The following is a 143,472-nucleotide window of genomic DNA, read 5'->3' as shown; positions in this document are numbered from 1 at the left end:
ACCTGCATTTTTAACAGATGCATGACAGGAAGAATTCAACAGTAGTAGCTTTCCCCTGGATTGTACTTCATTGCTGGGAGAGGCCACACTAATTGGATTTCTGCCTGCCGTGCTGCAACTAAAAATACTGACAGGAGAGTATTCTCAGAGTACTAACAGGAGAGAACAACTTGTTAAAAAATGGCAGCGATAAGCGGAAAGGCTAGACCACTATTTCCCTGACAATGAAATCACAGAGGGTGGGAAAAGGCAATGTTTCTCAGTGCTTGTAGCAGTAGAACTTACTTCCTTTAAAGGAGTTTGGTGCAACCACAACAGCCAAGGGACAAAAGTTTGGCAGAATTGCAAAAGATCTTGTCTGACCACTATATTCCAAGGCCAAGCCTAATTGTGCAACATTTTGAATTCCATAGTAGGAGAAGGAAAGAAGGCTAATCTATAGCACAGAGTAGAGCTGATCCCAAAAAGCTGACTGGACCCTTTTCTTTTGGAAATGTTCTGGAGAAGATGTGAAGAGTTAGATTTGTGTGTGGAGCTGGTGATATTAAAATCCCAAAGCAATTACTGGCTGATGGGGAGCTGACCTGCAACAAATCTGCAAAGGCTGCAACAGCCGTGGAAGAAGCAGTGAGAAATCTGCAGGATTTGCATCTTGATAATAAAGACATTCAAAATGAGTCTATAAACCAAGTGCACAGCCCACAATAGAGACTTAGAGGTCTGGAGAGGTGTTGTCATTTGTGGAAGAATGCAGTCACTGTCTGCTTAAAGACTCAGAATGTCCCCAGTGCTATATATGCAGGAAAACTGGGCACTTAGCAATAAATTGCAAAGGGCTGCACAACTGAGTCGGGCCAAGGGAGTCAAGAAAACAAAATGCTTGTCATTTACTTGAGGAGAGTGGGAAGAAGGTAGATCAGTAAGCTCTGTTTACTGTGTAACAAGGGGGAAAGTAGAACCTTCTACAATAACTACAGTCCAATAATCATCCAGTAGGCCTGGAAATAGATACAGGAGCTGTTGTTAAAGTAGACAGTGAAGAGACTTACCAACAATATAAAGGAGGCTTGAATCCATTGGCTAAGACAAGAATGAAATTAAGGTTTTAAACTGAGGAAAGTACCCCGGTCCAAGGATCAATGATTATTTCAGTCACACAAAAAGGACAGCATAAAATCTTGTAGGTGTTAGTCATAAAGGGAGAAAGTTGTTTGGCTAAAAATGGCCGTAGGAACTAAAAACTAGACTGGGACCAAATCTGGAAAGTAGAGGTACGTAAAATGTCAGACCTACAAGGACCTAAAATATTTCAAGAAGGGTTAGGTACAGCAAAAGGAATAAGGGTCAGGATTTATATCTAGGAGGGCAGCCAGTCAAAATACTGAAAAGCCAGAATGGTGCCCTATGTTCTGAGAGAGAAATGAATCAAACTGGATAGATTGGAAGAAGAAGGCATCATTTCCTCTGTGCTGTTTTCAGAATGGGCAGTGCAACACCCCTAGTGCCTGTGGCTAAGCCTGATGGGAGTGTCTGCATCTGTGAAGACTACAAAGTCACAAGCAAGCAAGTTTCTGAACAAGACAACTAGCCCATTCCACAAACTGAGCAGTGCTTGGAGGAGGCGGACATTTTTGCAAGCTGGACATGTCCCAGGCTTACTAGAAGATGGAACTTGAGGAGGACTACAGGAAATTCACTGCAATTGATACACACAAAGGGTTGTGCCAGTGTAGCAGGTTGTCCCATGGAGATTTGTCGGCACCAGGCAGATTCCAAAGGGACACAGAAAACATCTTATAGGAAATCCTGGAGAGACTTTCCAAGAGTCTAAGAAGCAACTCAGATCCACAGAATTGTTGGTCCACTTTGACCTTTGTGACGCTTCATCCTGTGGACTGGGGCCTGTTCTGTCCTGTAAAATATATCCAGCCAAAGAAGAGTCTATTGGTTCTGCCTCCAGGACACTAAGAGGTTATCCACACTTACCTTTTGCCCCACAGAGGTCCGTGCTGAAACGCTCCATGTCTGAGCAGGGTTTTAGTCTTTTGTGGGGGTGGCCCAAGCTTTCCCCTCAAAAACCTGCTTTTTAAAGCTGAATTGGAGCAAACATTAATTCAGGTTTCCCATAGATTGATATTGGCTCCGATTGAGCTTTAAAGAGCAGGTTTTCATGGGGAAAGCTCTGGAGCAAAACAGGGGCACTTTAGACGTGGAGCTTTAAATGGAGCAGACTGTGCCTGAAAAGAGTGGAGGAAAGGTAAGTATGGATAAGCTCTAAATAAAGCAGAATGGACCTATTGTCAGCTGGAAAGGGAGGGCCTAACTATTCAGCCTAAAGGAATTTCACAAGTATCTGTATGGGAATCCTTTCACCCTCACAAGAGAGGACTATTTATAAAGAATAAAACAGTGCCCATGATGGCTGCAGCCTGACTACTTTCATTTTCCTATATAGTTGTGTGTTTGGCCTGTTCATCAATAAACAGCCTGTTGTTCTGGGCATACAAAATGAGTCAGCTTGTCTTATATTAAATAAGAACTTAACACGCACTTAGCTTGTCCTCTCTCTAGGAACATGCTCCTGCAAAGGTCAGCTAAATGTCTGTGCCAGCAGGGCTTATGCAAGGTGTGGAACACAGAAAATACCATTTCATATCCACAATTTTCAAGATCTAAGATAAGTCCTCTCTATTGCATATCCTTCATTTTCCCCAAGTGTCTAATACAGTGGTACCTCGGGTTACAGACGCTTCAGATTACATATGCTTCAGGTTACAGACTCTGCTAACCCAGAAATAATACCTCAGGTTAAGAACTTTGCTTCAGGATGAGAACAGAAATCGTGCTCCGGCGGCGCAGCAGCAGCAGGAGGCCCCATTAGCTAAAGTGGTACCTCAGGTTAAGAACAGTTTCAGGTTAAGAACATGTTGGGATTCGCAGGATACTGAGTAAGTCTGCAGGCTTCAACAGGATGATGCAATACTCTGTGAAGTGCTGGGTCAGAGTGACTCAGCAGGAATGTGGTTAATGTGATTGGCTATCACCTGTTTTAAAAGGAAAGCCTGTTTAACAGTGGTTGTGGTGGTTGTGCTTGTGGTATGGTGGTGCTGTGGTGGAGAGTATTCGTTTGCCTTAAGGAGCAGGTACTCTGTATGGACTGTTTTTGTATATACCTGTATATAGCTCACATTAAAAAGACTGCACTGGAAAAACCTGGGACTCAGAGCGTTTCTGCTAAAAACGCCGCGAGGATTCGCGACAGGGTTATGGGCCCAGCACGCTTCCGCTGCGCAAGAGTACAGGTGGCAGTTGTCTAGCCGTGGGTGCTGGAGGTGAGCTGCAGGGATGGAGCAGTCCAGAACTGGCGTGTTGCTGGAGAAGCTGACGGCCACGAACTACAGCATCTGGTCGGTCCGCATGCAACACTTCCTCAAGCGTGAGGGCCTGTGGAAGGTGGTGGAAACTCCACCGCAGCCCCTTGAGGAGGAGGAGGACGACGATGAAAAGCTGGCACTAGCAGAGGCCCAGCTAGAAAAGGATGAGAAAGCCTTGGCTACGATCATCCTTGGAGTGGACGACAGCCAGCTAGTCTACGTAGCTGATAAGGTGACGGCCAGTGAGGCGTGGAATGCGCTCAAGGCTGTCCATGTGCGAGAGACAGCTGGCTCACTGATAACATTGACCAGGAGACTGTACCGGTGTCGGAAGAAACCGGGGGACTCCCTGGTAAACCACCTAAAATTCCTAACAGGCTGTTTCCAGGAGCTAGCCTTAAGAGGGAGGCCTGTGGGGGAAGAGGACAAAGTCTTTATAGTCCTGAGTTCCCTTGATGACAGCTATGATATACTGGTCAACTCCCTCGAGTCGGTAGAGACTGATAAGCTGACTCTGGAATACGTTACCGGACGGTTGTATGCAGAGGAGGACAGGCGTGCAGAGCGAAAGATGACCTCAGCCCAGCTGTTGGAGCATCCCAGAGGGAACAACAGCTGGGAAGAGCAGAGGTGTCGAGAGCCGGAGAAACAGCCAGGAGGAGCTGCTGCAGATCAGCCGGTGGTCAACAAAGTAAAAAGGTGTTTTTGCTGCAAGTCCAGTGGACATCTGCTGCGGGACTGCCCGAGGAAACAACAAAAACAGCAGAAGCACAGGAGGCAGCAGAGAGAGTCTACCGCTTGGGTGTCTGCAGATGGTCAAGAAAATGAAGAGCTGTGGGTCCTGGACAGTGGAGCTTCTCAAACCTTTTGTAAAAGAAAAGGATTGCTAACTGATGCTAGGGCTTCAAACAAAAAACATGTAAGTCTTGCTACGGGCCAGAAAGCTAATGTGGTTTGTGAGGGGGAGGTTGTGTTCCCACAGCTGGGACACACATTCAGGAATGTGTTGTGTGTGCCTAGTTTGCAAAACAATCTCCTGAGCATTCCAGACTTGGCAAAAGCAGGCTTTGAAGTTAACTTTGTGGGAGATCAGTGCCAGATAAAGCAAAATGGGGCAGTGTTGGCAAATGCTAACCTTAGAACTAATATGTATGTACTGCAGTGTGAGTCTAAGGTTGCAAATGTGCAAAATGTCCCAACCCATGATATGTGTATTCATCTCCTGCACAGGCGTCTGGCTCATGCTAGCTATAAGGTGCTAAACAAAACATTGGAGTTGTGTGGGGGGATGAAAAACGTTAAAAGTTGTGATAATTACTTAGACTGTAATATCTGCAAAGAGGTTAAAAGCAGGGCTTGCCCAGTAGCAAGAGCAAGCCAGAGAGAAACCAAAAAACCACTGGAGTTGATTCATGCTGATGTAACTGGTCCTTTTCCACCAAGTGTCTCCCATAACAAGTACTGTTTGATCCTAGTGGATGACTATTCTAGATTTGGCTGGGTCTATCCATTAAAGCAAAAGTCTGACGTTGCCCAAACTTTGAAGTTCTGGGTAAGAAGGGTAGAAAGGCAACTTGGCGAAAAGGTGTGCTCCATTCAGTCAGACAGGGGAGGAGAGTTTATGGCAAGCTCCCTAAGAAACTGGTTGCGTTCCCAAGGGATTAAACATAGGCTTGCCAATGTGGCAACGCCTCAGGAGAACGGAGTAGCAGAGCGTAGGGGAGGTGTCTTGCAGACACAAATGAAAGCATTGTTAGCAGATGCAAATCTTCCGATTAAATACTGGGCTGAGAGTATTAAGACCGCGAATTATATTGGGAATCGCTTGTGGTCAAGGGTACTAGATGACATACCCTATAAAATTCTCTATAACAAAAGTCCCAGTTTGCAACATTTGAGAATCTTTGGGACAAAGGCGTGGGTTGACATACCTGTAAAGAACCGAAGAAAAGGTGGGAAAAGGGCACAGCAGTTGCTATTTCTTGGGTATGAAAGTGGCACGAAAGCCTATAGGTTTGAAGACGATAAAAATCTTTTGAGTTATAGTCGATCAGCCAGCTTTAATGAGCAAAGAAATTGGCCCAAGATACATGCAAACTTGCTGCCAGAAAAAGTTTTACTGCCGAGCATACCTGATAAGGCAGTTGAAACAAAGCTAAGAGTTGGCAGCTCTCCCAGAGAAACTGAAAGGGAGGAGGTAAAGGTTGAGCATTTTTCTCCAGCTGCTAGCATGGAGCAGGGGGGAAAAGAAAGTGCAACAGGGACGGGAGGAGGTAAATCTCCAGAGTCAATCCACCCCAAAAGCAGTCCTGAAGGTAGCCCAGGGGGTGAGATTAATGAACCAAGGAGGTCTGCAAGAAGTAATAAAGGTCAACCTCCAGACCGTTATGGGTTCCCAGCCACCATAAACCAGGTTTGTGTAACTGAGCCAGAAAACTTTGAAGAAGTGCAAGAGTTACCTACTCTAGAGAAAGAGGCGTGGTTAAAGGCAATGCAGGCAGAGTATAACTCTCTGCTAAACAACAATGTGTTTGTACCTGCAGAATTGCCTGAAGGTAAAAAGCCCATAAGCTGTAAGTGGGTTTTTAAAGTGAAAAAGCTGGCTGATGGTAGTTATCAGAGGAAAGCCAGGTTGGTGGCAAGGGGCTTTACACAAAGGAAAATGATACATTATGATGAAGTGTTTGCCCCAACAGCAAAGGCTGAAACAATAAAATCAGTTTTAGCAATGGCAAGTCTGAGAGGGTTAAAAGTTAATCATTTTGATGTTGCCTCAGCATATTTAAATGCTCCTATTGACGCCGAGGTGTATTTACAGCAAATACCAGGTTATGAGCTGGAAAAAGACAGCATGGTGTTAAAGCTGCAAAGGGCACTGTACGGTTTACACCAAAGTGCACGTCTATGGCATGAATGCATAGACACAACTTTGAAAAAGATGGGATTCAAACAAAGCCTGGCTGATTCCTGTTTATATTCAGCAATGGTGCAAGGAAGTGTTTGTTATTTACTTTTGTATGTTGACGAGATCTGTCTAATAACAACTGCACAAAAGCAAGTGTCTTGGTTTATAAACAGCCTAGGTAACAAATACAAACTGAAGTATTTGGGAGAGATTCAGAATTACTTAGGAGTAGAGGTTCAGAGAAATGAAAAGGGCGTCTACTCTCTGTGTCAGAAGGAAAAAATTGAAAAGTTACTGAAGACATATGGAATGGAGAGGGCAAATGAGGTTGACACTCCCATAACTACCCAGTACAAAAATGAACCAGAAGGGCAAAAATGTGAGAATGCAACAGCGTTTCATTCTCTGTTGGGTTCTTTGTTATATTTAAGTTGTTGGACAAGACCCGACATAACATTGGCAGTACACATGTTAAGCCAAAGAAGTGCAGACCCGGCTCAGAGAGATTGGGTAGCACTTAAAAGAATCCTAAGGTATCTGAAAGGCACAAAAGATTACAAACTGGTGCTGGATACAGGATATGATCAGCAAGTGTATGCATACGCTGATGCCAGTTGGGGGGACAGAGAAAATGGAAAGTCTACCACTGGCTATGCCATATATATTGGAAATGCCCTGGTTCAGTGGAAATCCCAGAAACAAACATTTGTTGCCACAAGTACTTGTGAAGCAGAGTACTCAGCCATAAGCGAATGTGTGTCACAAATAGAGTGGTTTGCTTGTCTAACAAAAGAACTTGGAATACCTTCTGAAATGCCAATCACTGTGCTAAGTGACAACATGGCTGCACAACAGCTTGCTAACCAACAGAACTTTAAGAGCAAGAGTAAACATATTGCGATAAGATACGGAAATGTGAAAAATGCTTTGGAAAGAAATGTGTTAAAGGTACAGCACTGTAGCACAAAATGTAATGTGGCGGATTTGTATACAAAATGTTTGGATGCTCCTAAATTTCGAGACTTAAGAGAATTATTAGGTCTCAAGCCTTTGACTTAAGGAGGAGTGTTGGGATTCGCAGGATACTGAGTAAGTCTGCAGGCTTCAACAGGATGATGCAATACTCTGTGAAGTGCTGGGTCAGAGTGACTCAGCAGGAATGTGGTTAATGTGATTGGCTATCACCTGTTTTAAAAGGAAAGCCTGTTTAACAGTGGTTGTGGTGGTTGTGCTTGTGGTATGGTGGTGCTGTGGTGGAGAGTATTCGTTTGCCTTAAGGAGCAGGTACTCTGTATGGACTGTTTTTGTATATACCTGTATATAGCTCACATTAAAAAGACTGCACTGGAAAAACCTGGGACTCAGAGCGTTTCTGCTAAAAACGCCGCGAGGATTCGCGACAGAACAGACCTCCAGAATGAATTAAGTTCTTAACCCGAGGTACCACTGTAGGGGTGTGTGAAGTCTGTTCTCAGCATTTCAATGTTGCACCTATTTGAGTTCATTATTATTTTATGCATTATTACTCCACATTTCAGCCCAAAGGGGTCTTGCATAACACCAGTAACAAGCTAGACAGTCCCTACCCACAAGCTTATGATCTGAAAGAAATGAAATACGGAAATAAAAGTAAAAAATGGATGAGGAGGGAAGATTCTAATGTTGCAAAGTTCTTACAATGACCTGTCTGAATGTAAATGGTTCAAGGAAAGGAGAAACCAAATAGCACTGGTCTCGCAGCTGAGCTAGTGGAGCCCTGCTCTCCATCCCCTCAGTTATTTCTTGTCATGGAGCTGTCAGGAGACCTATCAGGAAAGGTAACCTCCCTACATTTTATTGTACACATCTTTTGTTGCTATAAACTGCTCTGAGAAGGTTGCAGCCTAGCAGAGGACAGAGGGACAGTATTATTCCTTGTTATTATCCAAATAATAATAATAATAATAATAATAATAATAACAATAATAATATTTTATTTGTATCCTGCCCTCCCCGGCCAAAGCCAGGCTCAGAGCGACTAACAACAGGTAAAAAAGATGCAAAAGAATAAATGAAGTTGAGGTACTTCTATTCTGCTGCTTCCTTGTGACCACAGAGTTTTAAACCTGTGGCTTTCCAGATATTGTAGGACTGCAACTTCCATCAGTTCCAGCCAGCATGGCCAATGGTGAAGAACGGCTGATGTTGTACTTCAGAAATACATGGAGAGCTACAGGATTCTCCACCCCTAGTTTAAAGGGAAATGTGCTATCTCTGGTTGAAAACCTGGCAATCTTGATTCTTGAGGTTGACATGGATGCATTGGTTGACATTGATTCTTGAGGTTGACATGGATGCACAATGGTAAGTAAAGCGCAACTGCACAGCAGGGTTTTTCACTAGCCATGTTTGAAACTGCCCTTAGCCCTCTCCTTTCAAACATACAAGACTGCCTGCCATTGGTTCATCTAGCTAAGCATTGCTTACGTTGACTTGGGACTTGGCCATACTTTGCCTAGAAGGCATGGGTCTGAAAGATTTTCTGCTTTCTAGGCATGGGTCTGAGTGGCTTTCTGTTTGACCCCGCTGCAGGAAACCAAATTGACGTTTGCTCCAATTTGGTGGTAAAGAGCGGGTTTGCCTGAGGGAAAGCGGTGGGACAAGCGGAAGTGTGGATGAGTCCTTGTAGCGGCTTTTGGGGGTTTGGGACTGGGGACTAAACCTGGGTCTTTTTGCCTGCAAAGCATGTGCTCTACTCCTGGGCTCTGCCCTTCCACCGACCGCAGTTAACACTTCGCATCAGCAGTGCTTGATAAAGCTGTGTGTGTCACTTACCATGGTGGCTCTGTTCCAGTGCATTTAACAGCAATCTGATGTAGGATTTTAGCCGGCGAAGCTTTTGCCACCACTTTTTTTTTTTTACTGAGCTGTGCCCACTAAATCTCTGCTTGTCAGACTGCTATTAAAGACGCAGGGCTCTTCCAGATGACCAATTTATTCAGCGTTTGTTCTGATTTGCTTCTGCAAAGCGCACATGCTGCTTACACACTGACACAGTGCATTGAAAGCACATGGTGCCCCTCCAAAGAATCCTGGGAACTGTAGTTTGTTAAGGCTGCTGGGAACTGTAGCTCTATGAGGGGTAAACTACAATTCCCATTGTCATTTGGAGGAAGTCATGTATTTTAAATGTAAGTTGTGTATGCAGCCTAATGTCTGGACTTTATCAAGTATTTGTTCTGATTTTATTGTATGTCGGTTTCATGGCACTGACTATTCATTCTGATTTGTTTATGGGATGCTTGTCTTCCTATTAATCACCCATTTATCCCACGCTTCTCAATGCATCGGCCTATCATTTTCCTAACTACAAAGAGTCATTTTTTAAAGTGGATTTGTTGAGCTAGGGTGACAGAGTGCTTTAATCCAAAAATTGTGTGAATGTAAATTTCTGGTATGCAACCCTAGGAACAGAAGGATTCGTTTTGTAAAAGAAGTGAAGTGACGTTGGTATAATGAAATAAATTTTCAGTTTATCTAACAATGCTGGGTCAACCTATTTGTATTCGGAGATAATTATGCATAGCTCTTTTATCCTCCTCACCTGGGAACAGATTGACATCTACCTTTTTGCAGTCATTTTGAAGTTGCCCTCTGGTTTTTAAATTATTTTGGTCTTTTGAACTCCTGCTCTGAAAGCAAGCATGAGTGTGCATGCGCATCATTTGGTCTTTAGCAGCTGCCAGATCTGGAGGCCTAATCAATGCAAGTTATTGATAGCAAATCAATTAACTCAGACAATGCATCAAAATGAAAGCGCTTTCACTAAATTAATAAGTGAGTTCAAGTCTTTTAAGAAAAGTGTCAGATAAGGACAGCTCAGTCTTCTGGGACGGCGGCCTCCGGAATTTAGTATCCAAAGGCAATCAGTGACAGATAGCTTTGTCTTAATAGTATTTCTCCCCCTGAATTGTTCTGATTTCCATAGCAGTTTGAAGCCACTGTCTGCCTGCTTCAGTATTTTCAATGGAAGTTGGCAAAGTTCCTCCTGTTATAATCATAGAATCTTGGAGTTGGAAGGGTCATCTAGCCCAACCCCCTGCAATGTAGAAAACTCAGCTAAAGCAAATCAATTCTTAGAATCCTATCTATTTGCTCTGATTTGCTTAACATTAATGCATAGTTCCATTTTACCCCACCATTCCTGCAATGAGCTCAGGGCCTGTAAGGAGCTTAGGGCAAGGCAGATAGATCAACAACAACAACAACAACAGTATATTTGCAACAACCTTGGGAGGCAGGCCAAGCTATGAGATGGAGATTAACTCACACTCACTCAATGAGCTTCATGGCTCAGCAGCCTTTGAATCTGGTTTTCTGGCATAGTTGAAGTCCACCAAGTTGCCCACTACTCCACCATGTCTAACAGGAGTGGGAGACCTAGCGCCTTCCAGTTGGACTCCAGCTCCCTTCGTCTCCAGTCAGCATAGCCAACTTTCAGGGAAATCGGAGTTCAGCAAATCGGGGGGAGGGGCACACATTAACCGACCCTGCTATGTAACTTGGATGCAGCATACAGTTTGCGTTGGGTGGCAAACGTGCCTCTTGCCTTCCCACTGCCACACTCCCCTGCATGAGGAATGACAGCTTCCTCACAAGCAGCTTTGGCTTTAGAATGAAAGCTCTGGGCAGCTGCTGCCTGCCACAAACACCTTTATTTGTGGTGGCAGCGGCAGCAGCCTCCTTGAAAGCCTTCATGTGGGATAACCACTCGCCCTAAGAGCCTATCACCAAAGAGATCTGACGTCACAAACCTCTGTGTGTGTGTGTAGGATAAAACTCTCCCGCACCACCTCCCTTTCCATCTTTTCTTTTTCCTTGGATAAATGAAAAAGCTGTAACGAGCAAATCAAAATCTATTTGGTATTTGTTCTCCCTTGATAACCAGGCAGCCGATGCCTATCGCCCTGCCGTGGCTTATCGGCTGCCTCCAGCCTCTCCACTGCAGCAATCGGTTCCTCCAGGGTCACAGAGAGAGACTGATAGTGGAGGCAAGGGACCTCCCTTTCCTTCTGCGGCTCCTGCCAGGTTGCCTCCTCAGAGTCCATGTTCCTGAGCAAGAGGACGAGATAAGGAAGTAGAACGAGGCCAGGGTGAAGGGTTCTCGGGTATTTTTTAAAGGCCGCCCATTCCCCACTTCTCCACACCATAGCTGGACATTATTAAACAAAAGAGGCATGTCCTCCCTACTTTCACATTTTGTTCCTATGCATCCAGAACATGGCTATGTAATTGGGCTATTTTTTTAAGAGGTTCTGTCTCAAGTAGCTGAAAAATAGAGAAGTGGGTAAATTAGTGCATAGCCAGTAAACTGACCCCATGCTGACTTCTTTGTCAGGGGACTTTATGTACAGCAATAGCCGTTGTATGTTCCCACAGCAAGGCTGCAATCCCAAACCTACTTACCTGGGAGCAAGCCCCACTGAAGTAAACAGAACTTACTTCTGAGTATGCATGGTTAGAATTGTGCTGTAAGACATTATTTCTTATATTGAAGTACCAAGTGGATGAGATCAGCTTGCTGTTTTCATTTTTTTCTTTCTTTTTTAGGACACGTTTCTGATTTTACCTCATACAGACTGGGCTGAGGGTCATCATTATCAAACTACTTAAGCAATCTCTACCGTACTGATATGCTGATGAAACTAATCCTGATCCTAATACAGTGGTACCTTGGGTTACAGACGCTTCAGGTTACAGATGCTTCAGGTTACAGACTCTGCTAACCTAGAAATAGTACCTCGGGTTAAGAACTTTGCTTCAGGATGAGAACAGAAATCGTGCTCTGGTGGTGCAGCGGCAGCAGGAGGCCCCATTAAGCTAAAGTGGTACCTTTAAGAACAGTTTCAGGTTAAGAACAGACCTCCAGAACGAATTAAGTTCTTAGCCCGAGGTACCACTGTATTGAGAAGTTTGTTAGTGGAGGAAATCCATGGTGCTCCAGAACTTTTGTTTTCTGAGAAGATCAACAGATTCTGAAGCACAGCCAGTGTTGATCAGGACATTCATTCAAAGAAGGCATGGGAGCAATTCTACAATGGATAGCGGAAAGGCTTGAGGGAGAAGACGGCAAGCTTTTACAGTATCAGAAAAGCCAAATTTAGAGAAACATCCAAACGGTTGGGTAAGTATGGTGGTTTTTAACTTGTGTTAATACATCTAATCACACTGTTAGTTTTAGTAATGCAGAACATTTGCCATCTCTGATGCCTCCAGAGATTGTCTCTCTCTCTCACACACACAACCTCAGAAATCCAAACAGTGAAACAAATCTGATCTGAGGTGCTTGGGAAATGAGCTGCAGAAAAGCTGGCTTCAGGAAAAATTATATTCAGTCTACCCTTTTCATCTTTAAGTAGGGTTGTCAGGTCTTTGCCCAGAGATGAAGTTCATCATACTATTCTTTAAACCAAGAAAACAAGTAAGGCTGCTGCTTCTGTACCTCGTGTCCTGGACCTCTGTGTCATTTCACAGTCTTCCTCCCTCACTTACTGTGGCCACTAAGGTTCAGAATGGGTTCAGAGGCATACAGCCACATACAGTGCCTTCCTGCACTGAAAAATGGAGGCTCCACTTCCACTTGTGGGCTGGCAAACTAAGCTTGATAGAAGTTCATCCTTCTTCATGCAAAGGCGCTTTTCAGAAGAGCTGAAATGCCTGTGGGCATAAAGGAGCAGGAGCAGAGCTGGTATGCCCATGAGGTGGGGTGAGTTGACTGCCTCAGCTGGCACCCTGCAAGGGGTGGCACCCCTGTTCCACTGCCCTGCTCCACTGCAGCAAAGCTCTGCAGAATGCCTGCCCTGCTGCCAAGTTGCTGAGAGGGGAGGCGTTGCACCACCCAGGCTGTGAAAGCAACAGCCCTCCCCAGTTTGGTGCCCCTCCCCAAGAGGCATGGAACCTGGAGATTGCGTATAGTGAAGCCATCATGAATGGTAGCCATAGACACACCCATCCTCCATGAATTGTAAACACATCTAAGCTAGAGGCCATCATCACATCCACTGTGGATTCTGCAGATTAACTATGTGCTTTGTGAAGATCTAATGGAGTGGGATGGCTGCAGGACTTACTGATGGAGTGGGAAGGAACATGGATAACTGCATATCGTACTAAGGAGGGTGCATGAAGAGACAGAGAGTTGGGGGCTACAAAACATGTTTTAGTTCTAGCAGTGTGTGTGTGTGTGTGTGTGTGTGTTTAATTAGCCCTTCATTAAAACCCCTCCCTGAAACCTGAGTGTTGCAGAGAGCAGCCACATATGTGGGTGTAAATTGCACTCTGCAGCATCTTCAGCATCATTCTAACTCTTTTAAAATGCTTCCTGAACTGATCAAAACAGACCAAGGCACAGATTTAACAGTTTAAAATAAAGGTGGGAAAATGCCTGCTGATGAGCATCTGAGGAAAAACCGCAGCCGCTGCATGTGTTTTGCTTAGGCGGAACGGGAGCATGTTTGGCAAGAGGTGAGTACAGGAAATCCATTAAGAAATAGTTGTATGTGCTGCTAAGAGGTGAGAACTGAATGGAGTTGCCCTTGTCTGTTCCGCTGGATAAATTAGCATTTCTTTAGAGGCTGGTTGTATAGATTAGTGCGCACCCTTGTCAGGTTGACAATGTGTAAAATGCCACCTAAGTTTCAGTGGCAGCTTTTTTCCGGGAGATAACGCATAAGGAGGGGTTGAGAGTGACAAGAACCGTACAATCAATTGTTCAACACTAACAAATGGCTAGATACAGTTTTCCATGCGGGTGAAGTTATGAGATAGGTTTGGAAATAACCAATGGCAGGGGAGAACAAAAAGGTAAAATTCTGAGAAGGCCCAGCTGAAATGTCTTTCCTAGATAGCTTGCCAGAAGTTGTTTTGTTATTTCTCACACCCAGATCTTCTAATTGTTTTGCACTGTGCCATTAAGATTGGAAAATGGATATAAGAAGATGGAGGCATGGGTTACTGGAAATAGCTGCCCTGCCTACAGTCTTGGGCAGTTCTTTATGGTTCCGGACCTTTCTCCTGCATTGTGGAACCATGGCCTTGGACAATTCTCCTGAGCTGAGATGCTATTGTCTGCAGCCGTTATATCTAATGGTCAAAGCTGAAGCCAACAAAGGTGTTCTGGGGAATGGGCAATCAAGGGCCTTTCATCCAAGCAATCATTTAGGACAAGGCCATTCCTTTGAAATGAACTTAACTGCTAGTTCCTCAAAGCACTCCACTGGCACAAATGATTGCAGAAAGAAATAAAGTTTATAGAAATGGGGCTTGATCAGAGCAGAAGAATAGAGTCAAATGGAATGATTTATTGCCTCTATTTAACCACCAAGTTTCAGAGGGAAATACAAATTGATTGAGATGAGCTGATATGATAAATCATTCATGTTTATTAGCAATCCTCTACTTTATAATAACCTGTGCAGTGTTAAGTCTACGGCTTTCTCTTTTTCTTCCATCCAGGGACTGCTCCTTATATTACTTTCAAAATCTATGGCTTACACACTCTAGAACTGCACATACAGCTAATACTTAGTATTCATTTAGCATCGTTGGCTCATGAAAGTGTAATGTCAGAACTATAGTTTATACCCTCATGCCTAACAGAAGGATCTATGGCTGTGTATTAAAAGGGAGAGGGGCCGGATTTTTTCATAGACGCCCATCGCTTGAGCGTCAAAATGGAATTCTGTCCTTGGATTTTGCACTCAATCTTGCTTTAGGTGCGTCAAAGCAGAGCTGCATCTACGGGGGTGCAGAGGGTGGCTAGCTGGGGTTTTATATGTCCTAGGTGAAGCCTCCAGAGGGGTGCCATTGAGGCTCCCAGCCTGTGTGTGTGTGTATGTAAATGCACATGGGGAGGGTGCCAAACTGGGACTTTGAAGCAGGTGGAATAAAGCCTAGGACTACAGGGAAGGCACTTATTTGGCTGGTGTCAATAAGCAGGGAGTTCCAAAGCATGGGAGCTGCCACAGTGATAGTTTGATTTCTTACAAATGTGGAATGAGTATTGTGTGGCACCTGCAGCAGTGCCAGTATGTTAAAGGTAAAGGGACCCCTGACATTAAGTCCAATCACGAACAACTCTGGGGTTGCGGCGCTCATCTCACTTTACAGGCTGAGGGAGCCGGCGTTTGTCTGCTCCACAGAGAGTTTTTCTGGGTCATGTGGCCAGCATGACTAAGCCACTTCTGGCAAAGCCAGAGCAGCACACGGAAATGCCATTTACCATCCCGCCGGAGTGGTACCTAATTATCTGCTTGCACTTTGACGTGCTTTCGAACTGCTAGGTTGGCAGGAGCTGGGACTGAACAATGGGAGCTCACCCCATTGCAGTGCCTCAAACTGCCAACCTCCCAATCAGCAAGCCCAAGCAGCACAGTGGTTTAAAGCACAGCGCCACCCATGTCCTGTTATGCAATTACAGTGGTGCCTCGCAAGACGAAATTAATTCGTTCCGCGAGTCTCTTCGTCTAGCGGTTTTTTCGTCTTGCGAAGTAACCCTATTAGCGGCTTAGAGGATTAGCACTATTAGCGGTTTAGCGGCTATTAGCGGCTATTAAAGGCTTAAGGGATTAGTGGATTAGCTGCTAAAAGGCTATTAGCAGTTTAGCGGCTTAGAAAAAGGGGGTGGGGAGCGGAAAAAAATCTCAAGACTTGCAAGACATTTTCGTCTTGCAAAGCAAGCCCATAGGGAAATTCGTCCTGCGAAGCACATTGAAAAACGGAAAACCCTTTCATCTAGCGGGTTTTCCATCTTGCGAGGCATTCGTCTTGCGGGGTACCACTGTATTATTCTTTGCATGAAAGTAAGTTTTATTTTTCTTTGTTATTTCAATAGAGATGTCCCTACATTATAAAAATGATTCAGAACCTATGTTGATTCTCTCTCCCTCTCTCTTGCACTCACTCTCCCTTAAGTCTCCGGATCTGAGCATAAAATGGGATTGCTTCTACAGGAGTTCTCAGCATACTGTTTGTGACATCTCAGTTCCAGAACTGATGTAAACAGTGTGTGTGTGTTGTTGTTTTTTACAAAATAAAAATCTTACAGAGGAAGATACTGTGTGCATCACTAATCTGTCCAATAGGAAGCTGACGTGTATGGCCTGAAATCCATTCTGCTGAGCAGAGCAGTGGCAACGTTCAAAAGCTGCTTTTCTGGTGCAATTTTCTTCTCAACGCTGAAATTCTGGGCTCATTCTCCCCCACAGACGTGAGTTCTGTACATTGCACATATGCCTCTTATACCCAACCCAATAACAGTTTTTCATTGCTTATTTGTGCAGGTAAAAATGGACCTTAAGAAATCAGGCATTATTCTTCCATCATCAGGCCTGCCTGTGTACATGATCACCAGTAATGATCTGCACAGTAGCAGCTTGTTTTCTGCTATCAGGCTTGTTGGAGATGATGTATGAAGTATAAAGAATACTGTGAGATGTTTTTCTTAAGCTACGTTAAACCCACTGTGCTGACAGCAGCAAAACGGAACTTGTTTTGACAGCGAGCTGAGCTAATGTGACACTGAAGTTAAACATGGGAAGGACAAGTATCTCTATCAGGCTCCAACATCAATTTTTCATTTGTAGGTCACTTCTAAAGGCAGTTTTTTGGGGGGGGGTATTTGTTTTTTGCAGGGGGGAGAAGGAACAAATGTAGATCCTTTCCTCCAATATTTCCAAGCCATGATCTTCAACTGTGCCTGATCCACAATCAGGGCTTCCCTAGAGTAGTGAGGAGCCTGGGGCAAATCACTCTGTGTGCCCCCCACCATCCCATTGCCTTTGTGACTGCGTACATACCACACATTTAAAGCACACTTCCCCTGCCCAAAAGAATTCTGGGAACTGTATTTTGTTCAGGTTGCTCAGAATCAAATCTCTGTGAGGGGTGAACTACAGTTCCCAGGATTCTTTGGGAGGGAAGCATGCTTTAAATGCACACATGTTGTGTGTATGCAGTTAAAATCCTCCTTGCCTCTGCCGTTCTCCCTGTTCTACAGGATTATGATGGTAGCTCCTCCCCTCTTGTCATTTTGCTGTGATTTAGCAGATGTGACCTCTCTCCTACTCCCTTTCATTTTGCTTTTGCTTCTGGTCCTCTGCCTTCTCTCTCCCTGTTTTCCTTACTGGATGATAGAGGTGGACAGCCTCACTGGTTAGCAGGAGGTGGCAGGGCCAGCCAAGCAGAGGGACTGCTGGCCATATGTGTTGGTGGCAGGTGCATAGCATGAGACTTGAGGCATTCACCCCATCCACACACCCTAAGGGATGGCTCCAGGAGGCCCAACCTGACCTGGTTGAAGCCCACATTCCTCCTACCACCTCCACCATTGCCGCAATTGACCAAATCTGGCTTTAATTTGGAGGACGTCAGGTCAAGGAAGGCTGATTTAAGACCGCAATTAAATCCAGAGCAGGGGTCAGCAAACTTTTTCAGCAGGGGGCCAGTCCATTGTCCCTCAGAACTTGTGGGGGGCCGGACTATATTGGGGGGGGGTGAACGAATTCCTATGCCCCACAAATAACACAGAGATGCATTTTAAATAAAAGGAATCATTCTACTCATGTTAAAACATGCTAATTCCCGGACCGTCCACGGGCCAGATTTAGAAGGTGATTGGGCTGGATCCGGCCCCCAGGTCTTATTTTGCCTACCCATAATCCAGAGCAATTTCCTATCTTGGCTGCTCTGCACTGTAGCATGGAATTCCTGCTCATCACTCTGAGCTGTCCATGGTCCTGCTCCTCTGTCTGGAACTGTCTGGAACTGGTGCTCCCCTGGGCAGATGCTTGGAGGTGCCAAGGAACACGTGTGCTCATAGAGGCACAGACATTAAGTTGCATCTCTGGTTTAGCTCAGAGCTACTAGCCCTGCACCAGAATTTGACACTGGAATTGTACGGTTGCTTTTTCTAATTGTCAGATGAAATTAATCTTAGATTATCTGCTTCACCAATCCAAACACGGGCTCCTGCATTAGCATTTATTTTTGTTAGGCTTGAATCTTTCAGGGAATAAGATGCAAATTCCGAGGGCTACGTGACTCCGTGAAACCTGTCAAATCCCGGTTACAGCACGATGCAGCCTGGGAGCTGGAGAGGAAATTGTTGCTCAATTTATTTACCACAAATTGAAAATTAGCATTGTGCAACAGTGTCTTAAAGCTACAGGCTCAGAATTTAACTCAAATTACTTGAAAGTCAGTGTCATCTAGGGTGCTGCTTGGTTAGTTTGAAACCCAGGCTTCCTGCCTCCCAGTCAGATTGCATTTATTTGTGTGTACAGCTTAGCTTCACAAATAGGCAGTTTTAAATTGGCATACACTGGAATAAAGAAAAACATTCATTATGGAAAGCAGAATATGAATATGGGGAAGAACTAAAGTGAAACAGGGTTAGCCCCACATTGCTGTTGAGGTTCAGACTTGCTACCAGCATGGTTTGAGTTATGGAAAAGAAACTAAAAGTCCAGTGCAGGCATTGCTGTTGTTCCTTGCAAAGCATGGTTTGCAAACTAGCAGGTGAACTAGGATGCAGATGGCTTCTTCTCCAAATATTAATCCTCTGTTACCCAACAGTACTGTTTGATATTCTTTTACCATAGGAGCAATAGCCCTGGAATGCATGCTCCCTCACATCACAGTATAAATTCCCTCGTTCATCTTAGCCGGGATTAAGCATTATGTATGCCAGATACAGGGAACCTCAGACCTGCAGGCGAAATGTGTCCCCCACAAGCTTCCCTATCCAGCCCTTGAGACTCTTCCCAGGCCCCAGCTCCTTCCCCAACTCTACATCCTTCCCTAGCCCTGCTCTTATCTCCTTGAGTGCTGTTGCCTGGCTTAAATGTGTCCTTGCACTGTTATAATGCCTCTTGCTTATGCAGATGGACGATGAAGTGCCGTGGTTGGGAGAAGTATATTGAAGCTGACTTTTGTGTCGCTGGATCGATCTCTACTGTACAAAGCAATAGTTGCCTTTGCTGCTCCACCCATTTTGGCCTCTGGCACCAACCCAACACTGACATGCAACCTCCAGAAGATGACCCACAAGGGAAGGCGGTCCTTGGCCTGAAAAAGGTTCCCAACCCCTGACGTACACAGTGCTGCAAGCATGGTTAACATATCCAGGATTGCTGTCACAATCAAGTTTAGAAACCAGGGCTTGAAATGTGTTTGCATCAACCCCTGGCTACAAGGGAACCTGGCTACATTAACCACCAACTGTTAGTATTTGCTGCATGTGTAAATGAGTTCCCTGGACAAAATTAGGCTTGAAGGTCATGCTTCCATCTTGTCAGTTGGTGTCCCCTTGCAAGAACTACATTGTTTGCATGACCTTTTCCCATATCGTTGAACATCAACAAGTCCACCCAAGCTGATGAAAGATAAAAGTCAGAGCTGGAGCTTGTCTGCATCAGTCCTCCCACATTGCTGATCTCCTCCATGGATTCAGAGGCACATGGTGGAGTTCTCCCCCAGCCTCCTGAAGCCAGCTAGCCATGCTATGTGGTCTACTGACAACTGGTCCACCTCTGGTGTGAATTCATTGGAGAGTAAAAACCTTATGCGCATTTGTCACAGAATTCAGTAGAGTTAAGGCAGGGGTCAGGGAACTTTTGGTTGTCTAGATGTTGCTGAAGTAGAACTCCCATCAATCCTAGCAAGCATGGCCAATGACCAGGGATGGTAGGAATTTAAGCAACATCTGGAGAGCAAAAGGTTCCCCTCACCTGATATAAGGGGTTATCTGAATAACAGAACAAACATGAAGACTAAAGATGGGAGGAAACAGAGATGGAGTCTAGAGAGGCTAGGGAGATAGGTATCCTAATGTTTTTAAAGGACTGATTTTTTTTTGTTATCACATCCAGGATTCATATGTTAACACAGTAGCTATTGCTAAAATCCACTGGTATTTGTAGTTTTGTATTTTTTTATCTATCTATTTATTTATTCATTCATTCATTTTTTAATTGTGTTCTTATTAAGAATTGTGACCTTGATTTCCTATTGGGTAGCAAGGCAATCGGAAATGTTTTATAAATAAATAATAGTGAGTCAACAGGCTGCTTAGAGATAACAGGAGGCTACCATTTGCACGGCCTTTATTGGGAGATAAAACACTCATATATCTAGGCTCTCTTGGTATGACAGTTCCACAGATAAAGTTGCCACATCTCTGGTTGAGGGAGGTGAGATATTTATGGCACACTTGCACCCATTAATTCATTTCCAACATTTAAATTTGTGATCACTCATTGACAAGGAGGGAAAGCAATAAATAAATCAGAAGATTTAAACCCTAGTGAAATGATTTCCGATTTATGTGCCTTTGAGACATAAAGGATCTGCTGGCTTTCTGCTCATCATGGGAGCGATATGCACAGAATATAACTGTGACCATTGGACTGTTAATAGATTGCCAAAATAATATGTACAAGGAAGGAAAAGCTAGGGAAGGAAATAGAAAATGTTCAACCACTTCATGGCTCTTTGTTCTAATTTCACCAATAGCTCTGCCAACCCCATCAAATTCAAATCAAGACTTCTGACAAAGCAGGTTACCTGATCCCTCTTTCATTTCTTTAATATGCTTTTGTGGTTTGAGGTTTGGTTCCTGGAAGTCTCCTATTGATGCAGCTGTCTCCATTTTCCTGTTGCATTTGTGAAAGTGCTGCGAAAAAGGCCTGAATTCTTCCATGGGTGCAAAAGCGAGGAAAGCTCACAGGTTAGACCGAGACTCCTACCTTTCCCTTGGATGATGCTCTTTACTAAAATGGTCATTTCTGCAACATCATTAATGTTAAATTGACTAATGGGGCAGGAAATAGTACCTTTGTCTCTTTGAAGCCATTCCCCTTATGTGGCACAGCTGTTTGCTCAGTTGAAATAGCTAAGGCTTTTTGGATACCTTGTACTTACAATTGTGTTGGTGAATCTGCTACCATTAAACAAACTGGATTTTTTAGAATGCTGCACACCATCAGCAAGCAGTAAACACAAACATGGTGCTCCAGAGTGAAATGGAGAGCACAGGAAATGCATCAATAGACAGCTGGTAGCATAGAATGGCTGGTGGCTATGTAGCCGAAATGGGGCTACCAAGAAACAAGGAGTGCAAAAAGAAGAAGAAGAAGCTTTAGGGAAAATAACCACAAAACACCCAGTGAAGACTGTGCGCTTAATGGCCAGGGGATGCTAACTTGACTGTGGAATGGAATGGAGTAGCCTGAAAGTGAGAGCTGGACCATAAAGAAGGCTGATCACCGCAGAATTGATGCTTTTGAATTATGGAGCTGGAGGAGATTCTTGAGAGTCCCATGGACTGCAAGAAGATCAAACGTATCCATTCTGAAGGAAATCAGCCCTGAGTGCTCACTGGAAGGACAGATCGTGAAGCTGTGGCTCCAATACTTTGGCCACCTCATGAGAAGAGAAGACTCCCTGGAAAAGACCCTGATGTTGGGAAAGATGGAGGAGAAGGGGACGACAAAGGACGAGACGGTTGGATAGTGTTCTCGAAGCTACCAGCATGAGTTTGACCAAACTGCGGGAGGCAGTGGAAGACAGAAGTGCCTGGCGTGCTCTGGTTCATGGGGTCACGAAGAGTCGGACATGACTAAACGACTAAACAACAACAAGCCTGAAAGAAGGCATGGTTGGCTGGCTGGCATCCTGAACAGGATATCACCACCCTGCAACATGTTGCTGTGGGTCCCGCTTGCAACAACAATTGTGACTTTATGCAACTTTAACAATGAGTACCAGTACTTGCTTGTTTTTCCTCTTCCTCTATTCCTTTTGCGCCATAAGCCTGTTAGCCGAGCCTATGTTGTTATTCCTTAGTACAACACTTAGGAGATTGTAGGCACTTTATAAATGATGGTTTCAATGACAAAAGAAGAGTTGTGAAATGTCTCTCAATGATCACATTAGGAACTGAAGAATAATTTCAAAACTAAGGTTCTGCTTAAGTGATATTTGGGCATTTTACCTGGAGAGGCATCATGAAGAGAAAGAAATAGCCCCAATCACCTCAGTAGTCTTTTAAGGAATCAATCCCATCTTCTCACATACAGTAAAATTCTTTTAAGTATCTCACATTGGGTTCCACCTTGGTTTCTGCCACAGAGAGTCTCCTGAATAATATGCTCTCCTTACACTTCTGATTAGATGGAAAACATGATAAATGGAAGCAATCAGTGACCATTCTTCATTAAGATTCTAAGCCCCACAATTAGAAAACTATCAGCAAATACAGACGTGCTGTATCTAAATTAACAGAAGAAGAAAAAAATCTACATGAAATATGAATTAAGGCTGATTGTATTCATCAGATACCAACCAGAAAAGATATGACCACTTAATGTGGTAGTCAACACCCCTTGACCCAATCTCTCGTGTCATCCCAGCAGCAACGTCTTACAAGAATTTTAAATCTATTTAATGGTTTTGAACTTAAGAAGGGTAATGTTGAGTATATAGGATACATAGTAATTTAAGCAAAAGTTGGTTACTAAATGAGAGTAAGACCTATGGTGTGGGACAGGTCACATGTTAGGATTAAAGCTGACTATTCACAAAACAGTCCCCTTGCCTTGTATTCTTTGAATGTCACATTGAAAGGCTGAAGAGTGCAGCCTGTAATGCTGATGAATATTTACGAAGAACCAGCATCAGAATAACTGTCAGGATAACCCTCTGGCCTCAAACTGTGCAGTCCCCCTCACCCAGCTATGTATATCCATACCTGCAAGTCAAGATAACACTTCATGCATCTGGTAAGGTGGACCATAGTCCATGAGAGCTTATGGCGTAAGTCCATCTTGGCTGTGAGTCTGGGGGACCTGCTCCCTGCCTTGCAGGCCTTTTCCACCTGGCCTGGGGGGTGGGGCCCAGACTGACCTCAACTACAAAAGCAGAAGCTGCCAAACAGACTCTTGGGTTGGGGTATTGGTTAGCCGGTTTTGTTATCATTGCCCCAATTGATTGAAATGGTTTAAATTGTTTTTAACTTGTGTGCTTTTTAAATTCAGGGTTTTTGTTGGACCCTCACAGGCTGGTTTATCCAATGCATTTCCAGAAGGCTCTGGGGCATTTTCTGGCTGATATGACGGGTGCCCTGTCAAAGCCCTGACTGATCTCTGGAACATCTGAATGGCTTGGACCACTGACACGATCTTCCCTGAGCATCCTTGCCTGCTTCGTGGGGCCTGCTTAGCTCCCTGGTGTACTCCAGAGTTTAGGGTGAGGAAATAGATGGCTCAAACATAAGTGGAGGAAAACTTCAGACAAATGCAATTGAACACTGGTGAGGGCTCATCGTTGATCCTACCTAGTGGCAGTGAAGGCATCAAAGGAGGCATACTTTGCTGCCTCCATTGCATCCTCACTATGCTGCCCAGCAGAGCTTTTCTGGGTAGTGCAAGGCCTCTTACAATCTAGCCCAAAGGAGATGGCAAAGCCAAATGGTACCTCGATGCGACTGGGGCTTCTCAGACCCTAGTCTCCCCAAAGATTGCCTGATACCTCTCTTTTTCCCCTGGCAGGCTACACAAAAGGCATCTCCACAGAGCCTTGCCAAGGAATGATGGCAAGAGTAACTGCCAGAACCTCTTTAAGGAATGTCAACAGGATCCTGACCTTGAACCTGAGAGTCTCTGAAAAGAGCTCTCTGGGGGAAGTGCCTGTGCATCCTAAAACCCTGGAGCCTATTAAGAGTTAATCACTGCAGTTATAAATGATCTGCAAGCATTTAAAGTCACTGAATAGCTGGCGGAGGGTGTGAAACACTGTTGCATTCCTATTAACTCCAAACAGCAGCTCTAAATCCAGAAAGTGGTGCCCAGATTTTCAAGTCAATATTAATTTTACACTTGGCACCACAGGAGAGCAAGAGCAGCTGAGTTCACAAGGGGTCAGTCTAATAAAGAGACAATGGGGGGGGGGGGGATAAAAAATGAAACCCCCTCAAGATTGAGCTCCCTTTCCCAGGCACGGAACGTCTCATAACAAAACAGGCTGCACAGGGTAAAGGGGAATTCAGCTTTGTAATGAGGGGTAACCAGCAGCAGGACTTGGGCCCTGCAGGAGATGTCAGATCCGTATATACGGAGCATTAACAATGGCGATATCAGCAAGTTTAACACAGCTGTCATTATGGAATGAAGGGCATACGAGGGGGGATTGTCTGAAGTCGCGGGAATCTGTGGGCAAGAGGTTGAGTTTTGTCCCAGATTTAAAGGTGGCAAAAATCAACTCTGATGAAAAGTGCTTTTCCACACATGCTGTAATTAGGCTTTGGAATGCGCCAGAGCAAAGGCTTTCAAACTGTGTAATTAGCACTGCTATGAAATGTGCTAAAATGGGCAGTTTTATACATTTTTTCCTCTCTGAGCCTCCCTCACAAGGAGGGAAGAAATGTCTGAGCTTTCTTTTCTTTTTTTAAAAAAAGTCAGTATGTACTGATTCACACAACCATGTTCCTAGTCAGAAAGCCACCTAGAGGTGAATTTCCCCCTTATGTGTTTGCAGGATAAAGAGGTCTTGTGAAAAGTACCTTCATACTGTTTTGTGTGTTTTAGCAACACAGGGAGGCGCATTCACAAGACTGCATTCTTGTCCTAAAAATGAGTGGCAAGCCTACCTCACAGTGCCCGATTGCCTTTAAAATTTGCCACAAGCACACTCACCCAGCACCCATTGGGAAGCCTTGTGTGGTTTTGCCCAGGGAAGGAGTTACTGGGAGGTGCAGGGGCTCATGCTCCCAATGGTGACTGGGCAGTAGATTGGCTTCTTAAGTTGGTTCCGTCTCAACTTCTTCCTCTTTCTTCATTTGAAGCGCCCTCCTTCCCTGTATAATAATGTGGGCTTTGCTAGTTGTCTTTTACAGGGTTTTTAAAGGACTCCTCTTTCTCTCCTACTTCACATTGTCTAATTGGCTTTGGAATAACATACCTAGTGTTGAACTGGTTTAGTCTAGGCAAGTGAGGTAATTTGGACAAACCAGTTGGTTAAACCTGAGGCACTGTTATATTTATACATACATACATACATACCCCGCCCATCTGGCTGGGTTTCCCCAGCCTCTCTGTACAACAGAATATTAAAAACACGGTAAAAGATTAAACATTAAAAACTTCCCTAAACAAGGCTGCCTTCAGGTGTCTTCTAAAAGTCAGATAGTTGTTTATTTCCTTGACATCTGATGGGAGGGCATTTCACAGGGTGGGCGCCACTACCGAGAAGGCACTGTTGAGTTAAGAACCCTTCTCCATCTCCTCCCACAGCCTTTGGCTTGGGTGGTGCTTGGGGGTGCCCTTTAGGCTTTGCATGAGCACCTTGGTGGACCTCAGACAACAAGGCCACAGTGTGCATGTCAGGTTCACATACCCAAGGTTCACATAGCAAGGAGGGAGAATTTACTTCCAACCATTTGGTGAATGGCCACAGACTGAGGCCCAACAGAGGGGAGACACTTAATCCTTCACCACTTAACCTCTCTTCCCTGGGCTGCTGTGATTTGATTAATCGGTTTGAATGGTTGCAGACCTTCCAGACTGTTGCATTTAATAAAAAGAACCTTATATTCAGCACATGTTGCCACAAGTCTTCTTATAGGTATGCTGGCAATGTTTGGTTTGGGCATTCGTCAAAATTGTGTGGGGTAAGAGAGGGGTTACACTGGCTGGCTCTGCCCTCTCTGTTGCATCTCTGTGCCCAACCCCACCTCTCTATGTGCACTGAAGGAAGAACGTCTGAGCAGGGAGACTGCTGTCCTTGCAGAGGCTCCATTGGCAGCTTAGAACTCTGGTGGATTTCAGAAGATGGAAAACTTTATTCCTTAGGATCATTGGGGTCTGTTTTATACAGATCTGTCTAGCTCATTGTTGTCTATAATTCACTGGTAGTGGCTCTCTAGGGTTTCAGATAGAAGTCTTCCTTGCCATACCTGGAGATACTAGGAGCTGAAAATAGGACCTTCTACCTGCAGAGCAAGTAATCTGCCAAGGAGCTTCATCTCTTCTTAAATGTAGTGACTGGTGAGAGGTGCCCTCTTTATTGGATTCTTTCTCCAGGGAGGGTCTGATGCTTCTACTTACGTCTTTCTAGTGCTTGGCAAATAGTTCCCACCCGCAAGGCATTTTTAAATATTCACTGAATTTGGTGATAACATAGTTGTGTTTTACAACTTCTGCTGTTTTAATTTAACCTTGGCCGTCTTATCATTTGAACCAGGTTTGTTTTTTGTTTTTTGTACTATTCTTAGCCACCCTGAGAGTGTTTGTTCTCAAGAACTGGATGGCATTTTAAAAACAATAATATGTTTGTTGCCTAGTGCTGTCAACGGATCTGGTAGAAATTCCCCACTGAGAAGATCTATGTTGAAGACAACAGCACGCCCGTCTCTCATCCTGCCTTCATGTGACTAGCTCTGAAATAGCTGTTTAAAGGTAATTTTATTTAATTGCAACTTTTTATGGCTCTTCTATATTTAACTGCGGTTGTTGCAGTAATAACTTTGGCAATTTATTTTAAGACAGTAACCTTGGCTTGCTTATTATGATAGCATCGGCGGCAGCCATTGTCAGCCCAGAGCAAACAAAGCCTTCACAGCACTGCTAAAGTTCACCCATGCATTCTTTTACCGGCGTGCTGTTATTCTCCTTCCAGCCCATTGTAGGACACAGACCTTAGAACATGATTCCTGCTCATCCTTCCATAACATAATCTTTCCCTTTCTTTCCCTCCCCCTCCTCAGCCCACTGCAAGGAAAAGGGGGGAATCTCCCTAGTGCCTCTCTCGTCCATTACTCTAAAGCAGGGGTCCTCAAACTATGGACCGCAGTCCACATCCGGCCCACCAGGGTCCTGAACCCGGACCGCCCGACAATTGCAGAACCCGCCGCTGTCTAACAGGTCTATGGCGAAAGGAAGTACAGCGTTTATGGCTTCACCCATAGGGAAAAGAGGGAGCAGCAGCGCCCCAGCCATCGTGCCTGCTGCAACCGAGCTATGCCAAGACCCATTAACTGCGCCAATGAGCAGCTCCAAGCGGAGGGATCCCAACAGTGACCTAGCCATTCGTTGCTGAAGCAAACCTGCCTGGTGCCTCCCATGCCGCTCTCCATCTCCTGGGCAGACGGGCCATTGGGGTGAGGGGAGAGGAGAGCTCCTCCTTGCCTGGTGTGGTGGGAGGGTGGTGGGAGGAGACATCCTACCCCCCACCCACTCACTACTTTGCCAGCAGGGGAGGCAAAGGACCAGAGGTTCATCCCTCCATGGCGCCCCTTCCATGCTATGATCCCAAGGTGGGAAACCGGGCAGAGACAGTTCCCCACCCCTCTTGCAGGCCTCGCTGATCTCACAGGAGCAGGTAAGGGGTTGATTGAGAGGTCGGCCCTAAGCGATTGTGCATCCTCATCCCTTTCTCCTTAAGCCAGATGTCGCGCCTGCCCCCCCCCCCAGCCACTTCGGTAAATGGGGCGGCTGTGGTGTGTGCTGTCACGCAAGGAGTGCCGGCTCCCTGCAGGGAATGCTTGTCAAAAGAGACCCTCAGATCTCATTCTGGTGAACTTCATTCATTTTCCATGATGCTCCTGGCCGATGTTCTATTTTTAAGGAGAGCTCACTAGTCCAGAGATGCAGAGGGATCCTTGGGATTATGTGGGGTTGTTGGAGAAATCCAACCTGGGGGAATACCTGGGGTATAGGAAGAGATTTCCTTGAGAGCGGATTCCTCAATATATACTGGAAAGGGGCAACTAAATCATTTATTACATTATAAAGAAGAGGACAGAGAGCAACACATACACACCCCTTGCAAGCAAGCTTGCTTGGGGCAAAATCGTTCTTCATTTTAAATATTGTATTGTTTTTCCTGTTTTTTTGTGCACCACGAATAAAATATGTGCAGTGTGCATAGGAATTTGTTCATATATTTTTTCAAACTATAGTCCGGCCCCCAACAGTGTCTGAGGGACAGTGAACTGTCCCCCTGTTTAAAAAGTTTTAGGACCCCTACTCTAAAGCCATTCAATCCAGTACAGCTGATGCCCATCAAACAGGAGATTATAGTAGAACCTTATCAGGCAAGGTCAATGCGCTAACTGTGGCAATTCAGAATTCCAGATGCATCCACTGGCTTCACTAGCAAACAAGAACCAAGAAGAGTCACAGATCCCTTCTCTTTGGCAGAGATGCAGCAGCTCCCTAAACTATTAGCAGGCATGAACAACAACATCAATTCACGGACTTTGGCCTCCAAGGTATTAGCATAATCTGATGAATTATAGAGTGTAAGTCCCTAGTGTATTTTGTCCTTCAGCAACTAGAAGGCATAAGGCACAGTCCTGTATTCTAGATGACCTAGCTGAGGTGCCATAGCATTCAGTGAAACCGCTGCCACATGAGTGCAACACCAGGTACTCTGCCACCAAAACAGCTATGCTGTCAGAACATGCTGATGCCAGTGTAGATGTTCCACTGGCCAAGCAACATGACAGAATGGCTGGAATGGGGCAGAGTCCTGCACAGGGCATGGGCAACACAGGAAGTATGGATAGCACAGCTGTCCCCAGACCCAGCACACCAAAAACCCTCCCTATTGACTTCAATGGAAGAAAGAGATGTGATGTGATAGATGTGAAAGGATTTCATTTGAAAAGCACTGAAGAAGCCACCACAGGGAAAATAAAGAGTTTGTTAAATTTCCTTACACTCTACTTGAAATCTCTCTCTGGGAGGCACATGGCAACAAGTGCAGTCCTACTCAAAGATTGTGGGTGCATTAGATAGTATAGCTGAAGATCAATTACAAGAGGGAGAAACTGTATGAGAGGCGGAAAGCACTGCAAACAAGATGCAAGAGCTAGTTTGTGTTCATGTTGACCCCATGGACTGAAATTCTGCAGTGCTTTTATTGCACAAGACAAGCTCTCCGAGAAGAAGAATTGGACTTGCAAACATGTGCAGACCTCTGCCAGTCATTAGCAGAGCACTTGCACACTTTGAGGAACGATCTCAAAAGATTTGAAGACATATCAAAAAGCAATCTTCCTGATATTGACTACAAAGAAGCCCAGTCCTACAAGCGAATCAGGAAAAAAATGCAAATGATGGCAGCGCACCAGAAACAGCATTGAATCTCAGAGATAAATTATGTGTATACTGACTATACCATATTTGACACACCTGAAGCTAAAGTATGGATAATATGGTGAAGCATACTGTCAGAGCTGGCTCCAGGTCCCAGCTCACAGAGGACCAACGCTAGCTGGTAGTAATGTACAAAGGTCTTTATTGAAGTACAGTTTCCATTTTCAAGCCGGAGCGCCCCAGCTCTACGTCTAGGGTTTAGATCGGCGAAGCTCCATCTGAATCTCCGCCCCCTGTACACCAGTTTAAGATTCTAGCCTTACTCCACCTCTTCCGTCTCTCCTTTCTCCTCTGGGTTCTGCTACCCCCCGGGGTCCCTTCCTTCCTGGATTCTTCTGACGCTGACGTTGACCCCCCTGACTCCTCCCGCTCTTTTCGGCGGGCTTTGGGACCTGGCTCCCTATCCGGGCTGCCAACTGCGCCGCCCTCCTGTACATTTGAACTTGGCGCGCGCGCCCAGCCTTCAACCTTCCTCTCGACCGTTTCCTCGCTCCCCAATGTAGGCGTGGCCAATCCTGACTCATGTCCTCCCGCTGGCAGTGCGCCGCCTGATCCCGATGCCTGGGACTCCTCCCCCCTACTGCACTCTGGTGTGGACGCTGGTCCTGATTTCCGACTGCTGCTCTCTGAGTCCCCTCTGGCCCCTTCTTCCTGGGGTGCCCCCCTAGGCACCCCCCTTGCTCTGACCATGGGCGCCCCTTTCTGTGAATCTTCCGATTCGCTGGAAAGACTCAGAGACCTCGGACCGCTGTCATCGCTAACATTTCCTTCGGACTCCTCCCCCTCGCTCTCTATTTCCTCCCTTTCTTGTGCCTCTGCTCCTGAACCCCTGACACATACGAAGAAGTATCAAGTAGATTCTTTTCTAAACAATATAGACTTATCTGATGAACAATATGCACAAGGTCCTCAAAAGCTAGCTGACTCATACGCTCTTGTCTTGAACAGGAATCTCTGTAGAGCAGTATAGCAGTTCTGCTGTTACATGTGCCCCAAATCTAATGAAATAGAGAAAAATGCAGTCACATTGCGCTATATGACACAATTGTGAAAGACAGAATACAATGTGTATGTCCATATGCAGAGACCACACTACATACTTTCCTAGCATTGATGCTTACTAAATATTCCACACAGCCCTCTTTTTTCTGAGCTGAAAAGAAGAAGTAGAAGTAGAAGTAGACGTAGACGTAGAAGTAGAAGAAGTAGTAGAAGAAATAATAATCCTCGGAGAACAACAATGTGTCAGGACAGACTTGATTCACTTTCCCTCCTGTTCATGGAAGCAGAAATGCTTCGCCAAGTCAGTTTGATGAACTTATCCATAATTTTGCAATCAGAAAATTTCAAAAGAAGCTTGTGCATTTTCAGCATACATGTAAGCTTGGTGTCAGTTCAAAAAAATTATTTTTTTTATTTTATGGTTTAGTGTCATCTTTATTTTGCATCACGTATGGCTGGTACCATCATCTTTCCAGAGCTGAGGGCCTCTAAATGCCTTATCTGGCCCTGGGTGGCATTTCTGCACCCCACTCCCAGTCACATGCAAAGCAAATGTGGGGTTGTTCTGCCAATCTCCAGAGGGATCTGCTCTGTCTCCAGGGGTCCTCTTGGAACATGCTGGGGCAAAACACTCTTCAGAACAGCTCTGCAGCATCTCTGGCATCCCAAGGTGTGTAGAAGAAGGTCGCCATACATTTTTAATGGCCCCACTCCTGTTTCTTAAACAGTGACTTGATGGACATCTACTAGGCAAAGCTTTAATCCATTGCTGATTTGCCGTGCCAGGAGCAGTTTCACCTTGTAAATGTCTGCATGTCAACTTGCTGCTAACTGCACGACTTTAAAAAAAGGAAAAACATTTCTCTCCTTTTCTCACCCCCACCTGAAGGAAGCTTCAGCCTAAAGTATTCTACTTGCCAAGGTACAGTGGTACCTTGGTTTTCAAACTTAATCTATTCCGGAAGTCCGTTCCAAAACCAAAGCATTCTAAAACGAAGGCGTGTTTTCCCATAGAAAATAATGCAAAATGGATTAATCCGTTCCAGACTTTTAAAAACAACCCCTAAAACAGCAATTTAACATGAATTTTACTATCTAACGAGACCATTGATCCATAAAATGAAAGCATTAATCAATGTACTGTACTATAAAATAAATAAGACAGTATTGTAGATGATAAAAATTAAATTATTATTTTTTTCTTACCTGCACTGATGATAGTCATTGTTTGGATGAGGGGCTTTTATCCATTTCCTGCAGTCACACAATCAATCAATCAGTAGCTGAACTGGGTTCCACACAGTCACAAAAACAAATTAAGCCTCAAAAACACCAACGCAAAATAAATAGCAAAAACAAAAGCGCCAAACTTAATCTGTTCCAGTAGTTTGTTTGACTTCTGAAATGTTCAAAAACCAAGGCGCAACTTCTGATTGGTGCAGGCACCCTGGAAACAATAGCTGACAAACGCATCGGATGTTTGGCTTCTGAAAAACTAAGTTCCGGGTTTTCAGCATTTGGGAACCAAGGCATTTGAGTACCAAGGCACTTGAGAATCAAGGTACCACTGTATTATGAGTACACAAAGACAGTTTGTGCCTCTGATTTCTCTAGTTTTATTTTATTCTTTAAAACGTACAGCTCAAAATAAAGTGTTTGTTATGGTGATAACCATAACATCAGGAGTTATTGAAAGTTGCCCATCCCCACAAAAAAAAACCATGATCAACATTTTAAAAATAGAATTAAGGCCCCAGTCTCTGCAAGGTTTTATAAGTGAAAGCCAGCATCTTGAATTGTACATGGATGGCCAATGCAGCTGTTTTCAAATAAGCTATATTTACAAGGTCTGCCATCTGTGCAGGTGCTAGACTTGTTCGCACGGCTTTTATGGAGCAAGCATAAAATCTTCATTCTGTTGCTGGACTCTGTGCAAACTAGTATGCAGAAGGAGTGACATGGAGAAGGATTATATCCCAGCACTGCTTAGAACCATCATTCCACTGGGCCCCAGCTGGAAGCCTTCATTGGGGATTAAGCACACACCATTGGCTGCAAAACCTCCTCCACAAACCCTGCATGAACAGGATGCTGGTGCCAAGCTCCTTGGGGCCAAGCCAGATCAACACCTGCAGCTGCAGCAAATCCCATACTAGCATAACAAGTAGGTCTCCTCATCTCAGGGGCATCGCAAGCCTGTGTAAATGAGTATATATATTTTCTTTTCCAGGGCAAGGTGTCAACTCTAAGAGGCTGAAGGTGTGACCAAGGCTTAATCCAGAAGACAGGGAGCAGGTTGTACACCGGTGGACTATTCAAAAGGTGAGGCAAGGCTTGTCCTTGGAATGAAGGTGGAATTGGATTCACAACTTCATTGTATTGCTTGTCTGACTTGCAGCTTAACTACTAGTCAAAGCAAACAACTTATCACGAAGGGGAGAGCTAGGCCATGTCTCCTTGTTTCTCGAATCCACCCTGGCTTCAAGCACTAGATCACAGCACCTAAAGGTGCGGGCGGATGTCCCACCAGCATCAGCAGCAGATGCAGATATAGGGGAGCATGACCGGTTCACCTGCACTGGGCACCAAGCCAAGAGGACATTACAGGGGATGCCACAAAAATGATGAACAACAGAAGTTGAGTGACAGAATTTTGGTGTTGCACAGGGCAGTGCTGAAGCCCAAAGTCCACCACTGTCATCAGTCCCATGCCAATAAGCTTTGAGGACGAGCTCCCTGCCCCCAAATCCCCCCCCCCAAGCCAGTAAAGGTAAAGGTAAAGGGACCCCTGACCATTAGGTCCAGTCACGGACGACTCTGGGGTTGCGATGCTCATCTCGCTTTACTGGCCAAGGGAGCCGGTATACAGCTTCCGGGTCACATGGCCAGCATGACTAAGCTGCTTCTGGTGAACCAGAGCAGAGCACAGAAACACCGTTTACCTTCCCGCAGGAGCGGTACCTATTTATCTACTTGGACTTTGACGTGCTTTCGAACTGCTAGGTTGGCAGGAGCTGGGACTGAGCAATGGGAGCTCACCCCGGCGCGGGGATTTGAACTGCTGACCTTAGATCGGAAAGCCCTAGGCTCTGTGGTTTAGACCACAGCACCACCTGCGTCCCAGTCATCAGTCCCATGCCAATAAGCTTTGAGGACTAGCTCCCTGCCCCCAAATCCCCCCAAGTCAGTAAACAGTGTGTAAATATCCTTTCACCACTCTGATGCTTCTGTATTTTCCCACTACCTGCATGGAACCTGCCACTTGTAATTTATTTAATGACAAGGCCAAATAGAACCCATTAGCGAACTCATGCTACGGAGGACATGAAAGAGGTCAGGTGGGCAGGTGGGCTGTCACTGCACTGAGAGCTGAGCAGTGCTGGATTTACGTATAAGCTAAGCAAACAAGCTATAGCTTAGGGCGCCACTCTCTTGGAGGCCCCCCAAAAATATACTTCTTCTTAATTGTATTTCACTATTAATATACTTCTTCTTAATTGCATTTCAGTTCAACAATTAGTTTGATAAAATACATATTTTGTTATGTGCAAATGGCTTTGGATACCTATTAGGTCCATAAACTACCATATAGCATATATTCAACACAAAAAAAAAAAAAAAAAAAAAACAGTGACAAATTGTTGTTGACAAAGGACAGCTGGACGTAGAAAGGGCCCCATTACCTTCAGTGGGACGCGGATGGCGCTGTGGGTAAAACCTCAGCGCCTAGGACTTGCCGATCACATGGTCGGCGGTTCGAATCCCCGTGGTGGGGTGCGCTCCCGTCGTTCGGTCCCAGCACCTGCCAACCTAGCAGTTTGAAAGCACCCCCGGGTGCAAGTAGATAAATAGGGACCGCTTACCAGTGGGAAGGTAAACGGCGTTCCGTGTGCTGCGCTGGCTCACCAGATGCAGCTTGTCACGCTGGCCACATGACCCGGAAGTGTCTGCGGACAGCGCTGGCTCCCGGCCTATAGAGTGAGATGAGCGCACAACCCTAGAGTCTGGCAAGATTGGCCCGTGCGGGCAGGGGTACCTTTACCTTTTTACCTTCAGTAGCTTAGGGCCTCATCAAACCTAAATCCGGCCCTGTAGCTGAGTCTTAGGAGAGGGATTATCTACCTTCAATAAGCACTGCTGTCCCTGATTGGCTGGTCTGCACAAACATCTCCTCCTGTCTCATCCCTCAAACGGGTCCATGTGAAATTGGCCCACACATGGCCATCAAGGTAGTCCTGGGGGGTAGACCAACAGGGAAGGTGGTTTCAGACTGCGTCGTCAGGCCAAAGCTTTACTGTGTAAACAATTTGCCCAGGAGGATGAAGAGCCAGGGAAGATGCTGGAAATGAAATCCCCTAGGCTATTGCTATCAAAAGGCTGAGGAACATGCTGCATGTGCCAGGGAGCATGCAGCCATGCTTCCTTCTAACCATTGGCAGTGCCCAAGCACGATGGGTAACAGTCTGAAGGTACTGAGTATTTGGACAGTTTCTGAAGGCTAGGGACTAGATCTGACAGTAGTTATAGGAGTTACCATAGGAGGTGTTCGGCTCTGCATCATACATTGCATTCCCTTACAAAAAGGCATGTACCCTTCCTTTGAATTGCAGTGTGATTCCGCACCACCACCCCTGCACTTCACACATAGTCAGGTGAACACAGGTGTGGGAGCGGTTTTGTGAATCAACTTTCTTCTGTTTCTGCTGCCTTCCCCCCTCCTGGGGCAGGGGGAACATTCAGGGTGCACTTCCAATATTATAGAGAGCACATGTTCTATGTATCTTGTCAATGGACCATGCAAGGTACCCCTTGATGCTGTGGTCAAGATCTGAGAAATCCCTGTGAATACTAACCATCCCCCAGCAGCCCAGTTATCTGTGCTCAGGATATTCTGTGAATATTTCAACTAGGGTCGTCATAGAAAAAAGAAGACTATTACCCATTTGTATGTGCTCGTTCACTAAATATATACTAAATCACCACCATCTCCCAGATGTGGAATGCACATAATTAGAATAATAATAAAAGCTATGCCATTTTAAACTCAACCAGACAGGAACCCTAGGAATAAATTAACCCCATTGCAAAATGCAGCCGCTTTCACCAGGGGAATGTAAAGATGACGTGGTTGTGTTTATATTTGTCACTATTGAGTGGAAAGTGCAGAGACAGAAAGCCCCTCTAAGATATGTGATGGAAGGGCACCACCCCATGGACAATTGGAGTATTTCATCTACTGCTATAATTGTTGGCTATTCCACCCAGCCCCTAACCCAGAATTTTTAAAAATTCTGAAATCAGTATTTTGTCTGCCTTTTCCTTTTGTTTTCTTCTTCCATGAGTCACTCTCGCATTTTTATAAGTCAATTTTACACTACGTTTCATGATAAAAGTCTACCAGGCTTGTGTGTTGAGCACACTGCTTTGTGGAAGTGAGTTGTGGGCAACTTAACAACCATCAGGAGTGACGCCTCAATGCGCTGCATCAGGAAGAATTTGGGTATCAAACAGCAGGATAGAGTCTCACTCAAGGATGTGCTCTTCCACACAAGATGTGGCAAACACACGCCATTTGAATGGCAATGCCTATTAACTGGGGAGGGGGCACCCTTTCAAATATTTTATTGCGAGAGCCGAAGGGGCCTTCGTCCCTAGGAGTTGGCTCCTATGTGTGTCAGCGACATCTGTGCTGACTTAGTCATGCCCACAGAATCCAGCATCATGTTATTTTAGTTCCTTGGAATTTCATTATTTATTCTAATTTGGTGGATTTCATCTGTAAAGTTGGTTGACTGAAAATGAGGGTTGAAAAATGCTTAAAATAAACAATACCCCAATTTTCCCTTTCCTCATACCTCAACAGAACGAATTCCCATTTGAAGATCACATCATTTGGAGGTGAACTATTCCATCTTACCCTAAAGATAGGGATCAGATCTACCACCCACAAACCTTCATTTTTCTTTAATAAATGTACTGGGGGGGAATGATATATTGCATGCAAAATAATGAATATACAGTATCAGTAATAAATATATCAGTTTAGCAAATATTCAACTCTTATTTCCTCAATATAATTCCATTCAGCACATGCAGCTCATCTTCATTATCCACATTACCACTATTTTTACTCCAATACGGAAAAAACTTGTTAAGCAAATGCCAATTTCTAATCTTCTTTATTTTTCTCTATACCAAACATAATGAGTTAACTTGAAACAACTAATCATGCGCCACCACTTATTTCCACACACATGAATAGATGGCACCTCTTTCTTCCCCAGTAATGAGCAATTAAACATATTGCTGCTGTTTCTAAGTGAAACTGTTTCCTGTTTCATACCTAACTCATTAAAACATCCAAAAATTATATTTTGAGGGTGTAATGGAGCAAAGATCCTTGCTGTCTTGGAATGTTTTGCAGTGATTCTCATCTAGAAAACCTGATTCCCACTTTCTTGGTTACTTCACCCACAAGAAGAGCCAGCACCAAGACAGCTCTACTTTCATCTCCTTCGTCTTAAAAACCAGCATGTTAACAATGTATAGTAATTCCCCAACAAATTGATACACAAGGATGATTTCATACATGCCTACCATAATTGCTGCCACAAGCTATCTGGAATCTCTTCAGCTATCAGGAATTTATTGCTTATTTCCATTTTCTACAAAAGGATTAACTTTTCCTGCGAACCTCATTCAATACTTAATTGAGTTTGGAAAATTCACCTTCGCCTGGGCTCTCAGTCAGATGCCACAAACAGTTTAAAAAAGTTTAAACCCATAGAGGAAGGATGGGAGACCTTTAACCCTCCATCTGTTGCTGGACTCATACTTGATCATTGGCAGTGCTGGCTAGGGCTGATGGGAACTGGAGTCCCAACACCAGAGTTTCCCCACTCCTGCACCTTGGAATGTAACCATTTAATTTTTGATGTGCCCATTCTCATAGCTGCAAATGCAGGTACTGTAGCAAAGAAATCTCTTGTCAACCTTTTGCTCTGATCAGTTTGTCCCAAAACATTCTGAACAGATAAGCAAAAACATTACAGTGGTACCTCGGGTTACGTACGCTTCAGGTTACATATGCTTCAGGTTACAGACTCCGCTAACCCAGAAATAGTACCTCAAGTTAAAAACTTTGCTTCAGGATGAGAACAGAAATCGTGCTCCGGCAGCGCGGCAGCAGCAGGAGGCCCCTTTAGCTAAAGTGGTGCTTCAGGTTAAGAACGAACCTCCAGAACGAATTAAGTACTTAACCTGAGGTACCACTGTATAGCATATGAAAGGCAGGGATTTGGGGGGACGTAAAGGGCAGCATGCCCAACCAGGTGCTTCCCAAGAGGGAAATGGTGCCTTTGCCAGCTCATTTAAGACAAGGGAGTTGTGGGTTATGTCCCATCACATCCCAGAAGAAGAAAGAATAGGATGCAAAGGAAGTCAGGATTGCTGCCCCTTTAAAAGTTATGTAGAAAGGGGAAATTCAGCACTCATTACATATCTAACCTTCTTCTATCTACACAGCTGTCAACAGAGACAGGAACCCTATCCTGTATTATACCTATTCAGCCATTTGAGAACAGCCCGATGGAACAATCTCCCTTTTCCTCTCTTTTCATACTGCTCTGGGAATTCTCCTGACCCCCTGAGCCAATTGGCGAGGGAGCAATTAGGGAAGAGGGGCAGAATTCCCATTGTGCCAGTTGGCTTCCACCAGCAGGACTGGTTAGTTGAATCTGGCAAACGTGCAACCTAGAAAATGTCTAAAGCTCAAAAGAAATCTGTGTTCCATGAAACAGAGCAGTTGCAAGTCGTAATCAGTCCCCCAAAACTGCCTGCAGAAAGTGATTCAAATGATTTCTTCTAATTTAGATTTCTTACTTGGTTTGTTAATGTTGAGGGAGAGGGTGTTTAATTTGGCCATGTGGATGTAACAGAAGGTCCCTTTAATAAAGAAGGGGGCTCACATACCCTTAGAGTCCCTCAATGATACATCCTTTACAAAGAGCTTTGCCGTGGGACCTCAGCAAGGCAAGGATTCATATTCTAGTGTGTGTGTTCCCTGTCCTTGATCCCAGAATAATGTTAGTGTATTTTGAAAAGAAGATGTGTGTGATATGATGAGTGCTGATATGGGGGTTCTGATTCACATTGCAAGATTAATTTCATCTGAGTGACCAAATAAGTCTCGATATGAGAGGAGAGAGAGAGAGAGAGAGAATATTAACCCCGTGAGAACCTGGGGTAACTGGGTGCATGAGTAGCACTGCCTCTGGCTCCATGTTCACCCTGTCTACCAACATCTCCAGATACATATATTCATCTAGCCTAGCTAATCTAGCCTGTGCACCTGGCTTTCTGTGTTCTGGAGAGGTCCTCTTTGCATTCCTTATCTGCACAGGTTCAGAGAGTAATAACTTGAAAACATTCTCTTCTGCAAAATGTGGTGTGCAGCCATAAATCACTTGGTGTGAGTGAAATCAGGAAGCCGTCATTGTTTCCAGTACAGTCTGCAAAGAGTGGAAATCCTACTACCACAGGCCACAGGGTTGTTGGTTTTTGCTGAGGATGTGGAATGAAATAAAGACCACACTGAGTTTGGAAGGACCCATCTAAGTGTCTTAACTGTTGTATTTCACAAAGATAGATGACTTCCCGCCTGTGTGACTTTGAGTGGCTTTCCCATCCTCCTCAGCTCGTGCTGGGTGAGACTATTTTTTCAACACTGTAGGTTTTTATATGCTGTTAACGCTTAAACCAGACTCACTCCCCAGCTGATGCCTAGGACCCCAGATCTGTAAGGCAGATCATTCTGCTTTGGGGTGAAGAATTCATATGTTTCACACGCACTTACTGACTCTTTCTTTTTGTCTGCATCTGGATCCAGCGGATCCTAAGCAGGGCATCTATTTCCTCTCTTAGGGGGAAGCAAGTCTACTTAGGGCCTCACTCTTTAACAGAGTAAAACAGCATCAATAGACTTAGGGGTGAAATATTAGCAGCGATGTGTAGCTATTTGGTACATGCTAGGATAACGCGGGTGGCGCTGTGGGTTAAACCACAGAGCCTAGGACTTGCCGATCAGAAGGTCAGCGGCTTGAATCCCCACAACAGGGTGAGCTCCCGTTGCTCAGTCCCTGCTCCTGCCAACCTATCAGTTCGAAAGCAGTTCAAAGTACAAGTAGATAAATAGGTGCCACTCCGGCGGGAAGGTAAACGGCGTTTCTGTGTGCTGCTCTGGTTCGCCAGAAGTGGCTTAGTCATGCTGGCCACATGACCCGGAAGCTGTACGCCGGCTCCCTCGGCCAATAAAGCGATATAAGCGCCGCAACCCCAGAGTCATCCGCGACTGTACCCAATCGTCAGGGGTCCCTTTACCTTTACATTTACCTAGGATAACAGAGGTAGTCCTTGCACTTTGTAAGGCTGGTCCATCCAAAAAACTAAAAAGCAGGACTTTTCTGTTAGGGAATGACCTTCCATGGTTCAGTGGAAGAGCACAAGCTTTGTATTAGACGTTCCCAGGTTCAATTCCTGGCTTCTACAGTGGAAAGCCTCCTGTAGCAAATGACCTCTGGTTGAGTCCCTGGAGAAATAGGGAAACAGGACTGCAGGTTTAACTAGTCTTACTCAGTATAAGACAGCTTCACATGCTCTTTGGGGAGAAGCGAGTGCTCTCTTTCTTGTGCTTCCACTTGCTCACATCAGTGGCCGACTAGAAACTCAGGCATCTGTGTTGCAGGCCTGACCTTAGTTTAAATTCCTAGCTGTGCCTGTTTAATTCTAATCTGGGTAAGTTTCCAGTCCTGTGTGTCACTGTGAAGGCTGACGTATGACAAAAGCCCCAAAGAGTTTTGCATGCAGACCTAGAACTACTCTGCCTCATCTCAAACCCAGTGTACGTTTCATTTCTTCATATGAGAAAGAAGTTTTAGAGAAACAAGGTCACGATGCTTGGAATCACCCTCTTTTCGCTGCTGCTGCGTAAAAACGTTATGTCCTCTCTGTTCAGATCCCTCTTGCTCGCTCTTTAGGAAATTGGTTTTATTTGTAGTAAATGGGGAAGCTCAGAGAACCAGCGCTTTCTGGTTGGGTTGGTGGGGTTTCCCTCCCTGTCTGAGTCTAGCTGAGTTAAAAAGTGAACGTTTTCAAGTTTCACTTGCTGCCACAGCTCAAGACTGCCATCACTAGAACATAGGCAGCAGCACTCAACCTGCTTTCCATATCACTAACCAGGAGTGAACTGCAGACAGGCATTGTGAAGAGTGAGGCTCCTGAAATGAACATACGTAGCTCTCAAAACTAGCGATCCACCTCCCCACCCCTCCCCACCCCGCGCAGGAAAAGGGTGACTCACTGAACCACTCTTTCTCGACTCCCCGCTCCCTTCCTTAGGTGCCTGAGTGTGCTGGGGCCAGAGCAAGTTGTGTTATCTAAGTTCTTGACAGGTAAGCTTCCTCTTTCTTCATCACCTTTCTGGGTCTGTATCTAAAATGCACATGTGGATTGCCTGTTAAAAGAAACTGGGAAATCACCTTTGCCCTGATGCTGCTCAGATGATTCTCTTAATGAATCTTTGGTACAGAGGGAGGGACAAGAAATAGTGTTAAAATGTTGCAGGTGATCCTGCCTAGTATACCCTCTTCTTTCAGATGCTTTTCTCTGTCCTCCTTGGGGAGGAAGCTTATTTTTGTTGAATATTTGACCACTAGCCTGGGTTGCACAGAGCTGAAAAGTTCTTCTGCATAAACTCCACTGAACTGGCTACCTCCAGTTGGTTCCTCCATCATTTATGGTAAGTTGTTGTGTGGAGCCTTCTGTGGGAGACATGCAGGAGAACATCCCTTAGCCCTTTGGAGCTAACACAACCCACAGATAGGTACTGTTGAGGGCCTCCATAAAGACTTTGGGACTCGCTGAGGATGGAAGGAAAAGGTGGAAGAACATGATGATACCTTGTCCTAAGATTCATCCGGTGGGGTATTAAAAGCCTCGAGGGGAGTGCTCCGTCAAATGTGCCTGCATTCCTCCTTCTGCAGCGTACAGCTGAGAGCAAGCAGGGTAGAAGTGGGATTGTTCACTCCTGTTCCTTTAAAAGGCTGCAGCGTGGGAAAAACCATTGGCTGATCATCTCCAGAGACTGGTGAAGTGCCGCTATGAGCAACATTGGGAAGCAGGCAGGACCAGGGTCCACTGTTCCGACCGAGCTGCCCAAACGAAAGAGGGGACGGCCGAGGAAGCAGCCGCAGGTAAGTGTTCAGCCTCGGCGCTTTGCCTTCTCACCATGTTAAGATTTATAAGAAGGAAGCTGATGACAGTTTTTTAGACATAAAGAAAGTGGCATTATTAGAATGACTAAACTTAGTTGTGACCCACCTCAGAACAGTTCGGCATGTCCAGAAAGCTCTAATGTTTGAGTTCAAGGGCTCTTTTTTTCTACTAGGCAAGACATTCTACTAGGCAAGAAATTAACCTGTCTGCTGTTAAGTGAGTGACTGGTTGATTGTTCAACCTTGGCTAAACTGGGAAAGGCATATCTAGCAGCATATCTTACAGCTTCAAAGAGGAACGTGATTCATTTCTTCAGTATCAGCTGCTAATACAGAATATGGTTGAGACAGCTAGGGCCACCTTCACAGGCATGTGAAGGGGCACATCTTATGTAGCCAGGGAGGTCTCCTTACCTTGAGAGATTGGCTGAAGATTAGAAAGGGAAGTCCAAAAGGTCCGGAGATGTCTCCAAACCCCATTCCTTCTTGAAACCAGGAACTGGGCTCTGTGCTGACTGGGGTTGGTGCAAGTTGTAGTTGAAAGCATCTAGAATAATACTGGACTGCCAAAATGGCTCTAAACATTTTGATGTGCAACATGGAATGACTCAGTTCTAAGTGGAGGGTGACATATGTTTGTTTATCTGCTGACCTGTATGCCCTGGGAAATCTCTTTTCTCGCCATACACCTGTTTTTAAAAGGAACTGAAATTTACCAGTGATGCTCAATAACATTTGCACTGCTCTTGCCCCATCTTGGAAAGAAAATGAAGTTGTTCTCACAACATTATCCTCAGAATTCTCTTTTGCAAATATCGATGTCAAATACTCTCTTGAAGTTTCCTGGTCACTCAAATGTTCTCTCGATATTTGCGAGTTGATACACTGCAGCATTTGGATAGTAGTCTTTATATATCTGACAGCGTTGCTGCAATGCTACACTTAGTATATAGTAGTGGTTTTCATATTTTATTTTTTTCAGGGAACACTTACTATACCTGCCAAGGAACTGCTCCATGTTGCAAAGGATTCTGGGGCATCCTCTAGAGTTCATACTCCAAATGGAGCAGAATTCACATAACTCTCATGCACTGTTAGAACATCCTAGAATATACACCAGGGGTCAGCAACCTAAGGCCCATGGGCCGGAAGCAGCCCACAGAGGTCGTTTGACCAGCCCACGAGCCACCCCTGAACTGAACCACCTGCTCGTGCGCTGCACTAAGTTGCCACAGCGTGGTCCAGGGACTTGCTTCCGGGGCGTCGAAAATTGCATACATAGATGCCAAAAATCGCAGGCGTGCGTGTGATCCGGCCCATGGAGGGATCTCCGGAGGACCAATCCGGCCCAGGCAAGATAAACCTTGCTGACCTTGATATACACATTGCCCCCCCTATTGCTGTAACAGCACAGTAGAATATCAATACAGGGCCAGATTTAGGTTTGATGAGGCCCTAAGCTACTGAAGGTAATGGGACCCTTTATATGTCCAGCTGTCCTTTGTCAACAACAAATTGTCACTGGTTTTTTTTGTGTTGAATATATGCTATATGGCAATTTATGGACCTAATAGGTACCTAAAGCCATTTGCTATATATAGGTTTTATTTTATTTGTTTTTTATCTTATATTTTGGAAATGTACATCCAGGTGTTGTTTTTACTTTAATTATTTGGGGGGGGGGCAAGATAGTGGGGCCCTAAGCTATAGCTTGTTTAGCTTATATGTAAATCCGACACTGGTGATGGACGAGCTGTTGTTTTTCTCATTGGGAAATCTTTATCTAGAACATTTATACCATGCTTTATATCCATGAAATTTAAGGCAGTATACAGCAGTTTCCCTTGAAATCTCCCATCCAGGCACTAACCAGATCCAAAGATGCTTAGCATCAGTATCATGGCTACATCATTTGCCCTCAGTCCACACTGGCAAATTCTTAATAGGCTTCCAAAGCACCTCACCATTGCAAGAACGTGGCTTGCAATTCACTGCTTTGGTTGACAGTATTTAATGGTTGGCGAAGAATGAGTACTTGTGTTTTATAGTCGCTGTGCATGTCACTTTTTATCTCATAGAATTGTGTGGATAACATGAAATGGTAATGAATAGCTGACAGTTGGTTGCTTATGAGATTTTGGATTGCCAAAACTGAAACACTCCAGAGTTCTTAATCAGTTGGGTTTTGCATGATGAGTTACAAATGTCACATATTCAAAGGCATATGCAAAATATTTTACTTTGAAATATCTTTATTCAAAATTATACATGATTTAAGTGGAACAATTGCCAAATTTCTAATCTTTGTAAATATTTGTTTCACCTTTACTCCATGTTCATTTACAGCTATTCTTTCCCCCTCTCCTTTAATGATATTTGTTCTAGTTTTATTTATCCACTACTTCCTTTTTTAAAAAAAAAATAATGTTAAGGTCTCTCTTCTCATTGGAGGGCATTCATCATTCTCCCACAGAATGAAAACATTTGCATAATCACATACCTATTTTATTTTATTTTATTTAAGCTTATATGATAAAAATTCTTAACATTTTGTCTTGGATTAAGGCATGGCCCGATTTGAATTTTGACAAATGCAATGCAAGGGCTGCATGGAAGTTATACTTGGGCATAGAAGTCAACTCCTAGGGGCCAATGTCCCTTCAGGGGGCCCAATAAAATATTTGATCAATTGTGTGGGGCAGGGCTTACCTACCCCCCCCCCTGGCAATATTTTACTCAAGTTGGCACCCTTGTACTCAGGGTAGGCCTATTGCAATCAATTAACTCAGCGAACTTAAATGATTTCTACTCTGAGAGTGACATAGGCTGCAACCATAACCCCACTTAACTGGGGAATAAGCCCCACTGAAGTCAGTGAGACTTACTGTAGGTTAGGACTGTCCCTACTTTTGCAGCTATCCATCTAAGAAATTGCAGTGGATATGAGCTGCTCCTTACTGTTTGTCCTGATAAAGAGCTTGTTGCACAAAAGCACTTGGGTTAATAAAATTCCTGTTCGATTTCTGGTTGCTTTTGTTTTGTGCTGGTGCTGCTGCCCTTTTAATGTGTGTGAAATACACAATCTTTGCTCTGTACTGTACAAGTAAATGCCCCTTCCCTATCTGAACAGGAGCCTCTTGGGCCATTGCCACCAAAGAAACCTCGTGGAAGGCCAAAAGGAAGCAAAAAGCTGAGTGCTGGAAGTGGACAGATGGTAAGAACCAGTGACAGAAAGAGCTTCCATGCTGATTGGCACTCAGCCCATATCCCCCGAGAAGGGAGAGATGGAAGGTGTCCATCTTTATTATTATTATTTTCAAAATTTTATTATTATTAGCACCTCATTATTAGCTGGCCATTGCATCATACCATATAAAAAGCTGATAAGCAATAAATTGTAAGAAAAGGAAATGGTAACACACCAATATAAATCAAGAAATAGATACTTCCCGAGTGGACGTAGATGGCGAATATCAAGCATAAGAAATAAAATCCCACCAGATGGCATAGAAATGTTCTGGATCCTCCAACCTCCTGGAAACTCACAATTGGTGTGTGATTTCCCCCCTCTGGTAGCCAAATTCTATAGGTTCTTATACCACACAGCCAAATGCAGATTTTTCAAGGTTTTCCATTGCTAGGCTATTGAAATCCCAGCTGCAGCTAACATCCAAGTCAGAAGCTCTTTAGAGCAACAAGCTCTCATGTTGTCCATCTACATATTCAATAATAACAGTTACTAGGAAGCCTGAACAGGTGATTTAATTATTTTAGTTATTTTTTGGTAAGCTTGGGACCAGAATAATGAAACCCAGGGGCATTCCCACCAAAGATTGAAGAATAACCTCACCAGCAATGCTGCATTAATTGTGATGTAATATGTGCCCGTCTTTAAGCATTTGGCATCCTCTCATTCCTATAGCTTTAGAAATGATTAAATTCACATGCAAATTCCATGCAACCTAGAAGCCTCCTTTAATTATCTACCACCTCTGCATAAATATATTTCACCAGCTGCAAACTCAACATCGTCTCCCTTGGGCAGCTGCTGTTGTCCAGTTTTTGTTTTCATAATTCTCCACTACTGTAATATAAATCACTGCCAGGTTCTCATGAACTGCCCCCTAGTGGATTAAATTGCATTAAAGAGCTCAGTTGCCGTTGTGTAACGAATCCACTTTTTAAAAGAGGTGGTGGGTTTGCAGTTAGGAAAGTGACAGGGAAATGCACAGAAAAGTGTGGGATAGATGAGTGATGAAGGGGAAGCCACATAATCACTGTGCAAGCAAACCAAGATGAATTCAGAATGAATGCTCAGCAAAGACCCGACATAGGCTAGCCTCTGCTAGGGGCGACATGTCTCGTTCTGGTGCTTGAGGCAAAATGCACTGCACCACCTGCATCGACCTAAGCATCTTCAGCACCTTCCTCTCTGTTGCCAATAGCTTACTTAGAGAAGGACCCATAGCTCGTGGGTAGAGCATCTGCTTAGAGGGTTATAGATCCAATTTCCAGGGAAGGCTGGCAAAGACCCTGAAACAGGGGTGTACCTAGGAGCTAGCCAGGTTGGCCCCACCAAGGGCGCAAGCACAGAGGGACACAAAAACCATACCTCTCCACTCTGGCTTGGCGTGACTAGGAGCCTGAACACCTGCCTGTGCGCTCCCTGAGCTGCTCCTCTGCTGCTTCGGGCAGCCAACATTGCTTGCCAAGGTCACAAAGGGCAGGGGGCAGTGATACAGCTCCTTGCCAAGGGAGCCTAGGGAGCCTCTGATTGGAGAATCTCGAGAGCTGCTGCCAGTCAGCATAGACAATAATACTGAACTAGATAGACCAGTGGCCTGACTCTATATATGGCAGCTTCCTCAATTCCTTTGTTCTGTTTCCCAGTCATCTTCTTAATGCTCATGCTATCATGTATCACTGTTTATCTTTCACTATGGCCCCTTTTCAAAGAAATCTCAGAGAGAGAGAGAGAGTCATTTAGGCACTTCACTTTGAGGGGGAAAATGTAGAGTTTCTCTTTCCTTTGCTTCGGTGACCACCTGTTGACTAAAGAGAAGGTTCTTTTTGTTTCTCCATTATTGCAGGTACACACCTCGGTTGAAAAAAGGCCCAGGGGTCGACCACGGAAATGGGTAAGTTAAATGGAATCAAAAATGCATTTTTTTAAAAAAAAGAAGTGGCACCTGATGTTCCTAAAGATTGATGACATAAGCCTGGGATCAAGTTACATCTGGGGAGTGACCAAACTCTGGGGAGAGGACGAACTAGCACATCCATTCATACAGCATATTTGGGACATTTGAAATTGCTCCTCATCAATAATGCCATGAAATGTGCAAGATCAGCTCGCATACAAGAGATTGAGAACAAACTTTAGTATCAACCAGCAAAAAGAATGAGCCTGAAATCTTGAGGCAAGCCACTGTGCTTCTGATGGATGGGCCAGCAGCCAGTCTATTCCAATAGCCTAATGGAAAATGTTGCCCTCCAGATGTTCATAGAATTGTAGAGTTGGAAGGGACCCCAGGGGTCATCTAGTTCAACCCCCTGCAAGGCAAGAATCTCAACTAAAGCTTAGCAGCAATGTTAAGGAGTATGTAAAAATGGATTGTTAATGGGTGATAATTTAAAGCTATAATATATTAAAATAAAAGAGTAAGATAAAATTAAAGAGGGAAAGGATTTGCTGAATTAACCAACTGAATTGGAATACAAGAAGGGGAGGTGTGAGGAGGTCAGAGAAACAAGTAAATGAAAGATAAGTTATGGAAAGACTGATTTGTTTTTAACTGTTTTTATTTTGTATTTTCTCTTTCTTTTATTTTTTTCTATTTTTTCTAATTTTTGTAATATGTTGAAATGACAATAAATATCTTTTAAAAAAAAGAAAAGAATCTCAACTAAAGCATCCATGACAGATGGCCATCCAACCTCTGCTTAAAAACCTCCAAGGAAGGAGAGTCCAGTACATCTGGAAGGCCACAGGTTCCCCAGTGTTTATCTACATGCGGTTTAAATTCCATTTTTTACCATCACCCCTTAGCAACCAAGAGGACAGCTGCAGTCCTAAACACACTTATTTGGGAATAGGCTCCACTAAACATAGTAGGACTTGCTTCCAAGTAAATATGAACAGGCTTGCCCTAAGATTCTTCATCAGTTAGTGCCCTAATTGCGTTAGTCCTTTTACTTCGGGCTCTGTGACAATTGATCTATGGAGATAGAAGATGTTTCTCAACAACAGAACCTAATAATCTGTTTAAAATTGTATCACCCCCCCACACACACAAACACACATTTCTAGTATTTTAGTAAATTAGTTAGCTTCTATCACCTGTGCATAGAGATCTCTTATTACCCATGTTCTGGAATGGTCAAGGCAACTTGCAGTTTTAAAAATCGTAAACAATACCCCATACTAAAAATACAAACAGGAGGAGGCTGTTTGCTAAGTATTCAGAACCGTCACAGTGACTAGCAGTAAGACACCTGCTGACATAGGCTGGCCTGTGGTTAAACTGCCAGCAACACAGAGAGGGGGAAAGGCTCCGTCATGACTCACACAACATAGCTTTGCAACTGTATATCTGATACACTGCTAGAGACAATGTGGAATCTGAAGCAGAAGGAGAGGTTTGTTACCGTAATACCTAAGCCTAGGTCATGTCCACACCGTGCATTTAAAGCACAGCATAGGAGGGGTTGGCAGGACAGGTAAGCAAAGGGGTGCAGAACAGGAGTGCCAGCTTGGCTCCGTAACTGTGGGTGCCCGGGGCCATGGGTGCCATACAGCATGCATGGCCCTGGCACCAAAATTTGTGGGTGCCCAGCCCATTCATGGGGAATTTTGTGGGTGCTCAGGGCCTCAGTGGTGCTGTGGGTTAAACCACAGAGCCTAGGACTTGCCAATCAGAAGGTCGGCGGTTCGAATCCCCGCGACGGGGTGAGCTCCCGTTGCTTGGTCCCTACTCCTGCCAACCTAGCAGTTTGAAAGCAGGTCAAAGTGCAAGTAGATAAATAGGCACAGCTCTGGTGGGAAGGTAAATGGCATTTCCGTGCGCTGCTCTGGTTTGCCAGAAGCGGCTTAGTCTTGCTGGCCACATGATCCGGAAGCTGTACGCCGGCTTCCTCGGTCAATAAAGCGAGATTAGTGCCGCAACCCCAGAGTCGGCCATGACTGGACCTAATGGTCAGGAGTCCCTTTACCCTTTACCTAGGGCCTCAGGGAGTTGGCACCTATGGTGCAGAAAGTGGTGTTTTGGCGAAGGGGGTAGGTGGGTTTGGTGAGCAAAGAGCATAGTGGGGAGGAATGAGGGTTTGGCAATGTGTAGAGATGGTTGGCAGCAAAGCAAGCAGGGTCACAGCCCCTATCAGTGTCACAGGGCCATCAGAAGAGCCCCTAGTGGATCAGACCAAAGGCCCACCTTTTCCAGCCTCTTGGGGCTGCTATGGGAAGCCAGAAGCAGAACCTGGGTGCAACAGCCCTCTCTCCATGTGTCATTCTCAGCAACTGTTACCAAGTGGCATAATGGGGGCAGAAAGAGCCATCATGGCTAGTAACTGTCAATAGCCTTATCATTCATGTCGGATGCTTACATTTCTCTTGCAGCTTGTTGTCCAGGAGGAAGAATTTCAGAAAGCTAGCATTCAAGGGAGCAGCAACCCAAGTTCTAATACATCGTGCCCTGCCACAGAAGGTTTGTGGCATTCAAGTGGGGCTTCTGCAGATAACATGAGAATCAGCCCTCGCATAAATGGGGCTGGAGGCACCATAGCGCATTGCAGGAAGCCACTCATCAATTTTTGTTGTTGTTGTTAAGGCTTGAAGTTAAAAGGGAGAGACAGAAGAGGTGTCACCCTGCTGCCTGTTAGGTTTGTTTAATCATGTGACGTATGAAATAAGCTGGTGACTGACAAGCACTGCCTTGATTTCTAAGAAAGTTGATGTAGATGCCACCTGATAAATGCCAGGGTGTTTAACCTCACTTGTTTGAGTCCATTTCCTCTCCGACTTCTGCTGTCGTATCATTTCCCGCCTCTAAGGCGCACGGTGATGTCAGCTACAGCCACAGACTCCTTTGTGATGGCCTCACTTCCTGCCCAGTTCTGCATCAGGTTTGCATGGTAGGCAGCTCCTTCGTGCCGCTTCAAACCACGGCTGCAGCAGGTTGCGCTTTCCTCTTCTGCTTAGGATAGCCGCATTCATGTGGCACCTCCTGTCCTGTGCCATTTGATAAAACATAGATGCAAAAGGGTGAAGCAACAGAGTGAGTATTGGGAAAAGATGACCCGTGCCAGACAGGCCCAGTTACTGAGCATTTGCCCTGATGGTTTTGCACAGGGTTTATACAGTGTCACCATCAAGTGGCAGCTGCCAGTGCTTTTCCTATTAGTACTTTTCTTACCACAGACCAATACTGTGGGCGGGGTGGGGATAGAAGGTTGAAAACAGGTTTATTGTGTAAGAGCACCTCAGTACTGTTGCTTGCTCGCAATGCACCTGCTTTCTTGGGGGGTTAGGAAGCTGCACTTTATAATGGACATATCACCAGCATCTACCCAGATGGGTGAGAGATGTTTGCCAAAAGGCTGATAGTCTGTAAGTGAGATATATAACCCAACCAATCCAGCCCAGATCTGTTTTTAACCAGGTGGTCAAGGCCAACTCAAGGGGGAACCACCCAATGAGGCCCTTCCAACACTCACATCCCCCCGCCCCATTGAAGGCACTGCAGCTTCCTGGCTGGCAACCAACACCTTCCTGTCATTGAACATGGATGGGTCAGAGGGCCAAGTACCAGCCAAGTAGCTTCAGGGCATTTGGACCAAAGCAGTTGCCTGACAATGCTCTGTTGCCTTGGGCTGTAGCTGTAATCCTCTGCTCACTTCCCCACTGAAATAAATGGAGCTTAGCCAGCCAAACTGTGCAGGTGTTGCAGCCAATGCAGTGAGGTCAGAAAGAGTGGAAAGGTTTCCCTGGAAGGTGACCTTTAGTCCCTTTGCTGATTTCCCCCTACTACATTGTGCTGGGGTACACATTTGGTTCAAGTGTGGCAATGCCCCACAGCCCCATTGGCAATATTCCATCAGAACTGGCTGTGCTCCCAATAACATGCACCGCTGCTCCAGAATCTTCTGTCATTCACAGGAGTTCCTCCTTAGCAGACAATTCAATGTTGAAAGGGTTGCCTGAAGGAGGAAAGCTATTGTTTTAATGTATTCTTTGTCTCATGCTTTCTTTAGGCACATCTGGAAAAGGATGTCACAGGATCAACAGAAGTACAGAACCCAGTAGATCGTTGGACACCTCTCCAGCTGTGGTTCAGCAGCAGACGGCTTGCTGATGTGTCTCTAAAGTAAAATATATTACCATCATAGAGTTGGAAGGGGACACATTGTTTGATGTGGGAAATCCAGAGCTAGACCATCCCCAACAGATGGCCTCTGTTTGAAGACCTCCAGTGATGGAGAGCCCATCACCCCTCCAGGGAATTGGTTTATATTGCCAAACTGCTCTTGCCATCAAGAAGTGTCCCCTGGTTGGCCACCATGGGACCTTCCAACTCTTTGTTCTAACATATTAAATTCCTTCTCTGCCCCAACTGTGTCAAACGAATCCCAATGCTTGTTCTTCCCCCATGCTGTTGATATCAATTTTTGCCCAGTCCAATGGCCATCTCTCACAAGATTCAGACATTCACTTTTAAAATAGTACATTTGGGCTGAAGGAGGTTGATTAGAGCTCATCAGGATTTGCCTGGAATGAAAGTAACATTGTGCTCTTTAAAAACCTTTTTGTGCTGTGTCAGGATGAATGCTCGCACTCCCAAAGTGTTTAATAAATTTAATAAGTTTAATAAATGAGGGAAAAATTGAATGGCAAATAACAGCAGGTTCTTATGTACAATCACTCAAAAGTCCATTGGGGTTTGTGTCCTAGGAACAGAAACTTAAATCTGTAGGCCTGAGTTGAGCAGAGAATCACTTCTTAGAGGCTTGATGCTTTATTATAGAATTTTGGGTTTGGCCCATGGGAAATGCTGACTCGCCACCTTTCCCCATCTACTAAACACCTGTTCCATCAGCCTCAGCTTTCCTCTTCTTGCCTAGCTAATAGAGATGTTCAGAGAAAGAAGAGGGAGGCCACCCGCTGCCACCTGGAATTAGCCTTGGGAAAACTACAAATCCCAAGGACCACCACAGCTTTCCTACTGGTACTCAACATAGTAATACAGCAAGGGACAGTGCAGACAGGCCTCTGTCCTTCTTAGATACCACCATTGCTCCTCCCACCACTTGCACTGGCCAGCTACCATAAATAAAGGAGGAGGTAAGTGTTATGGAGAACTGGTGAGTGATGGGAAGGATGATTTGGAGGCTGGGATGATTGGCAGGGGAGTGGGAGGGAAGCCAGGATTTTTATCCAATCTTCTCTGAGTCTAGTTCAGACAGATTTCACCCATCTCCATTTACCGTATTTTTCGCCCCATAGGACGCACTTTTTCCCCTCCAAAAATGAAGGGGAAATGTGTGTGCATCCTATGGGGTGAATGCAGGCTTTCGCTGAAGCCTGGAGAGCGAGAGGCATCGGTGCGCACCGACCCCTCTTGCTCTCCAGGCTTCAGGAAGCTATCCGCAAGCCTTGCAAGCCCTGTGGGAGTTCCCATGGGCTCACAAGGCTTGCGGGCAGCAGCCTGCCGCCCAAAGCACGGGGAGCCCTCTGGAGGACTCCCCGTGCTTTGGGCGAGTGTCCGCAAGCCTCGCACACCCGGCGGGAGGCTTGGGGTGGCAGCCTGCCGCCGGAAGCACGGGGAGCCCTCCGGAGGACTCCCCGTGCTTCAGGCTAGTGTCGGTAAGCCTTGCGCGCCTGGCGGGAGGTCCCGCCGGGCGCACGAGGCTTGGGGCGGCACCCTGCCGCCCGAAGCACGGGGAGCCCTCCGGAGGGCTCCCCTTGCTTCTGGCGGGTGTCCGCAAGGCTTGGGGTGGCAGCCGCAGTTGGGGGGGGGGTAATTTTTTTATTATTCATTTCCCCCCCCAAAAAAACGAGGTGCGTCCTATGGGCCGGTGCGCCCTATAGGATGAAAAATACGGTACTTCCAAGCTACCGGTGTTGGAGCAATGTTAATATCACAGTAGCCACAAGGAAAAAGTTGTTTCTGTTATTCCAGAGAAACGATTATCAATGCACGGCCTTACATAGTTTATGGCTGCATGTGGAGGGAAGCAAGAGGTAAACATGCCCTTTTTCAAAGAAGATCTGGAAAAAAGTAACCCAGGAGTTGCCCTTGGGTTTGGGTTCTTCTCATCTCTTTGGTCCAATAAAGGGCTGTTGTTCACCTTTTCAGCATAAATGGCTTGGACTGCAAAGATTGCCATGCCAGTCTAGTGTACCTGCTGCTTCTCAAGGAAATCTTTGTTTACTGGAAACAGTTGCAATCTTTCTGTGAGCAAATGTAGCTTTAGGATAGTGCATCATGCTGTAAGAAGACTCTTCCTCAAGAAATGGATTAGTCCTTGATCTGTAAGAACAGGTCATTTTTGCATATTTATCACACTGTAAGGGGATTCGAAAAAGTGACTTGGGTTGCCTAGGTCCTACAGCACCAGCGCAGCTCTCAGGAGAGAGCTAATGTGTTGTTTTCTGTGCTGCAGCGCCATCTAGAGAGGGGCACTGCGATTATTCAGCCCAACTGAACCAGCTAGGTGATCTGGGTCACTAACTTATAGCCCTCCAGATGTTGGACTCCAACTCTCATCAGCCCCAGTCAGCAAGGGCAATTATCAGGGATGGTGGAAATGTAGTCCAACAATATGCAGAGGGCAACAGATTTCCCCACCCTTTGGTTAAAGAAACAGAAATCCAAATACATAGGTTTTTGTTTATTGTACAGTTTTATAGCAGGGTTGGGGAAGCTGTTGCTCTTCAGATGTTGTGGACTCACATCATCCCCAGCCATCATGGCCCTAACACACTGCTGTTAGTAAAATCCTGAATGCCTTATCCTCATTGATGTGCCGCATTTTCAGATGGGCATAGACCTCAAAGATCCCTGGACTTTCTTATGAAGATAAGGTCTTTGAAATGCAGCAGGCCAGAAACAGCTGAGAAAATTGGGTTTATGTTTATTCAGAAGATCACTGCTTGAGATGATGCAGAAGAAAAGCTAGGATCTGTTTCATCTGAGGTCTAAAAAATTTGGGGGAGCTTTTGACAGCTGATACTGATCTACTGATAGAGCAAAAAAGAGGGGGAAGATTATGCCTTTAGAGGTGGGAAGTGGGGCAGGGGTCTTTGATTTCTCCGTTAATAAGCCTGTATCTCCAACACCACCTTTTGGTTCCTAATTCTCTTGGACTTTGTGCTTTCGTACAAGATGTGATAAGCACAGTGGGAGTGTGGGACATTTGCACATCATAAAGTAGCTGAGCTTTGATTATTTGAATTGGCAACGTATGATGAAGATGGGATGCAAAAGACAGGAATGACTATGGCAGCACAGAGTCAATGGTTCCTGTGAAATATGTAGAAGTGACTTGCAGCCTTACAATTTTAGATGTACACCTTAAAATGTAAAAACATAACTGTAGCAAACAGTATCAAAGAGGGACACATGGCAGGGATCTGAGATTGGCTGAGGCTTCCCGTTGAGTGTTATTTGTTTGTTTTAAATTATGTATATAGACTGCCTTCTTCAAGCTTGCATTCTTAAGAACTCAGAATAAACATTTCTACAGACTCTCTCCCAAAGCAATAAAAGAACACTCAGGTCAAAATCCAAAACATATTTTCTGTAAGTCTGGGAGTTCAAATAAAAAATACCAGCCCCCATTGATTATGAATAGGCCATATAAAACAGTCAGGACTCCAAGGCCTTCCAAAATGTCTGAAGTCAGGTAGCCTTCTGGAGAGCAGCTGGTCAGGCATTCCAGAGCCATGGAGCCACCACAGAAAAGACTCTCTTGTGTTTCCCCAAACCTTGCTGCTCTAAGTAGTGGGGTAGGTTAGGAGATCTGCTGGTGTAGACCTTATATCCAGCACTTTGAATTTGACTAAAAACATGCTTGCAACTAGTGCAACTCAAAATTTCCTCCAGATGGTTGGGGGACCACCTTCCACCCCATCCTGGTGGGTCCCAAACAGAGCAGGAATTATCTCCCCTCCTATTACCATACATCTCTGCTGAATCAAAAGTCCTTCCATATGCGCAAGGACACAAACAGTTTTTCACCCTATGAGTTGTCACATACCAGACAAAACATTGACAGCCATTTACCAAGTAATACTCTTCGGGATCAGCAAGCAGAGCAAGTAAAACACATGCTTGATTTCACATAAATATTTTAATAACGTTTCAAATACAGGAACATGTTGCAATGGTTATCCTACATTACGCAGAGACTTCCAAGTACCATGTAAGAAAGGGCTATTGCATTCGAAGAATACGATGGTACACAAGCCTAACAAATACCTGCGCTGCCCTTTCAGTGAAGCCATCAGCACTACATTACTGAAAGCCTTCCAGGTGCAGGGCAGAAAGGAACTGGTAATAATATCCCATTTCCTTTCCAGAACCATTCATACTATATATAGCATGCCCTTCAGAAACAGCCTATGATCAAAGTGCACGTTTCTACCAAATATGCAGTAAGTTAATCACTCAGCCTCTATGTTTTCAAGTGCCTGAGAATTGCAAGGATTTCAGTTAATGGCACTTCATGGAGCATATTGTTGCCTTTGGAAACAAATTTCATTTTCCAGTCATTTTTTACTTTATTATTTTTTTGCTTCAGTGATGAGAATGCGAAAGAGCCAATGCTGTCAGTGAGAAAAAGAAACCCAGCACTGCAAAGAATAGAGCAGCCTTTGCCAACCAGGTGCCCTCCAAATGTTTTGGGGATATACTGTCCTGGGTAGGTGAGCATTGTAGTCCAAAACCTATGGTTGGCAAAGGGTGGTGCACAACTTCTGAGTAGCAGCTGCTGCCTGCTAACGAACCACCTGATAATTCAGTGTTGGAGGCCTTACTGCCAACCTCCAATGCCTCAATTACTTCACTTTATAAGCTACAGCAGTATTGAATGCCATCAATGCCAGCCAGGGTTGCTGTCTTATAGATCTGGGTTGCAATGGAAATTGAAGTCACAGTGAAAGCTATCTGTGAACTGTAGATTCAGCTGAGCCCTTGGAATCTTTTGACAGTCTTTCTTTCTTTCTTTCTTTCTTTCTTTCAAAAGGAGTGTCAAGTAGGACTGGCGGAGGGAATTGTGTTACTGGTGTTTGTGTGAATGCCCTCGGGAAATGATCATTGAATGAGAAAGTTTTCATGATCCGATGCGATTATACACCCCAAAAGTGAAGAAGATACATAGGGAGTAGGGAGACTTAACACTGATTGCAAAGTTCTAATTCATGGAGTTTGACACTATATACTCACGTCGCCAGTCATATGCATTATACACCTCTACACACACGTTTTACAGGTCTAGAAAAGACCTGAGTGGCAAACTTGCATGCACAGGCCAGGGGTGGGGGGCACATTCAGTGACAACACATCAACAGTACTGCTCTGCATATGTCAGGCCACTTACTCATCTGCATGACAGCAGAGCATCTCAAATCAATCATATGGATCCAGCTTTACATGATCACAACCTGCCTCTTGCATGAAACAAGTGTGCCAAGCAAAAAAATTCTATCAAGGGAGGAAAGAGAAACTGGGTTTAGAAGGTTAAAGGATTGGAATGAGGTTTCTCTGATGGTCCCCCCCCGCAGCTTCCCATTTTGCTCCCAATGGAAACCGAAGAAGCTGACAGAAGTGCATTTTGGATGCTGTGGCTCCCTTGGGAGCCCAGAAGAGAACAGCCAGGATACTCTCATCCCCCACAAACACTTCAATATGAAATCCTACTTATACTGCGCCACACTTTCCCCTGCCCTGATAAGCAGCACACACATAAATAAGTAGTTTGTGGTTAGCTTCGGAACCTGCACTAAAGTGCATAGATGCCCACAAATGTCAATACTTGTACAGTGGTCCTTCTATGCTTCACTCCATCTCCCATCCTCCCTGACCATTAGTCATGCTGGCTGGGGCTGATGGAGTTGTGGTCAAAAACATCTGGAGGGGTACAAGGAGCTATGATGCTGAACTGCACAGTGATCGTGGATAGCAGAAGGGCTTTGTACCTGCCCACGCTTTGGCTTCTCTCTTTGTACACTAATGACATCGTAGGACACAACCAACTGCCAGCAGCAGGAGGGTCCAAACCAGGCTCTCCCATTTTCCATCAAGAAACACTGTCCCTTTGATTGTACTTTGATTGTACTTTACTTCGATGCTTCTTGACTGATTTGTTACAGTAGTTTCGTGTAATGGCTATTTGGTTTGTCTCCTCGAACATGGAGGTGGAAAGACAGGATAGGAATCTAATAAATACGTAAATATCAAGAGGGTTTCAGAAACAGGCATAGACATAATCAGACCACAAAGACTGACCTAACGCAGCACCTGGTTGCTACTGCAAATTCCTGAGTATGTAAGCCACCACCGGGGAGGAGAACAAAACTATCGTATTCACAATTCTAAAAGAAAATTTCAGTGTCCCAAAATATCCCTGTTCAACTATAAGGAACCTGAGCTCCCAGTGAAGACAGTGTGGAGCTTCTTTGCTCAGCACACGACCCTTTACATCAGCATCACTATTGTTCCCTTGTGTTCTACATCAGCATTTGCCAGCATTTGCCAGCCCTCAGGCTGGCTGGGGCTGATGGGAGGTGTAGTCCAAGACATATGGAGGGCATCCGATTGGAAAAGGCTGTTCTAGAGGAATGATAATCCCCTCTCCTCTTCCTTGGTCCTATGCTGAAAATAAGGGGGGCAAAACAAAATCTGCGTTCTACACCCCGAGCCCTTCGAGCATTCTATATTTTGTCGAAAGCTGGGATATAAATTATCTTAATATATATATATAAATAAATAACAACGTTCTCCTCCCCATCCTACCAGGAGTGTAAAATAAAACTGTGTTAACTTACATGTACTGAGGTTTGCCTGTATTGTAGGATTTATTCGATTTAGTAACTATCACGAATATCTTCAGCATGGAACACAGAGCCATGAACAAGAACCTAATGTACAAAATTATCCTGCACTTTTTGCTTTTCTTGTAACGTTCTTGAATATTTTCAAAAGAATGCAAAAAGAACCTTGAACGCAGATCCTGTGGCAGACACAGATCAGGCTTTTAACTGTTCTATATGGACATGAACCCATATCTGATTAAGTATATGCAAGAATATGCATGTGAGCACAATACTCTTCCAAAAGCAACTGGTCTTCAGCTAAGGCTTACTGTCTTTGGCTGAAGAAGGATGGGATAAATCATCTCAAAATCCATGAGTTACATATTGCTGCTCCTACTTCTAAGACTCTCCCTTTAGTTAAGTGCTCATGAGAGGTAGCCCTTCTGATATGGGAGAGTCCTCAGCTTCTAGAAGCCACACTCTACAGCATCAGCTTGCGAATGGTCCTCAAGGTGAGCTAGCTAGAGTACCTGGGCTGGAGAAATCTAATAGAAGGTCGCAAGGAAAATTCTGGACCTTGTGCTCATGCTTAAGGTCAGCCTCTTATGCGCATGAAACATGAGATGGGACAACCAGGTGACCATCATAATATAGGCTTGAGTCCAGATAACAGAGACAACTGCCCAGGCTTGCAGTGCCAGAAAGATGCACCCACATATCTGAGAATGGGAGTCTATTGCATGGAGTGGATTGGGTTCTGCAAGATTCTGACGTTAGGATACTCTGACAACAACCCAATGGAGGAAGGCCTTAGAAACTGATGCTCTCGTTCCTAACTCTAGCCTGTCACAATGCATGTTCTTATCAATTTATCTCAAATAACCTTGCACTTTTCAGCACACACAGCTTGGTATTGGCATTACCAATCAAGCTCTGAGTGAAGTAGCTTCTTGATGGCAACAGATTCCCGACAGGCTTCACATTGGTTCCTGGCACCTTCTACCCCAGCTGGAATCAATGGTCACTGTCCGTGGCAAGTTGCTAGCTGGCTGGTGTCACCCTCCTGCCTCTCGGACTGAGGAAGCACTGCTCATGCATTGATGGCGTTTGCAACATCTGTGAACACAAGGCGACTAGGTCTCTGGAGCACCCTTTGATTTGTCTGTAACCAAAAAAAAAAAGAAATTGGAAAGAGACGGTGGTGGAAACAGATTTAAGAAGGAATTTGTGTGTACTTTACCCTCATAGGCAATCCTATTGCAGAAGTAATAGTGAGCCAGATTCTTAAAGGTCCATGTATCGTAAAAGTAAACATACAACTAATCTCTTGCTCTCTGGTGGCCTGGGTGGCAGGAAGTGGTTGTCCACAAACAAATATTGTTAGAGGAAGAAAAACGCCAGGTGGGCAGGGAGGGAGAAATGAAGCAAAAATTGAATGCAGGTGTTGCAACTGCTACTGCCATGGCCCTGGACTTGGAATAGGGAGGAAATCACACTAGGAGAGGCCCCTACAGTACCCGCCTCGCTGGAGTGTTGTCAGGAAGGGGACCCAAGGAGATGGCACTGCCAGGTGGGTAAGGAGGTAGCCTTACCCTCCTCTGACTTTTCAGAACCCCCACTTGGTGGCACCCAATCACTACCACCCTATAGCCAGGGGCAGCTCCAAGCCTACCAGAGCCATTTGCTATTTCTAAGCGTGTTCCACTTTGGCTTAAAATCCCGCTAAACTGCCTCAAAAGCTGTTTGTTTGGTTTTTTAATTATAATATTGCAGAACTGATTTCATCACGCTGGACCAGTAGCTCGTAATCTCCTTAGTTATCAATGTGAACGTGAACAGGTTCTTTGCTGGCATGCACTTGTCGCTCTGATCACGAGCCAAGATAAGTTTCTCAAAGCTACCAGGATTTCTCTACTGATCTATTACAGGATAGGTTCAGGTACAAGAGAAGCGTCTACTCTATTCCATTCCCGCCACCTGCACAGAAACATACCGGATCTTCCTGTTCCCGCTGGCTAAGCTTTTAGAGAAAATGCGAAGAGAAAACAAACATACATTGTGAGATCAGCTAACGCTTCTCCTTTCCTCTCCTTCTTTACGGAAGCCATGGCTCAGTTCTGGAACTTGTTTCTATGCAAAAGCTTAATTTGAAGCATGCAGAGCAATAGTAAAGATTTCTTCTGAGCATTTGTGAAGTGTTTCTCCCTCATCACTTTTTAACACATGATTTTTATAGAACTCTGAGAGTTGCAGCCAATATAGGTTCCACTCTATATCATCTTGACTTCAATGCATGCTTTACATTAAATGAAGGCAGAAGGTAGGTCAGGATCTAATGGATGATTGCTGCCTATTTGCAGTAGATTAGCAAGGTTTTAGTACTCTCAAGGGTGAAACAGCAGCAACAACAACAAAAACTCTTTACTCTCACAAATTATGTTGCTGCAAATGTTTGTGTGGGGGAGGGGAACCAGGCATGTATTTGTGAGTGAAAGAACTTGCAAGTTTGGTTCTGGTGCTGATCACAAATTCCTAGGCTGAGCATCCAGCCGGCCTGAGTTACTATTTTATACCCAACTGTCATTGGGGAACCTCACAGTGCTAGTAATAAAAAAAACACACCACACCCCCAAAGGAGATCCTGCAGGCCTGGTCACCCCTGCTTTACATGCGTGAGATGCCAGGTTCAATCCCAGAAACGACACTTAAAGAATTTATGTCTGAAGAATTGTATCTTAAGCCTTGGAGAGCCACTGCCAGTCAAGAGCAGGCAATACTGGGTTATGTGAACCAATGGTCTGCAGTATAAAAGCAGTTTCACACATTTAGGACAAGGATTATAGGGCCATTACAACTACCATCTAAACAGTTCAGCTGAACAAATGAATCTTCAAGGTGTCTCCTGCATTCAGGTTCCACTCAGTTCATTTTATTAGCATTAGAGGTTGCGATCCTTTGTGCACTTACTCAAAGTAGCTCCCATTGAAATCAGAAAGTTGTGTGTATGTGTGCGCGTACACACACATATTGTTGCAATAACTTCAGCTAATCCTTCATAATCACTTACAGAAACCTTTTAATTTTGGCACTAAAATTGATCACAAATTCCAATCCCATATATGTACTTTGAAAAAGGGGGAAAGAGTCATGGCTTCAGAAGGAAAAGCAGCACAGAAAATCTTCCTCTAACTTGATGTGGGTCTAGCCTGGAGCCATGCAAGCAGAGATGATCACAATATCCCTTTAAGATACCAAACTATCAATGCCTTGGTCGGGGTGGCAGGAGGGGGGGGAGGATTACCTTATTCTGTGAAGCCTGCAAAGAAGCAGCATCTCTGCCATGCTCCAACAGCTCTTGTTCCAGCTCATCCTGTTCTTCAGCAGGATCAAAGTTGTACATGGGCATGAGCTGATGTCGCAACTTCTCTAGTCTACAAAGGGGAAACGGACAGTGAAAATTCCACCACTGTGAAGTTATCGGACTGCAAAGGAACATCAACGTTCCAGTTTTTGCTCAGCAACCGTTTAGAATTTAAGTACTCTGAGCAGGGAGCACATCACCAAAGTTGCATTTAGGCTGAAATCCTATACGTATGTACTTGGGAGAAAAATCTCATTGAACTCAATGGGACTTATTTCTGAGGAGGCATGTATAAGATTGCTTTAATGGTACAATCTTTGGCTTGGTTCAGTCTCTGATGTCTAAATGCAGAGGTTATTACAGGAGATTTTCAAATACAGAAACAATCAGTCTCTAAAAATTTCTTTACCAACAGCAAGGAGCACTTACCGTTTTCTCTTCCTGATATATAAAACCTAGAAAAGCAGAAAGTTGTTGTAAGTACTGGAGAAACCTTTTCACACCAATTCCTAGGAAAAAACAAGTGCTGTATACTCTTTGGCATGCAAAATTGCATTGAGTTCAATGGGGCTTACTCCTAGGAAATCAGGTGTGGGATTGGGGCATTCGTGTACACTCATGCATGCTAGGAAGAACTAGTTGGAAACCCAATTTACTTTACCTCAGTAAGAGGTAACTCAGTAACTAAGACAGCAATCCTAGACATGCATAATCAGAAGGAAACCTCACTCCCAAATAAGCCCATATTGGATTGCAGCTTAATTTACAGTGCAACCCTTGGAAGTACCGGTAAGTCACACTGTGTTCAACGGGCCTTACTCTCAGGAAAATATGAATGGGATTGCAACCTTAGGCTGCAACCCTATACACATGCTTACCTTGGAGCAAGCCCCATTGAGCGCAACATGACTTACTTCTGGGTAGACATGCACTGGCTTGCACTTCATCTCTGAAGCCAACCCTATAGCTAGACTTAATAATTATTCCCTTTTCCTAGGAAATGGCAGTTCTGTGCTTTTGGAGAGAGGGGGTGTTTTGGGATCTCTAACAGAGGATTTTAAACACCCAAATGAGAAAATAATTCCCAGGGTCCTTCGGTGAACAGCCATGCCATTTAAACTGATATATGATCAAGGTAGACTGGCACCCAAGGACTGGCCCAGTCTTAGGCATTTTTGTACCCTGCTTGAAATATTATAGTGGACCTCCTGAACTAAGCAATCTGCAGCCCTCCCGTAGGAACCACATGGTAGACACTGTCTTACCATAGCAACAGCCAACCCAATCACAGTGATGATGCCGAAGGACAGCAGCATGGTCCCCATGCCAGAACCATTGCCAGCCACATCTGGAATTTTGGTGCTGTTAAAGCTGCTGGTTTCAGGGGTCAGCGTAGCAGTTTCTGATCCAGCCCCATCCACAGTCATCCCATGGTCTGGCTCGGAAGTGGGAGTGCCACTGTGGTACAAAGTGTTCGCAGTGGATGTGCTATAATTCATTTTGGGCCAGAGCTTTTGGTTGTCTTCTCCTTGATTGATGTCTTGAACAATCAAGTTCTTACTTTTCTGCTGCAAAGTGCATTTCCTTGCCTCTTCAGTCAAGAAGCCTGATGGGAAAGCTCTTTCCTTGCATTTTCTTTCATTGCTCTTCTGAAGTCCTGTTGGCTAATCTCTAGCAATAGAGGGGAAAGGATAAATCAGTCATTACCTCCCAATGTATCCTTACAGCAACCCTATAAACAAGACTGGTATTCTTAGGACCATATTATAGATGAAGAACTGAGGTGGGAGAGCTGCCTAAGACCAGCTCAGTTCATTCACGGCCGAGCTGAAATCTGAACCAAAGTCTTAATCACCTTACACCACTAATACTGCAATTCTAGGCACGTCTCCCCAGAAGCTAGTCTCAATGAATTCCTTTTTTAATTTGAACATTCTGTTTTGTTAGGAAGGCTATACTATAGTTACTCAGCTCAAGCCTTCCGGATGGTGACATGTGCTATAAACATAGATGTGAGTCAATAAAGTAGAAATAAGTTTAGCTGAGTATCAAGTAACTGGCCAGCTGACCTTCTGGAATCTCACATGGCCTAGTCAGCTGGCCTACAGAAGTATCATGTGAGTGGACTTGGGTGTGGTCAAGCAACAAGGGCACAGTACTTGAGGTGCCTTCAAGGCAAGACTCAATAGCAATATCCCACCCCTGTTAGTAATCCTTACTATTGCACTTTTGGTAATGAAACTTAGTTACCAACAGATCAGTTCTCCTGAACTGAATCTAGTCATTTAAACATATTCTCACTATAACAATATCCTGTGACGTTAAGTTTGAAAAACAAACTATGTGCATGCAATGTGTGAAGCACTTCCTTTTGTTGCTAAGTTAGTTTTAATGAAAGAGCATGAATTCTTGAATTTTAAGGAATGACTGTACAACCCTAGGCATCTTCACTCAGATGCAAGTCTCACTTCAGGTGTCCTTCTTTCCACAGGAGAAGAGCATACTCATGAGAATGAAGGAAACCAGGAAAGAACATTGGGACACTTTTTAATATAGATGTATATTTCCAAAGCAAACTCCACCCCCACCCCCACTTTTCATTCACTTATTTAATTGCTCTGTAGTGAGAACTGTGTGGCTCAAACATGCAAATGGATTTTCATTTCCCAAGATTGATTACACTGGGCAACAATTTTTTACTTTTTGAATGTTGTCTAGATTTCTACAACTGATTTAGGGTATTTTTACACTGCTGAATCAGGAACTGGCATCCGTTTATCTCCATCAGGTCAGGTTTTTGTGCTATGTTGATTTGAAAAAAAATCAGATCTTGTGACAAAATCGATTACATTTTTGTGGCATTATCAGCTGATTTTTGTCAACACATATCATCCTAAATATGTTTTCAAGAGAAAAAAATGTTTTTTCAACAACATATATTGATTACCTGATAGAAACATTGATTACTGTAAACTGAATGGTGGGCATTGATAAAGGTAAGTACACGTAAATTGCATGTTGCTTCACCATTTTTCAAACTTCAGGGCTTGAACTTCCATTTCTTGGAACTCCAGGAATGCTCAGCAGCAGGGAGGTCTCTCTTCAGAGTCCAACAGTAGTCAGCCATCATGACTGCGTCCCAGCGACCCTGATACCTGGTCTCCATCTCTTTCATGTCCTGATGGAATCTCTCCCCCTGCTCGTCACTCATTGAACCCAGGTTCTCAGGAAACCGGCCCATATGTGAAAATAGGCAGTGCATCTTGATGCTCATGTTGCAGCCCAGGTTTCTGAAAGCAGTCAGCACGTTGTTGACAAGTTCTGCGTAGTTTCTGGCTACCAGAACAAATGCCTTCCACACTTCCAGTTCCACTTCGTTCATTGAGTTTCCGAACTCTGGATCTCTGATGAGCTGACAGATCTGAGGACCGTCAAAGATGCCAGCTTTCAACTTCTCCATGGTCAATCCTGGAAAAGCCTGGCACAAGTAAGTGAAGCAGTCACCATCCTTGTCCAGAGCCTTGGTGAACTGCTTGATTAAGCCGAGCTTGATGTGCAGCAGCGGGAAGAGTATTCTGTCTCTGCCCACCAGAGGGTCGTTGATGCCGTTCCTTTTTTTGCAAGGCACCAATTCCTCCCGCACAGGCCAGTCCTTCTTTGTGTAATGCTGAGCACGACTGCCTCATTAACTTAGTTTTGATCCCCCAACTTTATGCTTTGCCGCACCAATTTATGGAAGATTTCGAGGTTTTATGACTTCAAACTGATCCCTTTTCGGCATAATCACCCAGAACTATTGGACCTGAATACTTCTTGTCATTAAAATAATCATTTCCAATCAAAACAATTATTCGACATGGCATTTTACCCCCACCAACTTCTTCTAAAATGCTCCACACAAGCGTACATGTGAACAAAAACGTAAAAAAAGACATGTGGCCATAGCTCAAAAACATGACCTGATTGAGCAAAACCAATGTGATTTTTGGATTCAGCACATCAGATTCGTCCTAAATCAGCTGAAAAAACGCGGACAACAAATTTGTTGTTGACCAGTGTTATCATTGTTATAAATGACCAGCCTGGGTTTTTTGGGTGGAGGTGGGTAGGGAGCTATTTACCCCTATTCCCAAAGGCCCTGTTGAACCTCAAGAAGAATTACCCGCTTGGCTGGGGCCTTGCATGGAAGTGCGTTTAAGCACTGAGAAAGAGTCAAAGAGAAACTTTATCCAGGCAGAGCTCTGCTTATTGCAAGGGATGAGTCTGTTCCCAACCACTTCTGAACTAAATCCAGCTCCCCGTCCCACTCCCCCAATTCCCAACGTGACAGACCAGGACAGCGAAAGGAAGCCTTCGAGGGAAAGGTACAACACATGATGGATCTCAGGGAACTGAGAATGATTTGGGGGGTTTTTTTCTTGGGGTGGTTGGCTGGCCGGCCGGCCTGGCACTTCTCCCGACCGCCTCCACCCACCTCCGTGGCCTGCTTAAGAGGTCAGCGCCGTCCTCCTCGCTCCTTGCCGGGCGCGCGTGGCCGTGCCGGGCCCCGTTAGCAGCAGCCTAAACAAAACCATGATGATGACACCAGCACTTACGGAGGCGATCGCCGGGCAAGGAGGACCCGGGTCCCTTGCAAGTCCCGGAGACGTTGACCTGCTCGGGTTGGGAATGCAACCCCCCGCCCAGCCCAGGATCGCGGGGGCCAGAGAGGGAAGCAGACGTTTGCCCCCCCCCCGCCCCCTTCTTTTGACACTCTGGCGGAGCCCCGTCTGCAACTTGTGAGAGTGCCCCTGGCGAGGAGGGCAAAGAGACGAGGACCAGCCAGGGGCGCTTGTGCTGGACGTGAAAGACTCTTGCCCCCCTCTCCGCTTCTCATGCAATGGCCGCCTAGGCTGGGGACCTCAGCACATCGCTCTGGTTGCTGGGAGACTGGGTGGCTCCGGGGGCTTTGCTGCTATTCGGATTACCTGCACAGGAAAGCAGGAGCTGCTGCTGCTGCTGCCATGGTCTTACTTGCCATTGTTTTTCCCGAGATGCTGGGTGAAGCCCTTCCTCCCTCCCTCCTGTCACCGTCCCTCTTGATGCTCCGCTTTGATCTCCCCTTCTCCCTGGGATTGGACAGTAGAGGGCAGCGCTGTGGCTCGGGATTGGCCGGCCGGGATGTCACTCACAGCGGGGAGATGCCACCGCGAAGAGATGGGCTGCAATGCGAGCCCTGGAGATGAACGGCGAGATGCCTCGATCCGGGCGCGTCTCGCGGTCGGCCGAAGGAAGCTCGCGTGCCCGGCAGGGCGAGGGAGCAGGCGCTTGAGCCGGTGAAAACTCTACTAGGGTTTTTCTTCTCGGCAGCTGTCCCTTATCGCTGTGCCCTTGGCCGGGGCAAATCCATCGTCTAGTGTAAAGTGGTCCTCGACTGCCTACTCAGCAGGACTGTATTTTACCGGCTGCGCGCCTCCAAACCCATCCTCGAATTCCCTAACAATAAAGCAATGAAGAAAACGTGTATGTGTGGAATTGGGGGGGGGGGGCGGGGAGGGCGGGGAGGGCGGGTTCTTTAATGTTTGCAACATATATTTGCTGTTGTTTTAACTACCTTTGAGAGGTGAGTGCTCTGCCCATGCTCAGAGGCTCCGTCTCATGATTCTTACAGTTATCTCTTGCAATACATCAAATGCTGGGAGTGGAGGCTTCCTCCCCACCCAAAACGCAGCACTCATTGTTGTCTGAACCCCCCTGCTGGATCTGCGCTTCCACTCAGCATGCATGTAGTCCATTATCAAAACCACTTCAGTTATTTATTTACTGACAAACCTCTACCTTTGAGACCCCAACGAGGGTGACGAGAAAGTGGCTTGAGGTTCAGTTAGCAAAATGATGCTACTAACCTGCATTTGTTTTTCTAGATATTTTTATGAAAACCAATATGTGATTATTATTAGTAGTATTATGAAATAGTTAACAGTTCTCAAATCTACTTAGGACAGAATATCAAAGAAAAAGTGCTCTCTCAAGCCCACATTCCCAGCACGTTTGCAGATATCTACGCTGGTCATGTCCACAGAATGGAAGATGACAGGATCCCAAAGGAACCCCTACAGGGAGCTGGCTTCAGGCATCAGGCATCTGGCCTGCTGGCAGACCAACTCTGGATTACAAAGATGTATGCAAATGTGACATGAAGACTAGCAACATCAACCCTGCCATTTGGGAATCCCTGCAGTACCTGGAAACAGTCAGGCTGTGAATCCACAGCAGTGGCCAAAGGGGAATGACCACTGGGAGGAGCGCAGAGAGAAGAAACACCATGATGGATCTGTAGCAGCACAACCTGACACCTTCATCTGCCCCAGCTACAACTATCTCCTGTATTGGTCTCTACAGCCACAGCAGGCGCTGTAACCTTGCAACAGTTTGAGTTCACTCACAAAGGCACACTCTGTCAGGGTTGGAGTCAGACACAGGTCAGCAATAAAGGAAGCAGATCTCCATTATCTCTTTATTCAAGGAAACAAACGCACAACTCGACCTAGTGATCTCAGCAAACTAGTGGTCTTGCCCCTATGGAGCAGTTGCCAGGACTGAAGGTCCCTGTCTTCCACGCCTCTCTAAGGCTCTTCCCCAGCAGCCTCAAATTGTGTGTGCATACCTCTGGTCTCTGTCCTTCCCTCCTCATTATTCTGCTTGTTCTGGGAGATGGGGGAGGAGGGGAGCTTGTTGAAGCAGGACAGGAAGATTCCTGGGATTCTTCAGCAGCCTCCTGACTCCCCTCCTCTGCTTCAGCTGCTGGATGTGAACTACTCTCTGGTACAAGCTCTCCCTGCTCACAAACCCTGTTGCCCCTTTGGCATTTGGCACCTCCTCCCAGTCTTCTCCCTTTGTCCTCTCCTCAGTGTCCCACCACTGATCTCCTGGCTCTGAGCCTTCTTCCCCCTGGGCTCCCCTTGGGGGTTCCCTGGCGGACGCCTCCCCCTATAGCCAGTCCCTGACACTCTCCTCCATTGTCTCCAGAAAGAGACAGGTGCTAAGAGACAACAGCAGAACAAGCACCTGTGTGCAATCTCATAGCAGTTGTTTGGAAAGAAGCCCCAGGGAACACAGTCAGGCTCCCCTCCCCCGTCCTAAATTTAAGGCTTAAATCCTAAGAAACACTGAACACTCCAGGACTTCCTTCCAAGTGAACTTGCAAGGAAGACTCTACTCTATTTCTCTCTTTCGTGCACAGTTTTCTGCCGCAGCCACTCCTGTGGAACTGCTGCAATGGGCTTAGCCTTCCATGCGGGGTCCCCCTTGCCTCGTTCGCTCTGCCTTTTACCGAAAATTGACGCTTTGAGGCTTTCCCTTTCAGGCGGAACTGTACGCCGCCGTCGCTGTTAGCGAGTAAGGCCGTGTTGCTTGAGGCCCCAACCGGAAGTGCGTCGCTTGCCAGTCTCGTAATTTGCTTAAGAGTCTCGTCGCCTGCTCTTGGGAAAGAAGCGCGGTAGTTGCATTGGTGCTTTGTCAATTTGCAGGTAAAAAAGGGAACAAAATATCTCATTGCCGCCACATTTTGGTATAACGTTTTTTGTACGCGTCCATGAAAGCCTTCCGTAAGCTCCTCACTTGGAAGGAAGGACCTGCGAATTGGTCTCACTCCTTCTCCCCGTCTTTAAATAGGAAGCCGTTCTTAAGCCAAGCTTCGTTCCCGCGCTTTATTCAGAATTTCTCTCTGACTTCATCTATCTGCTGTTCAGCTGCATTGATCGGGCGGCGGAAACTACTCTGTGAAGGTTTAGCTCAAAATGGTTTAGCCTTCTTCCACCCAACGAATAATGTATTTTAAACTGCAGCCGTTTGCAGCGTAAGGTTTGCACACTAACCTAGAAGTAAATCCCGTTAAACTTATGTGCAGGCATGCCAAGGAGTGCCCTACTGGGCTTGGAATGTTGTTGTTGTGTAGTCGTGTCCGACTCTTCACGACCCCATGGACCAGAGCACGCCAGGCACTTCTGTCTTCCACTGCCTCCCGCAGTTTGGCAAACTCATGCTGGTAGCCTCGAGAACACCATCCAAAAATCTCGTCCTCTGTCGTCCCCTTCTCCTTGTGCCCTCAATCTTTCCCAGCATCAGGGTCTTTTCCAGGGAGTCTTCTCTTCTCATGAGGTGACCAAAGTTTTGGAGTCTCAACTTCAGGATCTGTCCTCCCAGTGAGCACTCAGTACTAGTTCCTATTTCTCCTGTTGATTATATGTGACACTCCCATTGCTCAAAGAGGATAGTATCTTCACAGCAGAAGGTGATGGGATGATGGAGGCAGGTATTGTTGCGAGAGGCATTTGTGCTTATTCCACTATCATCTATGTGTACAAGTTCCTGTCGTTGCTACCTGTTTGATCAGAAATGACACCAGAACAAAGTAAGTGTGTGTGTGTTATAGGAAACAGCTGTATCATACTACTTTCAACTATTTCAGACTATTTTGTCAACTCTCATTGCCTGTGGCTACGTCCTGATTATTTGGAGAAAGGGGATAACATTCTGATCTGCTTGAATCATGACAGGAAGACATTTTCAAAAATGCAAAATAGCATCCATATGGCATAGATACTTTTTATATGCTTTATTATAGAGGAGCCTTGGCTCTTTTTGTCCGCACCTCCCATTCTATATTCCTATGCTTTGTTGCCTGCATCAGCTGTCCATTATAATTTTTTTCCTATGTGGGCAATTTGTGAACTGGTCAAACATGAATTAAAAAAGGTTTTTTATATATATTTTATATCTAAAGCTGGCCAAATATCAGTCCTACCACTGCAGATGATTGGAACCCACACCTCACTTAGATTCATTTTATTGGGTCTAATCTCCTATGTAAACATATTTAGGATGAATGTCCCAGGCCACAGATCATGGAAGGCACTGTTAAAAGGAAATCCACATGTAGTCAAGACAATCACACACAACAAACATACTCTGCATAACTGGGTTGGGAAGCCATAATTGACAATATCACCATTGCATCATGTATATAGCTGGGATTAGCAGAAGAAAGATCCAGATCTACTGGTAGCTCTCTGAATTATTTGAGAAGCCACAGAGGACATAGTTGTATATTGTGAGTTCCATTCCGTTCTGCTATTCAAAACAAATTCCTGGGCTCAGAGTTCTTTCATTCTAAGTCTTTTGTGCCAAGCTCCGGTTGGTATATCTCAGAGTTCAAGTAAAAAACAAACCAGATCCCACAAGTCTGTGTACCCTTGGTGTATAGTATATGTGTGACAAACGTGTGTAGGAATTATGTAACACCTGAACAAGAGCCCTTGTAGTTTGCATTCAGTTCCCCCAGTGGTCAATAAGATGCCCTTTGGAAACCCACAAACAGGACATGAGCATACTAGCACCCTCCTGATTGTGAACTAGCCTGTAGCTTGAGTGTGGTGAAAAGCAAATCTGGGCATTTCAGTACTGCTTAATTTTATTCAAATGTGGTTAGAATCACAATTATGGAAAGTGAAATGCGTTATGCCTTCTTCATTTTCATGTGTCATATGAGTTCACCATTTATGCTGTGTTTATAATGACCTCTTTAAAAATTACTTCAGCCTAAATGGTAAGTGAGCTTATCCTGAATTTGAGATGATTTCCTTTGGTTGTCTCTTTTTCTCTAGGTTGCTACTGGATGAATGAATCACCTGTGTGCTCTGCAAGGACAAGAGGAGACATGGAATCTCCTGTTGACATTCTGCTGTATAAGCACTGATGAGACTGGAGTGTCCTGTGTTGATATATTTTCTGAAACCAGACTGCTGGTGTTAGAGACTTGTGGTGTACTTTGGTGGCCTATAAAAAGCTGAGCCTGTTCTCATTCTTGGAAACCATAACCTTCTGGAACCATGAAAGTTCTTACTAGTTCTTTGTATAGGAAGCTTTTGAGTTTGTTCCCTCATCTTGGGAAGAGTCCTGCCAAAGGCTCCAATCTAAATCCCTGTCACAGACTGCTAAGAAAGTATTTCTGTTATAAGGCAGGTGCGGTTACAGCTGCTGACTTGGTCAACTACTGGCAAGGCGTGTTTGAAGTAAATGAGATCCCCGAAGCACAAGCATCTTCCGAATATATTGTTTCTCATGTCCTGGGAGCAAAAACAGTTAAGTGATGTGGGTAAAATAGTGGTTGTCTGTGCAGAGCACTGAAATGAATGTTGGAAGATCTGCCTCATGTCTGCTTCACTAGCTAGCAATTCTGCGCTCTAATATATCACAAGCTTCTCCAATGAAGTAAATAGTGCTTCTTGTAGACAGAGAGGCTAAGCCTTGACCTCCTTTTAAATAACTTTGCTCTGCTCTGATCAAGGTTCACCAAGCACATCGGCTGTTTGCAGTAGCATCCAAGTACAGTTTATCCTGTTTACATCATTGATGCTTTTTCTGGATTGCTATTTATATCTGTTTGCCATAGATTGTAATGGCTAAATAATTGCTTAAACAGTTCCACAACTGGAAATAAGTTGTACCACTGTGGATGTTTGGCAGCATGCTATTTGGTCAAAATGTCTGACATTTAAGTTTGCCCCAGTTTTCATAAGCCCATAATTTTTGGTTTGAAGTACTGCAGGGGACTTAGATTTTTTACTGCTATGCCATCAGAAAGGGAGAGACTGCTCAGAAGACTTTTTACAAGACTGGTAAATGAGCCCACAAAGTTACTAGCCAGCAAAAAAAGAGAGAGAAAGGAATGAATGAATACCGTAATTCATCTATTAAGCAACCAATAAACAATAGCTAACCTTTCTAGCTTAATAAGAGATTAGTAGCCTGCATTTCCTTGGTGGAAATCCTCTGTGGTCAGCATGGAAATGCCGGCTAGTAGCCTCTTAGCAGTCTAGTGTATAAACTTGCCTTCTATTAAGTGAACTAATAAAGTAGGGATGGAGCATTTAGTTCATTCTGTGCCAGCCCGCTTGGTTTCCGTGCTAGTCTTGGTGGAAGGGTCTTTCCTTTCTGCATGGCAAGGCAAAATGGTGGAGGGAAATCACAACACTCTACCCCTCAGCCACTATCCTTGTTCACTTCTGTGCTGGCTACTTAGGATAGGAAGCCTAAAAACCATCCTCTACAGCCCAATTGCTCCTCTGCATAGCTACAGTTGTTAAATGCGAGGCTGCTTTAAAAGGGACAAAATCATGTAGAATGGGCCTATCAACAGCTTTTGGTCATAATAGCTATTGGGAACCTTTGTCCATGTGGCAGTATGCCAGTGAATGGTTGTTGGACTATTTCCTTCATTCCGTGCTTGTTGGTTTTCCAGATTAATCAAGTTTAGTGGATTCTATGGCCTTCCAGAGGTTGATGGATTTCAGCTCTCTTTAGGCCCAGCCAGTATGGCCAATGGTCAGGGAAGATGGGAGTTGTAGTCTAGCAACGGGGGTGGTGATGTGGTCTAAACCACAGAGCCTAGGGCTTGCCAATCAGAAGGTTGGCAGTTTGAATCCCGGTGACGGGGTGAGCTCCCATTGCTCGGTTCCTGCTTCTGCCAATCTAGCAGTTCAAAAGCACATCAAAGTGCAAGTAGATAAATAGGTACCGCTCTGGCGGGAAGGTGACATTTCTGTGCGCTGCTCTGGTTCACCAGAAGCAGCTTAGTCATGCTGGCCACATGACCCGGAAGCTGTAAGCCGGCTCCCTCGGCCAGTAAAGTGAGATGAGCGCCGCAACCCCAGAGTCGTTCGCTACTGGACCTATTGGTCAGGGGTCCATTTACCTTTAACGTCCGGAGAGCCACAGGTTCTCCACCCCAAATCTAATCGTTCATTGGAAAACAGAATGCTGGATTAGGTAGACCTTTGGTCTCAGCCAGCAGAGCTCTTATCACAGTACAATGGAGAGGGTAGGTGGGCTGACCATCAAGAAAAGCATTTAACCCTCCTGGGTGCTGAGTTCAGTTTTGTGGGCTACCAGAATTTAGTCTAAATGCCTGTAAATAACTTTTCAGTTCCAGAGCTTGAATGCCAGCAGCATCTCTACTTCCCTCTCTGCAAAGCAACAAGAACAGATCCAGCAGCTATGTTCAAAACGGCTACAAAGGTGGGTACTTAACGCTGATTTGTTTCATTTTATCAATGACTTTGCAGAAAAAAACTGTTCTATTAGGATGCCTGTGGAATGTCAGACAACTAAAGTAGTTTTAAAATGAAGACAGGGGTCAAGTCCTGTCTTCAAGGTTAGAAGGATATGTTTAAATTCATTCCTTTTAATGGGAATTGACCTCAATTTAGCTTAGAAATATGCACCCATACATATTACTTAGTAATAAAAAAAAATGCAAGACAAACCAGTAGGTACTAGTGCTAGAAGTAGCTGCTGAGCTATCGCTACCACTCTGCAATATAGTAGCAAACATTTAGCCATCCATTTAGCACTTTAATAAATCATGAACAAATCCCTTTCTAAATCCATAGGGCCTTTGCAAGAACTGAGCCAGCAGAGAGGTGCAAGTAACAAGCTGGGCTGCTAGGCTTACATAATGCCATTCAACAATTAAGTGGCCTTAAATAATTTAAATAAATGAGGCATTTCCAGCAAAGAGACGTCCAGGGTAGATGGAGAATATTTAAGGCTTGGATCGCTGAAATGTGTTCATCTATGGTGGCTGAATCAGTTCTGTAGATTTCTTAGCACCCATAATGACAATTTTGCATGCATTTTAAAGCCACAATTTCTTAAATTATTTGTGAGTTTAGAACAATTAGGGTTAAGAAAATGACAGTACAGTATTGGAACTCATTGTCTTGGATAGTGAATCGAATTGCCCACAGTCTCTTTGGTTCTGATTTTATAGCAAATTGCATACTAGTTAATCCTCCTGTTGAAACAAATAAGCTGTTATTGCTGTGTTAATATGTTTATGCTTTAAAACTTAGGAGAAATGCAAGTAGCCCCACTGTTAATATTCCATATTTTTCACAATATAGAATCGGACAGAAAACTGGACTTCTTTGAATCTGGGGTTTGTTTTATTGTACTCTAAAGGTGAAGGACCCCTGAACATTTAAGTCCAATCAAAGGCGACTATGGGGTTGTGGCACTCATCTCACTTTTCAGGCCAAGGGAGCCGGTGTTTGTCTGCAGACAGCTTTCCAGGTCCTGTGGCCAGCATGACTAAACCGCTTCTGGCACAACAGGATACTGTGACGGAAACGAGCACACGGAAACACCGTTTAACCTTCCTGCCGCAGCGGTACCTATTTGTCTACTTGCACTGGCATGCTTTTGAACTGCTAGGTTGGCGGGGGGGGGGATGAGCAACGGGAGCTCACCCCATTGCTGGATTCAAACCGCCAACCTTCTGATTGGCAAGCTCAAGAGGCTCAGTTGTTTAGACCACAGCGCCACCTGCATCCCTTATTGTACTCTTAACTCCACTAAGACAATAATAGCATTTAGCTCTTGAGGGTACTGAGTAAAAGTTTTGAAGATGAAGGGCAATAGCCAGGGCTGGCCCAAGACATTTTGACACCTTAGGTGGACCCCAGAATGGTGCCTCCCTCCCTGCCAGAGAAGAAGGGGTTAGGGAAGTTCCAAAAGGTGAGATTGACAGTGTGATCTGCTGCCCCTGTGAATCCTGCCGCATGAGCCAATTGCTTCACCTTGTCTCATGGGTGGGCCAGCTATAGCAATAGCTGCTGAAAGCTTAGAAATCAATAGACTTCTAAAGTGGGCTGAATCTTTATCTCTCCCCACCCACCCTGGTGGGCCATGTTGGACAGGTTTGCCCACATGTCAGTCATCCAATGTCACAGTGATGTCAAGTGACCTGTTTTTGCAGAGCGTTGTCCACAGAGCCCTGACGATCAGCTGATTTCTGACGCTTGCACATAGTTCTTCACAAAGCACTTTGCAGGTGTCACCAATCAGTTGATTGGCAGTGGCTGGAAAACCCCTTTTGGCTCAGTCACATTTTTACTTGTCCCCACCACCACCACCTGATGTCCTATATGAGGTCTAGAACAGTGTGTAGAGAACCTTCTTGGCTCCGCAGGTCAGATCCTTATCAGGATCAGACTTGCGGGCCTCATTTGACAGGTAAGCAAAGCCACCCACCTATGAAATCACACAAGGCTCCTTTCCCCCACCCCAGGCAAGAGCAGCGCTTTTGCAGAGCGCTCACACACTATGAGCCTCAGAAAATCAGAGGTGCAAACAGGAATGCTGGGCTGCTTAAACTGAGCAGGAGTTAACCCCCGCTCTTCAGTTCTTGAGTAGGGTTTAAATCCTGCGGCTTTGGCTGTGAAAATCTATTCCCTGCTGGGAGCAGGTGTGCACAGTCAGTGCAGGATTTAGCTCTTTCCTCTTGCCCACCAGCTGATGTCACCAATGACATCAGTTGATGCGTGGGTATGGTTTGGGGGAAATGGCCTTGTGGCTTGGAGGTTACCCACCACCGTTAGAGAGAAGCAACTACCTCAGTAATCAGGGGCGGTTGCCTGGCTATTGCTCCTGAGGTCTTCTCCAACCTCCCAGGCCATTTGTCTCTGTTGTGAGCTATGTATGCCATACAGCCTACCCTGGGACCCTAACTAAGCCTGTTCCCTCAGGTGCAGTAGAAGATGAGTGAAAGGAGAGCTTTTTGATCTCAGACAACTTCCCCATTTCTCTCTGTGTCTTTTTACATTATGTGCCTCAGTTTGGAAGTTGATTTTTCGGCTGCTGCACTTCATCTTTGGTTATGGAAATATATGTGCTTTGACCCGGCCACCACTAGAGGCTGTATTTGCACAGTTCATGAAACTTTTCAATGCAAACCTCTGTGTGTGTTTGCTTACTCAGACGTAAGCCCCATTGAGTCCAGCGGGGTCTACTCCTGAGGAAGTAGGCATAGGATTACAATCTTATATAGGTAGGCATAGTCCATACTTGACCGTTATGGTTTGTTGCATGTTGGGCTTAGGAGATCTGTCTGGGTAATTTCCTTTGCTGTTTTCCTCTGCTATTCTTGTCTACTTTCTGGTAGAAACAGTGACAGGGTACCAGACCAGATGCATTTTCCACCTGATGTGCAAGTTTTGGAGTGCAATTGCATTCTGGAGCTTTCTTTTGAAACAGATATTTTAAGTTTGGTGCTTTTTATAGCTGTAAGGCAAGACTTGCTGTTCAGCTGTGCATTGGGCATTATTTGCATTGTGTAGGAATTAATGAGTTCTTTTTTGAATACTCAGGACAGAGGAAAGTATTAGAGAGTTTCAGCTTCCTTTAAAAAAAAATCTACAAATATATTTGCAGAGGAATGGGGTGGAAGAAACCTATGGAGAAAATGGAAGGTAAAACTTGTGTGGGGTTACTAAGAATTCAGTGCTTTTGTGTTCATGGGAAATAGCACTGTGTGCATGTGTTAATCGTGTGTGTTTGGATTTAGCCCACTGTTCTCACTATTGGGCCTTCCCACTTCTGGAATGTGGCCCCTGACAGCTTTCCACTGGAGTAGTGTGGCCCTCTGCCCAGAAATGGTTCCCCACCCATGAGTTATGTTCCATAGCAAGGCACTTCTGGAAACATGGGAGAGATACAGCAGGTACAGCCTACTCTGAACCCGTGCTTCCTTTCCATGCTAGAGTGTTTTAGCCATCTAGCTATTAATGTTTTTTCCCAACCGCATATGCAAAGCAGCTAGTGATATTATAATTTATTGACTACATTTGTATCACACATTTTCTTCAGTGAGCTCAAGGTCATTTGCATAGCTCTCCCTGCTATTTTATCTGCTGAACAATCCTGTGTGGTAGGTTAGGCTGAGAGAGTTGCTGGCCCAACGTCACCCGCATTGAGCTTCATGGCTGAGTGGGGATTTGACCTGTGTCTCCTCAATTGCAGTTAAACACTCTTAACCACTGTAACACAAACACATATTTTTGCTGGCATTTGCTACCATCAGATGTGGCATGGTTATCTGAACTGAGTGTCACCTGCCTCTTTAGGCATCTGGGATCTTCCTCTTGCATAGCCACTGGATACTTCCTGATATGTGCAGATCACAGTTTTTGAGTATTTATAGCTTCCATTTAGATTTGGGTCAAAGTGAGAAGAGACAGCCTCTTGTTTCTACTCATTCAGGAGAATTAAGCATTTGCTTACCAAAGAAATGTACAAATGGAGGAACTTTACCTTTGATCTCTCTATCAAAGTCATCAAATCTCCTTTGCTGTATTTTACTATATTTTTTAATTAGTGTTTTTATGGAGCAGCCAAGTAATTTCGTTGTCCCCGAAGGGGGCAATGACAATAAAGATATTATTATTATTATTATTATTATTATTATTATTATTATTATTATTAATATTTATTAGCCCAGGTACATGTTGCCACAGCTATTAATTATAGTAAGCAGATTTCTTCCCATGAAGGCAAAATCAAGATATGAAAGCCAGATACTGTACTTAGGTTTTAGTTTGTTTGCATTCTGCTTTTCCGCAGTTAACTATGCCCAAAGGGGCTCACAGTAAATATTTACTTATTATCAAGATATATAACATTTGGAAAAATGTATTGTAGGACATAATGAATTGAAATAAGACAAAATCAGCAATGCAATAAGCACAAGATTAATTCATTACTACAATGAAATAATCTAGACTTAATATATAAGAAGTGGAGAGCTGAACCAAAATTAAGTGACCAAAAAGTAAGGTAAAGGGACCCCTGACCATTAGGTCCAGTCGTGACCGACTCTGGGGTTGCGGCGCTCATCTCACTTTATTAGCCAAGGGAGCCACCGTACAGCTTCCGAGTCATGTAGCCAGCATGACTAAGCCGCTTCTGGTGACCAAAAAGTAAATATATACAAATAAAGTTCATGCACATTACTAGTGTTGCTGCAGAGAGCAGCCTGACCAACAGGTCAGAGAGGGCCCTGGCTTCTCACAAAGCTAAATGGTTCACAGCTGACTGCTGTAGAGGAGACTTGCAGCTGCAAAATGGATGAGGAGAAGACAGTGAGGTTACATCTTCTTCTCCAGCCTCCCAGAAGTCTGGCTCCTAGTGCTATTCTTACTGCATTTCAGGTGCTCATTTGTGCCCCAGTCATTAGTGCATGTAAAGTTAAGAGTCCCACAAAAGTAGTACATGCAGCCCAATTCTATTTATGCTTAATTAGTGAGTTTAATGAAACTTAGTGTTGTTAAGATTCCATTTACAGCACATTTAATATGTAAGTGAATTGTATATGTGGAGGCTTACAAAAGAAAGAACAACCCTGTCAGCAAAGTTGGGAAAGAAGACAACAATGACAACATGGGAAAGTCCATTGTTAAGTTAACACAAGCTTTGCTCCCAGTTCAGTAAGCAGTTAAAAAAGTAGATGTTGAGATACAAAGATGCTGTGAGCCTTTGGAACCAAAAACAGTTCAAGGTTATGTTGCTGTAGGCGGAAATGCATATAAGTCATCAGTTCCTGTCTCTGTCTTTGTTCTCTAGTTGCTCAGAAATCATGAAGGAGACTCAGGTATTCAAAGTATGAATAAACTATGCAAACCCCAACAATAATTGTTGCAGTTGTAGTTGTAGGCCAAGCTAAGCAACCAACTCACCAAGCTTCAGTTCCTGGTTGTTCTTGGACCATCTAATGTTACAAGAGAATGAGAGAGAGCGAGAGCGAGAGAGAAGTGGGTAGCATGGATATTTCTTTCAGTGGTTCAGCTTCAGAAGCTGAAAGACAATCCAGCCTTCTAAGCTTTTCTTTTTCTTTTTTCCCTATAAGAAAAGATTACAGAATAAAAAAATGCACATGATTGAGTTTAGGTACACATCAGATCTGTTAAGCAATGCGGATGCCTTTAAGACAAGTGGTCATTCGCAATGCCTTTTGCCCATGAAGAATGTTTTAACTGCCAGAGAGTGTGTTGCCTATTTAATAAAGATGCCAGTAGATTTCTTATCTACATTTCTTGGATCTGTACATACCCGGAAGCTTAAACATATAACCTTATTGGATTCTAAATTAAACATGCCGGATCCTTATCTTGACGCTAGTAAGAGTGTATATTGAGAGATAAAGGGGGTGGGGAGTGAGAATAGTACCTTGGTTAGTTTATGATTCCTCAGAGTAGAATGTGTGGCTTGCTTTTTGTGGGGAGATGGCAAGAATACCTGACCAAGAAGCTTATGGTAACATGACAGCTGCCTGGCCTTCCTATAGTACAGGGGTGAGGAGACTGCCCTTCTAGATGTTGCACTCCAGCTTCCAGGAGTGGCCGTCAAGGAGGGGCAGCAACACACACCTGGTCACTAGCGTGGCTGCAGCTTAGCAGGAGGGATATGGTGGGGAGTTGTGACAGAGCCAGGGGGGCATGGTGGGAGACAGATTTCCCATCCCTACTGTAGCCTTAAGAGCCTGATTGTCATATTTTAGCTTTATACTAAGCACCATCAGAAATGACAGACTTTAGAGTCAGGAATCTAGAATAAGTTCTGTCCTGCTGGATGGAATCTACCATGTGATATGCCAGTGGTTACTTTTTCTGATGCATGGAACTGGGGATTCAGCACCCACAAAAGGAAGTGTAACAAAGAGGAATGCTTGGTTGGATCAGTTTGCTCAAAGTGGTTATTAAGGGCCTTTCTATCCAGGATTATGAATGTTTTCATTGCTCAGTGAATGTCGGAGGAGAGAACTGAACCTGAGCTGCAGGAAAGGGCAACCAAAGCGCTCAAGGGCGTGGAACCAACTCCCCTGTAAGGAAAGGCTGCAAAGTTTGGGGATTTGTGTGGGGACATGATCAGCGGGGAACGTATCAAGAGAGGACATGATAGAAGTGCCGAATTATGCACAGTGTGAAAAAATAGGCCATCTCTCATAATACTAGAACCCGAGATAATCCAGTGAAGCCGAATGTTGGGAGATTCAGTAAAGACAAAGGGTAACGCTTCTTCATGCAGCACGATACTATGGAATTAGCTTCCACCGGGTGTGGTGTTGGCCACCAACTTTGAATGGCTTCAAAAGGAGATTAGACAAATTCAGGGGGGAAAAGGCTATCCGTGGCTAATAATCATGATGGCTGTGTTACTTCCAGTGGATGAGACTTCTGAATTCCACATGTGGGGAGCACAAAGAGGTCACTGCTGTCACACTCGTGTCCTGCTTGCAGGCTTTCCACAGGCATCTAGTTGACCACTGTAGGAAACAGAATGCTGGATAAAGATAGGTGTTTGCTCTAATCCGGGAGGGCTCTTACATTCTCATCTGGCTCCTGGTCAGTAGCTAGCAGAGTTGCAGATAGTCTGTCATGGAAAACCAGTGGCATCAGTTTTAGCTTCAGTAGTACAGTGCTTCAAACTTCGCATTAGGGAACATTTGAAATCTCTCTGTCATAGGACTGAATGTTCTTTTTCCTTCCCACTCCACCCATTAGGGAAGGTACTGCCTGTCCAGTTGTTTGTGCTTTGGAAGAGGGTGGTATATTTGAGCATGATGATGAGTTACTGTAAGCAACTGGATTCTTGGCCAAGTGCACAGTGTAATTCACGTCCTCTGTTCCAGGATGCCAGTGCAATATGTTCTGGGTGAGTGGGATTTCCGGGATCTGACACTCAAGATGAAACCTCCGGTCTTCATTCCTCGACCAGAGACAGAGGCAAGTCATCATAAGGGACAAACCTCAGCTCTTCTCCAGAGTTTTGCATTGCTACACACATATGCCCACCTCCACTTGAAGGAAGCACAATATTAGGCAGTCATAAGGACATTCCTTCCCCTGCCTCCTTTCTCATGGGTGGTCTTTGTTGCCTAGCCAGTGGGAGAGGTGAGCACCATCATAAGCACAGTCTTTGATGAGGTACATATTTTTACGATGGTCGGTTGCAGCAAATCTCAGATAGAAAATCTTTAGAATATATGTACCGTAATTTTCGCTCTATAACACGCACTCGACCATAACACGCACATAGTTTTTAGAGGAGGAAAATCCGTAGGCATGCCACCCGTAGGCATTCCCTCCATAACACGCACAGACATTTCCCCTTACTTTTTAGGAGGAAAAAAGTGAGTGTTATGGTGCAAAAAATACGGTAGTTGATTTACACACACACACACACACCAGCTCACATGACCCAGCTCACATGTAATGTTAAGCCAGACCATGAATGTCCAGGCTGCTGGAGACAAGATCATGACCACTTTGCTTCTCCAGTCTTGCTTTGGCTGCTGTGAGCTAAGACATGGTTTGGCTTAAAGTATTGTCCAAACCCTGGTTCATAGTTTGTCTTGCTCCAGACAAACCATGAGCTGTAAACCAAGAACAGACCTTGGCTGCAGCTTGTGTGTTAGCTGGAGTGAAACAAGCAGCTCCTGCCCTCCCACTGGTCTTCCTCTCAAGATTGCAGCCACACTGGTTATTTTTGGGTTGTGCTTTTTTTATTATTTAAAGAATTAGAAGGGGGTGGGAGGTTGGAAATGCATGTGACTGAGCATCACATGTGATTTTGGCCTGGGTTTCATGCTCCTTTTCCAAACTGACATTCCTCTGCTCCAAGAGCGGAATAGAAAGTAGGGCAGGACAATTTCAGCAGTCACTTGGCACAGCCTAAGAATTGCAAAGTTAGAGTCCCTTCCCTGCTAACCTCCAACCCTTCAGGACTCCAGTGTCCAGTGATCTTTACATATGTGGTGGTCTTTACATATGTAAAGATGGTGCTCTTCTAATAGTCGTCAATTGTGAAATTCTGCTTTTTGTTTCAAAAATGTATATATCTCTTTTGAGGTATAAGCTACCTCTGAAACAATATAAAAACAAAACAACATTATTGGGTAGAGCTTAAACAGAGAGGTTAGACTAAAGAACAAAAACTTGGGTGCATGAAAGAGGCACCATATGCCTCTAAAATCCAAATTATTTTTCAGTTTTGCCTAACCATGAGGCAAATTATATTCCAGAAGCAAAGGTCCCAGGGATCACAAAATATGGTTTGAGCCATTCAAGAAGGTAGGAGTATCATCTCATAATTTTCTGGCTCCTCTTTAGTTATTTTCTGTATTCTCCGCTGCTCTATCCAAGTGGTTTCTAATGTGCTTTTTTCTCTTCTGATTGTTCCTTTTGCATTTTGCTGTTCCTTAAAATCACAAGACCTAGAAACCTGAAGTTCAACCTATGGAAAGTTCACTGAAGTTTCCAAGGTTCTGTGTCCTCAGGACTGGAAGTTGAAGTTTATTAATTAGACAAAATGAATGCCCATGTCCTATACAAAAGCAGGAACCTTGGAATCCTTTGCATAGATATCTACTATTCTAACAAAGACATCCCAGCTTCAAAGTATCTGTTAATATTTTGGGTGCCAAATCCTTCTGTGCCAAATGGAACTTACAAGATAGTGGATGGCCCAACACAAGTCTATCTGGTGATATCGCTGTTTTCCGTGCTGTGTTGTCACTATCTTCACGCAATATCGCTCCCCGCAATCATTAAACAAATGCCTGCTGTGTGTGATGCAAGTGTTGATAGTAAACACAAGAGTGTGTTGCTTATTCTGCCCATATGCTTGCATGATCGATGTTTGCTCGTGCCAGCCTAGTTTGCAATTCAATGCTGTGTTTGATGTGAACCATTGACTAAGTGCTAACCTCTGTACTTTAATGTAATGTGATGTAATGTAATGTGACCTCCTTTTCAAGCCCCAAAGCCCTTGAACTTCTTCCCTGATCCTTCTCTTTGCTAAAGCACGTAAACACTGGTTTGGCCTGATTTGAACCTGTGGAGTTTGTCAGTGTTTCTCAACTGGCTGCACCGTTTGTAAGGGGTTATATCTGATCTGCTTGCCAGTAATTCACATTAAGCCCCTTGGGACTTAGGAACAGCAGTTTGAAGGCATCATTTTAGAACCAGATTGTGTAAAATGGCTGAAGGTCTTCTTTTCCACCTAGCAGTATGGGACTGATGCCAGTTGACCTTCCAGGAATATTTCACAGATTAACGAGAACACCTGGAATTTGCCAGAAGTTGGGGCTGCCAATTTTAGAGAGACTTGGGGAGGGGGTGTAACTGGCTAACAAAAAACAGCAGCTGCGTAAATGATCATGGTGGAGGAGAGAATAAATAAATAGGGAAGTGTTTCCTCCAAAATAGCTACATGCGAGATTCAAAATTTTAAAAGAGCAGTGTCACCATCACAGAGCTGCTTCTACACTTCTACACGATTGGTTGTTGCATCACCTCTTTATTTTCCGTGTTGTCCTCTCATCACCCAGGGAAGAGATCACGGCATGCTTAGTTGCTGACCAAACCATCAGTTTTTGAACTCTTGGACTTTGCTATATTTGCAGGTTGCCAAGCACCAAAGCAATAACACAGATCTAAATTTGGAAGGCAGAGCAAATCCACTTCCATCTGCTTTTGGATCATTTTCTATTCTGCTGCTTCTAGACATAGTGCAAGCTATCAACAGGGAAGTCTTCAATTGAAATCTTGCCTCAGCTGTAGTTGCATGTAGCCTCAGCCCTCCATCCCTCTAGCAATATCTAATTTAGTCTACCTTCCAGGAACGTTGTGAGGCTTTATCAGAAACACTTTGAACACTTTAAATTTAAAAATAAATGTTGTTGTTGTTGTTTTGTTGTTAGGAATGCTTGCTCTCATGCATTTGCTGGTGCTTTAGATGCACAGGTCTGGTGGAAAGAATGTCCACATCTTTCGCACAATAACCACATGGATTTAAGGTCAAATTAAGAGATGGATACTTGGATATGAATGGAGGGAGAGTGAGTGTTCAAGCAGTGAGATAATGCCGTATGAATGTGTGACGTCCTGTAATTGCCAGCATTTCATTTATACATATAAACCTGTTGCTCAGGCTGTGTACTTGACCAATTTCTTTAAGCAAAGATTGTGGGCTGCAAGGCCATTATGTAGCATTTGAAAACAACAGGATTTCTCTTGCAGGTACCGTATTTTTCGCCCTATAGGACGCACTTTTTCCCCTCCAAAAATGAAGGGGAAATCTGGGTGCGTCCTATGGGGCGAATGCAGGCTTCGCGGACCTCTCCGCAAGCAGCGGGAGCGCTCCCGCTGCTGGCGGAGAGTTGCCTGCATGCTGAAGCCTGCGCGCGCTGAGCTCAGCGCGTCCAGGCTTCGCGGACCTCTCCGCTAGCAGCGGGAGCGCTCCCGCTGCTGGCGGAGAGGTGCCTGCATGCTGAAGCCTGCGCGCGCTGAGCTCAGCGCGTCCAGGCTTCGCGGACCTCTCCGCTAGCAGCGGGAGCCAGCACTGGGCTCCCACAGCTTGCAGAGAGCTGCCTGTTTGGGGGATGGGGTCGGGGGAAGCTTGGGCTTCCCCAACCCCGCGCCTGGGGGGGAAATAATTTTTTTCCTTTATTTCCCCCCCAAAAAACTAGGTGCGCCTTATGGGACGGTGCGTCCTATAGGGCGAAAAATACGGTACTTACCCCGAAATTTCATTTGAACTCTGGATGATTAAAAAATTGCATTTCAAGGATCATATAGCATATTTTTGTTACCCAGGTAGCTGAGTTTTCATCTGTGAAATACTTAGAAAACTTTCTTATTAATACTTGAGTGATAATTGGCCATTTGCCACAAACTTTCCTACGATGATTTTTGTTGATAAATTGATATAAGGGGAGGGGGCAAACCCATTTGTTCAGTGCCTGCCACAATACAGATCTACCTCTGTATGTGTGAGTAGGTGCATGTGTGTAAATAATGTTTTACATGAGCGGGGGAGAGAATTGGAATATTGTAGGCTTCCCATTAGGGACATGTGTGGCGCTGTGGGTAAAACCTCAGCGCCTAGGACTTGCCGATCGTCAGGTCGGCGGTTCGAATCTTCGCGGTGGGGTGCGCTCCCGTCGTTCGGTCCCAGCGCCTGCCAACCTAGCAGTTTGAAAGCACCCTCGGGTGCAAGTAGATAAATAGGGACCGCTTACTAGCGGGAAGGTAAATGGCGTTTCCGTGTGCTGCGCTGGCTCGCCAGATGCAGCTTGTCACGCTGGCCACGTGACCCAGAAGTGTCTTCGGACAGCGCTGGCCCCCGGCCTCTTAAGCGAGATGGGCGCGCAACCCCAGAGTCAGACACGACTGGCCCGTACGGGCAGAGGTACCTTTACCTTTACCTTAGGCTTCCCATAGGTGTCTGGTTGACTGTACAGAATGTTGGGCCAGATGGACCTTTGACCTAAACCAGCAGGGCTCTTCTTATGTTTTGCTTTGGGTATCTGAAGAAGTTTGGAAATAAGCATGCAATTTTATACATGGCTACTAGGAAGTCAGTCCTACTAATTTCAGTGGGACTTGCTTTGTAGTGACTGTGCCCAGGACTACAGCCTTCATATGATTTTAGGTGGAGAATACACTCCAACATTTTGTTGCAGGTTTCACTTGCCTAATCTTATATTGTTGAATCCTTTTCTTTTCACAAATATTTTTAACACATGGTCCAGGCAAATAAAAAAAAATCAGAAGTAATTTTCTGTGAGAGAAGACATGCACCGTATTTTTCGCTCTATAGGACGCACCCAACCATAGGAGGCACCTTGTTTTAGAGGGGGAGAACAAGAAAAAAAAATTATCCCCCTCTCTGCTCAGCGCCCCTTCAGCGAAGCGGCGGGAGAAACGGAGAAATTTTTTTTCTTGTTCTCCCCCTCTAAAACAAGGTGCGTTCAAGGTGCGTTCACCCAAAGCCTCTAGAGCGCAGGTCTGTGCGCAGCCTTGCCGCTGCCCCCCGAGCTTGTGGGGCTGGGGGGAAGCGCTGCTTTCCCCCACCGCCAGCCTCAAAGATCCCTGAAGCCTTCGGAGCGCAGCGCAAGTTCCCACTGCGCTCCGCAGGCTTCAGGTTCCTTTTGCTGAAGCCAGGAGAGTCTTGCTCTCCCGGCTTCAGCAAAAGGAACCCGAAGCCTTAGGAGTGCAGCGTGGGTTCCCACTGCGCTCCAAAGGCTTCAGGCGGCTATCCCTGAAGCTCGGTGCGCACCGACCCCTCTCGCTCTCCAGGCTTCAGCAAAAGCAGCGAGGAGGGAGCGCTCCCTCTGCCCTTTGGAGGCTTCGTGTTGCTATCGCTGAAGCCAAGGAGCCTGCATTCACTCCATAGGACGCACACACATTTCCCCTTAATTTTTGGAGGGGGAAAAGTGTTTCCTATAGAGCGAAAAATACGGTATACCATCATCAAACCTTTTATTGGCATCACATACAAACATCCATAGCAAATCAATACAGAATTACCACCTCCCCAGTGACACAAAATATTTGTCAAATGAAAAGAGGCAAAGCAGTCTAACGTTACATCTCTAGGTCTCCTGGGAGATCAGACATCAACAATGTGTTTCGACAATTAAAAAAAACAGATAAAGCTATTTAGCTACTAACTTGGTGAGCTCCTAATCATTCCCCAGTAATAATAAATGTATGACCTCCAACTCTTGTTTCTATTTGGGGATGCAGAGTTGATCTAGGAACTGCTGGCGGAGATCAGCATATAATTTACATTTAAGGACCATGTGTGTAAGAGTTTCCACCTGATGATCTTCACACGGGGAAATTCTGTCTCCTTCCACCATTCCAGAGAACCTTCCCCAAAGGAGGTTTGATGGATTTGAATTTAACCAGGCCAGCGAAAATGCCCTTCTTTCTTGAGGGTTAAGCAAAAATTCAAGATAATTATGGTTAATTTCATGTGCCCAAGAAAGTTGAAAGTGAAGAGGGGAACATATTTTTTCTGCTGCTGCTGCTGTTAGTTCCTGACGTTCAGTGTCCCACAACCTTGTTTTTATTATAGCCTTGGCAGATGGTGGGGACATCGCTCCCAAAAGTTCCACTGACAACCCAAATTGCTGTACCTTTATGTTAAACCGTTGTAGCCCTGGGGAAGGAAAGGGGTCTAAAAAAACTTCATTGAGGAGAGGATCTTTATCTGTTGTGAGGCAGATGTTTAACCAGCATAGAAGAAATCTCGCCCAGGCAATGGTCTCTACCTTGTGTTGACCTCCCTCTAGACACAAGGCTGCATAGGGTACACAATGTGGGACAGCAAAAATCTTAAAAAGGAAAGCTGCCTGCACTCATTCTACCAGCTGGGTAAACCCTGGCAGCCAGACTGGAATTCCATAGAGCAGTTGACCTATAATTTTGGCGTTGAAGACCTTGAAGGCAGAGGGGATGTTCGGATTACCTCTTGTTTTGAAGAAACGCATTATGGCCTGCATAGACATCTTACTGGCATTCACCGCCGTTGCACGGTGTGAGGACCATAGAAGCCTATGATGGAATGTAATTCCCAGATAGTTAAATTCGAATACTTGCTGAATGGATTTCCCACCAAATGCCCAGCTATAGCTGTTGCGTGAATTCCCAAAAACCATTATTTTGCTTTTATCAAAGTTCATACACAATTTCATTCTGGACAGATAGTCAATACAGGAGTTTAACAATCATTTTAAGCCAATTCTTGCCCATGAGAGCAAAATCATATCATCTGCGTATAGGAGGAGTTCCCATTGGCTCATCATATTTTCCCCTAAATATCATGTGCTCTTATTAACTTTGTAAAGTCAGGGAGACACAGCTTCCACGATAACAACTTCAAAGAGGAATATTGCACCAGGTTCCCAGCCATGGCATAAAGTCAATCTAGGTGCATGTTGAAAGGTTGGCTATCACTTGGAGCCCCAGACGGTTCCTGATGTATTTCCTCCACTACCTCTGGGGCCGCGGTTATTAGTCAGTGGACCCTGGTGTCATCACTTCTTGAACTAGCAACTGATCGTACTCGAGTTGTCAATTTGGAGGGTAAGTTCACTAGAACTTGGAGCAATGCCAGAATTGTACTCCCTTGGAGGGATTTCCTCTGTTAAAATGACCTCTGGTGACCAAGCCAGCATTTATGGGTCGGGGCATGGATTGATGTATTAAAATGTCAATTTCCTGTAGATGGACTTTGGGGCAGTCCTGGAACACTGGGGGGAGAGTGAGTTGATTAGTGATATGTACTGAATTCAGCAAGTTTGGCATTGTGATTCCTTCCTGGGGAATTTCTAGTTGGGCTTCGGCTGAGTTCAGTCGAGGCTCAGAGCCCAGGACGTCCAGTATCCCGAGAGATATCTCTTGTTTGTTTTTAGAATATCCCCCTTGCTTCTGAGTAACTTCTAATCTAGCTTGCTTGTCATCCATATCTATATCCTCTCTAACAGACCTTTTAGTGTTCATATTCGTGCAGCCCACATTGGCCGGATCCAGAGGTTTTGCCTTGGTCTTGTTGAAATCACACAGCAAGACTTGGATAAAGGTAAAGGTACCCCTGCCCATACGGGCCAGTCGTGTCTGACTCTAGGGTTGTGCGCCCATCTCACTTAAGAGGCCGGGGGCCATCGCTGTCCGGAGACACTTCCAGGTCACGTGGCCAGCGTGACGAAGCTGCTCTGGCGAGCCAGCACCAGCGCAGCACACGGAAACGCCGTTTACCTTCCCGCTATAAAGCGGTACCTATTTATCTACTTGCACTTAAGGGTGCTTTTGAACTGCTAGGTGGGCAGGAGCTGGGACTGAAAGACGGAAGCTCACCCCGGCGCGGGGATTCGAACTGCTGACCATGCAATCAGCAAGCCCTAGGTGCTGAGGTTTTACCCACAGCGCCATCCGGTTTGTTAAATCCTCTAATTCTGCCAGAATAGTGTTAGTTGGTGTTTTAATTATCGCTGTTGTTTCCTCAGTATTTGGAGCCATGATTTCTTCAGAGGCACTAATTGAGGCCTCTCTGGATTAACCGGAGCTGTAGCAGAATCAGCCAGAGGGGCTGGCTGATTTCTGGGAAGGTTTAACCTCGAGAGTGATGTTATTCTTAGCTCAGGAGTTAGCCGACTAGCAGGCTTTTGACTGCCTGATAATAAAGGCACAGCATCCAAGTCTGCAAACACCCTTCTGAATGAAATGTGAAATCTACTTAAAAAGTCACAGGGGAATGGCATGGCTATGAAATTTGAGAAGCAGTCTTATTACATTTGATGGCTCGGCAATTTTTCTATTGTTTTTAGGTCCAAAGAACCTATGTTTAATCGCAATAGTTCAGATAAGGAGGAGGAAACTCTTGGTCTGGTAATCCAGTGCCCTTTGTTCTCCCAATTATTTCGGATGATCAAAGCTATCTGATCCAACTGCAAACACCTTCTAGTGGGATGTGGGCCATTAGTCTTATTCCAGGGACAGAATTTAATCTGAGCTTCTTGGGTGCTCTTCCTTGAAGGATTGAAGGGCTCCAGCCTGCTTGGTTGAGCATTCTCAGCATTCTTCCCCTGGGGCTTGGGGGACCACACCAGGCTCTCCTCCTTCTGACCCCTCGCCACACGATCCCCAATGCTCTCCAACTTCCAGAAGATCAACGTCAGAGACCTTCCAGTGAGTAGTCTTTGCTCTCCAATCAAGCTTAGCAATTCTTCAGTAAATAACTCCTCTGTTGCTTCAGGCAGTTTGGGTAGCTTTTGAGATGTTATTTGGGCTGCTGCTTGAGCTGCTTGGGTTGCTTTGATCTTTGAGAGCTTTCCTATAGGTCTGTTTTCTTTAAACCTTTTGATCTAGGGCCTTTTGGCTGCTTGGGGGGATCTTCCCAGACCCTGTCTAACTGCTGAGAATTTGAACTATCGAGGGACTGTTCATCACGCTATGGGGATTATCCCCCTCCTGCCTTTGCTCTTCTGACCTTGATCCTAGTCCTTCAGTAGCCTCTTGTGCTGTTTCAGGAGTTATCCAGTCCGAGAAGTCAGTCAGACTTAGTTGTTTAGATTTGGATCTGGTCAAGCGACTTGGCACGGTAAGCACTTTCTGCCGCAGCAGCTGCTTTTTCTTGGGCATCAGGGCAAGGTCAAGACCCCCGGAACAATCCAAAACAATCCTTGTTACTTACGATTTGTTTAGTTTCTGAGCTGGGGGAGAGGGTGTCACTCCTCAGCTGCCTCAAAGGATTTGTGTACAGTGGTGCCTTGCAAGATGAAATTAATTCGTTCCGCGAGTTTTTTCGTTGAGCGAGTTTTTTCGTCTTGCGAAGCACCACTGCAGTTAAACACTAACAACGGCGGGGAGGGGCGGGGAGAAGCAGGGCAGCTGCCGCAGCCGGTACCTCGGACTCACCCGTGCCTTGTGGCCACCGCGCGACGCGGCTGCTGGAGGGCGGTGGGCTCAGGAGCGCGACTCTGGCTGCAACGCTGGCTGCTGGTGGCAACGGCTCTCTGAGAGGAGCGTGCAAGGGCGGTGGGCAGCGGCGCGAGGCAGCCGGAAGGTCGGCCGTCAGCCGGAAGGTCGGAGGGAGCCGGAGGAGTCGTCAGCCAGAAGGTGGGAAGGAGCCGGAGGAGCGGGGAAGCGAGCGTGTGTGCGTGCAGTGACCGTCGCCATGACAGGAGAGGCAGGGCCGTTTCGTCTAGCGAAGCAAACCCTTAGGAAAATCCGTCTTGCGAAGCACCTCAGAAAACGAAAAACCCTTTCGTCTAGCGAGTTTTTCCGTCTTCTGAGGCATTCATCTTGCGGGGTACCACTGTATATGATTTGAATCTATGAGCTAAATAAACTTTGCTGTTTATATTTCTAGGATTTTCTGCAGCACACGCTATCCAACTGTCTTCTGTTTACGGGTTTTTGTTAAGCCACCAGAGGGCAGTCATGTTTTAAACTGTCAAACAGCTCTTACCTTCACAAATCTCCTTTCTTGTAACTTGAATCCATTGGTCCAGTTCCTACCTTCCGAAGCAGGAGAAAACAACAACTGCTCTTCCTTGCTCTGTATCTTGTGTGCAAACTGAAGGAAGTTTTCTGTAGGGATTGCCAGGATAAGAGGTGACTCTGTGTCCTGCAATGCCTTCTTCTATCAGCAAGTGTTTATGCTGGAGATGACGTTGGAACCAGAGCACTGTTATGGCATACAGTGACTTAGTTCACACACCACATGTTTAAACCATGGTTTTGAACCCACCCTGGTTTAATCTGAAGAAGCAGCATGTTAGTTCACACTGCCAAAAACTACCCATGGCTGCTGTCCACAACTGTTATGTGCTACCTCTGCTGTTGCAGGCAATACGCCTCTGAATGCCAGTTGCTGAGAAAGGGGAGAGTGCAGTTGCACTCGGGTTGTACATGTGGACTTCACATAGGCAGCTGGTGAGAACATGGTGCTGGAGTAGATGGGCCATTAGCCTGGTCCAGATGGACTCTTCTTATGTTCTTAATATGGGATAGACTGCCCTACTTTTTCACTTGAAAAAGGCAACCAAAATGATCAATTAATGGGGGCACTGCCAGACACAGGCCACAGCTCTCAGTACCAGTGGCTAGAGATTCACAAGTGTGGGGAATGCTGTTACACTTGGGTGTGGCTTGCAAGCTCTCACGGAGCATCTGGCTGCTGTGGGAACAGGATGCTGAGGGCCTTTGGCCTGATCCAGTAGGGCTTTTCTTATATCTCATCTAATGTAGCTGAATGTTGGAAAATTTAGAGCAGATGAAACGAAGGACTTCTTTGCACAGCACTGTTGCACTTAAAAGGGCCCCGGCACGCGGTTTCCCACTAAGCAATACTCAGAGGAAACCCATTAAAACTCAACAGATATGGGTACCTTAAGTCTGTTGATTTCAGTGGGTCTTCTGTGAGTACGACTTTAGCTGGATACAACCCAAATGCCTTCTCCTCACAGGAAAGAAAATCATAGGTTCCCCCCCCCCGAATAACTTCTCCATGAATTTAAAAGGCTTGAATCTATCCACTTCCAGAGATCAGTATTCCACCATTAATAGCAGGCACCAGCAGTAGCACTGAATTGGCTCTGTCAGTGGCCATGGAGGCTTGTCCATTAGGGCAAACAGGGAACTGATCCGCCAACCTCAATTGCCCCCACCTACCTGCTTTCTTACAGCCAGTCCAGGGGGTGGCACTGGCTCTCAGCTTCCTCCTATTTAGTCCTAGGGTTAGAATCATAGAGTTGGAAGAGACCACAAGGGCAATCGAGTCCAACCCCCTGCCAAGCAGTATAACTCATCAGAGTATAACTCATCAGAGACCCAAACTAGTATTAGTTGGCATGGTCGGTCGTAGGCTCTGTCTCTCTGTTCCATGGGTTCTGGCTTTACCTACCCTTAGCTTCCCTGATTTCTGCCCTGCCATTCCCAATGGGCACCAGCCACCACTGGGCAATGTGCCCACACTGCCCCAACCTTACTGCTGCTGCTTGCCATCCCAGTAAGCAGTGGTGCCAGTTCCATGGCTCTTCCCCATCAACCATTCCTACCTGTGTATAGCTATGTCTTGGGAACTGTTAGCGGTTTTCATTCCTGTAGTCCTGTTTTGGACCTGTCCTTTTTCTGTGTCAGTCCCGTTCTGCACCATTACATACTATGGAACTAATACATTTCATTGCTTTCTGGCCAAACTATTTTACTTCTGGAGTTTGCAGGGAGGTAACACCCCTTTCACCACACTATGCATGATTTTATGCATCTCTCATGTTCCTCCTTAACTACCTTTCTGAGCTAAAAAGTCCCAAGCGTTGTGGCCTTTTCTCATGGGGGAATTCTTACAGCAGCGAAGGTCCTTCCTAATGCAACTATTCTTTCTTAGTAAAGATTGCATGGCTATTCTGTCACTTCTTGTTTCTTACAATGGTGTCTTAAGAGTTTAGGATGTTAGCTTTGCATCATAACATCCTTTACATGCTAGAGAACCGAGAGACTTCCTTTTTTCATCTTACCTTTTACCCAGCTATAAGACAGCTAGGAGATATTGATTTTGTGTGTGACCGCTGCCTCCCCCCCCCCCCCCAATAACTGAACAGGAGGAATGCCCTGGTATTTCTGGGAAGCAAACTGGAATATGGAGAAACTGTTTAGTATTCCTTCAGAGGAATGAAATGAAACCATACTATATAGCTCATATATAGCTCATGCTATATTGACCCCCTGAGCAGCAGAGTTAAGGTGCATGATGAAATAAGTTTGCCTTATCTCATTGAACTGCACTTTGTCAATAATTTAGTCAGGGAAAACAATGTTTTCGTGTACAGTGGTACCTCAGGTTTAGTTTAGTTCCGGACTTAATTCGTTCCGGAGGTCCGTTCTTAACCTGAAACTGTTCTTAACCTGAAGCACCACTTTAGCTAATGGGGGCTCCCACTGCCGCCGTGCCGCCGGAGCATGATTTCTGTTCTCATCCTGAAGCAAAGTTCTTAACCCGAGGTACTATTTCTGGGTTAGCAGAGTCTGTAACCTGAAGCGTATGTAACCTGAAGCGTATGTAACCTGAAGTGTATGTAACCTGAAGCGTATGTAACCCGAGGTACCACTGTATGTTGTCATACAGTGCCAACATACTACTTGCAAAAATTTCAGAATGCTTTACTGGGTTGTTTCTAAATAATTTCTGGCCCAGTCAAGCCTTTGCAAGTTGTTGGCACGACATCTGGAGACACATAGATTGTATGTTCAGGTGAGGTGATCTTCCCTTACAAAACTCCCAGAATTAACTTTCTGGGGAAATGTTTTCCAGATTAGAAATTTGTACTTCCAGGAATGTATCTTCTGGTGAAGGCACCCACAAAGTTCATGGAACTAAGAGAGTCTGCTCCAGCCCTCTTGCCTTCAGCATTGTTCCTATATTCTACTTTGAATATTCATATGCCAGCGTTCCACTAAAAGCAGGTTACACAGTGGTGCACACACATACATGTTTAACACAAATAAAAATTTAAAACTAAAACTGTAGACATGTTTGTATAAGGCAGTAAAATATTTTGTGCATCAGCACAATAATCAACAAAATATCTAGTAAAACATAATCATCACCTGCTATTGTAATGGCCTACTAAACCCGTAGCAATACAATAATAGACAAACACAGATCTGTGGCTAAAGAAGGGAAGAAAAGTGGAAACCTTGCACTAGATGGAAGAGACAGCAAAATAAGGGGAAAGAGTTAACCGTCTAACCTAAGAGTAGGAAAGACTAAAGAAATCAAATTGAATCAGCCAGGGAAGTAAATGGAAATGAGGAGATGATGATTGATTTTTTACACACACACACACACACACACACACACACACAAGTCAAATAGGCCAGGGAGAAGTTTAAAAGAAGAGAAATTCACACCTTAAATAGGGCTGTCATATTCTAGTTGTTCTGATTCAGATGGCCTGCCTTGCACATCACAAAAATGGTTTCCTGATTATGCGAATCTAGATTTCAGTTGGGAAAGTGTTAAGCAACCCCCTTTCTCTTTCACAGTAACTGCCTTTTCCACTTCAGGGTGTCCTTTCCAAGGCTTCTTTAGAGGAAGGAAATTGATCACTGGGCTTTTCTTACATATTGTTCCACACACTGAATAGTTTTAACCAAGGAGGTTTATCTGAAAGAAGATAGGGCCCTGCTGGTCACAAGCAATTTTAAGTCTTAAAGGCTTTGAAGGCCCAAACCAGCACTTTAAATTTGTTGATAAATTTGCTGATGTACTTAACCTGAGGTACCACTGTAAGAAGAAGAAGTTGTTGTTGTTGTTGTTGTTTTATTATAGCAGCATCCTGCCCCATTCCTCTTACAGCATTTTATGCTGTTGTTTTTCTTGATCATCGTTTAAAGCAAATGAAAACCAAGTAGTCCTCTTTTTTTTATCTCTCTCTCTCCCCTGCCCTTCCCTCAATGTCTCTCCCAATGATAGTTCAATATATACCAGAGCAAAGCTGTTGAAAAAGCTGGTGCTGCTGTTTTCAAGGCCGGAAGAGAGGGAGGGAGGGAGGTTTCATTTTGAAATGCTTTTGCTCAGCCTCCAGTTCTAGGAAAGAGGTACTAAAATCCTCAAACTGCTTTTCGTAACCTGTGCCAGTGACTCAGACTGGCAGGGTGTCTAGCATGTGGGATGTGCTCATAGTGGATGACTAGTAGGTAGTGCTCTTAAGCAGTTACGTGCATTGTGATATTCCCATAGGTCGAGTCTGTTACCACCACGCTGATGACTCATCTATCCAGTTGCTGCGGGGTATACATGAAACTAGGTCAGATGCCTCTTCAGTGTTTTAGCATGCCATGTGGAAAAGGCTGCAGACAACATGGAAGAAACTGTGACCAATGTGCTACTGATTCCTCTAACCTCATAATTTTTCTAATCTTGGAACATTTTGCCCTACGCTAGCTCCTTGTTCTCCTGGGATTACCAGCATAGTTTTAGTTGTAGCAGTAGTAGTATTTCTTGATAAATGCTGCATCTCTGACATTGATCCATTTGCACCCTAGTAGAAATATGATGCAGTCTGCTTTTTTAAAAAAAAATGTGGAAGGGGAGCCTTTAATGGAGATAGTGAGAGTAACCAGTTTCTGAGATAATGATGCAGCAAGATTTAGCTTTTCCTAGAAAAAATTATAATTCAGAATTACTAATATGCCAGGGTGCATATAGTGGTTCAAATTCAAGATGGTGTGTCTGTACCAGCAACTAATATTCAGAGGCCCATTGGCTCTAAGAGCAAAGGTAGAACATAGTCATTGTGGCTGGTAGCTATTGATAGCCTTGTGCCCCATGAATTTCAAAGCCATCACTGCCTCCTATGGGAGTGAGTTCCATAGTTTAACAATGTGCCATGCGAAGAAGTAGTTTCTTTGATACGTCCTGAATTCCTCCGACGTTCAGCTTCATTGGATGTCCACAAGTTCTAGCGTCCTGTCTGCATTTACCTAGTCGGAAGTCCCACTAAATTCAGCGCAATGTGAATCAAAATACCCTACACCCTGAATGGGTAATCCAGTTAAACCCACTCTCTTAAATACCCATAAATTAATGGCATTCACCGGCCCATTGGTTAAGGATGAAACTAGGCATGGTGATGGCAGGCCTGGCTCTATGTCGAGCACATATAAGCCAACCCAAGAGCCAACTGATGAGGAAAGCCTCTGGGAGGACAAACTATGGGAGGTTTAAGACATGGGCAGGATGCGGGTGGTGCTGTGGGTTAAACCACAGAGCCTTGCCGATCAGAAGGTCGGCAGTTCGAATCCCCATGACGGGGTGAGCTCCCATTGCTCGGTCCCTGCTCCTGCCAACCAGCAGTTCAAAAGCATGTCAAAGTGCAAGTAGATAAATAGGTACTGCTCCTGCGGGAAGGTAAACGGCGTTTCCGTGCTCTGCTCTGGTTCGCCAGAAGCGGCTTAGTCATGCTGGCCACATGACCCGGAAGCTGTACGCTGGCTCCCTCGGCCAATAAAGCGAGATGAGCGCGCAACCCCAGAGTCGGTCATTACTGGACCTAATGGTCAGGGGTCCCTAAAGACATTTAGGGCTAGTGTGGAAGATCTAGCAGTCTTCTTTCCCCCTGTGCTCCTTTTTCTCCCACCCCTTTTATACTGGGCACAGATCCAGGTTTGCATGGATCTGCCTCTGTTTATATGGAATTTTGACCCTTAAGGCGGTAAGCTAACAAGGAAAAGGGCGGAAGCAGGGCCCTTCCTTATGCAACTGTTATATAAACACCACCGTGAATATAAGCTCCTGTATTGTATGCTCATGTTATACGTCTCAGCATTCCATCCTGGTGCTTGACATTTTTCCTGAAGTGCTGAGGCCTTTGTATGTACAACACACATTGCTGCAAAGTACCAGAAAGCCAGCACGTTCAAGGGTGCTTTTGCTGACAAAGCTTTCTAAGTATGGGTACAAACCTCACCTGCAAATTCGTGGAAGTGCTCCTTTTATGACCGCTGCCGGCAGCACAATTCCCATCTCTTAGTTGAAAAAGAGAGAGCAAAACAAATGAAAGTAGAGAGTACTAGAGACCTGTGTTTCCTGAGTTTCTGTGTAATCTCCGGGCTTCTTGTGGGAGCTCTAAGAATATTCTGTGCGTGAGCATATGCTGCTTGTGAAGGGGGGAAAAGGTGGAAACTCTCCTACACCAAAAACACTAATCCTTTTCTTTTCACCACTACAGCTTTGCATTTGTGAGAATGTAGCCCAAGATGAGTTTCTTGTTGCATGCTGTCATCTGTCCCCCTCTCCCCTTGCTTTGTACATAAGCCATTATTCTCACTTTTAGATTAGGAAAATTAATTTAATTCTGGAATGCATATGAACATAGCCTCAGGCATTGAGGGCCTCCTAAAACAGCCTTCACCAACCTGCTGCCCTCCAGATGTTTTGGACAAGGTGGGGCTCATGGGAGCTAGAGTCCTAGAGCATTCATAGAATTGAGCAACCTGCAGGCTAAGAGTCCTATGCTGAGCATCATCCCTCCCTTTCCCCCATGTCAGTGTGAATCTCTCTAGTCACCCACTCCCCACGGGTAATTGTTTTGCAGCAAACCCTGAAGGACTCCTCTGCCCCAATTTCTACATTTCATTACCAGTTTTCAACATCCTAATAGTTCCCACAGCAACCAGCCATGCTGCAAACACGTGGGAGAAAACTGGAAGAGACAGATGGGATTCCTTCTAGGCTTCTGTAGCCTCAGATGTACTATTATGGCCCACTTTCTGGTTGCTCAATTTCCAGAGGAGGAGGTATGCAAATACACAGGTGTAACAGGCAAACAGGCGTCTCTCCTGGGGAAAACTTTTTGGTCTAAAGCCACGCAGATGAAGTAAGCTGCCCTTCTGAAAAGTCTCCATTGCACACTAATGCAGGCATTAATGAACACAACAAAAATACTAACAATAACTCAACATTATTAAAGCCTTATCATTTTTTTGCCTTTGCACTTTGGAGCATTTGTGTTGTTCTTACAGGCTTTGTTTCTGCATGATGAAGGGGTTTTGTACAGGTTTTCACTGCATACAAAACTATTGTGCTAATGTTATTAAGGGTTCCTAGGCATCTGTGGTAAACTGCCTCCAGCCGCTCGCCCCTCCCTCACCTGTCTTTGCTCTCCGGCCAGACCAGGTTTCTTGAGCAGGGCTGGCAGACACGTTTACGTTTTACAGAAACAGGACAAAATAGAACCGGTAAAGCTGCCACCACTCCCTTTGTTCCGGGGAACCCAGAGCCACAACCCAGGGAGAAGGCTGTGCCCCGTTATTGCTGGTTACCCCCACTCCAATTTCTGACTTGCAGACAGAAATTCTACGGTAGAGCACAACCAAGCGTAAGGCTAGGAATTAGCTTTTCCCCCAGAAAGGCACACAAATTAAAACAGTTTCTTTCTTAAAATTTATTTTAAAAGAACATAAGGAAACGTGCTAAAAAAGCAGGCACATCTTTGGTAAGTTACAAGCAAGAAAACAAGAACATTGTGAAATCTAACTGACTTACATACAGTGGTGCCTCACAAGACGAAATTAATTCGTTGTGCGAGTTTTTTCGTTGTGCGAGTTTTTCCGTCTTGCGAAGCACCACTGCATTTAAACACTGACAACGGCGGGGAGGGGCGGGGAGAAGCAGGACAGCTGCCACAGCCGGTACCTCAGACTCACCCACGCGTTGTGGCCACCGTGCGACGCGGCTGCTGGAGGGCGGCGGGGCTCAGGAGCGCGACTCCAGGGAGAGAGAGGCGCTGGCGGCAACGGTTCTCTGAGGCGAGCGCGCGAGGTGGGGTGGGCAGCGGTGCGAGGCACTAACCGGAAGGTGGGAGGGAGCCGGAGGAGCCGTCAGCCGGAAGGTGGGAGGGAGCCGGAGGAGCGGGGAAGCGAGCGTGCGTGCGTGCAGTGACCGTCGCCATGACACGAGAGGCAGGGCCGTTTCATCTAGCGAAGCAAGCCCTTAGGAAAATCCGTCTTGTGAAGCACCTCAGAAAACGAAAAACCCTTTCGTCTAGTGAGTTTTTCGTCTTCCGAGGCATTCATCTTGCGGGGTACCACTGTACTCACGACTAAGACACAGATAGAATAGTTAGAGTCCTTTCAATGATCCGCATTCAGAGGTTTTCACAATCCTCCATCACAAAGGACGAAAGGACAGCTACTTAGGTGGAGCATCAGCAGCCGGGCGATTTGCGGATTGCAGAGCGCACTTTCTCAGCCATTCCCAAGACCTTTTATTCCCAATTTGCACGTGGCGTCGGAACCCCCAAAACCAATCATAACTCTTGATTATTTTCAAAACTCTCCAATGACCAGCTTGCGGGCTAATCAATCTAACTTCTGGCAGCTGGACCAATTAAGAACCCAGAGCCTAAATCAAAGGGGTTTCCTCCCTTTCCGTGGAGCCTATGCAGATGCACATTCCCAGGCAATCAAGGGCAGATAACACCACTGAGGGAATGCACATAACTTCGGACCCAGGTGTCAAACCTTCCATTAAATCAGGGGTTTCCTTTCCCATAATAAACCTTTCAAAACCCTGAGAGCCTGCTGGTCTGGGGTTAAAGGGACAAAACTCATTTCCCATGGTCCTTGTGGCTCGTTGGTCTCCCACAAGGCCTCACTCTCGTTGCCTGACCAAAGAACAGCTTCTAAGCAAACACTAACTTTACTACAGCATCCTTTTTAAAGAAATAAACGAGGACCCTTTTTACAGCACTTGGCTTTATAATATATAATATATTGTGTTCAGTACATGCCTCAACACACCAGCTAATTTTACAATATCATACAGAAAGCTCTGTATTCGGACAGTAAACTGAGAAATTAGGGTCAGACTTCTGTGGACTCATCACAGAACCTGCTTCTTACCTGCTAGGAACTGGTCTCCCTTATTGTGGATGAAGAATGCAGGAAGCGATCGACCTCAGCAAACTGCAAGCATCCCCAGCTATCTCCAGAGAACAGTGGGCTTGTGATCCTGGAGGTTGGCTGTGGCTCAGGGGCGATTGCTCTGAGTCTTCTGAAGAAGCTGCCTCATGTGAGTGAAATTTTCATTTATGACAATAATGTTGAGAGACCTGCCACTGCTTCCAAAAGTTTGCCACCTGAGGTCTGTAAGTCAAGAACAAACATCACATTCATTCATTCATTTATTTTTTGCACCAGCAGTCTCGTACCTGGCTTGGCTCAGGAATTCCCAGAGTGGTTTAACAATCATTCCCTCTTTGCAGGCAACTCTTGGAATTGTAGCTCTGTGAGGGGAATAGGGGATCTCCTACCAGCTCTCGGCATGTCCAATAAACTACACTTCCCAGGATTCTTTGGGAGAAGCCATATAAAAGTAGTATGAAACTGCTTTGAATATATAGTGCAGATGGGGGCTTAGAAAGAGCTCGGTTCCAAAGCATTACACTGGCCTTGCTCATCTCAGATGCTCCAAATGGCATTTTTTTTACCAGCTGTGCCCAAGAAATTATTTCATGTTTGCTTCTGTTGTTCTTGTTCCCTTTCTTTCTTAGAGCAGAGTCATTGCCACAGATAAATCACAAGCTGCTGTGAATCTCGCCAGGGAAAATGCAGCAAGGTATATACTAATAGCCAACATTTTCTATTTCTTTACCAATGTGTCTGACATTTGGTCAGTTTACTGGTGCTCTGTTCCTAATTTCAGGCAGTTTAAACAAAGCATCTGGGTTGTATAAACAAACATTTTTAATGGTCAGGATTTAAAACCGTGGGATGCAGCGTAAACAGCTCTGCCATAACTCTCCAAGTGCTATTGCGCTTGTATATTAGAAAGCATTACTAAATCAACTATCATACAACCAACCTATAATTACTGGAGTAACTCGATCAGATTTTTTTAAAAAAATAAGACAAGATTAAGATCTTGGCTGTGAGAACCTGCTCCCTGACTGACTCCAGCTACAAAAGCTGAGGTAGCTGAACAGACTCTTGGGTTGGGGTATAGCTTACTGGATTTTGTTGCTGTTGGTGTTGCCCCAGTTGTTTACAATGTTTTAAATTGTTTTTAACTGGTTTTTACCTTTTAAATTTGGGGGTTTCGTTGTTTTTAAAATAAGGGAGTAAGACATGCCTAGGAAGAGAAGAGCGGGGAATAACAGGGGCAACCCCAATCACAGTGATTCAGGGTAGGAGGGCAGGCCAGGTAAAGGGCAAATGCCACAGGCTGTTAGTGGCTACCATGTGCCAGCCCCTTCTCCAGCCTGGCAGGTTGCAGTTGTCCTATCAGTCAGCCCTTGACTCTATTGATGAATGCCAGGGGTTCTCTGAGTAAGTCCCCTCTCATCCATGGTCTGATCATGGATGAGGAGGCTGATCTGGTCTGTATCACTGAGACCTGGGTGGGTGAGCAAGATGGAGTTCGTCCCACCCAGCTGTGCCCACCTGGGTACTCAAGCATCAGGGCAGACCTGAGGGACAGGGAGGGCAAGTTGCTGTCATCTATAGAAATCTCCTCTCTCTTTGTCAGTTTGGGGGGACTAGAATTGAGTTCCTGGCATTGGGCAGTCAGGACAGATTAGAGATTCTGCTAGTTTACCACCATTGCCCAGGAGTTTCCTTGCCTGAGCTGACAGAATTGGTCTTGGAAGCGGTGTTGGAGACTCCCAAGACCACTGGTTTTGGAAGACTTCAACATTCGTGCCTAGGCAACTGGCTCAGGACATCATTGCTGCCATGATTATCATGGAGCTGTCCCAACATGTCATTGGACCAACACATAAGGCAAGCCACACTCTGGACCTTATTCTCTCAACTGAGCAGAAAAAGGGTGATCTGAAAGTGAATGATATTGACATCAGCCCCTTGTCACGGTGGTCAGATTACTTTCTGTTGAAATTTAGGCGTTCAGCACCTTTCCCCCTCCGCAGAGGGGGACATGAGCGCATGAAAAAGGGCCTCAGATGATGGACGCAGAATCTGTCATGGTTTATACAGGGAGAGGCGTCCTTAAGGTCCTTCTTTGTGTGTCTTCTCCATGAGAGGTCCAGGCCTTTTCTGCAGTGGCTCCCCTTCTGTGGAATGCTCTCCCCAGGGAGGTTCACCTGGTACCTTCATTACATATCTTTAGGTGCCAGGCAAAAACATTTCTCTATAACCAGGCCTTTGGCTGATCATCATTCTACAAATCTGATTGTGGGAGGTGGGTTATTCTTTTGTTTTTGTTTTATTTATGTATTTTGTGTTCTCATTTTGTATTTTTATGTTGTGAACCACCATGTGCTCTTCGGATGAAGAGCAGTATACAAATTCTTATTCTTATTCTTATTCATACATTAATTTTACCCAGCTTTTTAAATATAAACAAGCTTTACAATATAAGACATGGGCTTGCTCTATCATCATGATGAAGTTACATTAATTACTACATATCACCAGAGTGAAGAGTGAAGAAAGGAACAATAAACATATGCCTTCCTTTTATTTCATAAGCGTTACCCTTTCTTAATTATGGCTTTGTTCTCTTCTGACAGCTAGAGACTTTACTTTATTCCCCTTTCTGTAGCACCCAGACCCATCTGGGATGTTTACACAGTAATTCAGAGATTGTGTTGTAATATCAGTAGATAACAATGGGTGCAACACAGTAGAGCTATCTCACAGGAGGAGTATTTTGATACCTGTGAATTTCTGATTAACAAGCATGACTACTTTTCTGCTGTGCTGGTGCGGGTGGGGGGGAGAGGGATCCATTCAGAATGGCAGCAGAGTTGGGGAAAAGTTGAACCAACTAACATGTGAGCAGGAGACAGTTGCATTAGTTTAGTTTAAGATCATGAAAATTGCAGCTTGCTGGTGGAATCTCTGATATTCTGAGTTAGACTGCTGGGCCTCTTTTAGGCCACCACATTCTGCTCCAATTATTGGTGAGCTAGTCACAAGCATTTTTGCCCTCTAAAAAGGTGCCCTTCCCACTTTGGCTATTATTTGCAAGTCTTCACAAAAGAAAATTCAAGGGATCAGATCAGGGGTGAGTGGTTGGAGAAGAGCACAGCCCCTCTTCTTCAGTAATGGAGACAGCTTTCTCTCTCATCCTTGAGATTGAATATGCCCAGCTAGGCATGTCACAGCTATTGGTGCAAGTTGTAAGTCTTGGGGGGCCTGTCAGCTCCTCGCCACCATCTATTCACTTGCCCTCTACCTCTGACCCAGTCTGCACAATTTCCTAGAGCAGTGGTAGGGAGCCAATGGCATTCCAGATGTTTTTGGGCTCTCATCTGCCCCAGACAGGGCAAGTGGAGGGTTCTGCTCCATTGCTTCCCTACTTGCATGCTTGAAGAAGACAATTAGACAGGTGACCGGGCAGGTAGGAACAGAACCACTGTAGTCCAGTGCCTCCAGACTGCATCCCACACAGTTAATCTAGGAAGAGACCATATTCAATGATATCAAAAGCTGCTGAGTGATCAAGTAAGAGTAACAGGGTTGCACTTCCCCTGCCACTTTCCCGATACAGGTCATCCATCAGGGTGACCAAGACTGATTCAGTCCCGAAACCAGGCCTAAACCAAGACTGAAGTGGATCCAAATAATCAGTGTCATCCAGGAGCGCTTGCAGTAATAGAGAGGACTGCAGCCTGTTGATGAGTTAATTATCAGAAGGGACTCTCTTATCCTACTGTAGATTATTTCTAGAAAAGATATGCCCTCTGCAAATAGTTTTGCTAACCAAGACTATTAGTAATATTTGGTGGAGTAAATGAGTCCTAAAGGACTACAGATTTGTTTGCATAGTCTTTGAATGGTGTTTTCAGATTCTGAGTCATTTTTGTTCATTGAACTGGTAAATCAGGCCAACCCAGAAATGAGTTGAAAAAGAGTCACCCATCCTGGTTCTCTGTTTACTCTACTTTCACTTTGGGGAGGAATGGTGATCTGCAGTATAAGTTGAGGCGGCTAAAGCACGTGTCCTTAGTTTGTATACACATTTTGTTGTCTCGGGATAATAGCCCTGAGAAAATGAACACCACCACTGAATCTTGTGGGTCTAAATTAGCCCACAGAGTAGATATGAGCTGCCTGTAGCAGAGCAGAGCCACCTGTTTCCCACACGTGGCTTTTTTCTTACAGGCTGCTGGTGAAAGAGGCACCAGCCACAGGATTTTCAGACTTCTAGATGTTATGTCAGGTGAACTATCTCCCGATCTGCTGGTGCTGGAGAATCTGATAAGGAGATGCGAGTAGGAAGCAAACATGGAGCTTTGCAAATTCACCTTTCATTTTTACATTTTAATCTTGAGAGGCTGTCAAGGCCTGCTCCCCTGTGGGCAAATCTTGGGTAAGACCCATTCCCTGTTAATGAGTCCCACACCCATATCTCCCAAAGGCATGTGATTGCAAACAGGTGGATTTTCTTTTCTTTTTAGGGGGCCCTTTATTCCTAGTCAGGATTTGCCATGTGCTTATGATCCCTGTACTGAGAAACTCGGCCAGAGCCATGGGACTTGGCATCCCTTTCTTTCAGTTCCTAAATTCCACCACCAACTGTTGTTGCTTACCCACGTAAGGTCTTGTCAAGCAACTGTTCTCTGAGCTTCCACTTACGTAATAACTATTCTGCAGAATGTTATACAGCTGCAAAATTTCGTTTTGTTTAATCACATTTCTGTTTTGCCCATCTTCAATGGCAGACGTGGGCAAACATTTCTGTGGTTAAATTTGGCTGGCAGGGGTCCTAATTTGGTCTCTGAGGCCATTTACTCAACCCATGGTCACCTTCTCCACAACCGCTTCTATGCCCCACTATAAACAATATATACAATATATACAAACCCCACTATAGCAATGTTGCAGACACACGGTGGTGTTGAACATATCACAGCAGCAGCCAGGGTGTGGCGATTTCTGCTTTCTAACATCATAATATATCGCCAGCTAAACTTGGTGATTTAGCGGTATATTATGATGTTGGAAAGGAGATGGGGAGGAAGAAGGTACCGTATTTTTCGCCCTATAGGACGCACCGGCCCATAGGACGCACCTAGATTTGGGGGGGGGGATAAAGGGGGGGGAATTATTTCCCCCCACCCCCAGGCACAGGGCTGGGGAGGGGGAAGTCCGAGCTTCCCCCACCCCAGCCCCCAGAACAGGCAGCTCTCCGCAAGCCTTTGGAGGCCAGCGTGAAGTTGCGCCGGGCTCCCACAGCTTGCGGAGAGCTGTGCGAAGCCCGCTCTGGGAGCATGCAGGGCTGAGGGCTTCTCCCCGCCGCCAGCCTCCAAACCAGGTCGGGGGACAGCGGAATGGCGGCGTTCCGCCTCCCCGCTGTCCCCTGAGCTTGTGGGGCTGGCGGTGGGGCTCTCCTGAAGCCTGGAGAGCGAGGGGGTTGGTGCGCACCAATGCCTCTCGCTCTCCAGGCTTCAGCGAAAGCCTGCATTCGCCCCATAGGACGCACACACATTTCCCCTTCATTTTTGAAGGGGAAAAAGTGCGTCCTATAGGGCGAAAAATACGGTAATTGCCAGCCACGGAGACTGATAGTCTTTAGTTTTCTAATGACTTCCTACAGAGGAGGACTGCAGTGAGGAGTGCAAAATTCCTTGCTTAATCAAAGTTTTGCATAATTGATGGTTACACTAATAACATCTCTCTCTTTTTTTCTTTTGAGCTTGTGCCAAAGAGAACCATAATAATTACTTCACAGTTTTCAGACTGAAAAACTGTGCTGTTGATTGTTGCAATGGTTTTCTTCATTAGATTGTATGTGATGGGTTTTAATGCCATTTTCAATTGTTACATTAAAAGATGATCTGTATCTCATGTATGATCTCTTCTCTAAAAGGTTACATCTGCAGGACAGGGTAAAGATCCTTCACCATGATGTGTTATCAAGTAAGTTTCATATATGCAGTTGCTCATGTTAATTGGTACCAGGGGAAGGTCAAAGACAAGAGCCATTGTGTATTAAAATGCAGGAGTGCTAATTCTCACATGTCGGAAGTGACCTGCAGAACACAGTTGCCAATCGCCATTTCTGTACATTCAACACTGTATCAGTATGTGGTACCCAAAATACATCAATAATTTGCCCAGTTACCTCCGTCATATTTTGTATTCTGCTTATTATTCCTTTTAGTGCTCTCTGTTTTCAGTTATTTTATTGATTTATTGCTTTTTTTTAATGTGTCATGAGCTTTTATTAAAAAAAATAGCCCTGTACTGTATATTATTATTTTCAGTTGAAGAATGAGTTAAATGTGTTGAGCTGAGGCCTTATATGGCAGCACAGTACTTGCAAAGCAGTGGCTTGCTGATTTTTGTAAACAATTTGAATGCTGAGGTAAGCAAACCTGGCTGCACTTCAGTAACCTTTTTCCTCCCCTGAAGAAAAAGTCCCTTTTTCAAATATGTCACTTTAAATGTCTTTCCAAAATTCTGAAGCGGCCATTTTGCCAGATTTTTAAAACTTAACAGGTACGAGTCCCTGTCAGGGAAAAAGGCAGGATATGAATAGACATAAAAATAACCAGAATTTGGCTTTTGAGAACTATAGGGCATTGGCATTCATGATGCTGGGAAACACTTTGTGTTATAAGGCTGCCATTATATAACCATTGGCATGTTTCAGTACCCAATATAGTGCTATGAAACCTGTGGTGCTATGGCTCCCTTAAGGTATTATTTATTCCAAAATTGCCACAGCTTCGTATGTTATTCTTTATAATCTGGCCAGATACAACTGTGCAGCAGCAGCAGCAGCCCATGCGGGGAGCAGAGCGGCAGCAGTGCCCTCCCAGTGGACAGGAATAGAGGGGCAAGGCAGTGAGGCCAGGGAGTTCCAAGTTGATGGTAGAGGCCTCTGCAAGGCTTCCACCAACCTGTAGCTTCTCCCAAACTTGCCACCATCTTTACCAGTCCTGACAAGCAGGACACACTTATTGGGAAAGCGCTACTGCTGCTTTTCACACCACTGTTTTAACAGTATACAGTTCCCTTAAACATTGTTTTGCAGTTTATAAGTTTGGAAGGGTTTTCTAATTTGTTTTTTTATTGGGCGGGGGGACCGTGGTGTCATTTAGATGATCAGTGTAGGCCTTATAAGCTGCTGTTTAGTCTCTGGACCAAGTACTTCCCCTTCATCTTCTCTTTGTCAGAGGAGGGAAGGAGTGCTTGACACCCTTGATTTATGAACCATGGTTTATGAAGGCTGGATTACACATGTGATCCAGACCAACCTGCTAGTTATTCTGGAAGGTCGGGAGGGATAAACAAATACAATTTCGCAAGTTACCTTTGAGCCTGTTATTATACCTAAAGTTTGTTTTGCTTTGCTTTTGTTTTTTGGTAAAGCTTTTTATAATTTTTATTTCGTTCTATAATGTACACTTATAAGAGCAGACAAAAATGAAATGGTGAAAAACAAAATTATAAAATAGCCACATAGAATGAGTAGTTGCACATGATTTAAAAACAACAGAGCCCAAGTTAGGACTGTCAACTCTAGATCCAGGTTTGCCAGGCTTGTCTTGAAAATGCTGGTTCTGCTATATATGTCATAAAGGAATGCCAAACCATATAAAAAGTGTATGGGGGTTCTAGTCCTTGCTGAAATCTCAAATTATATGTGATTTTCTCCATTATAGCTATATTCCAGAGTGAGCAGTACCAAGCATCCAGTGCAAGATTTTTGGCTGTTTTCCGCTGAGTTGCAATTTGTGTTGCTAAGATATAATATCAATTCTTTTGACAATATGTACACATTGGTTGCATCGAAAATATTCAGTAGCATTAATTTTGGTGATATTTATCATTTCTGTCAACCTAACATTTGTTTTTATTCTTTCTTCAATGTAGGTTCTTGGGAATGCCTACTGCCCTGGGGTTTGATAGATACTATAATCAGTAATCCACCATACATTTTCCATGAAGACATGACTCAGTTGGCGGCAGAAATCCTCAGGTAGCCAGAAACCTCTTCCCTCTTTATTCCTCACTACATTTCTGCCCCCCCCCCCCCCGCTCTTTGGTGAGGACTGCTGGTATTCTAAAGGCCAGTCTAGGTATGATGTGGGGAGATCTTTGAGTTCAAAGGGGCTCTCGCCATATTTTGAAGAGATAGTAGCAGCTGCTGGACCACTTCACCATCTCCATGGTATGGTTCTGAGGTGTCATGACCTTTTCCATTTCCCTTGAAAGAATGGGCCATAGCTGAGTGATAGAACGCGTGATTTGCATGCAGGAGGTTCCAGAATCAATCCTTGACAACTCCAGGTAGGGCCAGAAAAAATATTGCCTGAATGAAACGTTGGAGAGCTGTGACTGCCTATCAGTAGCAAACATATTTTTCAGGCAGCCTTGTTTGTTTTGCTGCTATGTGTAAAGCTAGGTAGTGCTTTGGTTTTTAGACCTTGTCTTTGGTTTCTAGATATGAGGATCTTGGTGCACTGGATGGAGGAAAGGATGGGATGAGTGTAATAAAACAGATTCTGAAATTGGCTTCATACGTCCTCAAAGATGGCAGGTAAGTTCTGGCTAATGCTGGCTGCTTCTTTTCTGACAATAAGGGAGCTTTGTTTCAGGGAACTGGGAATAAGACTTCCTGAGGGGGACACCATCTGCCACCACAGCTAAAATAATTTGGAGGAAGAGAATGACAGGAGTGTGCAAATGAGAGCAGTTTCTGTCTTTCCCAGTTCTCTTCCTTTTCTGTCTCAGGTTCAGAGATTGGGGATTGAGAAAAACTCCACAACTGAGGTGAGAAATCCTCCCTTGTTACCTGTTCCCCTTGCTTAAAAATCAATATAACCAACATTAGTATGTCTGAAAGTCACCAAGTTAGAGAGCAATTAAAAAAAAAAAAAAACATTTATGGCATGGCCACAAGTACAACATCCACTGCCCTGTTGCACACAGTGACCAGGGCAGAAGAGAGGGGAGGCAGACAGACTGCTATGTCAGCCTGGAGTGGGAGCAGCAGTCAAGCCTGGTGTCATCCCATGACAGCAGCTAGGCTGGCTTATCCCTGCACCTAGAAAGTGCCATTTAGGGGGTTTCTTCTGTTGCCACCAGTGCAGATCTTGTCAGGAGTGCTTTGGCGTGTCCACATGTTTGGCAGGTGGGAGGGGGAGCGAGGCCCAGCATTCACTCCACAGACAGTGGGTGGTAGAGGCCAGCAGGGGTGAAACAGGGGCACCCCCACTCAATCCAACCCCCTAGCCCAGCACTTTTAAAGTACACCTCCAAATTTGCATTTTGGTGTGGAAACACCACGGGACTCCCTTTTACTGATAAGAGGAGGAATTAAACCCCCATGTGGGGGTCTACAGCCCCCCGCCTAACCATTCGACCATCCTAAAAAGGTAAAGGTAAAGGTACCCCTTTACCTTTACCTTTACCTTTTTAAAGGTACCACTGCCTGTATGGGCCAGTCTTGACAGACTCTAGGGTTGTGCGCTCATCTCACTCTAGAGGCCGGGAGCCAGCGCTGTCCGCAGACACTTCCGGGTCACGTGGCCAGCGTGACGAAGCTGCTCTGGCGAGCCAGAGCCGCACACGGAAACGCCGTTTACCTTCCCGCTATAAAGCGGTCCCTATTTATCTACTTGCACCCGGGGGTGCTTTCGAATTGCTAGGTTGGCAGGCGCTGGGACCGAGCGACGGGAGCGCACCCCACTGTGGGGATTCAAACCGCCGACCTTTCAATCGGCAAGTCCTAGGCGCTGAGGCTTTTACCCACAGTGCCACCTGTGTCATTAATTCATTGGTTATTTTCAACAAACCATAAAGATATCGGCACCTTATATCTATCATTTGGTGCCTGAGCTGGTATGGAGAGAGAGAGAAGGAGTTACAAAAAGATAATTTTTAAAATAGTTGAAGGAATCACTGGAGCTGAAGAAGTTATATTAGGTGGCACTTGGGAAGTGATCCTAAGATATTATATTGTGATGATTTGGGGAAGTTCGTTTGGGAACTTAAAGGCCAGCAGCCAGCTGCATCTCAAAATACCCTGCTGTGGCTGAGATGTTCCAATTTGTGGCTCTGTAGTTTTAAGAACACACCCATCAACCAGAAAACGTAGCTTTGCTGGCCAAGATCTCCATTAAGATAGATTGGGAGGAGAGAAACCACAGTACGTGTAATAAACAAGTGTGAGAAAGATCTCTTTAATGTTTGCTTCATTAGCCAGATTATTACAAGTCCAGTTTGAACTCAATCCTAGGAAACAACCCACAGCTTCCTTTCGCAACTACGATGTTTTGGCGGATTTCAAAACACTTGAAGAAAACCCCATAAATCACAAATAATTGAAAATGTCAGATAATATTTCTGGGTAGTGGTTGTGGAAAACGTGGACACCTCTCTGGAGGCTGAGAGTTCTCTCAGTGCCTCCAATTACTTTTAGTGTACCAGATCAGGGAGAATTGGGGTATGGCAGTCAGCTCTGCGCTCTCTCAGTGGAGCACAGCTACTACAGTGGTACCTCAGGTTACAGACGCTTCAGATTACAGACTCAGCTAACCCAGAAATAGTACCTCGGGTTAAGAACTTTGCTTCAGGATGAGAACAGAAATCATGTGGCAGCTGCAGGAGGCCCCATTAGCTAAAGTGGTACCTCAGGTTAAGAACAGTTTCAGGCTAAGAACGGACCTCCGGAATGAATTAAGTTCTTAACCTGAGGTACCACTGTACAAAGGATGGTTAGTGGAACAGCCACCACTGGAAGCGAATTGAACAATACATGTAGAGATCTGATCTGCGGTAAACAGCAGCAATGCCAGGGCTGTAAGTGTGGCGCACTTGCCTCAGACAAATGCTGGGAGGTGGGCAGCAGGGGCAGCTCCCCTGGCTGTTTTCCTACTGGGAGAGGGAAACTGTGTCTGCCCCCTTAGCTAGCCTAAAGCCCTTAGTGGCAGGGTCCAATCCTCCTTTACCTACACTCCTGGCACCTTACAGGTCAAAAGTGTCATCAGGCAGTGCCACTTGGACCAGCAGTGGTGGGCGAGGTAGCATTTCTCAGCCAGCCAGCCCTTTGCCTTCGCAGGACTATAGGAAGTAATGCCCCAGAGGCCTTTGCATCACTTCCCTGTGCTATCTTGCCCTTTAGTGCTGGGAAGTGGAGGGGTAGCTTAGAAATCTCATGCAGCTCCCAGGTGCACAGCACCTAGGCTGTGCTTCTCAGTGCAGGGTTCCTGAGAGTCATGTCCCTTCTGAGCTGGGCCATGCCTTGGCCTCTCAGTGCCAGCACTAGATGAAGAACAGTGCCGAGAGAGGAAAACTCAGTACAAAAGCAAAAAAGGGGGAAATAATCCTTGACCACATAGCACTGAAACAAGAAGTCGGGAACTATTTAAATACCAATTTTACACAATAGGAACATACATAGAAAGCTGCCTTATGCTGAGTCTGGCAGTTGATCCATCTAGCTCAGTGTTTTCTACACTGACTGGCAAAGGTTCTCTGGGGTTTCAGTCGAAATTGTCAATTCTGGGGATTGAACCTGGGGCCGTCTGAATGCAAAGCAGCTGCTCTGAGCTGCCGTCCTTCTCATCACTATTACAGTAACTAGGTATCATTGGATTGTCGTGTAACAAACACTTTATTATTGTGTCAGGAAGGGTTTTCATTTTATTTTATGCATTTTAAATTAATTTAATTTTTGCATGCTGCGTCTAATATGTGTTTGCTGTTCCTGATGAATATACTGTACTTTGAGGAAACTGGGCACTATATTGTCCTGATCGAAGTCAACTTTGTTCTGGCACCTCCTTCCCTGCTGTCCCTGTCCGAGCTTAAGGGAAAGGCTGTTTTATTGGCTCAGAGTACTCTAACCAAAGGGATGCGGGTGGCGCTGTGGGTTAAACCACAGAGCCTAGGACTTGCCGATCAGAAGGTTGGCGGTTCAAATCCCCATGACGGGGTGAGCTCCCGCTGCTCGGTCCCTGCTCCTGCCAACCTAGCAGTTCGAAAGCACATCAAAGTGTAAGTAGATAAATAGGTACTGCTCCAGCGGGAAGGTAAACAGCGTTTCCGTGCGCTGCTCTGGTTTGCCAGAAGCGGCTTAGTCATGCTGGCCACATGGCCCGGAAGCTGTACACCAGCTCCCTTGGCCAGTAAAGCGAGATGAGTGCCACAACCCCAGAGTCAGTCACAACTGGACCTAATGGTCAGGGGTCCCTTTACCTTTTACTCTAACCGAAGGGGAGGGTTAGCAGTGATGTAATGGTGGCAGTGACTGTATTGAAGAAGTTGATCATCTCTGGGCATAGAGAATTCCTCAACCAGCAGACTTCAATAATGCACTAACCAAAAAGAGAGAAAAGTGTTTAAAGTCTTTTAGAACTTAGTATTTTTATTTTGTTTAATAATAAACAAAGTTTGTTAAGCCTAGACGAATAATTGGAAGGTGGCTAAATATTTCCAAGCAGTTTCTTGGGATAGGGAGGGAGAGAGCTGGGATGGCAGTGTTTTTCCCAGAGCATGAGAAAGTCAAAACTGGTAGCACGTATATTGCTACATTCTTGTGGGTTTTAAAAAGGCACTGATGATTTAACAGCCAAAGAAAAGCAACTTGAAATCCCTCCTGCAAAGTTGGAGCGCAAATCTTGCCATCTCATACTCCAGGGTTTATAATATCATTTTTCATTGTTAACCTCAAAGCATAACCAGTGTTTCCTAGAATCTGTGGAGTTTTTTTCCCCTTTATTTTAGTTATTTATTAACTCCCCCCTCAAAAAAGGTGGAGGAGGAATTGAAGGAAAAACATTTTGAAGGTCACACATGCCCATTTTGTGTGTGTGACTGGGCCTGGTTGATTCAGAGGGAATGTTCCGTGTGGGAAAGCTCTGAACGCACTCACTGCCTAGGCTTGGCTCATTCTCCATCAGTTTATTATTTAGCCTGCAAAACTGCCATTGGCTGTGTTCAAGCTGAGAATCATTAGGGATGGGTTTGGGTATAGTCATTAAGATGTCTATCAGGGTGCACTAGAAACTTAGATTGTGAGATTCCTAGTCCAGTAGCAGAAAATAATTAGTTCTGGTGACAGGTGATGAATCCTGAATCTCTGAATAGAAAATGTCCTCTGGGAACCAAACTACATGATATGTTAACTGCAGCCCTGCATTTCATGTATCTGGGTTAGTTCTTGTTAAACAGCAACCCCAGCAGAGGAGGAATGCGAATCTGGACCCTTGGCGCAAGAGGAAAGGTTTGTAGTGCTTTGTCCTTTCACTGTCCTGAGGAAAATCCTATTATTTCCCCGAAGCGCTTGTTTTTTCTTGGAGAAATTCTCTCCTGGTTTGTTTGTTACTTAAAAACAAAAAACCCTCTTCCATTCCACTGCAGTCCCAATCCTGAATGCCTTCCCAACCACAACTGCTAATTAACAACAGCAGAAGGACGCATTAAATGCAGTAATACACAGATAAAATACTGTGTGTTCTAGCCCTTGTTGCACTCAAGGACAGATTAATGCTCAGCATGAACAAATAACTGATTTGGCAGATAAGGAGGGGATTATGATTGTTAGGCATGTATGAATGATGCCCCCAGGATTCTTTCATAATACTAGAACTCAGGTGATTACATGACAATGAGTGGCAGTAGGTTCAGGACTGATGAAAGAAAATACTTTTCCACAATATGCATACTGTAGAGCAGCCATGTACAACATGTCGATCGCGAGCCTGCGGTCAACTGCCGGGTTGTCTCTGGTCAATCGTGGGGCCTTTCTCTGCAACCTCAGATGCAGCAGCAGCCGCTGCTGCTGCCAGTCTCCACAGCGATGCAACCCTGAGCAGCACGAGGGCGAGTGGAGACAGAGGGAGGCACAAGGCACAGTCTGGATCCCCATCAGCTGCGAGACGCCCTTTGACAGGAGAGAGAGAGAGAGAGAGAGAGAGAGAGAGAGAGAGAGAGAGAGAGAGAAGCTGACTCCTCAGATCTGTGCAAACTAGTTTGACTTTTCTCACTTGTTTAGTTACTTCTCCATCTAGTAACTATTTGGATCTGTCATAATGATATCGAAACATAACTACTGTATCTGTGAAATAAAGATTATTTATTTATTTGTTTGTTTGTTTAATAAACAAATGACTACGGAGGGTGGTAGATCACTGCCAGTTTTTGATACTTGTTGGTAGATTGCAGGCAACTTGAGGTTGGACGTGCCTGTCGTAGAGGATTAATTGTAACCAGAGATTCTGGTAGCCTCCAACTTGGGGGAGGACAGGCAGGTCCACCAATGGCTATCGGCAGTGCTTTTTTGGGTGGAAAAAAGAATGTGCTTCAGGCTAGCACAGAGTGTTACACACCCACCCAAAAGTACTGAATATCAGCCATGTTGTTGTTGTTGTTTAGTCGTTTAGTCGTGTCCGACTCTTCGTGACCCCATGGACCAGAGCATGCCAGGCACTTCTGTCTTCCACTGCCTCACGCAGTTTGGTCAAACTCATGCTGGTAGCTTCGAGAACACTATCCAGCCATCTCGTCCTCTGTCCCCTTCTCCTTGTGCCCTCCATCTTTCCCAACATCAGGGTCTTTTCCAGGGAGTCTTCTCTTCTCATGAGGTGGCCATAGTATTGGAGCCTCAGCTTCACGATCTGTCCTTCCAATGAGCACTCAGGGCTGATTTCCTTAAGAATGGATAGGTTTGATCTTCTTTCAGTCCATGGGACTCTCAAGAGTCTCCTCCAGCACCATAATTCAAAAGCATCAATTCTTCGGCGATCAGCCTTCTGAATATCAGCCATAGCTGCTGAATATAGTTTTAAGTGCTTAGGGCAAAAGCAGATAGTGTCTTTCTCAATCTTGCTTTGCTTGCTCTTGGCCCCTGTTTGGAGATGGTGTGTTGAGCTTAATATACCATTGGTCAGATTCAGCACCAGCAGTTCTTAGGTTCATAGAATTCTATTTTCTGGTCCCAAGTAACAGGTTTTTACCCCCTGCTCCACCAGAAGAATCCATCTTCTACTGCTTGCGCCACCATTCCTTCAACACCATTGTTAATTGTTAATTCAATCACTATTGAATTATATTCTGTCAGGTTGGGAACTGAAGTGCAGAAATAAGAAGTGAGTATTCAGATGAGGAGCCTGCATCAATTGGACTAGTCTATATTGGACTTTATGAACCACCGTATGGTAGCTTGAGGCTCCCAACTATCATGACCTAATTGAACTGGGCATGTGATTGCATCACGATTCACCCAGCTCTTAATTTAATCCATGCTCAACTTGCAGCCTCAAAGCTGCCAAAAACATTTGGAAGCTCAGTGTATTTCAGCAATTGCACAAATCACTTCAGTGTGTGCTTAAAACTCTGTGCAGATCCACTAAACCCACATTCTCAACATGCCAATTTGATCATGTGAAGTGCCCTGCCTATTGGGAAGTTTTGATCAAGTTGGCTCATTCTCTTGCTTCTCTGCTTTCAGGAGTGTGTTTCTAGAAGTTGACCCCAGGCACCCAGAGATGGTGGAGAACTGGCTGTGCAGTCACCCTGACTTGCTTCTCTTTGTGTCTGCCACCCATAACGACTTTTGTGGAAAGTAAGAGCCTGTTTTACATTCATTCTTGTTCTACTGAGACTCACAGAAGCGTAATAAGCACTGGCAAGTGTTGCCCCCTGCTTGGAATGCTGTGAGTCTCAGTGGAAAGATGCTCCAGCTCAAGGGTAGGCAACCTGAGGCCCGGGGGCCAGATGCGGCCCAATCACCCTCTTAATCCGGCCCACGGACGGTCTGGGAATCAGCGTGTTTTTACATGAGTAGAATGTGCCCTTTTATTTAAAATGCATCTCTGGGTTATTTGTGGGGCATAGGAATTCATTCATCCCCCCCCCCCCAATATAGATAGATAGATAGATAGATAGATAGATAGATAGATAGATAGTCCGGCCCACCACATGGTCAGAGGGACAGTGGACCGGCCCATGGCTGAAAAACGTTGCTGACCCTGCTCCAGCTGATACGTATTCTGCTACAAAAGTTTGAGCCAAATGTTTTTCTCCTTCCATGGCATGCATCCCCCCCCCCCAATATATAGATAGATAGATAGATAGATAGGTAGGTAGGTAGGTAGGTAGGTAGTCCGGCCCACCACATGGTCAGAGGGACAGTGGACCGGCCCATGGCTGAAAAAGGTTGCTGACGCCTGCTCCAGCTGATACGTATTCTGCTACAAAAGTTTGAGCCAAATGTTTTTCTCCTTCCATGGCACGCATGCCATGGAAGGACGGCCTTCGGAAAAGAAATAACAGTTTGGAAATCCATTAATCACATGAAAAAACCTCTATTCTCTTTCTGTCCTAATGCATTTTGGGCATCATGCCTAAGTAACTGAGGGTGAACACCACTTGTCTCCGCCAAAATAACTCAGGCATATCATGAATGCACTATAAGCACTTCCTGTATCTGATGAAGTGGATTCTAGTCCAGAGAGGTTTGTGCCATGAGAGATTTTCTTGTTCATTGTAGCCCTTGCGGTCTCTCTATGGGGGGTCAATGCTGTGTTTTGTTGTCTCCCTATATAGGCCAAGGTTCCTGCATATCCAGAAACATGGGGGAGAAAACAACAGAAGATACTGAATGAGTTCTGTCATCCCAGCACAGCTGCCTTTAGTGTTAGTCAACACAGAAAAGAATCCTTCTGTTAGACCTCAGTGCTGCAATAGGGATGGGAGTTTGGAACCTGTACCAGTGAACTCTGATGGTATATTCTCAAACAGTAAGAACACTCCATCCTGGTGGACACTTCATTCAGGTGATCAGCAGGCCCCGTTGTGTGATAGATGTTATGTAAATAAAATTTTAAACTGCCAAACTTTCAAACGGTTGTTGCTGTTCTCACATGACAGGTGTGTGCTCTGTATCCAACCTAGATGCATTTTTTCTCTCTCTCTTTCTTTCTGCCATGATTTTTGCCAGCAAGTGGTTTTCATCAGGTGGAATAGTGCCACTATCCAAATAAGCTTAAGCAGATCATTGAAAGTAAAGCCCACACTGTGCTAGCATAAGCCTCACAAAAACGAATAGAGGTTTATATTGGTAAAATATGGTAGAGTTCAACTTTGCATTAACAAAAGTCAAGGGGGAACGTTTTCATATGTGAAGACCTTAAATTGATTGAACCTTCCAATGAATGTAAGAAGAGCCTTGCTAGACCAAGTCAAAGGCCCATCTAGTCCAGCCCCCTGTTCTCACGGTGGCCAGCTTGATGCCTATGGGAAACTCGCAAGCAGGATGTGAGTGAAACAGGACTCTCCCCACTTGGAATTCCCAGCAACTAGTGTGCAGAGGCAACAGCAGATGCAGAACATACCCTTCTAACCTCCTTATCCTCCATGAATTTGTGGAAATCTCATTTTAAGACATCCAGCTTGGTGGCCCATCACTGCATCTTTGGGGAGTGAAGCACACAGGTTGCTTATGAAGACTGGGTGAAAACTTGCTCCTGTTCCTCTTGATCTTTTAATCTGGAGTCTACCAGAAATATATAAGTACAGGGCAAGCCCAACCATGCGGGGCAAGACAACCAAAGCAATTACTTGGCAGGCAAACATTATGCTGTGTGTGATGCAAGAAGTGTGCTTGCCCCCAGGTTCCACTGGAATATGGCAGCAGACGCCGGGGCAAAACATTTGGGTTTGCAGCAAAATGTCTGACCCAGCCCAGAATGAGCTGGCGTGTTAACTTACGAGATTTTGACCTCAGTGAATTTGAACCAAATTTAGACCTCTGCCTCTAGTTCAGATCCAAGTCCAGACTTGTTTATCCAGGGTTTTTGGTAGGGGAAAATTACTCATCCAGGAGGAATGTCTGGAGAAACAGGAGATGAATTTGCTGAAGGAAAGGACAAAAGTGCATGTATCAATAGTCAAGCTTCTTCCCTAAATGGAACCAGCTAGAAGATTTCGGACCGAATACGAACAGAAGGCACAAATGGGACAAAGAAAGAAATGTCCTGTGGCTTCTACTCAAAAGTTAGGTTTTGCAGTTTACTCTGGTTTGACTAAACATCTGGACAGAAACTTAAAGGAGGGCAGTCATAAGATAATCCTGGTTATTCTGGATTTAGTAAATGCTGGTTACATCCTTGCATCCATAAAAACTGCCCTCGAGTGTGCATTTTAAAGGTCATGTGACTGGTTAAGTGCCTCTTATGCTATACCACCCTACTGTGGGCTAAAGTTTGGTAAGGGAGGGGATACCTGTTGCTTCCATGTGTATACAAGCAGGAACTCTACTGTTTCCCTACATCTTTTGTATGGGGTAAGTTTTGCAGCCTCTGAGCACAGACAGGAATTCCTTTCCACTCATCTTATAAGCTCTTTGAAAGAGCAGATAGATCCTGCCGCCTTACCTATCTTATTCACACAATTAGAATGGCTGAAGTGGACTAAGAGGCAACATTTCAGTGAATATTCTTGAGGGCAGGCTCTTATTAGCTGTAACCCTGATATATATATATATATATATATATGTACACTTGTTCAGGTTTCTTAGAGAGGATTTTCAGGCCACACAACTAGGGAGCTCACACTAAACATGACATGCTCCTGTAGGATTGTTGAGAGGTACGCTAACTATTCTGTCCATCAGCTTTATAATTTCACACTCTGGTGTAGTCATTAAATATGTTACCGCTGTATTTTTCAGTGTGCCTTTTAGGCTACGTTGTGCAAAATGGTACTCAGCTGGACTGAGTCAGCATAGGATTGTACAGTTGGAAGGGGCCATGAGGTCATCTAGTCCAACCCCCTGCAATGCAGGAATTATTTGACCAACGCAGGGCTTGAATTCACAACGCTGAGATTAAGAGTCTCCTGCTGTACTGGCTGAGTTATCCCAGCATTATATCAGTGTTCCTAACTTCTTAAGCATTTTGAGAAAGCAACCTGAATTGCAATTATTAATCTCATTCTTTCCTGGCAACAGTCTTCAGAGGTCGATGACCATTTAGTCCTAATTTACAGTTGAGCACAATGCAGAAGAAACTGGCCTAAGGCTGCCCCTCAAGCTAAGAGGGAAATTGAACCCAAGTCCAACTGGTCCATGCTGCTATATGCCTATACTTACCTTCCCATTTTGTCTCCTTTTATAAAAGTTTGTTATAAAAATCTTTAAGATCACATGGCATGTGCTGACCTCTTTAGGACACGAGGGGAGAAAATTGCCATTTTCTTTTGCATGAGTTTCTTTGCCAAAGCGTCCTGGTAGAGGAAGCATGCCTTCTTCGGCACAGTGTGTGCCACAGCATCTAATACACGTTTAGCAAAACACTTCATCTCAGAAGCCTCTGAGAACATATTAACGTGGCAGGCTCCAAGGGGCCAGTGACACCCCAGGCCAAAGACCTCTCCCAAGAGGGTAGGTTCCACCATGGAAAGTCTGCAATTTGACAACCAGTTCACTAGAGAGTTTCTAATTGCTTCATAAAGCTGCGGGCAGGTAATATTACTGCTTTCCTCATTTTACATAATTGTATCATAATTTAATAGAACTCATTCCTAGTCAGTTGGCACATGTTTTCAATTCCTTGGAGCCTCAGCAAGGAGCGGGTGGGAGTGTTTTCCTTAAATGAAATTTACAGAGGGCTGGGTTTTGTTTTTCCCCCTGAGGCTGCTGGTGGTTAGGTTTCTTTGGGGACAACGCACTGCATCTGACAATTTGAGCTTTCCTGGAAAAGTGTCTGGAAATAACATGGGCTTTGCCAGAGTACCAGGAGGTGGCGCAGCAATTCCAACTACAGGCCCATGGTGAGTCTCTCCAGGAAGACCCTGATGTGGAGACGGGGCTGCTCTGTGATCTGTCACAGCCATCCATTCTAAAATGAAATGAAACTAGAAATAGAAGAAGAAGAGTTTGGATTTGATATCCCGCCTTTCACTCCCTTTAAGGAGTCTCAAAGCGGCTAACATTCTCCTTTCCCTTCCTCCCCCACAACAAACACTCTGTGAGGTGAGTGGGGCTGAGAGACTTCAAAGAAATGAGACTAGCCCAAGGTCACCCAGCAGCTGCATGTGGAGGAGCGGGGAAGTGAACCCGGTTCACCAGATTACGAGACTACCGCTCTTAACCACTACACCACACTGAAACCACAACCTATAGAATCATAAAGTTGTAAGAGACCACAAGGGCTATCGAGTCCAACCCCCTGCCAAGCAGGAAACACCACCAGAGCACTCCTGACATATGGTTGTCAAGCCTCTGCCTAGAGACCTCCAAAGAAGGAGACTCCACCACACTCCTTGGCAGCAAATTCCACAGTCGAACAGCTCTTACTGTCAAGAAGTTCTTCCTAATGTTTAGGTGGAATCTTCTTTCTTGTAGTTTGGATCCATTGCTCCGTGTCTGCTTCTCTGGAGCAGCAGAAAACAACCTTTCTCCCTCCTCTATGTGACATCCTTTTATATATTTGAACATGGCTATCATATCACCCCTTAACCTCCTCTTCTCCAGGCTAAACATGCCCAGCTCCCTTAGCCGTTCCTCATAAGACATCGTTTCCAGGCCTTTGACCATTTTGGTTGCCCTCCTCTGGACACGTTCCAGTTTGTCAGCCCATGATTGAAGCCCGTGCAAAGTTTGTGATTGCCTTTGCCATTACCTTCCATATCCCCCAAAAATGGTGGAGACTCACAACACGGATCACCAAACTCTGTTTGCAGGCTGAATAAAAGAAAAGTCTTAAATCTCTGTATATGTGAAGTCGTCTTGGGAGCACAGCTTTCAGGCACAGATAGGCATAGCCAACCAATTTGATGGAGTGGATAGAGCATTTGGTTGGACCGGAGAGTCAAATCCTCCTTCAGCCAATAAGTCCACCGCTTGGCACCTTGACCTACCTCACATAATTGCTGAGAGTGAAAGGGGAATAATACTGGGCCTTTTCCCTTGAGCTCCTTGGAGCTTGGCCAGTGTAACAAACGAGATCAGTAATAGTAGCCAACATGAACTGCACATGTTGAATAAGGGCCTATTCTCCTTGCCACCTCACCACATGGCTGGTGATCATGGGAGAGACCCAGTTGTGGGCACATATCACCATACACAGAATTAAGCTTTTTTTCCTGCCACTCCAAAGATGAATGTGCCAAATCTGAAGCCTGTATGCATCATCTGCTTGGCATGGATTGGCAGCCAACATGGGCAAGCTTTTTCATCTAGCTGCCATATGCTAAAGTCGTCGAGAGGCAACCTGTTCAACACGATTCAATGTATGAAAGCTGGTAAGTGTGAGCAGACCTGCAGGTGAGCTGAGCTATCTTCCATAGGCTGCAGTCCTTCTGGGCAGACTTTCTTCCCATACAGTGCTGAGGTGATTGCGATAATGGGCCATAAGTAGTGAATCATAAGATCGTCTGCTGTTTGTTTGTTTTTCCAAGGGGGAGGGGAGAGCAAACTAGACATCTGTGTTTTATTTTCCAAGAAATATTTCTCTGATCCTTCTGCATTCTATGTGAGGCAAGTTTCTTTCCCAGAAGTGAAATTGACACTTCCTCCAAAGAAGTGAATGGATGTGCTTCAGCAAATACCTTGACTTCAGTTTGGGTTTTTTTAATTGAGGTTGATAGTTTTGCTCTTTGTCAAGTATCATGGTGCACTAAACTGTTGACTGACTTGTATTAGATTATCCTTTTTTAGAGCAGGGAGTTGGGTTATGACTCTCACTACCTACCTTAGGCTACATGTGATGGGTAAGTAGGCCGGATGCAATATGACAGGTATACTGCGGGTAACTGTTTTTAACAACAATTATTGTTTGCTGCTCCATAACAAAAAGTTGTCCAGGACAGACTGATTTCTCCTGTTATTTGGACAAAATACTTTTCCACTGCCCTAAGAGCAATTGTGATTCAAACTTATTCTGAAACCCTCCACACAACCACATGTAGTTTTAACAATTACTGCATGAATCATTGTCAGCTGTTCAGATTTTGTTCCAGCCAATGCTAAAAACACAACCTTTAGCAAAATATTCTTAGCCTGTGTTGGCTTCCAGTGTTGTTTTTGACATTAAGATAAAACCAAAAGGGGAATTTAGAGTGGCCCTCTTGCCACAACTTTTTAAAGCATTTTCTCTCTCTCTTGACAGCAGTGAGAAGACCACAGCAGGAAAATGCAAGTCATTGCATCTCACAATACTGAGAATGTCTACACACAATACTGAGAATGTCTACATCCTTTTCCGATATAGTGGTACCTTGGTTCTCGAACGTCATCCATTCCAGAAGACCGTTTGACTTCTGAATTGTTCGAAAACCAAGGCACAAAGGGCTGGTTGCAAGTTCAATTGGAAAAACTGAAAAACACGCAGCAGAAGCCATTCGATTTCTGAGGCACGTTCGAAAACGCAAGCAATTACTTCCAGGTTTTCGGTGTTCAAAAACTGAAACGTTCGGCCTCCAAGACGCTCAAAACTGAGGTACCTCCTGCTTATATGTGTCATATAAACAAACACAAACAAGGCATGCACTGCAGTTGGAATACAAGCACCAACAAACCTTGTCAGTCGTGTCACAGCCTTTAGGGGCCTTTTAGCTTTTTTTTGCTGCACACGATAAAATACATCACCAGCTACAAAAATTATATTTCTACCTTAAATCGTTCTCTTCCCCTTCCTTAGGGAAAAAGTGTCTAATTTCATTCTTGCAGCAATCCTGTGAAATAAGTTAGGTTAAGAGTTGGGGAGTGACCAGATAATATCCAGTGGGCTTTATGGTCAACTAAGGATTTGAATCCATGTCTGTCCTGCCAGCTACCATATACGGTGCTCATCTCGCTTTCAGGCCGAGGGAGCTGGCGTTTGTCCACAGACAGTTTTCTGGGTCATGTGGCCAGCATGACTAAACTGCTACTGGCGCATGGAGGACTGTGACGAGTGCCAGAGCACACGGAAACCCCATTTACCTTTCCACCACAGTGGTACCTGTTTATCTACTTGCACCGGTATGCTTTTGAACTCCTAGGTTGGGACAGAACAATGGGAGCCCACGCCGTCACAGGTATTCGAACTGCTGATCTTCCGATCAGCAAGCAGTGAATTCCAGTTTGTAGAATGCTTTCCCCAGGGAGGCTCACCTGGCACCTTCATTATATAACTTTAGGTGTCAGGTGAAAATGTTTCTCTTTAACCAGGCCTTTGGCTAGTTAACATTCTATGTACTTTTAAATGTGTGTGCTTTGGGGGGGGGGTATTGGTTTATTCCTTCTCTTGTTTTATTATATGCTTTCATTTTGCTTTCATTTTTTATGTTGTGAACTGCCCTGTGATCTTTGGATGAAAGGCAGTATATAAAATTAATGTATAATGTATAATGTTTGATGTTTTATTGTGTTTTTAATATTCTGCTGGGAGCTGCTCAGAGTGGCTGGGGAAACCCAGCCAGGTGGGCGGGGTATAAATAAATTATTATTATTATTATTATTATTATTATTATTATTATTATCATCATCATCATCATCATCATCATCACCATCAGTTAATTAATAGCTGCTGGTGGTAGCCTACCTGCAATGTCTGTCTCTAAGGCATTGCATCAGTCTTTATTATTCACAACTGTTACATAGACTGGTACTGTCTGATACCAGCCTGTTGTCTAGAGATGTTACTACACACTAATTTTAGTTTTGGGGAATCCGTGCTTCAGCCGTCACATTACAAGCTGTCACAGAGAGGGTTGGGAGAGAGAGATTAGGGTTTGTGAATAGGGTCTGTATGTGGCTTTGGCCCCACCTACCACTGTCCTATGGTTCCTGGAAGGTTGTCTACAAAGACATGTGGTCCTCAGGTTGAAAAGGTTTCTAACAGGGGGAATCCTGGCAGGGATGGCAGTGATATGGTGCAGACTATGATGGTGTAGCCCAGTGACCAACTGAACCTTACGAATGCAAAGTGTGTGTTTATTACTAAGTTACAATGGTCTCTTTTCAATAGAGCCCAAACAACTACAACCAACATTGGGTAGATGGTGGATGCTGGTCAAGCTTTCAGAGCCTACTTTATCGTCTGATCCACTTGTTCACCCAATATTCACCCCAGTTCTCTCACTCACTCACACATTCTACCCAAAGCCAGTGTTGACCTTGTGAAGAAACCATTTTATGGTATGAGATATTCTGTTTGTTATTTCCTCTGATACAGCACATCACCAGAGCGCATCATTAAATAAAAGCTAGTTTAGCAAATCAATAATTAAAACAGAAAGTGTTTTGGCAGCAGAATAATTAAAAACAGAAAATATTTGTGGAAAGGAGTGCCATGTTCTCCCCGTTCCGTCCTCCCCTTAGCTGTGCACAGCCGTGTGGCAGCATATGTCTGTGAAACGGACTGGATGATGCATCAGGAAAGCTATCACTGAAGAGAGCAAAAGGTCAGCAGCCAAGCATAAATGAGGAACCGAGAAAGCCCCAGCCCAGCAGTGTGTGAGAGAAAGAAGTGGGAGTCTAGGAAGAACTCATGATATTTAAACTTAGAAAACATTGTGTAATCTGAGATGTGAGTATTGTATTGCTTTGTATTTATAATAATAATAATAGCTCTCCAAGCAGCTCAAGGCGGCATACATGGTTATGCCCCTCCCCATTACACCCTCACATTCAATCCTGTGGGGTACATTAGGCTGAGAGGTGATGGCTGGCACCAAAACACCCATTGAACATCATAATTAAGTGTGGATCTGAACCCTTCTCTCTCAGGTCAACCAATCAGTTGATGCTTTGTTATACAGGCCTACCAGAAACCCCAGTTTTATGTCCAATTCATGGCAGCCATTTTGTGACATTCTCTCAAAATTCCAAATGTGCCCCTGAGCCCAAAAAGGTTGGCATCCATTGTTCTATACGTCCAAATAGTCTGATATATTTGTAATTGACAGAGAAGAGTGAGCTGCCTGTTAGCATGTTGACTGATTGGTTCACACCAGTGCCTGACTGAGTGTTCTGCAAATGTTGCAGTTGCTATGTGCAACTTAAACAGTTATTCAGTATGCAGTATACTCCACTGTGCTAGGCCCCAGTAGCCCTGGGCTTTGGAGAGAGCGGATTCTTGCAAGAAGTACAGAACAGGCATGCAGCCTTCCTCAGACTCCTCTCTATTTGATTCTTAGACATGCGTAATTGTGTTGCTTTCATCTTGACTTTTTGGAGCCCTTCCTTGCTGGCTTTCAGTTGAATGCAAGATAACAGAAATTTTTATTTATTTATCTATTTATTTTAATAAATTTATACACCGCCCTTCATCAAAAGATCTCACAAGATAAAAAAAATACAAGAGAAAACAGACAAATAAACAGTTAAAAACAACAAAACAATAGCCCCCCCCTTCCACAAACACATTTAAAAGGCTGTATAATATCAATCAGCCAAAGCTTCCATCTCCCATGCAGATGCAAGAGTGAGAGCTCTTGAGCAACAGAACCTTTTTCTCTCTACAACCTTAAGCAACCCCTGTTTACACAACAGCCAATGTTTCTGAGAATAGAAACAAATCTGCTTGGAAAAATAATTCAGCCCGCAAAGGCTGAAAGAAGCAGAGGATCTATGCCAGTCGGTGTTTCGGGGAAGATTGTGGCCCTACAGAAAAGGACAGCATATTCTAAAGAAAAAACAATGGTCCAGGTTCCAGCACCCAGGATAATCTGCTTTTTTGTGGAAGGGGTGCTATGTGGGGCAGCTCTCATTAAAGGCAAATCTTCTGTATGGAAAGTTTGAATCAAGAATGCATAGGAATATTAGGAAGCAGATTCTCTGGGTGAAGCCAGTGATGAGCTGCATGGCACATACAGTACATGCCAGTACCAGACAATACATGTACCTGGGCTGTGGGGCTGGCACATCAATTCCACTGGTACCAACTTTTCAGCAGCCCTAGCCATGAATATTGTTTTGGTGAGAGCTGGCTTAGCCTTTAACCCTTGTTTGTTGTATTATTCTTTGTAATGAGGAGGTATGATAGTTGATGTTTGAAATGAGGGTGTGTGGAACCAGTAGGTGGGGTTTTTGTTTTGTTTGTTTTTTCCATAATTATAGCCACAAATAGGCAACAGCCTAGGCACAAGTCACATATACCGTGATCAGGTGCAATTGGCATTTTAAGGTGGCTAGAAGTTGCCACATCTGCCATCACCTTATGTGTCCTTTCGTGTGCAGATCGTTTCCTCTGGACTACTCCCTCCCCTACCTAGTGATCTAGGATGGGGAGAAGTTGACACATCCCAGGAAAGGCACAGCATCTGCAGAGGCCTCTAAGCCACACACCACCATTTATGTCATCTGCGATGTGCAGGGGCTGGTATGTAGGTAATTAACCTGGCCGGTCTAGATTAAATCACGGACATCTGGATAATGGCACACTTTTGATGATTGCCTCTGAGGTGCTGCTGCCGGATGCCATTTATGTTGCAATTTTTAAGCATCGTTCTTATTTCACTGAGGTACTATTTTACGAAGTGGTGTTACTTGCTTCAATGGGATATAAATATTTTAAACAAATAATCTTGGGGGTTTTTTCTTGAATTGTTTGTGGGAAAGGTACAGCCATATCTGTTCTCAAGGGCTCCAGAAATATTTTTCAAGGTGCAGAACATGGCGGGGTGTCAAAACAGTCCAATATGTAATTAATATTGTAAGATCCAGAAGGAATGCCACCTGCGCTGTGAAGAGCACCATTCATACATACTATAAAATGGTAGAAGAACTAGAGCTGGTGTGATGAACCTTTGGCCCTCCAGATGTTGAACTCCAACTCCCATCACCCCTATCCATTGGCCATGCTTGTTGGCAACATCCAGAGGGCCAGATGTTCCTCACACTTCAGACAGAAGCTCTTGGCTCAGCTCCTTCCGCCATAGCAAAGCTCTGCTCCCAAGACACATCCAGCAAGACAGTGCAGTTGGTAGCTGGATCCTTTTGTCAGTTAGCTTTGACTATGACAGCTGCTACTTTTTTATTATTATCTCTCCTGCTGCAATCTTAGGGGAGGCTGGCTCCCTTTCAGTACATCCCTGCCTGCCTTCTTCCCATCTCCATCTGCATAACAGAACAAGATGGTTGATGCTGTTCTCCATACCCCCCCCCCCGGGTTGGTTGTGGGCTTTCCAACCTCAGCCATGCTCAGAGAAAATGGCCTACTAAAATGCCTGCTCCATCGCTTGACCAAGATAATAATAGAAGGAACAGCTCTATCCTAACATACCTATTTTCTGATAACCTTCATACTTGCTAGAAACTACTCCAGCAGGCTAGATGTTTCTGTGCGGAGGTTGGGAATGCAAGGTATTTCTATGTGCTAAAGCAATCACTTTACCATTTTAGAGAACAGGTTATGGGCAGCGATCCAGTTAAACTTGATCCCCAATAGAAAAGCTTGAAATTGCAGTCAGTGCCTCCCTCTCTTTGGTTTCTCTTCTCCTTTGTAAAACATGGAAGGACAAGTCACAGAAGAAGAAGAGGAGGAGGAGGAGGAGGAGGAGGAGGAGTTTGGATTTGATATCCCGCCTTTCACTCCCTTTAAGGAGTCTCAAAGCAGCTAACATTCTCCTTTCCCTTCCTCCCCCACAACAAACACTCTGTGAGGTGAGTGGAGCTGAGAGACTTCAAAGAAGTGTGAATGGCCCAAGGTCACCCAGCAGCTGCTTGTGGAGGAGCAGAGACACGAACCCGGTTCCCCAGATTACGAGACTACCGCTCTTAACCACTACACCACACTGGCTCTCATGTGAAAGACAAGCCAGCCTGGAGGGATTATAAATACTCCTTTTATTGTCCCTGCATCAGTGAGAAAGCAGCAGCAAGAGGGAAAATTTACAAAAGCTCCCAGTCCCAAGCCTAACTGCTGTGAACTTCAGGTTCCTATTAGGAACTTCTATTCCTAGCATAGTTTTAAAGGAATTACTCTATATGATGGAACCCACAGCAATCATTTCTGTGTCGTTATACTTCATGGGGTAAAGGCTTCCTTTAACTGGAGAAATAGGTTTCTAGAGCATGTAGGAACACGGGGTAAAATAGCACTTTGCAAATGATGCGTTAGCATCCACACCTTTTCTTAGAAACCTGCTGTGTAGGCAACATACCTTCAGAGTTAGCAACAGCAATAGTTTGAATGTTTCTTTGCCCCAGCATGTCTCTGGGTAGCATGAAACCTTAACACAATCATTTTCAATCCATGTGCTGCGAGAAAATGGCTAATGTGTGGTTGTGCTGTAAGCAGCTACAATGAGATGAATACGGCCTTAGTGAATTAACTGCTGATCATCATCCTCTCACAAATATTTACTTGGATCTGAATATTGAGAAGTACTCCCCAAATCAATCTGCTGGATGCACTTCCTCTTGGTAGAGATGGAGAACCTGTGGCACTCCAACTCCCATTGTCCTCAGTCAGCAGGGCCTGTGATCAGGGATGATGGGAGTTGTAGTTCGGAAACATCTGGTCGGCCACAGTTCCCCCATCACTGCTGTATGGTTTTAAGAGAGCAGTGAAAGTTTTCGTGTATACAGGCTTTGGGTAGCTTCTGGTTAGTGAAAGTGACTGGCATTGTGTCATGATTGGTAGTTTAGTAGACAGAGGCTGGTACTATATCTTGATTGGCCCTCAAACCTAAAGTTCCCTATCCCAACAAAAACTGTGTGACAAGGGACAGGCTCAAAGATATGGCCCTGCAGCTGGGGACAGGCTCAAAGATATGGCCACAAATTGAAGAGGTCTTGGTTTTGACCTCCATTTCTCACTTTTTTTATTAATTCCACAATTCCTCTCAAGCTGTATGGAGAGGTTGATCTGGTGACCAGACAGTGATCTGGTTTCTACATGCAGGACACGTGCAATCCCTCACAGCTGCTACGTTCAGGTATCCCTCAAAGACGGGAAACATAGGAACTATTGGGAACTGACCCATATAAATAGGAAATGAACTAAATAAAAGCCATTTTGCATGGTAACATTCCCCCAGCATTTCCTTGCATCAAAGGAAACAAAAGTGATAAATCAGTCAGATTCCAGACACCTCCCACAAGGGCATTAAGTAGGGTGGATGTGCAATGAAGTAATCCCTGGAAATGATGTGATTCATCCTTCATGGAAAGCTAAGGTGCCTACACACCTTAATTTAAAGGAGCATTTGGCCATACTATTTTAGTAAAATGCATAGATTTCCATACAATAAAGAGAGAGAAGATAGTGGTACAACACGTAGGACCACTTTCCAAGATTTGTTGTATAGTGCTAACCTCTTCTCAGTGCTTAACACTCTCCAAAGTGCTGCCCCCAAAGGGACAAGAAAGGCCAGGTAGGCGTTATAGAGCTGCCCCAGCAACTAGTGCATGCCTAGCTGGGGCAGCAGGTGTTTCCAATGCTGCCTGCTCACCCAGGGGTCTGGTCCCTACCCTACTTGCACAACTGCAGGCAAGTCCTGGTCTGGAAGTCCCCCAAGAGGCCATAGGTCCAGCAGGTATAGGGAGATGGGAGATCCACCAGGCAGCAGCTGCAGGCAGGTTCTGGTCTTGCCCCCAGGGCAGGCAACTATGCATCACTATCCACATGAAATAACAGATTAATTTAAGGACTCAGAAATATTAAAGCATTTGTGCTGCTAGGAGTTAGGGTTGCAGCCCTTGAATTGTGATTGTTTGGTTTCATACATGTTTGGCCAGCAGCTGCAACTCTTAACTTGTCTGTTCCTCTTCTGGCACAGCCAGCCCCAATGCCCAGCAAATTCACACTGCATGGCTTAAATGGTGATGTGCAACAACAAGTGACTTCACAGCATGTCGTTTCCTCCTGATATTGTGGACTACAACTAGTATTATCCCTGAGCACTGGCCTTGCTTGCTGGGGTTGATGGGGGCTGTACTACGCACATCTAGTAAGTAAAAGTAAAAGACACCGCTTTGGCTACCCTTACTTTAGCCTTTGTCCTGAGCAGGAATGGGGAACCTGTGCCCCTCCAGATGTTAGACTGTAATTTGCATCATCCCTGACCATGCTGGCTGGGGCTGATGGAGTCTCAGCAACATCTGGAGGGCCACATGTCCCCCATCCCTGCTCTAGAGGATCTAAGCTTTGATGTGACCTACATGGCAATTTTACAAAGAAGGCTAAGAGAGACTCGGTATTCTACTGTCTGGGTGTTCTAAACCATAGACCAAGAGGAAGGTTCATGGGAGTGGCTGGGTGCAGGTATACCAAAAAAAGGGGGGGTGCCACAGACAACAGCGTGATCAATTCTAGTGCTTTATTAAGAAAGGTGTAGGCTTACCAGCCTGGCAGGTCTCCTAGCCTTTTACATGTGCGGGACAGACACCACAGCAAGGAGTTCACCTTTGGTTCAACACACTGGGACGGAACTGTGAATGTAATTATAAATGTAACTCGGTTGGCCTATAAGAAAATCTCCAAAATCCATATTAGCGCAATGCCTTTATCAGGCCATCCAGAGTGTCACAAAACTGTGAGGGTAGATCTTGGAAATTCTCTAGAACTTCCAGCTTTTGCAATTATCTTGCAAACCTATTGGGGGAGCTACTGACCCAGGCCTCTGGATACAGATAAGCGTCCTCCATACTGACGGTAATTCTGCCAAGTACAGTTGTTTCCCTGAATATCTATGTGGTCACTAATTCCTCCAGCATTACCCATAATCACTGAAGCTTTATGTTTTGATCGCTCTCCAGTATTTCATCCAAACTTTTGGGACATGGTTCATATGTGTGTGGCTTGAAAAAAGTAAGCACAGTGACTTGCTTGCTTCCCTTCTGTGGCTTCTTCCCATAAATCTTTCTGTCTGCGATTCTAAGAAAGCCATCTATATCCTTCGTTAACTGCAGAGTTGCATGTCTATTTGGGGATCTATTTTGATTGCTTCACTTAGAGTACTGTACATTAAATATAGAGACCTGTGTCAATGCAAACCTAAGCTTTTGAATGGCAAGAATATTTATGTAGACTTGAGTCCTAGCCAGCCTGTTCTAATTAAAGTTAATGGCTCAGATATCTGTGCTGGTTAAATTTATTATCACTTTGTCGTGTCAGTGAAGTAATGACAATTTACACCAGCCAAAAGGTCTGGCCAATCAGAGGTTGATAGCCTTGGTTGTTGTCACTTTTGGGGTTGAGCTATTTCAGGACATTTCGGTGATCTGCAGAAGATTAGCTGCTGGTTCTGCTGTCATCAGCCTCTGCAGAGAGATGAGGTGAGAACCTTTAAGCATCCCTGGCACCATCTGCTTCTCAGCCCTTCTGCAGATCAGACTGCCCTGAGGGAACTGGGCCCTCTCTCCACTACACCTTCCAAACCCCAAGACTTCTCTTTGCCATCCAACAGCTCACGGCTGATTTTAGGGGCACCCATGGGGCCTTCTGAATAGGATCCTGAATAGGATCCAAAATGCAGCAGTCTGATTGGCCCTAGAACAATAGGATTCAGAATGTAGCAGTCTGATTGGTCCTAGAACAATAGGATCCAGAATGCAGCAGTCAGATTGGTCCACAGGAGCCACCCAATCCAGCTCCAGGTGGAAGTGAATCCGCAACCGGATTGGCCTACAGGTGAATCCCGGAATTAGCCAACCACATGGGGCCCATTCTGTTGTATATAAAGCAGACATTCTGGGGGAACATCCATTCCTCCTCACCACTATGAGCTGAAGAAAGAGCATGAAATCCACTCTTGACTCCGAGTATATTTCACCTTCTAACTCCTTTAGACTTATGCTAAAGATCACTGCCTGCCTCTCTCCTATCACCCCACCCCAATATTACACATTGCTGAAGGCCTCCAGCATAGAACTGTCCCCTGTTGCGTTGCTGGTAGGGGCCACACCAGAGGATAAAGACTGGTAAGTGTTAATACAAAATAATATTTCCTCACAAATCAAGGGATCCACTAAACTGAAATCTGATGATTCTTTTTTAAATTATGTGCATTCTACTGAATTTCTGTTCACATGTCCTGGGACACCTAAATCAATTGGGGCAAAGCGAAGAGGGAGAAAGAGTAGCCCTTACATGATAATTTATGGCAGCAGCTTTCCTTTCCTTTTTGTACTTCCTTGTTTTTCATTATTCCTTTTTTATTTTGAGTTCCTAGTGTGTTAAAAAAATCTCATTTGCTCATCTTTCTTGCTGGGTCATTGTTTGGCCCATCTGAAATGCATGTAGGTTCGATATGTAACGAGAAGAATTTGTGAGCTTACTTGCTATTTTATTATTACCTGTACTTCTCTGTAAATCTACAAGGACTTAAAACATTTTTTTTCTTTTTAAAAAGGAAGGAAGAAAGAAATCTTCTCATGCAAGATCCCAGTGTCTGATCTGGCATTGCTTTCTGTGCTAGGCCCATTCACAGTAAATCAGATAGTGAACTGAGAAGAACACTGTGCTAGCAGTGCTAGATCAGTATGTACTTAATACTGGAACAATGGAAAATAGCTAGCATTGAAAGAATGACTCCAGTATTGCTTTGGGAATTCTAAGAAACAAATGAAAAAAACAGTACTGTACAGATTTAAAAGGTTCCGTCCGCCATCTTGATTCAAAATGCTACTGACTTGTATCCAAGCAAAGACAAAAACCATCATTTGGTTATGATAACTAAAGAGGTGCCCAGATGCATAGCAAGCAAACTACAATAGTACAAACTATTTTGTACTTTCCGAAATATATGTGGAAGGGGAGAAATTCAGTTCAGTTCACATTTCAAAATTTGCAATCCCTGGAATTTTGCAATACACTTCTCCAGCCAAGTAATCTGTAGAAAATGCATATACTAAGTTAAAGTGTGCAAAAAAAAAAAAAAAAAAGTGTATATAATGTTTTGGGGGGTGGAAGAACATAACATGCATTATATTAGGTAAAATATGCTTAGGAAAAATGTTTATATTAGAAAAAATTGCATATAAAATGTGTGTATTGGCATAAATTTGCCCTAAAATACTGGTGGATTTTCAGGAGGGCCTTTTAAAAACCACACCAATGTGGAAATGTGCAGAACATTATGCGGTCTCCAAGACCACATAACACCGGTCTTGAAAGATCTACATTGGCTCCCAGTACGTTTCCAAGCACAATTCAAAGTGTTGGTGCTGACCTTAAAACTAAGGTCCTCTAAATGGCCTCGGTCCACTATACCTGAAGAAGCGTCTCCACCCCCATTGTTCTGACCGGACACTGAGGTCCAGCACCTTCTGGCGGTTCCCTCACTGCGAGAAGCCAAGTTACAGGGAACCAGGCAGAGGGCCTTCGCGGTAGTGGCACCCACCCTGTGGAACGCTCTCCCACCAGATGTCAAAGAGAAGAACAACTACCAGACTTTTAGGAGACATCTGAAGGCAGCCCTGTTTAGGGAAGCTTTTAATGTTTAACACACCACTGTATTTTAATACTTTGTTGGAAGCCACCCAGAGTGGGTAGAGAAACCCAGCCAGATGGGCGGGGTATAAATTATAAATTATTATTATTGTTATTAGAACTGAATTTTAGATTGAAAAAGTGAGCTATGGTTATATTTTTTGTAGTTAAGTGTGTTAATAAACATCATGATCCATGCCTTACTTTTTGTTTCTGATTTAAATGTAAAAAAAAAATGACTTTTAAAAAATAATTTGTATTTTTAATGACAAAAAGTTGCTGGACACAAAGAAATCATACACACACACGCATGTGTGTGTGTGTGTGTGTGTGTGTATTCAAGAGTTAATTCCCAACGGTGCAATCCTAACCATGTCTACTCAGAAGTGGGGTTATGATTGCAGGCTAAGTCGTGGTTTATTAAACAGATGAGTCCAATAAAAAACCACAACAAGCTGATTCCTTAAAAATATATATATTTATATACATTTAATGTATTTCTCAATGGATCTGTAGGTCTGACATGGCCCTGGATAAAGCTTCCAGAGCATTGTTTATTTCATCGGCTTATCTCCACTATCAGCTCCAAAATGTGTGTGTGTTTATTTGGTCAAATTGAGCAGGCTTGAGGTTTCAGTCCAGTTAGTTTAGGGAGGGGAAAGGGAATTTGTACAGCTCTGTGATAGGTCCCCCCCCCCCCCCCCCGGTTTTCCAAGAACATAGTCATGTTCTATCCCTGCCACCCCCTCAGTTGTTCCTGGGAATAGCAGTTCAGCTTAGCTCACTACTCCTTCCTGGAAGTCCGTGGGACTTAAAGTGAGAAACAGGCATTCTCTGTAGCCAGGGGTTGTTGGGCGGAAAAAAATGAGTGGCTCTGACATCTCCCTTGCCACTGTCCTTTCCCCAGTTTTTCTGGGTTATGTCAGTCTGAACCGAGAAAGTTCGGGTGTTTTGGTTCGAAAGAAAGAAAGAAACCAAATAAGCCTATTTTTCCGCAGCCTATTTTCAGGCCTCTCAGAAACCTTATATCCTTTCTTTCTCTTTATGAGATGGTGTTTATTTTTCTCTATAATTAGTGTAAAGTGTACTAAAGACTCCTTAAGCTTGAAAGCTTCATATGAATAACCCCTTCAGAACCCACCTGCAGTGTGCATGATTGGATAAAATACCTACTTTGCCTTTTTTTGAATGTAGGTTTATAACTAGACGGAGGACCGGAATCTCTTTACCCTAATGTATAACATAGTTCCTAATATTTTAATTAGGAGTGCCAGACTTGAGTTCCGGTGAGTTCTAGCTGAAAAAAAGCCCTGGGGATGGGGAAGCAATTTGATGTTAAGTTCACATTTAAAGGTGAACCTACCAAATCTGCACTTTCTGTACCAATAGGCCAACTGAAAAGCAGCCATCCTTCAAAATTCACATGTCCCTGAATTTTGCAATGCAGTTCTCCAGCAAGCAATGTGTGCAAAAGGGCATATAATAAAGTGTGCATTAAAAATGCATTACATTAGTGGGAATTGCTTTGCAGAAATGTGTACATTAGAGAAAGCTGCATACAGAAATGTGCATTATTGGGGGAATTTTGCACCAAATTGCTGACAATTTTTCAGAAGGTTTTTTTTATAAAAAAAAAATGCTGAAGAAATGTGGCTAGCTGAATTTAAGATTGGAAAAATGAAAAATTGGGAGAACTGAAATGGACGCATCTATCCCTACCACACAAAGGTCACTTGGTCCCAATAGGCTCCTCCCAATATAAGGTGAGATTTCTTTATTTATTTATATTAAAGTAATGATTTCTAAATTTGCATCTATACATACAAAATAGCATGTGTGCAGTTTTGTGCAAACCTCTACTTTCCTTTTTGGTGATGCATTTTCTCTTTTTTGCCAGTGCAAACGTATCCACCCTAAGGAGAATTGTGTGAGGTAACCATGCCAGTCATGAAACGTCAAGGTACAATGTTTGTTAAAACCAGCAGGTCCAAGAGTAGGGTGGGCTAAAACTCTTTCCCTCTTCACATCTAGTTTTCTATGTGCAGGGAATTATTTTTGCATGGGAGAGCATTCAGTCAAACAAATCCTCGCCTGCAGTCTGATATGATACCGTCTGTGATGCTGATTCTGATGGCCTTGATCAACGGCTCTTCTTCTTTGGTGATCACTCGTAGCCGAGTAAGATTGTCTTCCATTAACACAGTTTTAACAAAGAGTCCTTAAGTGACTGTGGAGGCCAATTTTGGATCCACACATCCTTCCACAGTGGGGACATTGGTTTCCGCGCAGGAGTTGATCATGGTGTGGATTTGCCAAGCATGCCTTCCTCTTAGCATGTTTCTCCCTTGCGTCCCTTTGAGTGTCTTCAAAGCCCATGACACCTTTGGTAAAGGCTGCTCTCCAACTGGAGCGCTCGCAGGCCAGTGTTCCCCAGCTGTCAGTGTTCATACTACATTTTTTTTAGATTTGCCTTGAGACAGGCTTTAAACCTCTTTTGTTGACCACCAGCATTACGCTTTCCATTTTTAAGTTTGGAATAGAGTAGTTGCTTTGGAAGACGATCATCAGGCATCCACACAACATGACCAGTCCAAAAAAGTTGATGTTGAAGAATCATTGCTTCAGCACTGGTGATCTTTGATCAACGGCTATGCTCAGTCTGTCCAATATCTCTGGTCAAAAGATATTTTCCTCTGAATCAAATTTAAGAATCTGCAAGGGGCATTGCTACCTTACTAGTGGCTTGGTGGCTTTCTGCTGCAACACATGACTTGCCTTTTTGTATTTGAGTCAACGACAAACTCTTTGTTCTTCAGTGATCTCATTTCCTTCCTCCTCCCCCGTAGTGTACTTTACTGATGATACTCTGTGGTCAGGATTGTGTTGGCGGTTCAGTGCAGGCCTTCTGCGTAGTGGGATTTCCTTTGGGTTTAACTAGGTCTTTCATGACCTCTTCTACCATTTCCTTCCTTAGCTTTCAGTGGGTCCCAACCCCAGGGTGGCGTGGGTTATCCAGCAGATCCTTCACTCCTGCTACTGCAAAGTTTCCTTGCCAGGCCTCTTCCTTTTCTCCCTCTGCCATCAACCCCACTGCCACACATTGGGCAGAGCCCTCATTCCTTCAGCAGCACAAACACACAAACCAGCAGCACTGCTGGGAAGGGAAAGTCCATTCTGTTTGCTTGTGTTATGTGGCAGTTACAGTGTGGCCTATACAAAGTATTACTTCCTAGGCAGACACTCAGAACCACTTTGGGTGATGCATAACTCAGGGTTTCCTTTTGTGTGGGAGGTGTGAAGAAGCAGCTGGAAAGTACCATATTAAAATACATTTGCATTCTTCACAGTTGAGTGATACTATTGTATTCAAAGTGGGCGATTAGTTCTTTCCACTGTGAGCCCACTCTTTACTCCTTAGGATATTTGCGGGTGGCTATATTCCAAACTGGGGTTTGGCTTCAATCTGCTTTTTCTGTTCACCCACCCTTTCTTTTTCGACATCGAGAGAAACACATGCTAATCTTGTGTTTGGTTGCAGCCGTGGCTCTTCAGAAAAATGGGCAGAGTGCAGGCCCTGTCTGCCCTTTGGGGATCTACCATGCAGGAGCAGCACTGTTCTGTACAAATTGCTTTAGTGTTGCTCGCCATAACAACAACACTGCAAAACAAGCCATTATAGCTTCACCCTGCTTCTCCAAATGATGAGAAGTTCCAGGGGTGCAGCACTTCGTTTGGAAGGTCTGTGGAGTTTTATTGGAGTTTTGCAATGTTTGCATTTATTTAAAAATATAGAAGTTAAGTATGGTGGAGGGACAGCTTAAGCGCTCTACCAGACAGCCAGAGACGACTGCTTCCACATCTAATCTCCAGATACAGAAAGTCAGTACCCACAAATGCTTGGCTCTCTCTGGCTCTCTGGGAATTTCATTTGAACACATGAAGATGCAAGCCCTGCTCCCATAATGCTTCAAATGTCAGACCTGCTTCCCAGCTCATGCAAGATTGGTGTTAGACTGAAGGAGCTGCCTTACTCAAATACAGGGTTTCCAAAAAGGGGACAGGAACCGTAGCTGACCTGATGAAAACGGTTCCCTTCAGACCAACAATGATCACATGTGTCTGGCACACATAGCATCATCAAGGTGGTGGGGCTCATCCTGCAGATTCCTCCTTGCCCCTTCATACATTCGCTTTGAACACCTGAAGATGGTTCTTGTGTCTCAGTCTATCCAAAACCTCAGTATTCTATTGTGTCTCTTCACACAGAGACACATAGATTGCATCATCCTTAGTTGAGGATGGAGGGAATCCAGTCAGGTGTGAAAGAGGGCACAGGACGAGCTTCAACTGATGAAATCCCACCCCCTTCTACACAACTACTAAAGGCACAGCAACCCTGTCCACCTTTACATCTAAATGGAGGTGGAGGAGCAAAGTTCTGCTTCTGCTCTTTTAGAAGACTTCAGGAAGGTTTTCTAACAACTAGTTTCTACAGAAACATATTACCTGTAGTCTCCCTAGCAAAAGAGGTACTTGGCAGCTTTGCCAAGACCATTAAGGGACTTCCCAGCATTCCTTACAGTCTCCACTCTCCCGTCCAACCACCCAAACTTACCACATTATAATTCTTCACATGGTACCCTGAAGCTCAAAAGGTAGGAGAGTGATTAGCCCAAAGCAACTCAAAAATTCATGGCTGATCACAGGGGCCTGAATCCAAAGTTTGGCTGAAGGTGCTGCTGGTTCTCAGTAATTCTGTGCCCAAGACAATACTTTCCAATGATATTTGTATGCTTAGTAATAATGCTACCCTCTAAAGATCCCCAGTGTGGGTGGTGAGGAGAAGGAGAGCAGCTTTAAGGAAAAACCAAACTCCCCTACCTTTTGTACTGGGTGGGTCTACTTAGGAATAAGCATGCCATTGCAGTGCACCCTCATAAAGTCTTCTTGATCTGGTCTTTGTCAAGGTGAATTATACATGCACACAAATATCAGGACACAAAATGGCAATGGCTTGAAAGGGCAACCTCAAGATAGCGCTTGCCCCTCCTTTGCCTGCTAAAAGTCTGGTTGAAGCGCCCACAGTGCCTCTGCTGCATTTACCCTTTGACCCTTTAATGCACTTTCACATCTCTATTTTCCTTCTTCTTTCAGGACCCATGATTCTTCCTCATGATCTTTCTTTCTTTCCTTCCCTACCCTTTCGGCAACATTCTCCATCTCAATTTCAAGAGGTGTGCCCATGTCTGTTTTTTCTCCCTGTTGCAGCAAAAGCTACAGCCTTGTGGAACCTTAAACAATAACCATTTTTAATGGCATAAGCTTTTGTGGACTAGACTCTGCTTCCATCAGATGCAATCATAAATTCATTTTTTTCTTTAAGGTGCTACCTGACTCCTTGTTTTCCTTTTGCTCCATCTCAGTAATTCCAAAATGGTAGTTATTTTACTAAGTGGCTGGTATGATATTAGAGACAATGCAGAGGAAGGCATTAAATAAATAACACTAAGAAAAGTGTTGCACCCAGGTAATATGATGGATTGACAGATTCCAATGAAATATAAGATTATAGAAAGCTGCTTTATACTGAATGGTCCATTTAGCTTAATATTGCATGCACTGACTGTTAGCAGCTCTCCAAGGTTTCAGACTGGGGTCTCTCCCAGCCCTACCTGAAGATGCCGGGGATTAAACCTGGGACCTTCTGCATGCAAAGCAGAAACTCGGCCGCTGAGATACTGCCATTCCCCCTGCATTGTATTATAGGGCTGCCTTGCTTTCACTACATGTCTTCTGGAGCTGCCTTATCCAGCTTTCAGCCTCACTTTCTCCTCCCCTGTCATCATGCCAGCTGTATGTCTTCTACCACTTGCCTCTCAGCAGCATTTAAGCCAGGCTCCTTGGAGTACAGAAAGAGCTGTACCAACTGTTTTGTTGGTTAACTTTTTTCTCTCTGTGTATTTATAATACCTAGATTGTTTTTTTCTTTGTAATATTGAATTTATTCTGTTCTTGCTAAATTGTTGGTTCCTGCTATTTTAAATTTACTATTATGTATTTTGAATACAGTGGCACCTCGGTTTTCTAACGTAATCTGTTCCAGAAGATGGTTCAAGCAATGAAACGTTCGAAAACTGAAAACTCAATAGCCAACAGCTAGGTCTCAGGATCTTGCACTCAGCGGAAGTCATGTTTCATGTTCGATTTCCGAGGTGTGTTCGAAAACCGAAGCATTTCCTTCATGGTTTACGGTGTTTGAAAACCAAAACGTTCGTCAATGGAAATGTTCGAAAACCGAGATACCACTGTATTCTATATTTCCAGTGTTCCCTATTTTGAAGGTTTTGTTTGTTTGCTGCAAGCCACACTGAGCCCAGCTTGTTGTGGAAAAGTGGCCTATAAGTACCACCAGTCAGTCCATCTCCTTTACTGATACCTTTAGCCCTGGCACATTGCAGAGGAGGAAAGCATAGACTAAACAGGACTCAGGAGTTCTCTGCCAAATCATTGCTGAGCTCTTCTTAAATTTGATACGCCTGTGGTTCCTAGCTCAGCTGTCAGTGTGGGCAGGCAGCCCAGCACCAGCGCCTTCGGCTCAGTTCGCTCACAGAGTTTTTGGGTGTTTTCATTCTAAGAAATCAGCTAACATACAGTACTCAGCAGAAGCACCCCTCCTATGGGAAGATCAGAAGATTTAGGATGTACAGTGAGTTGTCTCTGTGGATTACACAATTTCTTTTCATTTTGCAGCATCCTGTGGAGCCTTTGGGGAACAAGGCCGATGTCGCAAGCATTGAATCACACTTTCCCTTGAAGCAGACCGGGGTTCCTGACTCACTTCCTTCTAGCTATGTTTGTTTCATTATGGCTCAGCAGAATAAAAGGATCTTGTCACAAAGCTCAGTACGGACCGGGGGCGGGGGGTAACAGGCAGCCTTGGCCTCTAAACCTGAAAGGAAAAGCTAGTCACCTTCAAAACAGTCCTGTTTGTGTCACCTCATTTGACTTATAATGAAAGAATCAGCCCACATCCATCCACCCATAAGCGCTCCAAAGGAAGTTTTGGATCAACTATTGTTTTGAGAGATGACAGATAGCACATGGCCACTGAAAAGGATCTCATTAGCAGGCTGCTGACTGAATGTTTTATTTATTGGGTTTTTTACTTTCTTTTGCACTGGGTAACAAAGCATAATTAAAACAATATTATGAATTTCATTAAAGCTAATAAAAGTGTACACTCCCAAAAAGAAACTGTACAGTAAACACAATTAAACAGTAAATGATCCAGTGATCAGCAATTCACATATGCTGGGATAAACAGAAGTGTTTTTAATTGCTGGAAGAAGCACATTACTGAAGCTGCCTGCTGGGTCTGTTCCACAGTGCAGGCACCACTGTAGAGGGGAGGAAGCAACAAGGACCGCACTCTCATTTTGTGTTATGCCATGCCCCATGGTAGCCATTTTGTGTTAAGCCATGCCACCAAGGCAGCCATTTTGTGAGTGGTGCCCACAGCACTTTGTCAAAATTCAAGGCGTGCCTGCTGGTCTAAAAAGTTGGTGACCCCTGGGATAATGTATTGCGTTAAAGGATTCAAGCTGCAATCCCAGACCTACTTACCTGGGTGTAAGTATGTGGAACTTACTTCTGCATTGAATTATGCTGTCAGTACATTTTAATATCCTCTTGGGATAGGACAAAAAGTGTTGATGAGGATAGGGGGTTACATGTGTACATGCCCATGCTTTCTTGCAGTAAGTAGGGAAATGGCACAGAATTTCTGTGTAAGCGTCTTCGGCAACTGTAGGTTCATAAACAAGTGGTGTGTTCTGAGAGGGTTATTGAGGCTTTGGGATCAGGATTTGAAACAAAAACAAAAGCTAAGTTTACGCTACAGTTACCTCCAGGCTAGTTAAGCACAGCTGCTGAAGAGCACAATGTGGCATGTGTGCTGCTCTTAATGTGCTAAAATACTACCAGAGTAAAACAGTGTGGAAACCCAAGTGACATGGCCTGATGATTTAGTAGAGTCAAATATTGTTTTATCCTTTTAAATAAGAAGATCAGCAGGCTTTTGTCCCAAACACTTGGCTCAGCAAAAGAGAGTGCCCTGTGTGCAGATGTTTCTCTCACTTGACAAATCTGTAGAAGAGAGGTCTGAATAAAATGGCAGTTTTGTTGTCTAGGTCTGGGAACATTGCCCTGACAATGAGAGGTGGAGCAGAGAAAGGAATCTGAGACTAATCTGATCTGGATGGCAGTGTGCTTTAGCAAGGGGGCAGGAGAGCTTCTTTCCAGGAATAATAGTGTTTATTTCTATTTTATTCTCTCTGGCTTGAGTTACCAAGGTCAGGTTTCAACTTGCCCGCCTCTCCCTCAGTCACTGGAACCTTGGCAAGATCTAAACCACAATTCTGAGCTGGTTTATTGAAGCATCTAAATAATGCTTTGCACATTCATGCCACTTACAATCTTATACAGTATGCAAAAGTAAGTAGCATTGAGTTCATTGCTTATTTCCAGAATCTGTAGATGCTTTTCACCACTGTCTACTAGTGACAATGCAGTTTCCAACACAACCAGTAAAATAACACAGCATGTAACGCACAAATCCCAGGTCATTCAAGGCTTTGTGTAATAACGTCTACATCTTAAATTGAGCCTATAAGCAGCCTGTCCAGATCTCAGAAGACAGGTACTACATAGATGACCCTCGTGGTCCCTTCCAGTTTTACAATTCTATGATTCTGTGACCATATCTAGAGACACCCGTCCATACTTTAGCAGTGGCATTCTTCATGAGTTGCAGTTTCTGCACTGTCTTCCAAGGTAAGCTCTACGTAGAACACATTATAATAATCGAGATGAGAGGTTACCAGAGTGAGCAATGTTGTTACCAGGCTGTTCCAGGCCAGGAATGTCCATAGCTGGCAAACCAACCATACCTGGCAACAGGCACTCCCTGGGCCTCCAATGGCAGTTGTGGATCCCCCAGACTATGTATCTGCTCCTTCAGGGGAGCAAGACACCATCACTCACACTCCCAGAAGCAGCCTGTTTTATTCTTTTTGTAAGCCACTTTGAGGTTTTATTGCAATCAAGAGACATATTTTTTAAAAAAAATAAAATAAAATAAAGAAATGGCCATCTTTACCAGCCATTGCTATCCATTAAGCAATTGTTCCTTTTCCTGTGATTTAATTAATTCCTAGAGCTACAAAGACCACATTACCTGGGCCTAAAAGAGCACGTGACACTGAGCCTGGCTTCCAATATTTTATTGGCTAACATTCCCAAATTAAGATTCTACCTCGCAAACAACAATAAAAACAATCCAACATTCTAAAAACTTTCCACCATAAAATCAATCAAAAACAAATTGATGGCAACCAGTAGTCAAATTCCTTCACGACAGTGATCCCACACATAGAATCATAGAATCATAGAGTTGGAAGAGACCACAAGGGCCATCGAGTCCAACCCCCTGCCAAGCAGGAAACACCATCAGAGCACTCCTGACATATGGTTGTCAAGCCTCTGCTTAAAGACCTCCAAAGAACCACACTTAGTTCTTACCATGGCTAAATGCCCTCTCTTCCCTACTATTTTGAATGAAGCTGGCAAGCTTATACTTCCTTACTAACACACTCAGCTAAAGCTGTTGTTACCACACTATACCACACTCAGCTAAAGCTGTTGTTACCAGTGTAAGAGTAACCCAACAGAATGAATCAATTTTGCAAAATATTCTAGCCAAATACCTTTGTGGAACTTCACCATCCAGTCTAAGATGCATAGAAGCAGCTGGTTTTTGATCAAATGATTAACAGAGCGTTTATTCTCTTCTCCCTCATTCCACTCCCTGGGATTTCTACCGTTTTGAGCAATATCCGTCATAACAGCTGTATTGAGATGCAGGTGTTCTTACCCAACCTGGGATTTCAGTTGAGCCAGATTTTGGCATTAGGGCCAGTGGGGTGATAATCTGGATACTCAGGACATTAGAAAGTCACTCAAAAACTTCTGTTTGGACTACCACCTAGATTTCCCACCGTCTCCCACACTTTACATAGTGTGGCGCAAGGTTCTCAAGAGATATGTTTAAATAACTTGACAGGTTTCTCACATCCCCATCGTAAGCATCCACTGATGTGTCTGCAAGCTTTGTGAATTTGCTTCACAAATTATCTGCCTCACGTCCCAAAATAGCATGGAGTTGATAATACATTCTACCCAAAACACTTACAGCAATTCTTAGAGCATGTCTGCATCTTCTAGTGCTTCTGTTTTAATACATTACAGCGGGGAGGAGGAGAAATACT

General features: G+C 44.7%; 3 protein-coding genes across 7 annotated transcripts; 2 read left to right on the top strand and 1 right to left on the bottom strand.

The window, feature by feature from the left end:
• Nucleotides 1-40,850: 40,850 nt before the first annotated feature.
• LOC310670025 (uncharacterized protein) lies at nt 40,851-51,603 on the top strand. 3 transcript variants are annotated; one of them, XM_083424467.1, is made up of 6 exons: nt 40,851-40,921; nt 41,572-41,722; nt 44,874-44,957; nt 46,834-46,881; nt 49,359-49,446; nt 50,993-51,603. In XM_083424467.1, the coding sequence occupies exons 2-6, from the start codon at nt 41,630-41,632 to the stop codon at nt 51,091-51,093; spliced, it is 414 nt and encodes a 137-aa protein (XP_083280593.1). In that variant the 5' UTR covers nt 40,851-40,921; nt 41,572-41,629; the 3' UTR covers nt 51,094-51,603. The 3 variants fall into 3 exon arrangements, with proteins under 3 accessions (XP_083280593.1, XP_083280594.1, XP_083280595.1); XM_083424468.1 differs by having other exon boundaries at nt 40,873-40,921; nt 41,513-41,722; XM_083424469.1 differs by lacking the exon at nt 40,851-40,921 and adding an exon at nt 41,043-41,268.
• A 3,920-nt stretch (nt 51,604-55,523) lies between these two features.
• Nucleotides 55,524-66,252, bottom strand: LOC310672399 (uncharacterized protein C3orf18). Of its 2 annotated transcripts, none has more exons than XM_083429568.1 (5): nt 66,102-66,252; nt 62,400-62,805; nt 61,564-61,589; nt 61,075-61,204; nt 55,524-58,935 (listed from the first exon to the last, which is right to left on the bottom strand). In XM_083429568.1, exons 2-5 carry the CDS (start codon nt 62,631-62,633, stop codon nt 58,864-58,866), a joined length of 462 nt encoding a protein of 153 aa, XP_083285694.1. In that variant the 5' UTR covers nt 62,634-62,805; nt 66,102-66,252; the 3' UTR covers nt 55,524-58,863. The 2 variants fall into 2 exon arrangements, with proteins under 2 accessions (XP_083285694.1, XP_083285693.1); XM_083429567.1 differs by having other exon boundaries at nt 62,400-62,791; nt 66,148-66,203.
• A 2,255-nt stretch (nt 66,253-68,507) lies between these two features.
• On the top strand, nt 68,508-122,831 carry HEMK1 (HemK methyltransferase 1, mitochondrial release factors N(5)-glutamine). 2 transcript variants are annotated; one of them, XR_014508536.1, is made up of 12 exons: nt 68,508-68,642; nt 70,779-71,255; nt 73,100-73,191; nt 80,639-80,732; nt 99,715-99,876; nt 100,358-100,422; nt 105,640-105,689; nt 107,652-107,757; nt 108,223-108,318; nt 115,234-115,347; nt 116,331-116,560; nt 121,895-122,831. XR_014508536.1 is itself a non-coding variant. In XM_083429518.1 (11 exons), the coding sequence occupies exons 2-11, from the start codon at nt 71,004-71,006 to the stop codon at nt 116,383-116,385; spliced, it is 1,086 nt and encodes a 361-aa protein (XP_083285644.1). In that variant the 5' UTR covers nt 68,508-68,642; nt 70,779-71,003; the 3' UTR covers nt 116,386-116,628. The 2 variants fall into 2 exon arrangements, 1 of the variants encoding a protein (XP_083285644.1); XM_083429518.1 differs by lacking the exon at nt 121,895-122,831 and having other exon boundaries at nt 116,331-116,628.
• The last annotated feature ends 20,641 nt before the right edge of the window (nt 122,832-143,472 follow it).

Source organism: Podarcis tiliguerta (genome assembly GCF_965153285.1).
Source record: "Podarcis tiliguerta genome assembly, chromosome: 2".
Classification (NCBI taxonomy): Eukaryota; Metazoa; Chordata; class Lepidosauria; order Squamata; family Lacertidae; genus Podarcis; species Podarcis tiliguerta.
Note: the sequence above shows the minus strand (reverse complement) of the source record. Positions and strands in the feature narration are given on the sequence as shown.

Excerpts from the sequence above, each read along its gene's own strand:
- LOC310672399 (XM_083429567.1), bottom strand. Across the intron at positions 61,590-62,399 it reads TTGGGTTGGCTGTTGCTATG|GTTTTATATATCAGGAAGAG; the intron begins GTAAGACAGTGT and ends CTGCTTTTCTAG. Across the intron at positions 58,936-61,074 it reads TGCAGGCTTCACAGAATAAG|ACAAATCAAAGGGTGCTCCA; the intron begins GTAATCCTCCCC and ends TTTTGGTTACAG.
- LOC310670025 (XM_083424467.1), top strand. The coding sequence starts at position 41,630 with ATGAGCAACATTGGGAAGCAGGCAGGACCAGGGTCCACTGTTCCGACC. Across the intron at positions 44,958-46,833 it reads GTGCTGGAAGTGGACAGATG|GTACACACCTCGGTTGAAAA; the intron begins GTAAGAACCAGT and ends CCATTATTGCAG. Across the intron at positions 46,882-49,358 it reads GGGGTCGACCACGGAAATGG|CTTGTTGTCCAGGAGGAAGA; the intron begins GTAAGTTAAATG and ends TTTCTCTTGCAG.
- HEMK1 (XM_083429518.1), top strand. The coding sequence starts at position 71,004 with ATGAAAGTTCTTACTAGTTCTTTGTATAGGAAGCTTTTGAGTTTGTTC. Across the intron at positions 107,758-108,222 it reads TTGGCGGCAGAAATCCTCAG|ATATGAGGATCTTGGTGCAC; the intron begins GTAGCCAGAAAC and ends TTTGGTTTCTAG. Across the intron at positions 115,348-116,330 it reads CATAACGACTTTTGTGGAAA|GCCAAGGTTCCTGCATATCC; the intron begins GTAAGAGCCTGT and ends CTCCCTATATAG.